The sequence below is a fragment of the Diplotaxodon limnothrissa genome, linkage group LG9 (assembly GCF_057381915.1).
Source record: "Diplotaxodon limnothrissa isolate DT_005_m linkage group LG9, D_limnothrissa_male_GT1.1, whole genome shotgun sequence".
NCBI lineage: Eukaryota > Metazoa > Chordata > Actinopteri > Cichliformes > Cichlidae > Diplotaxodon > Diplotaxodon limnothrissa.
In genome coordinates, this window is record NC_140604.1 from 499815 (window position 1) to 620688 (window position 120874).

Below are 120874 nucleotides of genomic sequence, written 5' to 3' on the forward strand. Positions count from 1 at the left end.
TGTACAACACAAATTAGAATGAAGGGTAAATTTAACTGGGAAGAATAAGATAAAATATATAAATTAAAGTTGAAAATAAAATAACTGTACAACAAAATACACAATACACAATATAGAACTATATAAGAATGTATGAAGAAATCTAAATCTAAATAAATATATACACAATAACAGCAGCTGTACAAGTATTAACTGGAAATGAAGAATATAGTGACCAGTGTTGTGCAAAAACAATGTCCAGAAAGTCCAGTGTGTGTGTAAGAACCATATGTGTGGGTCAGGACTGTGTGGTGGTGTGATTGAGAGACCGTATCGCCTGCGGGAAGAAGCTCCTCCTCAGTCTCTCTGTGTTGGTCTTCAGGGAGCGGAATCGCTTTCCTGACCTCAACAGAGAGAACAGTCTGTTGTTGGGATGGCTGAGGTCCTTCACCATCTTCCTGGCCTTGGTCCAGCACCGCCTGCTGTAGATTGAGTGCAGGTCAGGGAGCTCGGAGCGGATGGTGCGCTCAGCTGACCGCACAACCCTCTGTAGAGCTCGTCTGTCCTGCATGGTGCTGTTCCCGAACCAGGTTAAGATGTTTCCCGTCAGGATGCTCTCTATGGTGCACGAGTAAAAGTTCCTGAGCACCTTGGAGGGCAGTTGGAAGTCTCTCAAGCGTCTGAGGTGGTAGAGACGCTGTCGGGCCTTTTTCACCACGGTGTTGATGTGACAGGACCATGACAGGTCCTGCGTGATGTGAACTCCGAGGTATTTGAAGCTGTCCACTCTCTCCACTGGGCACTCGTTGATGACGGGGGTCTGGTAGTTCCTCTCCTGCTTAGTGCTGAAGTCCACTATCAGCTCCTTTGTCTTACTGACGTTTAGAAGGAGGTTGTTCCTCTGGCACCAGTTCTCCAGATTCCTAATCTCCTTCAGGTAGGCCGTCTCGTTGTTATCAGAGATCAGGCCCACCACGATGGTGTCGTCAGCAAACTTGATGATGGTGGTGGAGCTGGTAGTGGCCACACAGTCATATGTGTACAAAGAGTACAGCAGGGGGCTCAGAACACACCCCTGGGGGGCTCCAGTGCTGAGAGTGGTGGAGGCTGAGACATGTCCGCCCATCCTTACTGCCTGTGGTCTGCCAGTTAGGAAGTTGGAGATCCACTGACACATAGATGAGCTGAGTCCCAGATGCTCCAGCTTGGTGGTGAGTGTGGAGGGAATTATGGTGTTAAATGCAGAGCTGTAGTCTATGAAGAGCATTTTAACATAATTCCCCCTTCTAGTGTCCAAGTGAGTGAGTGATGTGTGGAGGAGATGAGAGATGGCATCGTCTGTGGAACGATTTGGACGGTAAGCGAACTGTAGTGGGTCCAGTGTGTCTGGTAGTGAAGAAATGATGAAGTCTCTGACCAGGCGTTCAAAGCACTTCATCACTACTGAGGTGAGGGCTACAGGGCGATAGTCATTGAGAGAAGCAGGGTGGGGTTTCTTCGGGACAGGAACAATGATGGACTCTTTGAAGCATGTGGGGATCACCGACTGAGATAAAGAGATGTTGAATATCTCAGTGAACACAGGAGCTAGCTGGTATGCGCAGTCTCTTAGGATACGACCTGGGATGCCGTCTGGTCCTGCTGCTTTCCTGGTGTTCACTCTCTTGAAGGCTCTCCTTACTTCATGCTCGGAGATGACGAGCACGTTTCCGGTGCTGGCAGTATCTTCCTGTCTGCAGCCGTTAGCGCCGCTAACACTGTCAATGTCAACTCTCCTGATGTTAAGAAGAAATTCGAATTGGGACACAAACAAACCGGCAGCTCTGACAGCAAGGTGTCTTTGGGTCCTTTCTCACTGATGGGCCGCTCCAAGCAGAGCAACAGCGACCTGAACAACCTGTGCATTAACGGCAGCCATGTGTACACAGAGGAGACAGAACCCAAGAGTGGATTCTGTCTCGGAGAGAGAACTGCCCGATACTGAACTGTTGAAGTGAGAGAGGACAACGGAGCAGGAGGTGAGAACACAGAGGAATACTGTTATTTAATGTGGGAAATCAAAATTTGGGTTAGCAAACCTGGGAAAGAGAAAACTGACTGTTAAGTGGGAAAATTGTGAAGGAGTCTGAAACACTGCAAAAATTCACACACAAACAGAAAATGCATTAACCTTAGAAATACAAGAGAGCTCATGACGAGTAGACAGCATGTTGAGCATGTGAGTCTGTTTATCATCTTGTCCAAATCGCTTAGTGTGTAGTAGCTTTTAGAAAAGAAAATTTAGAATTTAGTGATGATGGTGTGCAAGTTGTGCGGCTTTTGACAAGATTTTCTGTGTATTGACAGGTGAAATTATGTCAGTTGACCTCAGACTGTCAGGATGCTGAAGAACCTGAGGCCATTGAAATATGATGTGGGGAAAATGAACAGAGGGTGTGATTTAAGTCTGATTTCAGACTATGTAAGTATTAGTTAAGCCAAAAGTAGGGAAAAACTTTTGTGGCCCTGAAGTTCTAATCCCAACAACATATGGATAGATTAATAAGCAAAGTTTTCTGTTTTTAAGATTTTTGAGGTTGTTGTAGTGATGGGTTGATTCGGTCAGTTTGCTTTGGGTGTTCTTCTTATTTTAATAGAGGGAGTTTTATTGAACATGGACATGTCTAAGGGGGCCCATTATTTTTGTAACAGTGCACTTAGAGAAAACCAGGCAGGTGATTTTGTTTTGTACTTTGATGAGCTAATAATCAGCTCTGTTTTTTCTCATTTTTGTTCTAAGCAGGCCTGCAAGAGTGAATGAACAGCGCTGTAAAAATTTCCGGGAGAACAAACATAAGGTGAGCTTTTCCAGATTACAATGGGCGGAGGAAAGGGCTACCTGTGGGGACCTGATCAGATTGAAAGTCCCTGTCTAAAAGGATTGCCGCTAGCCAATCCTGTCCAAAAGCATAAAGAACTATTTTCCTTAAAAAAAACCCAAAATAAAACAAATGAATGAGCTCATGTTGCTGAGGGTGGAGAATCGGATTATTTGCACGGGAATCTCCACTATCAGCAATATCTCGTGTGAATGCATGTGACTGGACCAAGGTTGGGATGAATAAATGTGGACAAACAATTTACCATGCCAGCAAGAGAAAGGGGATGCTTTGCTTTGATTTGCTTTTGCCATGAGCAGGAGGAGTGGAAGACTTAATTCTGGGGATGCTGATTTTGGGTTGCTGATGTTTGCGTTGAGAAAATTTCTGTTTTATTGACTGGGGTTAGATTATGGTATTATAGTATATGGGTGGGAGAATGCCAAATGCTAAAGGGGAAACATTTTTTGATATAACTCATGTTACCTCACTGAGGTGTTTTGAGAAATAATATGACTAACCTTTTTCTTTTAATTTCCTAAGCTCTGGTGAAGCATTTTCAGTTTGTGACACATAAGAGGTGTCAAAAGGGGGGATTTTAGGTTTAATTTGAAATAATGGTCTTTATGATCATTTTATGACTTGTTGGGTGTTTGATAATGTAGGTACGGTAAAACTTGTGCATAAGTGATTGCTTATATGTTTAAGCTTAACTGATTGAACATCTTACTTGGGTTGGATGTATTTTAGTAGAATAAGCGTTTATAATCATTTTCCATACACACATTGCTTTGTGCTCATAAAGAGTTGTTAAGCACTCAGCCTTAAGAAGGTCATAAGCTTGGTTCAGTGTGACTGTCTGGACTGATATATTGCAGGGATGGCGTGAAGTGTAGGGAATGAATGCATAACAGGCTTACATACACAAACATCACATAGATCTATTTTCTAGGGTAAAGGTGGAAAACATCTTGTTTTGTCTTTGCTTAGCAACTAGTGATGCAGAAGGTGTTAAAGATAAGTATGCCATAAGTCAACAGGAAACGTGTGGGGGTGAGACGGCTGAAACAAAAATGTTGCAGATAACGGAAACTTGTCTAATTGTCATTAACTGTAACTTTTGCATGTTATGTAGCTGCTTGAAGCAAAAAGAGGCGTAAACCCTGATAGACGAAAATTTTGGAGTGTGCTTTCTAGCGGAGATTTATGCTGATATGGGGATGGTGTATATCTTACCCTGGGTGTGTTTAAAAAATTAAAACTGTTGCTCACACACATAAAGAACATTAAGATTAAGTAAAGTTAATATAAAGGACAGAGCCCAGAACATGATATTTTGAACCAACTTTGAATAATTAAGAGAACAATAGATGAACACAGTAGATTATTGAGGTGTAGCAGAGAGAGGCGTTTTGTTTTCTATCCTTTACAGGAGAAGATTCCAGGACCATAGCAACCACAGGGGTGGCGAGAATCCTGGAGGCCCCAGACCGAATGGAACCAACCGAGAAAGGAGAAAAAGAAGCACAGAGCACAGAGAACCATTGTTCCAGAAAATGTGACACAGGTTAAATGTGAGCATAAAAGATATGCGCTAAAGGGGGGCGAAGAAACCAGGCCTAAGTTTTAAAGATGAAACGGGTTAAAGTCAACCTTTCCAAAGGTTGACAAAATAATCTAATCTAATCCCTAAGCACTCTGTCAGTGTCACTGAGCACTGGCCAGAGTCACCAGGCACTTCACTGTGCTTTGGGGTAACAAAAGAAATAAAATGTGCATTTCTGCAGTCAGGCAGTTCGCCAAGGGCAGAATGTCTCCCCAGTTTCATAATAAAAACAAAAGAAAATCACTGGCAATTCTCTTTGTCCCCAGTGGGGGGAGCTCACACTCTTCCCGAGGGGGACAGCCCCAACTCCTTCCGGGAGACAGGCGTGATGTCATACTACCCCGTCTTCAGGGACCCTCTCGTAGCTCGGCTGGAGCGGTGGTGCACATGCGCAGTTCATCCCTCGGTCTTGTCAACCGTTTCCCATGTTAGACTACAGTTTGCGGTAAAACGATCGAGATTCAGCGGAGTGTTAACTTCAGTGGCCAGTGGCGATTCAGCAAACGTCCTGGAGGACAAAATATCCTCCCTGTTACACAAACAGGCAATCAGAGCGGTCCCAAGCGAAGACGCTCAGCAGGGCTTTTACTCCCGCTATTTCCTCATCCCGAAAAAGGACGGAACATCGCGCCGTCCTATTCTGGATCTGTGTGTGTTAAACAAGCATTTAAGAAAGTACACGTTCAGAATGCTCACACACAAAATGCTCTGCCGCTCAATTTACTCAGGCGATTGGTTTGTCACAACTGACCTCTCAGACGCATATTTTCATTTATCCTCCACACAGGAAATATCTCATTATCAGAGCGTAGCGAACGAGTTTCAAACTATCCCATTGGGGCTATCCTTAGCTCCGAGGGTGTTCAGCGAATGTGTGGAGTAATCAGAGTGAGAGATCAGGGCTGTCACTGATTTTAATAGCTCCATCCAAACACAGAATAGCAGAAATCAGCCAGCTTCTGGTGGACGAGCTATCCGCAGGGACCTTCTCAGGCATGTGGGGAGATACACTATCCCCACCCTGACCAGGTCGCTCTCTGGGCCTGGCCCCTGAAAGGTGGAATTTAAATGCGGCAGGCATGCCTTCGAAGGTTATTGAAGCCATTCAGAATGCTGGAGCCTCCTCCACGCGGTTTTTGAAGAGTGTTGCCATGAAAAGCAGGTAATTTTAGTGTTCAGTAGTGGAGCTGTTGTGTTTCCTTCAGGACTTACTGGACAAAAGGAGAGCTGTTTTCACTATAAAGATGCCAGCAGTTGACAACAAGACCAAGTGCAACGCGGTCAACTCAGTGATGAACTCCAATAACAACTCGTTCAACGCTGCAACAAACTTCACTACCAGCAATGTGTTCCACTCTGCAAGCACGCAATGAACTGCAAACACCTGTTCGACGCCTCGACAAAGAATACAAGACCACAACAACAACAGGAAATGTGAGACTACGACAGGTGGTCATGTCCAAGAACAGGGCCATATGTTGGTCTTCAATCATCTACAGAAGACAAGAGGGCCCCGTAGCAGCAGCAGCAATAGCAACAATAATGGCATCCCATTGTTGTTCACTGTCCCAGCCCATCCCAGTCCCAAACCTAATTTCAAACTCAAAGTCAGTCACTAAGGGGAAGCCCCACAAAATACGCAGCGGCGCAGATCACGGACATTGAGTCTACGTTCCGCCTGTTCCTCTCTCGGGATATCCTAGACGTAATTCTCAAGCACACAAACACAGAGGGCCTCCGCAGATACGGATGGGAACACTGAGAAAGTGGAGGACGACTAGGACGAGGACAAGAAATATTGATGAAAGTGACGACTGATACGACAACCGATGGGAGCATGAGAGGGATGGGTGAGACAGAGCTTCTCACCTACTTGGGCCTGCTGATCTTGGCTGGTGTTTACAGGTCTCGAGGAGAGGTTGCCACCAGCTTGTGTGACATGGAGAGCGCCACGTTGATGTTGAGGTCCACGATGTAGCTCAAAACGTTTTTTATTCAATTTGATTTTATTTATATAGCGTCAAATCACAACAACAGTCGCCTCCAGGTGACACCATGGCTTTCAGATCTGCAAATAGGCTACATTTCTTACAATATGGTTACTAAAGGAGGCTGAAGAATAGGTAAACACGTCTTAATCTAAACATTTTAAATTATGGCACATGGTCCCCTAGTGCAGTAAGCTCATCTTGTACCCATCCATCCTTCCATTCTCTTTCGCTTATCCTTATCAGGGTCACGGAGTGCATGGAGCCTTGTAAGCTGCAGGAATAGTGGTGTGTGCATTGATACTGATATATCGATTCCTCCAATATCAGATATTTATGTTCTAAAATTGATTCTCACATTGAAATATGAATATTTCAGTAATTTGGGGTAAATTTGTAGTTTAACAGGAGCACCGTGAATGTAATTATATTATTGGGAAATAATTGCTGGATGATTTGCAAAATACAGCTGTATAAATGTGACACAGCTCACATGTGCTCACTCAATGACAATGATTAACGGAGCCAAGACGCAGTTTGTGACACATGTGGCAAGACCACAAACCATGTCAAACACAAACAAAAGTAAATGATGACACAGAACATGATGAGGAGTTTATGATGAGGTGAACTGAAGAGGAGGACAGGAACTGGTGCTGCTAGGGTGAAACAGCCATTGGTTGTGGAGCCCTTTGGTGGTGCAGGAAAGCACTGTCCAGGTAAAGCCAGAGAAGTATGTAGCACGGTTGCTGAGTTTTAGAAAGGGGCTTATGTCTAGATTTAGGTTTTTGTGTCTTAAAACTGCAGAATTTAAATTAATAAAGATGTTTATGCAGTATGCATATGTTGTCATTTTTATGCTTACCATTTCTACATTGTTTCAAACTGTGTGATCAAAGACATTCCTTTGTTCCCCTCCCCAGCCTGTCCATGGTGGGGGAGGCTGTAGTGTTTTATCACAGACACATCCCATGTGAAGATTCTGTTTGATGTTTGGTCAGCTTCCTGCCCTTTTATGGCTTCACTGTGTTGTGTATGGCGAACCAATACAGGAAATGAACCATATATTAGGTGTGGGGGAGATTACCCCCTTATGACCAAGGATGTTGTGATCAGGAAGTCGCACACACACACACACACACACACACACACACATAGTGTCACAGTCTGGCTGGGGCAGACTGTATGTGTTGCAAAAGAGGACTCAAACGCAGACCAAAAACGTGGCGTGGATTAACAAAAACAAGCCGTTTATTGAGGCTAGCAACGAGGGTACAAACAATAGGGCATAGGCGAACACTAAACACTAACCTAAACTGGGTGAACTAAAACTAAACATGAAAAACCTTAAGCATAGTGAACGGACAGAGATACCTGGAGATGAGACATGGATGAGCAGACGACCTGACAAAGAATGACTGAAAGCACACGGACTAAATAGACACAGGAGGATAATGAGGAAAGTGGCAACACATGGAGAAACAGCTGACACATGAACATAACGACATCACAGCGGAAGAGTAAAACTGAACACGATGAACCCAGAAACACCAGACCTCTTCACAATAAAACAGGAAACATAATGAGACGCAGACATGACAACCAGAACTTGACAACGTAAGACACAGACATGAAACACATGAAGAGCAGGGGAGACTTTAACAAGGGTTGGAAACGCGAGGGGGAATTAATAAGAACTAGAACCACCTAGTCATGGTAACAAATGAACCTAGAAAACCTGAAGGGCTTAAACATAAACTAAAACTCAAAACGCTGGGTCAACAGACCCAGGATCATGACACATAGTGCCTTGTCTTAGAACCATTGGGGGGTTTTACGGTGGGAGGTGCTTGTGTTGTATTGTGTAAACTGTAACTCCACCGCCTGGTTCTGACCAAGCTCTCCCTCGTTAGCGAGTAAAAGATCGGTTGAAGATGTTCTGTCTTGTTTTCGTTCTTCATGAGGAATAAGTCTCTAAACTAGCGGGGCCTGTGGAAACACAGACTCAACATTTATTTGGTCCTTCGAGCCGGAGCCCAACACAATGTGTCCACCGAGGGGGAGCGAGATGACGCTGCCGCAGTCTGCTAGCAGCCAGCGTCTGGGACGCCTGATGAAAGCCCTGGTGCTTAAATTTGTCGCCAGGCCGGAGAGATTGCTTCTGAACTCCCCTCAGGTTGGATGGCGATTGACGGGATCCAGAGACTTCCCGTGAACGAAACAACATGAACACAGTGAGTACAGATGGCCTTAGGGAGCGCACTGACGTGACCGTGCGGTTAAACGCAGGTACGTCAGTGCACATGCTGTGCGTGTAGATGCAAGCTACCTGGTTTCTCCACCAGTTTTTCTTATTTTTTTTTTCAAGGAGGTGTTTTTTGTTTTTTTTTAAAAGAGGGTTAAGAAGTTTTCTCCAAAGGAGGTTAAAAAGGGTTTTTCTCCGCCGCTGAGGGCGTTGAGTATTGGTTTCTCCACTGAAAGGAGGTCAGAGCTCTTGTTGGTGTCTATTTTGTGTGTGCAGGCCAGACGTGGTCTCTTTGAGTGGGTCTCATTGTCGTTTTGTATGCAGTCACTTTTTTTTTTTGAACTTTTATTGCCAAAAAATAACAAGGCAATTCACATCAACAACATGACCTGAGACCAAATCTGCTACATATAATGGTGGGGGTTATTCGAAAACTTAATTTAAAAGAAAAAACATATATATACATATACATATACATACATACCAATACCTAAGCACAGATTTAACCCTTGTATGGTGTTCGGGTCTGTGAGACCCGTGTTCAGTTTTTTTCAAAAGAAAAATTAAACAATTAATTATTTTTTCACGTGTAAATGTGTTGTGTCTTTCCACTCACTCCACTTGATTATAACTGATTTATTTATAACATTTTATATAAAAGAAAAACGAGAAGCACATTAATTCATAAATGTGATCTAACAAAGGTAAAGGGAAAAAATTAACCATGTTTGCTGTTCATATGTCTTGTAATTGGGATGAAGTAAACATCTGTTGAGTAATTTAACATAAAATTGTTTGATAGTGTTAATTTGGAAAGCCAAAACTCTAGCGGGTCCACCAGACCCATGAACACTGGCTGAGTAACAAAAATACGAACACCACACAAGGGTTAACAATGTTAAGGCTTGAGTGTCCTTTCAAGATATTTTATAATTAGTCTCCATTTTCTCTCAAAGGTTGGCACTTTTAGTTGTAGTTGAGCTGTTATCCGTTCCATCGTATAGACATGTCTAGTTTTCAGAAGCCACTGGGCAACCGTGGGTGTTTCTGGTTTGAGCCAGCGAATTGTAACCTTTTTTTCTTGCAGTCATAAGGAGGAGATGCAGGAGAAAGTGCTGCTCATAGGAGAAACCATCAGGAAAGATATCCAACAAAAAGATCAGGGGATCCATTGGGAGGTTGACTGACAATATGTTTTGTATAATGTTCTTGACATCCATCCAGTACTGTTGTATGTAAACACAGTCCCAAAAAATATGCGTCTGGTCCCCCACAAACCCACACCCTCTCCAACACTTATCACTGACACTACTTTTGGATGGAAAGGTTTTCAGTGGAGTTCTAAAAAATCTTAATTTAACCTTCCAGTCAAATTCCTTCCACATTTGACTACCCACCCCTCTATGGCAGCCACAACAGACACTCTCCCATGTGACATCATCCAACATTATATTGAGCTCCATTTCCCATTGTTGTTTTATATGATAGGCATTAACAGACATGTCAATCAGCAGCTTCTGGTAGATTAAAGACACTTGGTTTTTCAATGTACCTGACTTTTCAAGCAGTTTTATAAAATGGTTTTCCAACCCGATTGGTTCTCCTCTAATATTGTCCCAGTCTTTATGCTTTGTAATGTAGTCCCTCAACTGTAAGTTTCTATAGTGGTCCCCTGGGGATAAAGCATATTTAGCCCTCAGCTGGGAAAAACTTTTAAGAGTATTCTTTTCAAACAGCTGATTGACTGTAATCAATCCTTTCTCCGCCCACCTTTCAAAACTCCGGTCTGACAACGATGGAAGGAACTCAACATTTCCATTTATGGGAACCGCTCGAGACATGGTCAAATTCCCTTTTAACATTTTTAACACTTGGTTCCAAATCTTTACGGTATGCTTGACCCATGGGTTAGTTATTTTAATCTTTTTCCGTGATTGGGGGTTGAGAAATGGGAGACTCCGAAGGGAGATACCTGGTAATGAATACTCTTCCATAGATACCCACTGCATTTCTGAATCACGAATAATCCAGGCAGCCATTGATTTTAATTGAGCTGCCCAGTAGTACATTCTGAAGTTAGGCAACTTGAGGCCCCCTTTTTCCTTTCCAGACATTAACATTTTGAGTCTGACCCTTGGTCGTTTATTCTGCCAGATAAATTTGGATGTAATGCGCGCTAATAATTTAAATGCAGACTGTGGGATCAAAATGGGTAGGTGCTGAAATAGGAATAATAGGCGTGGAAGAATATTCATCCTTATACATTCAGTCCTCCCCATAAAAGTGAGTGGGAGTAGGTTCCATCTGTCCAAGTCCCCCTTAATCTCCTTGAACAACCGATCATAATTGAGTGCAAGTAGCTGATTGGTTTTAGGAGTAATAATTACCCCCAAGTATCTGAAGCCCTGTTTGGAGTGTCTAAAAGATACAAGACGATCTAGCTGTGTGGGCCAGTTGCCAACAATCATTAACGCCTCAGATTTATTTGTCTTTATTTTATAACCTGACACTGTACCATAATAAGTAAGTAAGTAAGTAAAATTTATTTATATAGCACATTTCACAGATAAAAATCACAAAGTGCTTTACAGTAAGATCAGACATACAAGTTAAAATTAATTAAATTAGTTAAAAGCCCGTTTGTATAAAAATGTCTTCAGCTGCTTTTTAAAGGAGTCAGTAGAGTCTAGACAGCGTAAAGACAACGGCAGAGAGTTCCACAGCCTAGGTGCCAGTGCCTGAAAAGCCCGATCCCCACGTGTTTTAAATCTAGTACGTGGGACCACCAGTAGCCTCTGACCTGAAGACCTAAGTGCTCGGGATGAAGCATGAGGTTTCAACAGGTCAGAGATATACTGGGGAGCTTCACCATGCAGAGCTCTAAAAGTTACAACTAAAATTTTAAAATGAACCCTAAAATTTACAGGCAACCAATGAAGAGAAGCCAAAACTGGAGTAATGTGTGACCTCTTGTTTGTACCAGTTAAAAGTCTTGCCGCTGCATTCTGTACAGACTGAAGGCGATCCAGAGCTGATTTGTTAAGACACGTAAAAAGACCGTTACAATAATCCAAACGAGAAGAGATAAAAGCATGAATAATCATCTCAAGTTCTGCCTTTGACACCAGTAGCCTGAGTTTAGAAATGTTTCTTAGATGATAAAAACAGTTCCGGACAAGTTGTTTAGAGTGTTTCTCAAGAGACATCGAACTGTCAAATATAACACCTAAGTTTCTGAGACTCGACTGAAATGAAGGGTCTAAAAAACTGATATGCTGCCTAATTTCTGAGAGCATGTGATCAGGTGCAATAATCAAAGTTTCTGTTTTATCTGCATTTAACTGAAGGAAATTGTCATTTAACCATTGTTTGATTTCTGACAGACAATTATTTAAACAAGACAATTTATACAACTCAGAAGCTTTGAAAGAACAGTACAACTGAATGTCATCAGCATAGAGATGATAAGAAATATTATTGTAACGTCTGATAATGTGGCCTAGAGGGAGGATATACAGCAAAAAGAGAATAGGACCTAAAACAGATCCTTGAGGTACCCCAGAAGACAGAACTGATGTTTCCGACAGCACATGATTTATACAGACAGTAAAGGATCTCTCAGATAGATAAGACATAATCTTTAAGGTTGCTCAGAAGGGCCGGGATAGAGGTGACCGGATTCTCTAAAAATAGCAGAATATCATCTGCGAAAAGTGACAGCTTATGTTGTGTATTGGTTTCATCTCTAATTCCTTGTATGAGAGGGTTGGATCTGATCAGTTCAGCTAACAGTTCAATACTAAGAGCAAATAAGGACGGCGATAACACTTCACCCTGTCTAGTGCCACGGCCTAGAGAGAAAAAGTCAGAGCAGTGACCATTAACCCTTACCCGAGACCTGGGGTTTTTATATACTGTTTGGACCCATGAGATAAAAGTCTCATTAAAGCCCATATGCCTGAGAGTCTGTTGCAGGAAGTCCCAATCTACCCGGTCAAAGGCCTTTTCCGCATCCAGGCTCAAGAACATTGAAGAGGTATCCCTTTCCTGTGCCATAATCTGAAGATTGAGGGCCCTTCTAACATTATCTGAACCTTGCCTATGGGAAATAAAACCTGTTTGGTCAGGTTTCACTAGTTTTCTTATATGTTTTTGAATTCTATTTGCAATAATGGCTGTAAGAATTTTTAAATCAACACAAAGCAGGCTGATAGGGCGATAAGACATGCATAAAGTCGGGTCCTTACTTTCTTTATGAATGACACTAATAATAGCTTCAGACCATGACTGGGGGGGATCACTTTTAAATAATGCATAATTATAAACTTTGCATAACAATGGTGTTAGCTCTTTTTCAAAAAATTTGTAATACTCCCCAGGCAGGCCATCCACTCCGGGGGACTTGAGGTTTTTCAGTTTTCCAATACTGTTTTTTTATTTCTTCAAGGGTGATTGGATTTGTTATTAGTTCAGCTTCTTCCTGAGACAGTTGACTAAGATTAATCGGGTTAAGAAATTGTTCAATCTTTTCAAATTTATTTGGGACATTTTCTTCTTTATACAATTCCTGATAATACAAAGAAAATGCTTTCGCAACTTCCTTAGGTTGACACACAATTTTTCCAGGGTTTGGACATTTAATTTTATGAACAACCCTACTTGATTGCTCTTTACACAGCTGAAATGCCAGCAGTTGGCTTGCCCGATTGCCGTATTGGTAGTATTTTTGATTAACAAAGCGTAGTTGTCCCTCCGCCTTATACGTTAGTAAATCATCCAACTTTTGCCTCTGCTCTTTCAACTCCTCTTTTTCTCCCATCCTGATAAGTAGAGCTATATTGTTGTTCAACCCACTCCCTCCTCAACTTCCCATGTTCCTTTTCAGAGAGGTGAGTCTCCTGGAGCATTGCTATGGAGCACCCAAAGTTTTTCAGTTGGTTCAGTACCTTTTTCCTTTTAATTGGACTATTCAAACCCTTTACGTTATACGAAACACAAATTAGATCTTTCATATCTTAGACTGATATCCTATACAGACAAAACTAAATTATTATACTCAATGAAATAGTGGTCCACAATTGGTCTCAGGCTAAGATAAACAAAAACATTTAGAACTAAACAAACAAAGAACATTAAGAACAGTAGCTTCCACGTACCCGACTGGATTAAAAAGAACCTGAGTAATCCAGTCCCCGGTGTACCCTGGGCGGAGGGTGGTGACGAGTCCTCCGTGGGGGAAAAACACAATGTGTTATTTCGTCGCTGTTGCCCGCTCGCAGAGCGGCTCATTGCGGCTATATAAGTGGGGGGGGGGGGGGGGGGGGGGGGTATCCACTTGTGTGTGCACTTTTCATCCATTGTACAAGCGGGAAAAAAAATAATTTTTTATCTCTTCCTAACATTTATGTCCAAGAAAAACTAAAATGAACTCGGCGGTGTTGGGTCTGTGTTTCCACAAGCCCCGCTAATTCTAGAGACTTATTCATCATGAAGAAAACAAGACAGTCGATCGATCGATTATTTGCGCAAGGGAGGCCTCGTCTGTGTCCACCACGAAAATGACCCCCAGATCTGACCTCCTCCTGCTACCTTTTATTGAGAGACAGTTCACACAAAACACGTCAGAACAAAGCCACGCCCCCTTGGTTCTAAGACAAAGCATTTCATGTATATGTGTGAACTTCTGTAAGAATGTGTGTGTGTGTGTGTGTGTGTGTGTGTGTGTGTGTGTGTGTGTGTCAGACCTCCTGCTGACCAAAGGGTCATAAACCCAGGAAGCTTACATCAAAAGAAACAGATCTTTCAGATAGGATGTATCTACAATAAAACCTCCCCCAGTACAGAGTGGTTGGAGAGGTGGTCAGGATCAAAGGAATGGGTTTGATCCTACTGCTTGAACTAAGACTGTACAAATTTAAGAAACACAATGGCAACATTCAACAATTAGACTTAACAGGCGGGAGTGACATCTCAGTCCTCCATAAAGAAAGTTTTTATTTCGGCAAGGGAGAGGGCCATACCTGCCCTAGTTCCCTCAGCGGACCATCGGCACCGGGATAGCTCCGTTTCCATGCGCTCCCTCTGGTCGACTCGCACTTGTATCCCCAGCCCTTGAAGCGTCGGCAGGGCTTCCGTCAAACTTGAGAACGTCTTCTCACCACCATCCTCGAACAGTCTCAGTTTTGCTGGAAACACACACTTGGCTCTGATGTTTTTCAGCTTTAATTGCTTTACCGCATCTCTCACCAGTGCCCTCCTCTTTTGCAGTTCCGGGGAAAAATCATGGTCAAAATATATCTGCGTGCCCTTATATAAGACACGCTTCTGGTCCCAGGCTTGTCATAGAATGGTCTCTTTCACAGAGAAGTCCCAGAATCTGACCACCAGTGAGCGCGGTGCTGCGTCTGGGTTCTTGGGTTTAGCAGCAATGGCTCTGTGTGCTCGCTCTATTCCAATGTTAAGATCAGCGGGAAGTTGAAGAGTTGATTTACACAGCTCTAGTACAAACAGCTTAACATCTCTCCCCTCACTCCCTTCTGGGACACGATAGATCCTCAGGTTGTTTCGCCTTAGTCTATTTTGCATGTCCTCGCATCGTGCTGTGAGATCCATTTCTCTATGTAACAAGTACCGGAGGGCTCGTTCATGGCGCCTGGTGGAGTCTTCGTTGTCGCCGATCCGCTCCTCCATCTCCGTTGTTCTGTTTTCCAGCTTTGTCAAATCTTCTCTCAAAATCTTGAAAGACGTCTCCAGTCTCGTCAGAGCTTGCTGTGTTTCCATATGCCCGTCTTTGTTATCTTTTCTTATCTTCTCCAGTTCTACTAATATCCTCGTATCTGCATCACGAGTGCTAGCAGTAGCATTAGCATCTGCGTTCGAGGACAAAGTTAGTTGCTTCAAATGCTCGCCTTTATCTTTATTTTGATCCTGTTTGCTGGATCCCTTGCCTCTCAGGAACGATGCCATGCTGGTTGGAATGGAAATTGCAGAGTTTTAAAATTGTAGTTAGGAGTAATGTATTAATCTGGACGGAGCTCGTTCCTTATGCTGCTTTACTAGATCATGGCGTCACCGGAAGCCCCGTATGCAGTCACTTTTAAGCTGATGAGCAAGCTACACATGTTCAGAGCAGGAGCTGGTTAAACGTATCAGAGGGAGGGAAACAGAGCTATGATATCTCAAGCATGCAGCTATCCGTGAGTTCAGTTTCTTCCTCACACCTCAGATGGGCAACAGCTTTTCTGCATCCTGATTCATGTGTGTGAGACTTTTGTAACATCAGCACCATGCTTTTGTTTTGGTGAAAACAGGTGATTGTGTCTGACGTCATGGTGTGTGTGAGTTACAGAGAGGTGTGAAACTATGTGAGTGAAGGTATCCAGCTGGGGCAGACGTGATTCTGCAGATCACCTGCCCAGCGGACAAAAAGAAATTAAATAGTTGTGTTGATGAATGATAGCACGAAGAGTGTTTGGTGTTCCTCAGCCTGAAACAGCTGTAATGCCACTTTCTGTTTTGGAGAAAAGGACAGTTAAAAAAAAACAGAGAAATGTGTGTTGTTTAAGCAGTGATGAGAATAATGAAAGTATGATGAGAGAGGAACACAAAAACACACAGAAAATGCATTAACTATACTAACCCTTACATGCACATACAATGACACTCATGAAGACCAGACAGCATCTTAAGCATGAGATTCTGTTTGTCATCTTGTCCAAGTCACTAGTAAGATGAAAGTGATACATAGACTAGTGGACTGAATATTATAGGAGGACAGATGGTTGCATCATAGAGGAGGAAACAGAATGCTGATGAGGAGTTTTAAATGAGTGAGCTGAGTGAGCTGATTGTGAGTTTCTGGTGTGTGAAGAAGTTTTACCATGGCACACATTTAGTTACATGAGAAGAAACTTATTATGTGACGAGACAACAGGGTTATGCTGATGTTGTGTGTGGCTGATTTGGATAAATGTTTAAGATTAAACTGACTGTTCATTTGTCTTTTGTTGCAAAGTTGAGCCTGCCAATTAGGTTTGGTACGATTTACCCCCTGAGATGAAGAACACGTGTCGTGATTTAACAAGGCCTTTCCTTTTTATTTTGTTACTTTCATGGTGCACTGAAAGTTTTGTTTGATAATTTCTCTGTCATCTAAGCAGATCTGAACGTTGAGCAGGGAGAACTACAACATGTTGTTGCGAATGGTTGCAAAGTTTTTTCTCCAGAATTAAAATGGGCTCAGGAGAAAGCCACTTATTGGAACAATTATGAAGCAAGTCCCCAAAAGGATTCATCGAGGTAATCCAGTCTAAATTATTTTTCTTTTGAATTGTCGTCATTTTGCTGAGGGTGGAAACGAAATGCGACGATAGATTCCACTATCAGCAAAGAAAGAATCGCTGAGTGAATGAATGAAAATTTAAAAATGGGGAACTGACTGACTGATAAAAGCTGACAAGACTGACTGACTTAACACCTTTGTGTGAAGTCAACCCCCACCTGACAAAGGTGTGGCTGTATCTCTGTGTGTGTCTTTTGTTGCAGGAGCAGAAGGAGACCACAGGAGGAAACTTGGGTCACATGACTATGTGAACTCTGAAAATTTAACCTTTTTAGTTTAAATTTTTCTGTGTCTGTGAATTTACCATGGGTGTGTTATTCACCACCCTGTGTTGCTCACAGAGATTATTGTGAGACAGAGTGTATACACCTGCGCAGCGCTAACATTTACATTTCTTTTCTACAACAGATGGTGATTTCATCCTGTGATTTACAGCAGGACACAACTTAATGTTTTTCTACCACAGGATTACTGAGACTTTGTGTGAAGAAAACTGTGGTTACAGGCTATGTGTTGATGATGAAATTACACTGTGTTGTTGAGGAAATGTGAATGTTACAGGGGGAAAAGTTAATACAGTGAGATACTGTGTTTGAAACCAGTGTTGCTTATTTTTACAGCAGAGTGTTAACTTTATGACTTTTCACAGCACCTCTGGAATCTGGATGACCGATGCCTGACCAGCAGGATGAACCTTGTGTTTGGCTAATGTTTGTTTCCTTTAAGAGTGCTTGTAAAGGATTCAGCACAGACAGACAAGTGATAATTGAACAGATGTGCAGTGGTTACAGAATAGTTACATGGGGTTCATTATCTGACCACTGTTGGGCTCATGGTGAGTGACAAACTTAAGGGAAGTCACTGATTACAATGTGGAATGACGTTGAGATGTTAAATGATTTGGTGCAAATGAAAAAAGTAGGAGTTTAATGAGTTTAGAATAAACCTGCAAGGATACTTGTTTCTGTGATGCTGAATACTTTATTACACTTGTGAGTTGCAGTTGGTTGCAAATGTGAAGTTTGATTTAACAGATTTGTCTTCTAGGATACAGGCTCTGGGTGGAGCTGGGAGTTAAACAAGCTAAACATTTAATTGCTGACTAATGTTTTTACACAGGGTTACAGCTTGGAGTGAAGCTGCTCCAAGTGGGAAACCCTGGGTCAGATATAAACCAAGTTTAGGTGGAGTTTGTTTTCATTGTGCTGACGTTTTACAGTCAGTTACAATAACTCGTACTGCGTGCTAGCTAGCATGACGGAGTTTATATACAGCTGGGTGGGTGCTATGATGTTACTGATAGTGAACTTTATTTTATTCATAAGGTTAGTTAGTAGAGTTGTAAACCGTCCCATACAAACGGAGTTGCCACATTCAGAGAAAATATTACGCGTTTCATATTGAGCTGAGAAGGAGCACAGTTTGTCCCTGACTTCAGCTAGAATAGAAAAAGACAAAGCTGGATTTATTCTGTCGTTACGCTGCACAGCTGCCTCTTCTTCTCTCATTCAATCATGAAACTGATCAGTGATCAGTTGATCGTCTCTCTTGTTTATTTATCGCCCACTTTGCGCCAGAAAGAGGAAACCAGCGCATGTCGCTCTAAACAACAGCAGCACGTTTAAGCTTGATCAGCTGTTGTTAGAATTTATTTAATATTAGTTTCTAGTATCAGCTGATGTTTGCTGGAGCCACAGCTGTAAAGCTGCTGGTCATGATGTCGGTTTGGATATGTGGTGAGAGGGAAACATGAAGATGAAACCAGGAGATGTCCTTACTGAGTCATCAGAGCTGAACAGGTGATGGAGAAACAGGTTTACCTTTTAGGTGAAATGAATGAGTTGAAGTTATGAGCTGGGGCCCGTTCTTCGTACCTCGCTAAGTAAGTTAGCTGGATTAGATTGTTGACGATTCCGCGTGATCTTGGATCGTTCGGTTCCCCGAAGCTCATCCGGGATTTGCTGTCATAGCAACAGAGCCGTAAGCGTAAACCTGCTCGGGAGCAGGTTTACTTTATGTAAACAGGATTAGATCGCGGCCACGCAGGTATGTCCGCTTCATTTATATGAAAGCAACAGCGATATTTTACCACTGTTTCACCATAAATAAATAACATCAATGTAACTAAAGATAATGCAGCACCTGATCCTGTTATTGATGTCACACAGATACATACAGGTCATTTCCTAAAAAAGGGAAATGTACTATTAACATTCTATTACATGTATGTGATTATTACAGATGTAATTCATATTTCAGAGTAGTAATTGTAAATTACTTCGTGTAATCAAGATGAGAGACCACGGCTATAAAAGCGAAGGTGGATTTGGGAAGCCTGTCGCAGCCATGTCCTGTCCGTATACGCGAGCAGCCCATTGCGGAAGGTGCAAGATTGATAAGGAGAGTCCTCAGAATTCAGCGTATATTGCGGGACAGACAGGATCCTTTAGCTCAGCGCGACAGTGTGCTCATAGAGAGATATCGATTTTCCCGTGAGGGTATTATTTACGTAACCAACTTGTTGACGAGGGGGTGCAGGACCACCACCTGTCTTTTTTTTGCTCTGCCCTTTTCTTGGTTGCTGTTATGAACAAACAAACAGATTATTTCAGGGTCTCTTTCCAAGAGACTAAAAGCAATATAAGTGATAAATATTACCATTCTGTAGAATATTCTTATATTTCACTTTTACTTGTTCCCATGTTCTAGTGGGTCCTGTTGTGGCTCTAATGTGAAAGAGGATATAATGTAACATAATATAATATAATGTAATATAATATTGGATAATATAGTGTAATATAATACATCTACCCTACCGCCTACTGGTGTTGGCCAGAGGGGCCGATGGCGCAATATGGCAGCCTCGCTTCTGTCAGTCTGCCCCAGGGCAGCTGTGGCTACAACCGTAGCTGCCTCCACCAGTGTGTGAATGTGAGAGTGAATGAATAGTGGCATTGTAAAACGCTTTGGGTGCCTTGAAAAGCGCTATATCAATCCACTCCATTATTATTGTTATTATTAAATTACTTACGAGTTTAATTTGTCAGCAACTTTCTGCCAGCCCTCTCTCCTTGCTTTTGCAGCCTTTGCAGTGTTCCCTTGCGTTCTGATTAAACTCTGAAACTCCTGAAATCCCTCACTCAAGAGTTCTTGCTCTGCTGCCGAAAAATACCGAGCGCGCTCCTTCGACATTTTCGCCGACCAATCAGAGGGTTGCCGATCAATGTTTCTACTATCGATGCGTAGCCCCTTTTACGACACCCAGTGATCTCACATTACTTCATCCAGCTGTACTAATCGTCAACAGCAGGTGTGTTCGGAGAACCGGATTAGCGAGCTCACGGTTAGCGTGATGATTTGGTCTTGGATGTGTCATTTGATCTTGGATGTAGTAAGCGACGTACGAAGAACGGGCCCCTGTTTCTGAGAGACTAATAACACCAGGATCCTTTTCTAGCTGACAGCTGGTAACTGTGCAGGGGCGGGTCTAGCAAAGTGTTGCCAGGGGGCCAGGTAGGGCATTAACAGGGAGAGGGGGGCACAAGGAAATACTTTTCTTTCTTATTATCATTTAAAATGTCTCACTTTTATTAAATAATTATCTGAATCTTACAACCAAAGTTTTTATCAGATGTAAAATGTATAGAAATCATACATATACCAACAAGACTGTACATCACTGTCACAACAGCGTTTGTTTTCATTCAAAGGCTTTATGGCTTTAATACCTGGGGGGCCGGTCTCTAGTCAAAATGCCCAGGCTGATTTTTTTGTCCCAGTCCAGCCCTGGGCACGACACACAGTGAGTTAATCTGAGCAGGTGCATTAAAAAATAAATGGCCGGGCCAGCGGTGCACATCGCAAATTAGCTCGCATACACACATTAGTTGTGCTGCTTCTTAATGACGGTATCTTAGCTAACAACCCCAACTACCAGATTCAACTTGTAATTGGCTAAAACTAACTTCGCCAACTGGTGAGAGGGACGTTGCTAGCTGGCAGTTTTTTCAAGCGATGTTGAAATTTCCACATTCCAACACTTCAAATGCTTCAGGAGCTCTCCGCTCAGCGCTGCAACTATATAGATATATACTATAGAGCGTTATTAAATTTATTGCTAATGCAATCATATGGCACATTGACTTCTGAGGAAATTTTAGATGGGACTCGTCATCAAAAAGGTTGCCGACCCCTGCTTTAAAATGTCACTGTATGTGTATGTGTGTTTGTGTTTTATGTGTATAGACTTTAAAATGGTAAATGGCCTGTATTTATATAGCGCCTTACTAGTCCCTAAGGACCCCAAAGCGCTTTACATATCCAGTCATCCACCCATTCACACACACATTCACACACTGGTGATGGCAGCTACATTGTAGCCACAGCCACCCTGGGGCGCACTGACAGAGGCGAGGCTGCCGGACACTGGCGCCACCGGGCCCTCTGACCACCACCAGTAGGCAACGGGTGAAGTGTCTTGCCCAAGGACACAACGACCGAGACTGTCCAAGCCGGGGCTCGAACCGGCAACCTTCCGATTACAAGGCGAACTCCCAACTCTTGAGCCACGATCGCCCCATATAAAAAATATATTACTGATGAGATAACATTGTCCAGACATGCTCTGTAAGGACATGATGAGGAAGCAGTGACAGAAGAAGCTGTGTGAGGCAGTGGATCCCTCAGCAGCTGGATTACAAAGAGCACAAGTAACAATAACATCTGTACCAGGTGTTGCGTTGCAGAGGTATTCAAGTATAAAAACAATAATAAACACAATGTGTTGGTTCTATAACCTCTTTCAAGAGTTGCTAAGTGTGAATAATTAAATAATAGATTAATACAATAGCAGATTGTGCCTTGTTCTCCGATGGACAGCAGGTGGAGAGTGATAGATGGAGGAAGAGAGGCAAAGAGTGAGTCACAGGCAGAGCTTGGTTTATTTCTCACTGTTTTGTTGTCTTATGGTTCCAAGCGCTGTCACCAATCTTTGCATTTTATTATTATCTCATAACACTTAATCACACTTTAATCAGCTACCATCTCTCCTGTGGACTCTTTAATGTCTACAGGCTCAGATCAACACAGCCCTGCCCTCCTGCACTATCAGCAGCAGGACCAGCAACTCTTCAACAGCAACATTGTACCCATCGGGTAAAACATGGGCTACATTTGCTTTGCATTGTCCCCACCTGGTGACAGTGATATAGTATGATGTGATTCCATATTTGATTCTTGGGTTGTTGTTATTTAGCCTGGTTCTATGTGCCCCTTTAACTTTCAAACGTCTCTGCACAGCCCTGCTCTCGATCCTTTAGTAAAACCAAAACCTTTAGAAGTCTTTATTCAGGATTTTACTCCAGTAACTGGTACATGCTGCTCCAGTCTGAAGTCGCACAAAAAAAGACTCACAGAGATTATGAATGCACAAATCACACAAATGTGTTTTACTTTTCCAAGGTATATTGTTTTAATATAATTAAGGTGTAAAACTTGCCAAACATACTATATTTAATGAATTAAGTCACAATTATATTGCTATGCTTTATCTTAAAAAACAAACATCATTCTTGTAAAACTTGATATGCTATGCCTTTTCACTTTCTTTTGGTTGTCTTGTTAGCAGATCCATTATACTGACACAAACAGTAAAAGCGAAAATGACAGAAATACTAAGTAAACACTAAAACTGCACATCTCATACAATAAGGCTTTGAAAGAATGGAATATTGACAAAACATAGGTGTGCATCACACAATGTTCCTGACACCTGTAAAAAAAGGAAGGCATAAAAGTTATTAGAAACGAACAGCTGGATTTGAAGATAACCCAAGGAAACGTCAGCTCACACAGGTTGTCTCACAAACTTTCAAGACAACCTGTGGCTACATCCAGGGTGACGATGCTTTAGTGGGCCACTAGTTTGCAGAAAGCACATTAACTAGGCAAAACAAAAAAAAGTGTTTTCACAAGTTTGTAAGCTCTGCAACTGAATCTTACCTCTTATTCTGATGGGTCTGTGTTCACAGAATGATGCAAAGTCTCCTTCAGCTGAAACACAGGATACACAATCCACAGTAAAAAGCAAGATCACATTCACGTAAATATTGTAAATCATTCTGTCAGTTATCTAGGTTTCAAGAAAATGTCACTAGTTCTAATGTCAAACTCCCGTGTACCATCTTAAATTAAAAAATGCCTCATAAGCTGAGGAGTTCATGTAAAATGTGGATTTTCTGAAAAGTTACATTAATTTAATACTCATATTTTAATTTTTCATAGTATAATTAGTCACGTGGACAGTTTAGAAACGTCTTCTATTTCACAATCAGGTTCAATTTAAGAGCTCGTAGTGCAGGCAGCCGAAGATATAGAACCCATGACTTTTGTCACAGTTCGGCTGTGTGGCAGGCAGGATTTATCGACACATGAGAAGATAAAAATGGGATTTTTTTTCTTACTCTCTGCAAGAAGCCTACTATGTCTAGCTTGTCTGCTTTGGTGGGAGAGCCGCCCTGACCATCACAGATGCTCTCAGACCCAGGAAGTGACTGTCTGTTGGAATCCAGTCCAGGTTTCAGAGTCTTCCAGCCTTTCCAATCAGAAATGTGGCTACTCTGTATGTCAGCTGCCGTGAGCAAGGGTAGCAAAGAGCACTGAGTGGCTACTGTCCTGTTGGGCATTGGTTTAGATGATGGTGTGGGGACTGTTCCAGGTAGAAAGACTTTAAGTTGAGAGCAGAGGAGAGACTGTTCATCCAGCAATCTGTGCATCTTCTACTCCAAAACACAGAATCAGAAAACATAAAGTTAAAAAAAACAAAAATATATCGGCCTGCCGATCTGTCTCAGGAGATGAATTTTGTTACCATTTTCAAGCTTTCATCATACTCATAGGCCAGTTCTTTTAACTGCCTCTCCAGCTCACCAGCCTCTCGTTTTACTGCACGCCTCAGCTCTTCGATGTCCCGAATCTTCTCTCTAAACACGCACAACACACACACATTTATTGTTGGGTGCATGAAACTGTATGGTAATTATCACCATGCCAATGCTCGAAGCTGGTTATCATGTGGACCAAAAACAATTAAGTGTTTTCCAAGTGTACACTCATAGTTACACTGCAATGGATGCATCTGGGGCAATTCAGGGTTCAGTATATTGGCCAAGGATCCAGAAAATGCTCCAATAAATAAATATTGGTGATCATTTAAAACTGCTAAATTACTACCTATGCTAATGAATTCCCAGGGTCTATAACTTGAAAAAATAGTATGAAGATAAAATATATGACATATTCCATAAGCAAAAAGAACAATCTGATTCTGAGGTGGGCAGACGGTCAGAACGTTATTAGCACCTCACTCACTGATTCTATGATAAAGCTGCACGTCTACTGCATTCTCGTAAAACAGAGAAATTCCAAGAGAGTGACACAACAGCAGAACCATAACTACCATGTGTGGGAAAAGCTTTTAGGACCTCACTTTTTTGCAAGATCTGGGACCCAGACTAATGTTTTTGTCAGATTTGACTTGTGATTCTATACGTGCAGTTTTTATATTAAATTAAGGTTAAAAATGAATACTTTAAAGAACAAAATATATTTAATTCCTAGACGCGGTTCAAGTGGACTGCTAACTGATAAAACCTGTTTCTGAAAGGACTTTGGTTGTGCCTGTAGCCAGAACACACTAGAAATGTATAAACTATTGTTTGTACCTGTCCTGGTCAGAGAGACAACTGAACACAGCAGCCTGGTCTTCAGAGAGTTGCTCCTCCATGTTACTTAGCACAGACCAAAACTGCTGCAGACACAGCAACATCTCCTCCAGCTCATCCAGAGAGTACTATAGAGAACAAAGACACAGTTATCATTAAAAAAAGAAAACACCTATCTGTCGAAGACATTTCTCCGATAAGCTTCTTCAGTTCTAACAACAGACGGTGGAAAGTCCCAGGTGTTTAGGCCCTAGTGAGACTTGTCACTAAAGAGGGTTTTCGACCTACTATTGATCATAGTCTCATCACATGAGCCATGGAAACTGTATTCCCTGGATACTATGGAAAAAAATGGTTCACCAGTGGTTTGAAGAGCACAAAAACAGGTTTTAGGTGTTGACTTGGCCTCCAAATGATCCAGTCTCAGTCCAATCAAGCAAATGTGGGCCTCCATGGATAAGACTTCTTTGGCAGTAGTTGGGACCAAGAAGTCTGATCCAGCAAAGAGGCCCCACCTTGTAAGCTGCAGAATTTGAAGAATTTCTTGCTAACATCTCGCTGCCAGATACCACAACACTCCTTCACACAGCTTAAGGTTGGTTTGTTTTATAATACACATTATACTTTTGATGGATATGTTATCAAATATGTTACTAAATATTAATTATAGTCTGTTAGTAATAATCCAGTTGCACAAGTGACACAACAGAGAGCATTATTTCTTAACAAGATAGAAGTATATATTGATGTTTTCATGGCTCAAGTGTCTCTTTAATTCAATTCAATTCAATTTTATTTATATAGCGCCAAATCACAACATAAGTCGCCTCAAGGCGCTTCATAGATACAGAGAAAAAACCCAGCAATCATATGACCCCCTATGAGCAAGCACTTTGGCAACAGTGGGAAGGAAAAACTCCCTTTTAACAGGAAGAAACCTCCGGCAGAACCAGGCTCAGGGAGGGGCGGGGCCATCTGCTGTGACCGGTTGGGGTGAGAGAAGGAAGACAGGATAAAGACATGCTGTGGAAGAGAGACAGAGGTTAATAACAGATATGATTCAATGCAGAGAGGTCTGTTAACACATAGTGAGTCAGAAAGGTGACTGGAAAGGAAAAACTCAATGCATCATGGGAATCCCCCGGCAGCCTATGTCTATTGCAGCATAACTAAGGGAGGATTCAGGGTCACCTGGTCCAGCCCTAACTATATGCTTTAGCAAAAAGGAAAGTTTGAAGCCTAATCTTGAAAGTAGAGATAGTGTCTGTCTCCTGAATCCAAACTGGAAGCTGGTTCCACAGAAGAGGGGCCTGAAAACTGAAGGCTCTGCCTCCCATTCTACTTTTAAATACTCTAGGAACAACAAGTAGGCCTGCAGAGCGAGAGCGAAGTGCTCTAATAGGGTGATATGGTACTACAAGGTCATTAAGATAAGATGGGGCCTGATTATTTAAGACCTTGTATGTGAGGAGCAGGATTTTGAATTCTGGATTTAACAGGAAGCCAAAACAGGAGAAATCTGCTCTCTCTTTCTAGTCCCTGTCAGTACTCTTGCTGCAGCATTTTGGATTAGCTGAAGGCTTTTCAGTGAGTTTTTTGGACATCCTGATAATAATGAATTACAGTAGTCCAGCCTGGAAGTAATAAATGCATGAACTAGTTTTTCAGCGTCACTCGGAGACAGGATATTTCTAATTTTAGAGATGTTGCACAAATGGAAGAACGCAGTCTTACATATTTGTTTAATATGTGCATTGAAGGACATGTCCTGGTCAAAAATGACTCCAAGGTTCCTCACAGCGTTACTGGAGGCCAAGGTAATGCCATCCAGAGTAAGAATCTGGTTACATACCATATTTCTAAGCTTTTCAGGGCCGACTACAATAACCTCAGTTTTATCTGAATTACGAAGCAGAAAGTTAGCGGCCATCCAGGTCTTTATGTCTTTACTGGTATTGGCCAGAGGGGCCGATGGCGCGATATGGCAGCCTCGCTTCTGTCAGTCTGCCCCAGGGCAGCTGTGGCTACAACTGTAGCTGTCTCCACCAGTGTATGAATGTGAGAGTGAATGAATAGTGGTATTGTAAAGCGCTTTGGGTGCCTTGAAAAGCGCTATATAAATCCAATCCATTATTATTGTTATTATTTAAGACATTCCTGCAGTTTAACTAATTGGTGTGTGTTATCTGGCTTCATGGACAGATAGAGCTGGGTGTCATCAGCATAGCAGTGAAAATGTATGCTATGTCTTCTAATGATGCTGCCTAAGGGAAGCATGTATAATGTAAACAGAATTGGTCCTAGCACTGAACCCTGTGGAACTCCATAATTAACCTCAGTGTGTGAAGAGGACTCCCCATTTACATGCACAAACTGGAGTCTATTAGATAGATATGATACAAACCACTGCAGTGCAGTACCTGTAATACCTACAGCATGTTCTAATCGCTCTAATAGGATATTATGGTCGACAGTATCGAACGCTGCACTGAGGTCTAGCAGGACAAGCACAGAGATGAGTCCACTGTCAGAGGCCATAAGAAGATCATTTGTAACCTTCACTAAAGCTGTTTCTGTGCTGTGATGAGCTCTGAAACCTGACTGAAACTCTTCAAATAAACCTCTGCAGATGATCTGTTAGCTGTTTGACAACTACTCTTTCAAGGATGTTCGATATGAAAGGAAGGTTGGAGATTGGCCTATAATTAGCTAAGACTGCTGGGTCTAGAGATGCTTTTTGAGTAAAGGTTTAACTACAGCCAGCTTGAAGGCCTGTGGTACATAGCTGATCATTAGAGATAGGTTGATCATATTTAAGATCGAAGAATTAATTAATGGCAGGACTTCTTTGAGCAGTTTTGTAGGAATGGGGTCTAAAAGACACGTTGATGGTTTGGAGGAAGTAATTATTGAAGTTAGTTATACTTTAGTGTTGTATTTTTCATACTTTGGATTTCTCTGTCTTTGGCTACACTACGGTTGGTAGAAAAAGCTTTTCTTGTGTAATAGCTAGCTAATTACTCACTGATGTATACACAGTAGACCTTTCCAGGACTGGACTTCTAATCTGGCATACCGAGCAGTTGCCCAGTGGGCCGATGCAAACTTGTGGGCAGAGATTACAGATTAGATTCATGCAGATTAATAGCATGCTCTGTGGTCAAATGGTTCTGCATGTGGGGTCATTACTAAAAAACATATTACAAAGAACACTTTTGTTAAAAGTAAAGCAATATGTTACTCAATTACTCCAAGGAGAAAGTAATTTAATATACTACTCATTACATAACTTTTAATGTTACCCACTTAAATAGCTGAAACAAACTGTCTCAGGACCTCAAATTGGCTTAGTAAGCTCAGTGACCCCTGACCTACATACACAGGTGAATCCAATAATGACAAAGAGTATTTAAGGGGGTCAATTGTAATTTTCCCTCGTCTTTTAATTTTCTCTGAAGAGTAGCAACACAGGGGTCTCAAAACAACTCTGAAACGACCTGAAGACAAAGATTGTTCATCATCATGGTTTAGGGCCAGTGTTGGTCAAGTTACTTGAAAAAAGTAATCAGTAACTAATTACTGATTACTTCCCCAAAAAAGTAATCCCGTTACTTTACTGATTACTTATTTTCAAAAGTAATTAATTACTTAGTTACTTAGTTACTTTTTAAAAACACGATTTACAACCTGAAGAGGTGATAAAGTGATAGATCTTTCAGCCCAATTCTACTTTTTCTACATAATCCATCATACAAAATGTAGTTAAAAGGAAAAGTCTCTTTTTTTAACTTGTTTTATCAGTTTTAATCTTTTAACTTTATGCATCAAGCAAAAATTTAATTATATGCAACATTCTCTGACTTGAATAAATTAGTTTAACATTTAAACCTATTTTCTGCACATTCCAGCACATAAAATAAAATATTTTTTGTGTTTACACTCAGTCTTTCAAATAGATGCAAGTAAAACACAGCAGAAAATAAATAAAGTCAAAGACTCAGCGGTCCTGTTGCTCTATTTTCACCTGTAAAGCAGGAGTGGGGCAGGCGGAGGTTTACCCTGGTGCAGGTGTGCCGCGGTCAGTGGAAGAATCCGTGAGTTTCTCTGAGTTTCCCATTACGTCGTAGCTACTCGGTGCTTGTTTGGAAGTTTAGGGGTTTTTTTCGCTGTAAAAAGAAGTTTTCTTCCCACACACAACGGACACTAATGTTTTTGTCACTTTTTATGGAATCAAACTCAAAGTCAGGTCAGTACTTCCACGCTTTAAACGCTGCACGCTCATACTCTCTCCCACAATCGATATGTGATCCATTGTTGATCTGCACACAGCTGTTGTCACTAACGGCGCACTTGCTTACGTCACTGTCGTGAGACATTCTCACAAAGAATCACGGTTTTAGTAACACAGTAACGCAGCGTTACTACGGTAATCTAATTACAGTTTTTGCAATACTAATCCCTTACTTTACTCGTTACTTGAAAAAAGTAATCAGGTTACAGTAACGCGTTACAAGTAACGCGTTACTGCCCATCTCTGTTTAGGGCAGCGGTTCCCAGACTTTTTTTGCTGGGCCCCCCTTTGTTTTACAAGAAAAATGTTCGCGCCCCCCTGCGTGCACGCACGCACTAACACATCCTCCAACCACACACACCCATATTTTGCTCCATTGTGGTTTATTTCACACCTCAAACATTTAGTAAATAATTAAGCAAATACAATAAATTACAGGTAGTAAGAAAATAAACTACTAACTCTTTTACGCTACGTCCGCACCTACATGGGTATTTTTGAACACGCAGCTGTTTCGTCCACGTAAACGGCGTTTCGAATCACCGAAAACTGAGATTTTTTTAAACTCCTTTTTTTTCGTTTATGTGTGGACGAGGAATACAGAGTTCGTCACGCAACGTCAAAGGTATGTGTCTTTTTTCACGTCACGCTGTGGCCACGTTATTGTTTACATGAGATGAATTGCAGGATGGCAGATAGAGACAAAATACTGTTAATCTGACTGTCTGCAGGTTTTACACGCAGTTACTGTCCCTCCATTTACAAAGGCAGAGGCGTCACGGTGTGATTATTTTACTGTAGCTGTTTTTTTTTCCTGTGTAATAATATTCAACATTGCATCAATACATTATTCAAAAAATGCCTCTCTGTGCAAAATGGGTTCAAAAACATAAACAACTGTGGGATCCTGTTTGTCCGTGATTTGAAGAGCCCAGCGCTGCTCCCGACGAAGGGAAAACCAATCCTGCAGGGAGACCTACCTCGGCACTTGTGCAGGTGAAGCCAAAGGGCAGATTTGCTTCACCATATTTTCTAGTCTTTGGCTTAGAATGAAGTTAGTTTGGAAACATATTCAGCGATGCTTCATCTCCTGCTTTGCATTTCTGTGGGCGCCCCGTGCTAGCAGTGTACAAGCGTTTTGTTACCCCCCCCCCCCCCCCCCCCCCCCAGCCTTTTCATACCGCGCCCCCCCTAGGGGGCGGGCCCCACACTTTGGGAAGGTCTGGTTTAGGGGAAGGATACAGAAAGCTGTCTCAGAGGTTTAAGCCGTCTGTTTCCACAGTTAGGAACATATTGAGACAATGGAAGACCACAGGCTCAGTTCAAGTTAAGGCTCAAAGTGGCAGACCATGAAAAATCTCGGATAGACAGAAGCGACGAATGGTGAGAGCAGTCAGAATCAACCCACAGACCAGCACCAAAGACCTACAACATCATCTTGCAGCAGATGGAGTCACTGTGCAGCGTTCAACCATTCGGCGCACTTTACACAAGGAGATGCTGTATGTGAGAGTGATGCAGAGGAAGCCTTTTCTCCGCCCACAGCACAAACAGAGACACTTGAGGTTTGCTAAAGCACATTTGGACAAGCCAGCTTCATTCTGGAGTAAGGTGCTGTGGACTGATGAAACTAACATTGAGTTATTTGGGCATAACAAGGGGCGTTATGCATGGAGGAAAAAGAACACAGCAGTCCAAGAAAAACACCTGCTGCCTCCAGTAAAATATGGTGGTGGTTCCATCATGCTGTGGGGCTGTGTGGCCAGTGCAGGGACTGGGAATCCCTTCATAGTTGAGGGACACATGGATTCCACTCAGTATCAGCAGATTCTGGAGAATCAGTGACAAAGCTGAAGCTGCGCCGGGGCTGGATCTTTCAACAAGACTACGACCCGAGACACTGCTCAAAATCCACTAAGGCATTCATGTAGAGGAACAAGTACAACGTTCATCTCAGTCCCCAGACCTGAATATTATTGAAAATCTGTGGTGTGAGTTAAAGAGAGCTGTTGATGCTCGGAAGCCATCAAACCTGAATGAACTAGAGATGTTGTGTAAAGAGGAATGGTCCAAAATACCTTCAACCACAATCCAGACTCCCATTGGAACCTACAGGAAGTGTTTAGAGGCTGGAATTTCTGCAAAAGGCGGATCTACTAAATATTGATTTCATTTCTTTTTTTGTGGAGCCCAAATTTATGCACCTGCCTGATTTTGTTAAAACAATTATTGCGCACTTTCTGTAAATCCAATAAACTTCATTTCACCTCTCAAATATCACTGTGTGTGTCTCCTATATGATATATTTAACTGACATTTTTTATTGTAACAACCAACGATTTATATAAGAAAATAATGACTATTAACAAGGTTGCCCAAACTTTTGCATCCCACTGTATAATCTTTATCTCAATATTTGGATCTATAATTTTATAATTTTGCTCTCCAATGCGTCCATCAGAGTGTGAATGTGTGAATGTTTTTAGATTGCACTTGAGTATAGAAGTGTTTGTATGAGTAGGTGTGAATAGGTGAATGAGGCATGTTGTATACAGTGTTTTGAGTCCTCAGAGAGAGTAGAAAAGCGCTATATAAGAATCAGTCCATTTATATAAGAATCAGTCCATTTACATGAGTCCAACACCACAAAGCAAAAGTGAAAACCAGCAAAACGATATTTCAAACCAATTATCACAGTGATTTTTCTTTAGAAACATAAGCAGGTAGAAACAGAAGCTGCAGCAGGACCTCTCATGAGTTTGGTCAGCTTTCACACAGCTTTCAGCTTCCATCACTCTGGACTTTTGGCTAGCTTAGTGTTTGCATGCCGTCTTGCTATCTTAGCATTAGCATGCTGTCTGTGCAGATGCTTGCAAAAAGCCAAAGTGATGTTAGCAGCATAATGCAGCTGTTTCTGTCCTGGAGGCAGCTTCCGCTTTACCATCGCTCACATCCTTTTGTGCAATAAAAATAAAAGTTGTCCATATACACTAGCATTTTCCTCCTCTGACAAATGAAGTCAAATCACCTAGTTGTAGTGTAACCAATAAGCAAGATTGATAGGCAAACAGCCTAACAATTCCAAGGAACTGTGCTTCTGGAACCGGTTCTTGATTTCCATCCCTAATAAACAGCGCTGGACTGGTTATCCGGCATACCGGGGATTTTCCCAGTGGGCCGACGTACTTTTAGGCCAATGAGTTGAATGCATTGGGACAATGAAAGATGTGCAACATCGGGCGCTGACAGTAGCCCATTTGTTCATTTTCATTAATGACACTTTTTTGCCCAATCAAATCTCATAACGCAACCGGGCGCTCCCCTATCTTCGCTGTGTGTTCACGCACCTTGTAGAACAGATTATTGTGTGGAAGATTATTGTGTGGAAGATTATTGTTAGATTATTGTGTGGAAGAATGGCCGAAAAGGTGGAGCTCAAAAGCTAAAACAGAAAAAAAAGAAGAAGAAACTAACAATAAATGTAGCAAAGTGTTTCAAATTAATGACATTAGCTTTTGGTGATGTTGCACTGTCAACAGTAGTACCAACAACAACTAGTAACCAGCCCTCACGGTCACAGGAGGCTGCTGTTTTTAGCACCAGATGTGGAGAAGTGTAGGAGGAGTGAAGCAGGGTTTTTTTGTGTGTGATTTGATTTCTTGAGCAAACATGATGGGCTGCCTGAAACAAAATTACCAGTCCCATTCTAGCCTTGCAAATAAATAAATAGGTTTCAGTTAGATTGCAGGGTTGCCGCACACCAGCCCCACAAGCACTGACAGCAGCCCATTCTTGCCCAATCAAATCTCTTAATGCAACCATCCCTGCCCCTACCTACCCTGTGTGCCTTATTGAAAAGTTTCATGTGGAAGAACTGGTTGATACAGGCAAACTCACAGTCATAAGAACCTTCTGTTGGTAGTACCAGCTGTGGGGAAGTGCAGGATGAGGGACAGCAGTCCCAATAACTTTAGTCCTCGGGCCCTAAAAGTTCAGAATGGAACTCAAATTCTAAACTACTTTCATCAGACACTGCCTATCGGCCTTGTTCTGAACCTGAAAAACTGTAAGACTATAGACGTAAAATAAAACCAAACCTTACTCACTGTGGTGCTTGAATACATGTAGTCCAGCAACTGAAGTTATACGTAAAAGGGTGTGAATTTTATATGAGGGTATCAACATAAATCTATTTGGCTAAATACACAAAATTAAGTAAGGATACTGGACAGTGTGGTATTACTCACAGGACTGTTTCCGAAAGTGGGTTCCTTGTTGTTACTCTTGTGAATACAGCAGGTATGGTCACAGGAGCAGCAGCATGCCATGGTGTCTTGCTGATTGCCCTCCCAAAGTTGCTTCTGAGTTTCATTTCCATTTCTGTTCATGTCTTCTTCCTGCTCATCCGGCCACAATCCTGTATCTACAGATACTGACTCTGGCTTACAATTTATAGCCATCTCAGGGATAGTCTCCTGTGATTTCCAATTATTAGACAGGTGAAAGAAAGAAGGAGATGAAGAGAAGAGCTCTTGATGTGTTGGTCTTTGTGTCATTCCTGGGCAACTCATGGACAAATTTGTTTTGTTTGGAACAGCATGAAGAGCCCCATATGATAAATTCTTGGTCAGAGTATTGCGCTGAATTTGCAGGTCTGTCCATGACTGGACAGCACGAAAGGGGCTGGAGGTGTCCAAAGGTAGAATGATAGGGAGACGAGTGCTTTTTGACTCAGGAGTGTATGGAACATCCTTTCTGTGGACAATATGAGAAGACAGATATGACGGCATTTGAACTGAAACAGAACGATTTGATGGTCTGACATTCGGGATTGCAGACTGGGATGTGGATGTCAGTGAGGAAGGTACATCCAAGGAGCCATTTGCAGCTCTTGAGGTCTGGCCTCTGTCTGTGTTCGCTGAGTATGACATCGGTAAAGGGATGGCATTGCCTGTGGAAGAAAATGAATCTACAGGAAGATTTCCAGGAGTTCCATCTGAGATTTCAAAGCTTCCTGACGCTTCAGGGGTTGGATTGGACAACTGGATGGGTTCTGCCCAATAGACTCGCCCTTCAGTATCAAGCTGCTGAAAAAAGTCATCTAAATCTATATTCTCATTGTCAGAGTCATCTACTGAGGTTTCAAATACCAGATCTAAGTTCTCAATTGCAATGAGATTATTGGGTTTTACTTCATCTCCACTGTGTGCCTGTGCAACTTGATTGTGTAAGCGTATGTAACTCCCGGGTGATTCACTTTCTTTACCAGCAACGTGTTTTTGATAGAGTTTTCTAATATCGTTGTGTTTTGTCTTTGCTGACATGTCATCATGCACAGTAGAGGAGTTGACCAGTGTATCCATTTCTGACTGGCTTTCTACTTCAGAAGGTGAAGGTGCAGAACCTTCTGACAGATTAGCGGGAGTTTCTGTGTCTGAGATGTAAACGACAGCTTCTTGAGAAAGTTGGGGACCGTGTCCCTCACTTTTTTCCTGTTGTTTTTCATTCCTCTGAAATTTTTCCAACAGTATATCATTCATCTTGGCATTTGTACCATTTTGGATCTGACAGGATAGAGCAAGATCATTGTTATCATTGTGAGAATGCTGTCTGTTCTCTGGGGGTAAGACTGCACTATGCTGTCCAGAGACAACTTGCTCTGACTGGTCTGAAATTTCTCCTGAAGCTGGGTCTATGAGGTCATTTTGATGATGTGATTGTGATGACACATCAGGCTGACAAACTGGGATGTAAAGTTTATAAGAAAGGGAGGAAGGTGTGGGAAAACCTTCCTCTAATTTTGAGAAGTCCAAAACAGGTGGTGCTGATGGATTAGCTTTGTCCAAATGAAAAGAGAGCAAAGGGAGACTTTCATCCTCTTCCTTTTGTGTATCAGCAGTTGGCTTTGAAAAACTTATTCCATCAGAATCTAGAAAAAAAGATTTGTTTTTGTTGCTTTCGGGAGTTTGTGAGATTAACTTGAGTAATTTGGGAGAGACCAAAGTGGGTGGAGAACAGATCTCTCTGTTAGCAGAGTGAGGTAAAGGAGGAGAAGTGGGATGCTGAGACGATATAGGACCAGAAGAAAAACTTTTTATTGAAGCGGGTGGAGACTGATCCGGATTTGGTACTGTTTCAGTGTTTGCAATTTGCAGGTCACAACTTGAGAGAGGCAGTGAGGCAGAAGCTATGGAAGAGCTCGAGTCTATAGTAGAATCTGGTGAAGGGCAGGGTGAGGAAGGGAGATATTTATTAAAACCACAAGAGGTCATTGTTGAGGCAGGGATGGGAGATTTGTCAGTATGAGGAGAAAAAGCAGAAGACTCTGGTTTCTCACTGTCCTGATTGTCACCACTCATTTCTGAAAACCCTGAGCGAGCCTGAAATCAAACAGGAAATACAGTCAAACATCTGAACATTCAAATGCTCTAAATATCCTAAATAGCAACTTAGTATACTCTACGATCTAGTGTCAGTGTTATGAATTAGGGTAGTGCGCTGCAATTTCAATAAACTTGACAGACTGTGAGAAAAGTGAGACTGCATTGACAAGAGAAGAGACCTTGATGATTTCAGATCCTGGTGATGCCAAATGAGGGACCAGTGGTATAAAGGGTTCTTCTAGAAAGCCACTGCTGTCTGACTGGCAGCTGTTGGTCCGCATTACACCTCTCACTGCTCAAACAAATGAAGGAGGAATGAGAAGACAAAGAGAAAGAGGACATGGAATTATATCCACAACTTATCAAAGTCTCTGGTATTTGTCTCAACACTGGAATTTAAAAAGTTTTGAAAACATGTTGTGGGAAATCTGTTTTTTATTCCAAACTTTCTAGAGGTCTATTGTTCCCAGGCCAGCTAATAAAAACAATCTCTCCAGCATGTCCAGTGCCTGCCCCAGGATCAGACACCCTTCAGAGAAAGACATTTGCATACATAGTCTCATTCTTTCCATCAGCTCCCACAGCTCAGGGTCATAGGATGAACCGAGATCAGTCAACTCTTGCTAGTTGAATTGCTGCGATAATTGTATGGAGCTGAATATAATGGATTTAATTGTTTTTAACCCTTGTTCATTGTAGCTTTTTGTGTGCACTGTTTTTTATAAGATTGTGACCTCACAAACTTTGAGTTTTTTGCAGGTTTCCTCCAGATTGGTCGAATCCATGTATATCCATGATATTTGGTACTTTGAACATATGTGCATGTCAAAACCCCCGGTCCCCAACAGCTTTTCCCTTGCAGCAAATGACAGCAGCAACATTATTCTCTTGTGCCTTGTGGAGAGACCCTTAGCTTTGCTTGGCCTTGTGTCTGTGAGCTGGTTTCTTGCTAGTAGTTCTTGTGCTTAACTTACTCATTGTGTATATACACAGATCACTGAAACGTAAGAGCTGAACTGCTTTTTTGCTCTGAACACTTGTTCTCCTGTTGTTCATCTAGGGAGTTAGGTTTAGCATATGCCTTCTGTTTGTTTAGTTTTTTGCTTGTTTTTTTGTCACATAGGAATAAGGTAGCACAGCTCCTTGAAAGATAGCCGCTTTTGATTGTTGTTTTGGCATTGGTTCATCCTGGAGTCAGTTACTGGTATTGCTTGTGACCAAGTATGTATTAATAAACAATGTCTTTGACAGAAAATTACTGGTTAGACTCCACCTGTTTTGTGACCACAGTAGGGACTCTCTTTGAAGTTTATACATTCCCAGTGATGTGCAAGATGTCCTACTTATCCTTGGTCTTTGCTTCCTTCCAGGAAGGCATTTTAGTGCGAATCGGGAGATTCTCAAAGTATTCCCTTCACTGCCCTACCTTATATAAATGCCCTTAAGCTAAACATAATGTTTATTATAGACAAACTGAAAGAATCACAAAGGTTCAACAATAAAGACGAGACTCTGTACTCTCAGGATTTAGATTAGGCAAGCTGTTCCTCCCAATCACATCCCTCCAGTAGTCCAATCACACCGAAGTCGCCCAGTTTGACAATGGATGCCCCAGACCACTTTGATCTTGTAGTAGAAAATGAAAAACAGGAACTTTTCTGTCATTTAATTGTTTATTGCTTAATTACTTTGTGTAGTATGAATGGCCATAGGGTGAATTTTTATCAGTAGGAAATGCTGTGAAACCTAGCAGATCAAACATGTTAAGAAATATTATTATTATTATTATTATTATTATTATTATTATTAATGCTCAATACTGAACTGAGACTTATTTTTATGCATTTACTACTAAGCTTAAATCCAAGCTCTCCCATCTATCCTGCTCTCAAACCCTTGCTGTTTTAGTCAGATGTAGTCCAGTTTATTGTCCAGTGAGCAGACCACACAGTGGGAATTTAGGGACTGCTGCATCTTTGTTTTTACAGAGATGCAGCATGCAGCATTTTACAGAAGCATGGCTCAGTGACAGAGCTCCAGACACCACCATTCAGCTACACGGGCTCATTTCATTTCGTGCAGACAGAAATGCAGCTCTGGTGGTGGCTTGTGTGTCTACATAAACTTGGAATGGTGCAAGAACTCTGTGCTTGTTTCTTACTACTGCTCTTTGTTGGTAGAGTTTAGGACTGTTAGATGCAGACCTTTTTAACTTTCCTCGGGAATTCACTGCGGTGTTCATTACAGCAGTGTAAATGCCACCCAGCACTAACGCTAAGGGGGCGAGCTGCAGAACTCACACCCGATGGACTGTTTATTATCGCCAGAGATTTCAACCACTCAAATCTCAAGTCACTGCTTCTGAAATTGCATCAACACGTGGACTTTGCGGTGAGGGGAAAAAATGGGCTGGATCTTGTTTATACAAACATTTCAGCATGTAGAGAGCAAAGTCTCGCCCCCACCTCAGATACTCAGACCACTTGTTATGCTATTTACAGCATGCAGACCGCTCGTCAGACGCTGGAAACCAGTTCTGAACAGATGAAACTTGGCCTGCAGGAGCTCTCTCTGCTTTTCAGGACTGTTTTGAGCACAGTGACTGGGACATGTTCAGGGAAGCTCTATGAAATGGCGACTGCACCAACTTGAAGGAGAACACATCATCTGTGTGCTCAGCCCAATGCTGTTCACTCTACTGACTCACGACTGTGCAGCGATGCACAGTTCAAACCACATCATCAAGTTCACCAATGACATGACTGTGGTGGGTCTCATCAGCAAGAATGACGAGTCAGCATACAGAAAGGAGGTGCAACAGCTAACGGACTGGTGTAGAGTCAACAACCTGTCTCTGAATGTGGACAAAAGAGATAATTGTTGACTTTAGGAGAGCATGGAGAGATCACTGTCCACTGAACATCGATGGATCCTCTGTGGAGGTGGTCAAGAGCACCAAATTCCTTGGTGTCCACCTGGCGGAGAACCTCTCCTGGTCCCTCAATACCAGCTCCATGACTAAGAAGCCCCAACAGCATCTCTACTTCTTGCAGAAGCTGAGAAAAGCCCATCTCCCTCCATCCATTCTCACTATGTTCTACAGAGGGACTATCGAGAGCATCCATACCATACCAGCAGCATCACTGTCTGGTATGGTAACTGCACCGTATCCGATCGCAATACCCTACAACAGACAGTGAGAACAGCTGAGAAGATCGTTGGAGCCTCTCTTCCCTCCATCACAGACACTTATGGCACCCACTGCATCTGCAAAGCCACCAGCATTGTGGAGGACCCCACATACCCCTCACATACACTCTTCATCTTGCTGCCTTCAGGCAAGAGGTACCGGACCATTCGGGCCCTCACTGCCAGACTGTGAAACAGTTTCTTTCCCCAAGCCGCCAGACTCCTGAACACTCAGTGACTGGACCAACACACACACACCTTCATACACCAAGTTACTTTTTGCACATTTCTATTGCACTATTGTGTCAGCACTGTCTTGTCTCTGTATTGTTCTGTTCTGTCTACTGTTGCACTGTCTTTGTTTTGTTTTTGTGCAATCTTTGCACATTGCACTTTATGTTATCCTGTGTTGATATGTAGCACCATGGTCTTGGAGTAACGTCGTCTCTGTACTGTACCACTATGCATGGTTGGAATGACAATAAAGCCACTTGACTTAACTTAATGGGAGAACATACATGAGGTTTAAGCCTTGGACAAGTTTGAAACATTATGTCCTCCACAATAAAAGTGGCTGAAAATAAACACCGGTATCACTTCATCCAGTTCCTAATTTTATAAATTCTGCACTCCGCTTTGCAGTCTCCAATATCATTGAGCTGCAGCCAGATGCTGCTCATTTTACATTTTTCACTCAGTTCTCCACTTTTTTCTTGACATGCTTGCATTTAAATCCGGCTCCCCGTCTCTTTGTGCACCTGGCCTGTACCACTACACTTGCTGTCTTCGGAAGGTCTGCCTTGGCATATGAAATTATCTCGTGGGCCGGATATGATTGTATCACAGATAAAGCAGGTCAAGTCCAAGGAATTTTTTTTGGTTGTGCAAAGATCTTGTAGAAGTTCCTCTTAGTGCTGCTTAGTGCTTGTTTAATCTTTAGACCATTGAAAATGTAGTAAGTCTAATAGCTTTTCCAGGAAGAAAAAAGCATGAAAGTTAAGTTGGAAACTGAAACAACCCATGTAGCATTTTTGTTTTTTTTTGGTTTTTTTTGCCTGTCCCGTTTGGCTCTTTTGCCATCAGAATTATTGTCTAAAGGCAAAGAAAGATGCCTAACGGATTTACTTTACCAAATTGACCATCCCAGCCTTGCCATAATGGTCCATTTGATTCACCTTTTATTGTTTATTTTATTTTCACTTGCTGTATACGGGACAGACTTGACTGGAGAAAGAAGGAGAGAAAGAAAGAGGGAAAGAGAAACAGCTGAGAAGAGGGACGGGGGAGAAGGGCAAAAAACAAAAACCAACAGAATGAGCAGAAAAAATAAATAAATAAATAAAAAAACAAAAAAAGGAAAAAAAATGCATATATCGATCACCTGGATCACCTGTTGAGAAAGAAAAAAGAAAACAAGCAAAAAGGAACAAGAGTAATAGAATAAACAACATCACAATGATCTATGGGAATATGACAGTAAATATTAAATATTAAACATTATTGTGCAGCACATAAGATCAACAGAACACAGTGTGCTTTGAGGTAGGAGCCAAAAAGGGTGTAGTTTGTGGGTGTGATCACCCGTGTGTACACCTGTGAGCATGGACGCGCTTGGTTTTTGTTTTTTAAAAGGTTCCTTCATGTAATGATCTGCTAGAGGGTGTGGGGGGGCCACAGCCCCGTCCTCCAGGGCATGAAGCAGGTATGGAGGAGATCAAAACTCCAGACATCCAGAGGCCCCCAGAACACAAGAGACCAAGGAAGACCAACAGAGGGGCAGCCGCGCCACTGTCCCAGAAAGAGCTGAGGAGAGTCCCAGATGAGGGTTTACCCAGCAGCCGCGGAGCAGAAGCCAGGGGGAGTTGCAGTGACGCGCCCGTGTGCTCCGCCGGCAGCCAGCTGTGCCTGAGTGACCGAGCCCCAGGCCGAGAGGCCGGGGGCACCCCACCTCCGAAGTGGCCTGAGCGAGCCCCAGGCTCCAGGCCCCGATAAGCGGCCGCCAAGGAGTGAGCTGGCGTGTACCTGGACGCCCATCCCCAGACACAAAGAACCACCAACGCACCGATGTCTGAGGGGGTCCGCCACTGGCAGGGGAAGTGGTGGTGGGGGGAGATAGGCCTCCAAACCTTGGAGGGCCTGAGATGTCCCCAGAGAGGTGGCGTCTGATACCCAACCTGACATATAGACACAGACATACAGGCACACACAGATACAAACATCCATTCCCACCCTCATGCTCTCATATGCACTCACTCCACACTCAACCAACGTGGAGACAGACATAAAGAGACGCTGTACACACGATCACACTCCCCAAGCGTACTCTACGAACCGGGTCTAGGTACCCTTGCCCCTGGAGGGGGGAACTGCACCCAGACCCAGGTGGTGTTACCCTTTTCCCTGCGGTGGGGAGAGGCAGACCGCCCCGACTCCGCAGCAGCAGGGAGGCCCCACACTCCAGACCGCAGTCGGACGGCCAACTCCTCCTCCTAGCCCCCCCGCTCCAGCAGGTCGCAGAGAATGGGGGTGAGAGAAGACTCCAAACCTCCCTCCACCCGCTCATTGTAGTGTTGATGCATGTGTGTTCTAAGGTGCATTTAAAACCCAGGAGGGCATGGAGCTACCTGCCAGAGAGCAGCAGGTAAGCGCATGGTCCCTCCTGCTAGCCCTCAATGTCTACGTGTATTTAAAATTGAGAGGTGGGCAACGACGCCAGGGGTGGGGTGTACACCCTGATCGTAACTTGGATTCCGTGTAGCGTGCCCACCCCCAAGATCCTATATCCCCGCCAGGGAAAGGGGGCCCAGGCCCATCCAGACCGGGGACCAGTGCAGCAGCGCCTCCCGGCCCCACAGAGCCCGGGACAGTCCACCCAACCCCACCACAGAGAAAACTGCACCCACCCCACCATCCATTCATCTTCCAGACTACATAAGACAATAAACGCCCAGGCTGAGATCTTCCTCCACCCCTCCTGTATCTCCCCTTCCTGCAGAGAGAGTTCCTGAAGAGAGGAAAGCTCCTGCAAGATGTGACAATCTCCCCCACCAGTTGAAGAGCCCCCCAGGTGGCTCGATGCACCGGCGGCACCCCGCGCCAGGGCTGGGCCCCCATGCACCCGCCCGCCCACAACCCCGGCAACACACCAACCAGGACCCAAGCCCCCGAGGCCCGGCCAGGGCCCCAGCCCAGAGACGGAGCGCCCCCAGAACCTCACGCCCATCCCGGACCCACCCAGGGGCAGCCAGGCTACCAGGTCAGTAACCCACGTCCATCAGCACAGACCCTCCCCTAGCCCCGCTGCACGCAGCCACGAGGAAACAGTCACCTGAGAGCCAACAGAGCCCCTAACCGGACATGACCGCTACCCCGGGTTGAGCCCCCCAAGGAAGATGCCTCCGGGGAACCCCCCGACGCCCTAAGCCTGTCCCTACCCCCACACCAATCACAACAGTGAAGGCGGGACCAAACTATGACCCCCCACCCCCACTAGGTGATGGAGCTGATCAAAGGAGCCCAGAGCAATTGATCTGATGTGGTGGCAGAGGCTGTATCAAGACTAATGTAATCTAATAGATAATTTCTATATTGGTTAGAATTAAGATTATTTTTATTTTTCCAGTTCATGAGGACTGTTTTCTTGGCTATGCATAGGGCAGTGAAAACCATATGGGCTATATTCTTTTCTGAAGTGACATTATCTAAGCTGCCCAACAAACACACTAAGGGGGAAGTTGGAATGTTACATTTCAGACACTTTGATAAGTCTTCACATATCTCACGCCAAAACTTCTGAACTGGTGGACAGAACCAAAGAGCGTGGATATAATTGTCCGGTGAATTGGTTTGGCAGTGTGAGCAGTTGTTGGTAGACGTAAAGCCCATCTTGAACATCCGATGACCTGTATAGTGCACTCTAACCCATGTAGCATTTACCATATAGGTCTATAAATGGACAACATCTCAAGCTCTTCAGTGTAGGTTCAAGTATAAGTCAAGTGTATTTGAAGTATAGTATGGTCAAGTGTATGCTTTTTAAGCAAAAGCTTAATTAGATGTACCTAAAACACAACTGTGTAAATATTAAACATGCTCTGGTCTCTGCACTTGAGGGTGCAAGAGAGCAATGCAATAAAATTCCCTCGATCACATATTAATGCTGCAATTACAACATGATGTAATACTTGGTTTGACAGCAATGATCCAAATATGAAAATGACCAAAGCCTGTAACGACTTTGCATCTCTGGATCATGGTAGACTCTTCCATGATGGTAAAACTGCATGCAAATAATGTAATTGTGCTCTGTTTATGTCCATGAATTACATACCTACAAAGAATCCCAGATGTTTCATGTATGAGGAAGTTTTTATCCTTTTATAATTGGGACTGAATAAAAAATAGTGAGTGAATAAAAAACAGCAAAGAATGAGAAGGTATGCAGAGATTTAACAGATCATGTAGCACCTGAATGAAGCATCCACTTTGTCCTCTTTCCATGTTACTTCTATGAAGAGAAAACTTTGCTGATATTTCTTTAATTGCTACAGTCTTGTTACTTTGTAATTGTACAGTTTTACTAACCAAAGTTTTCTGCTCCTCCCACGTAGCTCACTGCAACACTGCTTTCATCAAAGCTCTGTATCTAGAATGAGATATGAAATATAATGTGTATGATTAGTAAAACTCACAGGAAGTCAACACAGAAGGAAAAATATTAGATATACAGGGTGGGCCATTTATACGGATACACCGTAATAACATGGGAATGGTTGGTGATGTTAAAGTCCTGTTTGTGGCACATTAGTAGATGCGAGGGGGCAAACTCCTCAAGGTGGGTGGTGACCATGGTGACCATTTAGAAGTCGGCCATCTTGGATACAATAGGAAGAGGGCCATGTGACACATCAAACGTATTGGTAATGTCACAAGAAAAACAATGGTGTGAAAAACCTAATTAAATTGCACAACACTTTTTTAAGCAATTATTTAAAAAAAATACCAGATGTAGCATAAATGATACAAATGAAATATATGGAAATTAATATGTAATTAATTTTGTAAACAAAATTGTTCACTAAACTCTCTATTTTAAAAAAACTGTCCATTGTTTTCATATTTCAGGTTTTAAGGGCTTCTCTGTTCTATAACAGACTTCAACTTGCCTCCTCCATTTCAAACGATTCCCTGATCTGTCCTTGGCTCTTCTTCCTCTGTAAGAAAGATTTAGCTGCCAAGGGGTGACCTTCTCTCAGGGGTGCAGATTTGAGCGCTCCCTCCTGGGATAGTAAATAAACCAAGGGATGTTGGGATTGAAGGTCTGGATCATTTCCTTGTTCCTCTGCCAAAGTACTCAGAGACGCAGTCTCTAGAGAGCCTGGTTTAACTCTTTTTAAGCAGACGTTTTTGTCTCTAGGGCTGGATGTGGGTTGCTGTGACTCAGATGCAGGAACACAGTTGGCAGCAGGTATAGTCAGGCCATGGGTTTTATTCCTGTGTATTTGGCCAAGTGACTTTTTTGATGCTCGTCTGAACAGCATGCTCATGCGCCTTCTCCTCTCCTGGGCCTCAGGAGGCAGGTCTTTTCCTTGTGTTGCTTTCAGTGGAGAGGAGGAAGATCCTATAAAGCTGGAGAATGCTGTAGTGACCTGCTGTAGAACCTCAAGTTGTCTAAACCGATCTGAGATAGGAAGAAAAAAAGTCTTGTTTTCAGAAATATGGACTTGATTATACAACGTACAGCATCACGAAAACAATGTCTCTCCATTGTTTGTGTATTTGTAGCACAGATTTAGTATTCCTTGTGTGTGCTGAAGTCTGATGCCTTCAAAATACTTTTGAAAACAGGCTTTTGTTTGTTTTTTCACTTCTATCAACAATCTGAGTTTGATGGGGGCTTGACTGTGAACCAGATCTCATCAGCCTCCATTAGTGTGGACCTCACTGATGACAGTATGAAAGCAAATATTTGTCACCAGATGTCAATATTTTATATAAGAAACAAGGAATCAGTTGGACTCACTGCTGACGTCTGGGTTCTCCAGGTCCAGACGGTTTTTCTGAGCCTCTAGAAACACTTGGAGATTTATTCCTCTTGCATGAGACTGATAATTAATGAATCGTGCCGGAATGCGTCCAGAGAGGTCAGGCTCATCACAGCCAAAGCCCAGGTCCAAGAGAATCTCTTCTGGGTCGTCGTTCCATAGGTTAAGTACATCCATCACACTGCAAGTATGAGAAGGTATAATTGCTCAGAACCGATTCAAATAGTTCCAGTTGTATAGTTCTGTTGTGTGTCGGTCAGTGTTTAACCTGAGTGGTCCAGAGTGACCTGAAGTTGCTGAGCTAAAGCTGTTCCACCTACTAAGGGCTGGACCTGAGCTGCTCCACCTGTATGATACAATCAAAGCACGAGGTTTTATTTGATTTAATGCATTTATATATAAATCGAGGATACTTAACAGTATTTTAAAATATTAGATTTGAACTTATAAACTAGTTTCATGATTTCAATTTGCCATGAAACGGCTGTGTGCAGGCAGGAGAGTCCCAAACGCAAACTGACTGAGGCAGAAACACAGCTTTATTTGCGGACACAAGGAAGTACGAAACTAAACTAGACTGGGTAGCTCTAAGAAATAATGCCTACGAGGAAACACTGGGACCACACAGCATGAGGGAGGGCACGACACAGGACTGAGGGAAGCGCTGACCTAAATACACAGAGGGATAACAAGGAGGTGAGAACACACGAGGAACACAGCTGACATGAAAAACATAACGAGACAGGGGAGGCTGGACTGAACAGAATGACATGAAAACACAGCACCTTCAAAATAAAACAGGAAACATGATGTGGGAGTGGAGGAGAGCACGAGAGAGAGCACGGACATGACGCGCTGCAGAAACATGGAAAACATGACAGAGTAAAACACAAAGGGAAACACGACACAAGAACTCACACCACAATAAAAACAGACACACACACGTCGCTGTGTCCTCAGTTCAAAAGCCACCGTTTGTGTCGAATCTTTACTTTGAACATGTGAGAATAGTATAACAAGAACAACACGAGAGGAAAAAGTGACAAACAATCAAAGCAGAACAAAAGGAAAACAAACAATAATAATAAATAACTTACATGCAGGAAGAAGCCTATGCTTATTTAATCCCACCCCCCTTTCCACTATAACTCATAGTCTGCACTTTACTTCCTGTTTATGCTCAGTCCATCACAAATTCTTCATTAATATTCTTTCTTTCTTTATTATTTTTATAACCCCATTAACACATTAAAAAATGTACAAATTTACACATACATATGTATATACTTATATAAACGCACCCACACACACATATACACATTGCTGTTGTGAAAATGGTGATCAAAGCCCCGCCTCCTCCTCGTGCTTTGCAAAAACCACATTCAGGTCCTGCTGGGACGTCTGTCTCCACACAGAGCTGCAATCACTTTTTAGATACAGATACAGGGATGTTCCCTTTTAGAAAACAGAGCATTGTCAACAAGCAGGTTGTTTATTGCTTTATACATAATGTGTGCAGTGAGAAAATGAACCCGATCTGTGAATTTTAGTATTTTTGATTTTAATAGGGGATTTGTATGATCTCTGTGACCAGTTTTATGGATTATCCTTATGGCCCTTTTTTGCAATATGAAGGTTGATGATAGCGAACATTTATAAGCTTTGCCCCAAACCTCTGCACAGTAATGCAGAGATGGTGAAAGCAATGAACAATAGAGACTCTGGAGTGACTTGTGGTCCAGAATGTCTCTTACTTTACTTAATATTGAAACGTTATGTAAATTATTTATATGAGACTTCCATCTTATTTTATCATCTATTATCACACCAAGAAACTTGTATTTCAGAACTCTTTCAGTCTCCACACCATGAATCAGCAGTTTTACATATTTAGTGACAGTTTGTTTATGTCAAACCTCTTTTTAATTTTGCACATTTCTGAGTCGATCATATCCAGCAGGTCCTTTGGATTCCCTCCCAGAACAAAAAATACTTACAAATAATGCTAATTTTAATATATCAGATACCTTACAAATATAATTTATAATAAATTATTATAGATAATGAACATTTTTTGACCCAGTACAGAGCCTTGTGGAACACCGCATGTGATGTCCAAGCATGATGAAGAATAGTCACCCAGCTTCACAAATTGTTTCCTGTCACCCAGTGCAGTACAATCCCCCTGATCCCGTACTATTTACCGTTTATTGATTAAGACATGACTGATTGTGTCAATCCAGCTGCATACTGTTTCTGATCTATAGCATTTGTAATCTCCTCGATTGACTCAGTTAATGCCAGTGATATTAATCTTTCAATCTGAATCCGTACCAACTGTCAGAGTAATTTATATTTACAGTAACTAAGAATCATCACTGATGATTAGTGGATTAGTGGATCTGCGAAAGCCTATTAACACACTATGATGAACATGGATTTTAGAACAGCATATATTAAATAGACAGACACACCACTTAACCTTTGAATTCAGGTGTTTTCTCCCCCATTGCCATGGGTCTATGAAACCAACCACCAAGCAGTGTGCCTTTAAAACATTTGTGACAGAATGACTTATTGGAGTTTGTTAAACGATACCAAGTGTATACAATTTGTAAGAAATGAGTATAAAAACTACTGTGAACAAAATGATAATCAAGAGGTGTCCCCAAGTGTTACATGGGATGCATCCAAAGCGGTAATGAGAGGAAAATTGATCATGTGGTCCTCGTACAAAAAGAAAGAGAAACAAAGGCAAATTAATGAGTTACTACTTACATTAAAGAATTTAGAGACTAAACACGCCACTGTTGAAGACTCTCAAACATTGGAAGAGATAAATTTAACAAAACGTAAATTAAATGATATATATGACAAACAAGAAGAATTAAAGGCCAGATTTGTTAAGCAAAAGTATTATGATTACGGCCCTAGAGCAAAGAAACTATTAGCCTGGAGAATTAAAAAACAACAAGAAGAAAGAGGAATTTACAGTATAAAAGATGATGAGACACAAAAAATGTGTTACACTGCTAAAGAAATACAAAACTCATTTGAAAACTATTATAAAAACTTATATTCAGAGACACAAAAGGCTGACCCTCTAAACATTCAGAAATTTTTGCACTCTCTGGATTTACCTAATATTGGACGGGAACAAAACAAAAGACTAATGCAACAAATTACTAAACAAGAACTGGATAAAGCCATTGCGAAAACAAAAACAAATAAGATGCCGGGTATGGACGGATTTACATCAGAATATTATAAAACCTTTAGAGAGTTATTATCATCACTATTATTAAAATGTTTTAACTATGTGTTGGAGGGAGGGGAGTCACCAGCATCCTGGAGACAGGCAATCATTTCAGTAACTCCAAAGGTGGGCAAGGACAAAAGGGAATGCAGCTCATATCGACCAATTTCAATTCTGAATATGGATTATAGATTATTCACCTCAATAATAGCAGAAAGGCTTAAAAATATTATACCAGAAATTATTGACGAAGATCAGACAGGATTTCTCAAAAACAGACAGATACAAGACAGTATAAGACGTGCCTTACATTTAATGGATTATATGAATAAATCCCAAACGGAATCAATTGCACTAAGCCTTGATGCAGAAAAGGCGTTTGACTCCGTCCAGTGGGATTATTTATTTTTGGTTATGGAACGGTTTGGTTTCGGAGACCCTTTTATTCAGCTGATTAAAAATTTATATTATTCACCTTCAGCAAGAATAAAAATAAATGGGAGCTTAACTGGAGTAGTGGCCTTGCAGAGGGGATGCAGGCAGGGATGTCCGCTTAGCCCACCCCTGTTTGCTCTATTTATTGAACCACTGGCGCAAGCTATTAGAGAGGATGAACAAATTAAAGGGATATGGATACGGAATATAAAATGGGATTATATGCAGATGATGTTTTGCTGACCCTCACAGACCCAGAAGGAAGCTTACCTAAGTTATGGTTAAAGATGGAAACGTTTGGAGAACTTTCTGGATATAAAATAAATATACAAAAAACACAGGTGATCACATACAATTACGTACCCACAACAAAGATCAAAAGTATGTCTAAATTTAATTGGAATAATAAAATAATTAAATATTTAGGTATTAAGATTCCCAAAACACTGACAGAAATCTATGAAATAAACTACTCACCAATTACAAGGGAATTAAAAGAAAATATTCAAAGGTGGAACCTACTGCCACTTGATCTGTATAATAGGATTGACCTGATTAAAATGAATATACTTCCACCATTGCTTTTCCTTTTTCAATCTATATCGGTACACATACCAGCTAAACAATTTGCGTTATGGAACAGAATGATTTCGGGATTTATATGGAAGGGCCGCAAACCAAGAGTTAGATATATAACCTTGCAACTACCTAAGGAAAGAGGTGGACTCTCCCTCCCAAACTTAGAAAGTTATTTTAAAGCAGCACAATTAAGATATTTAATTTATTGGTGTGATCCAACGTATGAAGCAAAATGGAAATATTTAGAGGTGACACAATTAAAATTACCACTACAGACAATATTAGGAGATAAAAAATTATATTTGGAACAGAAAAATAATTTAAATGAATGGACTAAAACTCCTTTAAAGATATGGTTTGATGAGTGTGAAAGTCTTAAACTAGGAACTGGTCTCAAACAACTCAGATGGGTCTCACATGATAAGGAATTTATCCCTGCACAAATAGATAGACGTTATACAATTTGGTTAACAAGGGTAAAAAAAAATCTATGGCTTCCAAAACTATGGCAATGAATTTGCTCAGCTCGTAACATAAGAAAACTCTAGAAATAAATGAAAAAATAATATCGAACGAGTGCGCTGATATGTCTCGATCAGCTAGCAACCGGAATCCTCTGATTTTTAGCATAAACGGGGGAGGAGATAGCTCAGTAGGTAGAGCGTTCACACCACGATCAATGGCTACCCTGAGATACCCCTGAGCAAGGCACCGTCCCCACACACTGCTCCCCGGGGGCTGGATTGGTGGCTGCCTCACTGAGTGAATGGGTTAAATGCACAGTGTCATTTCCCTACAGGGGATTAATCAAGTATACAAAAAATTAAAATAAAATAGAAGTACAGCAGAGCACTGTATGTGAGATAAGATACTGTAACTTATTGCTGTTTAAAAGAGAGTATAAAGTTTAATAAGTCATTTTATTATGAAACCTTTTTCTGTTGAAGAGCTTTTATTTGCATATGCTGTCAGTTATACTTTGTAGAAAGGAAATCAGAATCTGCAAAACTTGATTGGACAGGTTCAAATCTGAATTAGCGACGATGGTGCAGCTCTAGTTTAAAAAGCTTTCATAGATGAAGTCATTCAGTTACATATTCATTAGTAACCAGGTGGTTTGAAGTTGAGAGCCAGAGACAATGACACCTGTCATGTGTGGATTATTGCATTATATTTAATGGCCTAGCTTCTTTCTTACCGATGTTAAATGAAGTGACCTGTAGCTCATCAGAGTGACCAGCTTTTTATCTCGTATCTCCTTCTATATATGTGCGCATGCAACCCAAACCAGAAATCCCATTATATTCTTTAAAGGCTCAAACGCTATGATAGATACCTACATTTAGTGTTATTTTATTTATTATGCTTATTTGTAAACATTCAAGTTACATTAGAGTACAGTGTTTGGGTATTTCAACCATATTAGATCTGATATTTTAAGCTGCCAAAAGCACACAATCTTTCCAGACCTGCTAATCAAGACTAAAAAAGAGAAAGAAAAGAGAAAAGACACGTTTAATTGTGCACTCACATCTTCTGCTGGTCTTTGGTGATCACTGCCCGATTGAGCCTGTTGTCTTTGACCCCTTTGCTCTTGGCTGATTCATATTTATTGTACAGCTGTCAAGCATCCTAATAGCTTTTCCATGATCCTTTTACTTTCTATGCAAACTATGTGCTTTGCAGAGGGGGAGCGTGAGCTCATTTGCCTAGTAAATATTACTTGTAGTTGTGCAACTATATTTGTAGTTTTAGGCGCTGGTATCACTGTAACATGTTTTATTAATTCTAATGAAGCACAGTTTTGAAGTGGCACTCACTCACCACTTAGCTCTGCTTAATATAAGGATGTGTAATATCTTATAGTCTGCTTCAACTGAAAGTTATGTAATATGTGTTTGTAGCAGCCTCTCCCTGGCGCTGAGTTAAACCCTGAAAGTCTTTGCTTCTTTTTTTTTTTAAATTTAATAGTTTTATAGTTTTTAGCAGGTTATAGATCCATCCATCCATTCTCCTTGTCAGGGCTGAGGGGGGCTGGAGCCTGTCCCAGCTAGCATTGGGCGAGAGGCGGGGTACACCCTGCACAGGCTGGTCTAACACAGCGAGACAGACAACCATGCACACCTATGGGCAATTTAGATTCAACACTGCATGTCTTTGGACTGTGGAAGACCCACACATGGGGAGAACATGCAAACTCCACACAGAAACAGCCGGACTCAGAGCCTTCTTGCTGTGAGGCAGCAGAGCTAATTACCATGCCACCATGTCGGTTATAGTCAGATTTGGAAACTCCTCTGAACTATAATAAACATCTTACTGTTGCTATTGTGCACCCTAACATATTGTTCATTGAGAAATTCAATGTTGGCACATACCTCGATTAATTCCCACCTTAAATTTCACCATATTAAATTTGATCCAACCTCTAAAAGCATCATCAATAGTTAGTCCTTGATTTAAAACGATCAGCACTTTCATATTCAAACCACCTTCACTGATAACAACAAACTCATCCGTCTATGCTGGTTGATTATGAGCTATTCTTCTGTAAATACATTTAAGTGGAGCTCTGTGCTGTGTCACAACAGACTCCCTCTGTACTGCTGTCTGTGTGGTTCTGTATGACTGACAGAAACATGGTGAAGAAGAGCGATCTCCTTACCGCAGAAACTCCTGGACCGTCTTCACTCCTTGTTTGGCGTATAAAGACGCTGCAGGGAAGAAAGGTCGTGTTAGCCAAATAGCAAAGCAAATGGAGCATGTGGAGCTATAATGACAGAAACACAGACAGAAACATCAGGAAGGCAGAAACAACACATTTGCTGCTCGTTGAAAGTCGGTACAACCTGTAAAGGTCTGCTGTCAAAGTCCCTGAGCTATATTAGGAAAGTGTTTCTCTGTCCCTCACCCTCCCACCCTTTTTTCTTCTGGAGGATGTTTAAGCTTTGGCACTTGCCCCTGCCTCCCTCTCCCAGACTGGGAGTCCAGAAACAGTCATTTCCATGTGTGTGCTTTGTTGTAATGCTCAGGCCAAAGGTGGTCTGTAGCTCTGTGATCATTATGTCCTCAGCTTCGTTGCTTTGAAGCCTCAGTAAACCCGTTCATGGTGATTTTATGAGCTTAGTTGTTTGTTTAATGTTATACTGAATAAACCATGTTGATGATGATAATTATACGAGTAAGCCAACTTCCTGACCTTTGATTGACAGGTCATCAGCAAATGAGCCGCAGACCAAGACAGCAGTGCAAACACACATAGTAAAAAGAAAGTACAGGACATGGGTTTAAAAATCAGTGTGTAATAGAAAACCATGTGTGCAGTCTTACCTCAGATGGGCAACAACACGCTACATATTCCACCGTGTCATTGTTTATCTAACACACATGAAGCCAAAAAGCAGTGTGTGAAAAAAGTCAATACATGATGATGATGATGTCATTCCTATAGCTTCTCTCAGGTTTCCTCATTTTAAGACTTGGCAGCAAATAAATGACCCTTTTTATATCCTGGTACATCAAATGTCAGATTGGTTTGTGATGACTGTAGTTCATGTTTGTGACTAAACTTGAAAACGGTGAAATCTGTACTCGAAGAAGTCTGTCCTGATTTCTATGAGCTAAACACTGAGATAGTTGTGGTGAAGTGTCAACACAGCAACTCTGTCCTCAGTATAAATACACAAGATATTCTGGCAACTTTCTGCTGGTGTTGAAAGATATACACTGAAAGATTAAGCAGTGACTTATTTTCCTAAACTGCGAGCTCTGTTTGCTTGTAAGGAATCCCTGCTGATGATGTTGCCTTACAAGTCCAGGAAATGACACTATTTACCTTCTACACCCAGCGCCAAGTCATCGTCACTGCTGGGGTTCCTCTGCAGAGGCCCTAAAGGGAAGATACAGCATTGTGAGAACCAGAAAATACTACGGCAGTGTGCATCAACAGTGTCAGGGCCTGTGCAAGATTTACAGACAATCCCAGGAGAAAGTGCTATACAAGCATCCACTTTGGCTTCCTCCCACAGTCCAAAGACATGGAAGGTTAACTGGTGATTTTAATTGGCCATTAATGGGAGGTAGATTAGGTGTTTACAGTAAGAATGTCTTTGATGGTCATTTAGACATTTAGAAAAGTGCAAAAAGTGTAAATGCAGTTTCCATTTTCTGTTTCAGCCAAAGCAGATACACTTAGATGAAAGTATGCCGTTTCACTGACTGGAACATGAAATCACAAAGATGTCTACATCTCTACAGTAAGCATTTTACAGGGCCAGGTCAAAATGGAAAGAATCTTACAATTATATGTTTTCCATGTGGCACTATGAATCACATCACTATTTCTGTCAAGCTCAAAGGTTCATTTTTCCTCCTGAATATAGAGGGTTAATTGTCATTTAAATGTAACTTTTGTTTGAAATTGAACATGGTATATGTAAGTGTACCGTACAACTGAAACTATGTTGCAGTCATCAGGCATAACATCATGACCATGTGCCTAATATTGGGTCCCCCTTCAGCTACACAGACCTGACCCAGTGAGGCATGGACTGACCCCTGAAGGTGTGCAGAGGTATCTGATGCTAACATGTTAGCAACAGATCCTTTCAGTCCTGTGAATTGTGGGCTGTAGCCTCCATGGATTGAGGCTCATTTCTGCTTTGTGGCAGGGCACAGTGACCTGCTGAATACAGGAATACAGTTTCCATGGAATAGTGCAACAATGCTCAGGTAAGTGGTACGTGGCAAAGAAACCTCCACATGGATGGTTGAAGCCAAGGACTCCCAGCCACACATAAACATCACACTGACTCCACCAGCTAGTTGTCTTCCCATAGTGCATCCTGGTGCCATGTCTTTTACAAACGTTTCCACGAAAAGAAAAAGTGTTTCATCAGATGAGGTCACCTTCTGTCTTTCATCAGTTTGAGCTGCTATAGTAACTTGTCCGTTGTGTACGGACCAGCCTTTGCTCTTTAATTAGTCTTGGCTAATTAAATGACCCTTTCGCTTGTTCACCACTGTTCCTTCCTTGTAGCACTTTTGAACAGTACGACAGTGTGCGCAGTATCTTTGTGTTCCTAGGACAGAGATCTCAGATGTCATTACTGAGATCTGCTGGAGCCGCTCACCCAGTTTGGGAGTCCCTGCCCAGAGTGCTCTGATTACCACAGGGACCACTATTGCCACTGTTACTCTCAACCTCTTCTCAAGATCCTCTCTCAGACCTTGGTATTTCTTGAGTTCCTTGTCTTCCTTCTCCCTGATCTTGCTATCACCATGTATAGCTACATCTATGATTACGACCTTCCTTCTCTGCTTGTCGGCCACCACTATGTCTGGTTGGTTAGCCATTAGCACTTTGTCCGTCTGTATCTGAAAGTCCCATGGGAGCTTAGCTTGGTTATTCTCAACCACCCCTGGGGACGTATCTCCTTTGGACCGCAGGTCTTCCAGACCAAAACCACCACAAATGTTACTGGAAACTATGCCAGCCACTTGGTTATGCTGTTGCATGTATACCATGCCTTCTAGCATATTTTTCATTCACTTTTTGTTCACTTTCATTTAATAATAAATAATAATAATAATAATAATAATAATAATAATAATGAAGAAGATCTTTGTCTATTACTTTTCCCTTTCACACATTAGATGCTAAGCTAATGGGCCAAAAGCAGCACAGACATGAACAAACCATCTGTTTGTCACTGACAGAACAGCACATTGATTTGAGATCTGTAACGCCATGTTAAAATACATGGTTCCAGCGCAGGTACGTAGAAATGTTCAAGAAACATGTGTTTATTCATGATTGTTGAATAATAATGGCACAAATGACCAGTCACCAGTGTTTTTATTCTCTTAAAGTTATATTTTCTTCTCTAGATATTGTAGCCCAAACTCATCATTCTGTAAAATCCACAGTGACTTGTTATAGTCAAACAGAGAATAGTGTGGGGTTCTTTTGATTTAAACACGTGTAACAAAGAAGCAACAGTGCCTTGAATTACAGACACAATAGCGAGCTGGATGTTTTTCTTCAGGGAGCCGGAGCGGGAAAGAGGCATAAGGACTATTTGTTGTTCCCATGGTGTTCTCAACCACTATTTGCATGCTGTTTGAATAGGCTTGCCTCAGGATGGGGTGAGGCAAGAAGGCTTACATAATTCATACTGCTCCACAACAACATGCATAAATGTGTGCATGTTGTTGGAACAGCTTTTAATTTCCAAACCACCAGATTTTCAGTTTTAGTTCAAATGTAGTTATAGTCTTCAGTAAAAAGCATAATGATGACTGTGGCAGCCGTTTTGGATAAAAACAACTCATTAAAACATTAAACAGCACATGATGTTGAGACTGGATCATCTAAAATAGACTGTATAAAAAACGTACAGCAGGAACAACATCTATTGATCAGACAGCTTCGTCTATCAAGGATTTGCAGCGTCTACTCTACAGGATAGAATAACCAACATTTTCTGCTCGTATTTGCAGGCGGAGCTCTCTGCCTCATTTAAAAGGGCTCTAGATGACTACAGAAACAACCGAATCCAAACAGACAAAGTACTCACCACTCTGTAGCACAAACTAACACAAAGAATAAAACAATATACAGCTGAGGCGGAGTGAAGGCGTGAAAGAGCTTACAGGCAAAAGAGAAACAGAAGGATTCCCATTGTTCGTACCTGCGTCTTCCTGCAGTGGCTCTTGCTTTGCATCTTCCCTGCAAACACAGGTCACATTTTATGAGAAGGAGGAACAGAGTACTCACACACAGAGGTAAGTTTCCATCACTTCTGAGATCATTACGCTGAGTCGGGATGGGGATACGTTTACTATCACCACCTGCCATATTCTAAACATGCTCTTAAAATATCCCTGCAGCTCGTCTTCATGCTAAAAATAAACTATTTATATTTTTATTTCATTCATAAAATAAAGCCAAGTCACTACATCCTAAGTAGTCCACTTAAGCACACATAATGTGGGCAGGATACGGTACTATTGTCGTGGGCACCATCCTTTATAAACATTGGGTACTGTGTGTGAAGGGTGGCAACAGTATGCTCCATCTTCATCCTCAATCTCCTCCACAAATATGACAAAAATGAGGTCAATTATACAGGTATTTACTATTTCTTTAAATAGTAAATACCTGTAATAGTAGTAAAGTAGCAGAAGTAATAAACTATTTACTAAGTAGTAGTAAATAGTTTATTACTTATTTTACTTTAGTCAAGAGTTTGAGTACACCTGAGGATGTTTCTCATGATCAATCAAATAAAAACTATGACGCACAAAATGAAATTCTGACTACTATCCACAGGAAACATTTGTGTTTCTTAAAATGTGTTCTCAGCAAAACAAAACAACAATGATGTTAGGAAGTGACATCTCAAAATCATATTGATCAGTGTGGCTTAGTTCATCTTTTGTCTTTGTTTAATTTAATGCCCCAATGAAAAGTCATCATCTATTAAAAACAGTCCTCAGACCTGACCAGCTGTCTGTACTGGAAGAACACATAAAACTGTTGGTGTTGTTGCAACTTAAACTGACAGTATACCGACTACTGACCCTAGTGCCATTGTAACTTTCAGCTTGTGATCATAGAACCAGTGAGTTAATAAAGCCATCGAACCAGAGAAGGTTACAATGATCACCTTTCCTCTTGCATTAGTATGAAGCCAAGTCAGTAAAGTGGGTCTTCACATACATTCTCCCATACAAGGATGTAGTTCATGTTTCAACATTATATATAAAACTAGGTCCAGGATACTTTCTGTGAATCATTACAAAGCAGCTGGGGGTGTGACCAGGTGAACACAGGTTTTCTGGGTAATTGAGATTTGATTTAAAAAGAAAAAAGTCATTTCCATAAAAATCTAGACTCCAAAACGTTTGATTTGAACCCTTAATTTTGCTGCCTAGCTTAGTCACTCATTAGACGAGTAATTTAAAAAAAAAAATTGTGTTTTGGGCTTAACAGTTCCCAACTAGGCGTGTGAAAAATTCACCGCAAAGTACGCGGCATTATCACGGCGAAGCGTGTAACAGGCACGCCGTGCCTCTCCTCAACATGAAATGGACACACTTGCGGAAGTTGCAGTATGTTGCCAGCAGAGGGAGATATGTTCAAGCCATCATGAACATAATAATGGGAACGCATTATTACATTATTATCACATTTATATGTATGTACATATCAGCCCCTTAGCTTGATGGTTTCTGACAATGAGGACCCTTCACATGTTTTTGTTCACTACTGATATCATCTCTCCCTGCTGCTAATGCTACTTCTGCAGGCATGAAATGCTGTGTCTATTATGCGTTTTTCTATGATATTGGGTAAGGTCAAATGTGACAAAACTACAAATAAGTGAAGTGGTATTTTGTAATCTTAGAGGTTGATTGCTAACTGTTTACACTGACAAAGCAGTCTGTATTCATGCCTTGATACTCACTGAGTGACATTGGTGCTGAGCCACTTCCCAACACTGTCCTGACTTGGATTTCCTGCGGTGGACAAGCAAATTATAAAGAAACCACTAACAGTAAACACAAAGAGACGGCAGCAGGACGCTTCCACTAACAGATTGCACCATAACAGCAACAGTTGAACTGACATGGTCATTTTACACTTTAACAGTAAAGACATCCTTTCTAATACAATAAGAAGCATGTGGCTATTTTTGGAAACAAGTTGGAAGTATTGTGGGTCACATGTCAGAAAAGTAATGAAAACACTAACATGATCTGGGGAACTATTATTCTAATTCATCTTTAGTTATCTTTATATTAGCAACATGAGGTTTTAAGCAAACGAGAATAAAACTGGCAAACAACTAGTATTCTTTAGTTTTGGTATGTAAGTGCATGTAGTTTCCATACCGTGAGTGTCCTGGTCCATAATGGAAACACATGGGCCCGTGTTGCCCCAGTGGACCCTGGATGCAACGAGTTTGGCCCTTTTGGCCGCAGCTCCTTCAAACGCCATGAAAGGAAGGTAGGACGGAGACAACTACAGAGAGAAACTTCAGAACATCAGTATGAAGTATACAGAATTATAGGCTGATGTACACATGACTTACCAGTGTGAATTTCAGGCACCAAGACAGTTGAGCCTATAACTGGATCAACACAGAGAGCAGCTTTCATCGCGCTCTCTTCCCACACTGTAAACATGACAGAGCAAAGGACGGACATGCAAATGACCTGGTTAGACTTTTCAGCCCTACAAGGAAATACTGTTTCCTGGTTGAGTGATTAATGCCTTTGAATACTTCCTGCTCTTATTTTATCAGTGTGTGCCTGCGTACATCCACATGAAAATGTAAGAAAATGTCTTTGTACTCCTCCCCAGGATATGTCGTAAAGGTTTATTCTAAGAGTGTTATAAAAACATGTAATTGTGTGAAACGATCTCGCTCTCATCAGAGTTTTGTTCATTTTTTAATTACTTATTACTTCCTCTGCTGGTTACAGAGTTCATGTCCTAATACAAGCTTTTGTTCTCTGTAAATATCATTTTACAAAATGTTTCAGATTTTCCTGCTGATAGGAAGTTGAAGTATTGTTCTGTGTTTTTCTTTTTTGGGGGGGTAAAGGAAAGTTTTGGTCATTAAAGTAGCATGTCGGGTTGTCTCTGCACAGTGGCTTTCCTATCAGGGACACTTTGCATGAACATTAATGGCAGCAGGCCTCAGCAGGCAGGAAGAGCTGATAGGCTGACTTTAAAATGCAAAGTGATTTTCTTTTATGGGCAGTTTTATGAGTAATGTCTGCCCTAAAGTTAGAAAGAGGAAAAGGGAATTAAAAGGATGCATGCAGTCCAAAAATGTACCTTTCCTGATAACCGTGAAGAGAAGCACAGAAAATCCATGTGCACAGCCTTCAAACAGAGAATGATACTGATGTGGGTCTGCTGTGGTAACAGTCGAGTCCTGAAGATTATTGTGCTTGTTCACGCAAGTCATACAACAGATAAACTACCAGAGAAAAATATATCTGAATTATATGCTGTTAACATATTAATCAGGAATAAATAGTGAAAAGGTTTGTTATACTGACATGAGCTGTATTCCCGCAGACATTCCCTCTTCCTGGTGGAGAGGTTGTGTAACTCCTGCCTTTCATGAAGCCATATTAAATGTTCACAGTCTGCTTTTGAATATCATCAGATTTTGGTGTGAAACGGGAAAAAATGACAATTACAGACAGTATCAGTCTAAACTGTTTCCTTTTTTATATTTCTTTGACTTTCATAAAAACCAATGTTGAGTGTGTCCTACGGCGATGACAGTAAAGAACAAACTCTTATTATGACCGTTACAGATAGTTCCAGGTGCCTTTACTCCACTTAGAAACCTTTGATCACACCCTAAGTTAATGTCTTTTTTTTACCACTAGGTGTCACCAAAACATCTAAATCATACACAATTCTTGAGCTAACAAGCCACCTGCAGGACTGAATGAAGCTGCCTTCCATAAAACACAGCATGTAAACTGTCTCAGGGTAACTAAAGTAATCTGTAAATTAATCTCTGTGTGTTTCCTAATGAAGGATACTTTTTACAGGGTTCTACTACAGAGTAGTACACTGCAAAAATGGCTAGTCTATATTTAGGAAAAAAATACTACATTTGATACAAAAAGCACTGAAAACAAGTGAAATTATCTGTCCATGCAGCAAGTTTATTTTACTTAATAAGAAATCTTGAAATAAGATTTTTTTAATCCAGAAATAAAAGAACACATTTGAGAATTGAAGAGGGTTAAAATAAGCTTTAAAAAGCTCAATTTAAGATAAAATTACTTTATATCAAGTCCCAAAAGTAAGTTAAATATGCTAAATTACAGTCTTTTTTTATGTTTTGAATTCTTACTTGCAGCAAATGAATGCACTGCAACGAGAAAAATAGTTCTAATACTATGAAAAACTACTCAATATTAGTGAAGTATGATTAATTTGTTTCTTGATTCAGGTTGGCTTATCTTAAAATAGAGCCGAATCAATATTAAATCCAGGCAAAAAAACCTTAAAACAGACCTTTTTCCTAGAATACTCCTTGGCTTCTACTGAAATCACAACCAGGACAGGAGTGATATATGTCAACATTTATTTCTCTCATGAGAACAAAATTCTTTTTTTAAACAATATAGGGCTGCTGCACAATCCCTAAAAGTCTAAATCAACCCTTTAAAAGGCCTAAACAGAGAAAAGAAATTACATTTTTGGCCTTAAACTTTTGTGACAGTCACATAGTCTCACAATGTTGTAAATAATGGCATTACTGACTTAAAACTTTACATGCCTCAGGTAAAGTGTCACTAAGAAAAAAAAACAACAACTTTCATTTGTAAAGCATTATAAGTACAGCCGTTTCTCAGGACATTGCTAGGCAAATTAGGAACAAAGTTGTACAAACGTACTACAAAACTAAACAAACTGCAAATGACCTGATAAAATCCTGCTTGGTATTCACCTATTTTTCAAAGAACGACTTCCACTCAGCTATTGCTTTCTTATATGCACTAGTGGCATCTTGATCATGGATGGCATCAGTGATTACCTCAGTTTGTATGACAGAGAGGACCGTTGCAACACATTTTGGGTATGTTAAGTGCAAGGTGTAGTAATATGCCATCAACACCAACATTCCTTCCTAGAAATCCTCCAAGGAGAGAGTGGTCACTGGTATGTTTCCTACAGCAACAATGCTGGTTGTTCCATCAAAAAGCAGCACTGGGGAGGAGAGAGGCCGCTTCTCCAGGTATAGCATTGCATCTTCACCCGGCTAGAAAAGCACAAAAAAAGGACAAATTCTTCAAGATTTTCAATGAAAGGGTTGCTGTGCATCCAAACAGCTTAAGACACAAAAAGCAATATCAAGAGTTTAGAATGCTCCAACTGATTTACTGTTGGAATAGAAGAAATAAATGTAAAATATCTGACTTACATAAATATGAAATTTTGGAAATGTACACAGCAAAATCTCCAGTGTTAAATTAACACTGGAGAGTGTCTATATGGGTCCACTCCTCTGAGTGTTAAATACAACACTGTTGAGTGTTAAATTAACACTTTGACAGTGTTATATGTTTAAAAGTAACCTAGTCAGTTTTGAAGATTAACAATGGCTAACACTGAGCAGTGCTGATTTTCTAACACTGGAATATTTCTAACATTTTGATTTATTTTCCAGTGTTAGAAAATCAGCACTGCTCAGTGTTAGTCTTTGTTAATCTTCAAAACTGACTAGGTTACTTTTAAACATATAACACTGTCAAAAGTGTTAATTTAACACTGGAGATTTTGCTGTGTATTAATTCTGAGCATGAATTTTCTCTAGTTTGCAGCATTTTTATCATGTCTATTTGTGCTTTTTTTCTCATTTGTTTTTTAAAACTATTTCTTTTAACTTTGTTACATATTCTAGTTTTTGAAGGCCTTTTTAAATATATCATTTTACTGCTTCTACTTGTATCCTAACTGCAATGTGCTTTTGCTCTGTGCTGCCTCTCTGGAGTAGGTTTTGAATAACAATTAAGAAATCCTGAATAAGGAGTAATTTAATCCCTGCTGAATTGAACTTCAACCCACTCTTATTAAGCAGGAAAAGCAAAATAATAATATTAATAATAACAATACAAGTAAATGGAGTACAAGTTACAGTGGCTGGTATTGCAGCTGTTCGCACCTTGAGGATATGAAGGAGAGCCTCACTGGCACTTCCCAGCCGCTTTGGTGGTGTAGTTTTTGAAGGAAAAAGAGATGGAAGTGCATTGAAGAGAGTGACAGTAAAATCTACTGTGAACGGAGAAAAGTATCTCAACAAAGCAATCCGAACATATCTGATGTGTGGATTTAATGTATGAAAAGGCCACTTACCTCCACGTACATCCAAGGGGAGAGGAGGTTTCAGGACCTTCTTCCAAATGCCATAGAACTGCACCTTCGAACAAAACTCTGCCCATCGACCCTTCATTTGATCTATGTATTTGCAGTTGGAGCCACCAATGATGCGACGCAGTTCATCCATCGCCTATGACAAAGTTGTGCTCAGTTAGTCAAGAACTAACTAAACCTATCCAGAGAAAGCAAGGAATTTAACTGAAGGTAGTTGAACTTACATTTCGTATGTCTTTGAAGCACGGGTATGCTTCAAATATTTTTCTAGGCCTGTCTTCTTCCCTTGTAACATCTGCGTCAATAAAAGCTCGTCTGGCCTCAAACTCCAGGTCCAAAATTTGAGCGATGTCACTTTGGTTGGGTTTTGCATTGGGTTTCCTGTACATGTTGCTCAAGGTTTTGTAATGTCTTGCCTGCATCTTCAGGCTGTCATGGTCTGCTAGGGAAAGCAAAGAGCAATTGTAAGACATGGTGTAACTAGACTAAATTCAGATTTTTCTAATCAGTCATTTCTAGTAAGGTTGCATGGTTGTTTTTAAGTATAATATTTATGAGAATTAATGTTTAGGTTAAATATGTTTGAGTAATGAACTGACCCTATATGTCCTAATCATTTCCCTTTGTGTCCTTTTCTTATAATGATCATGGATTTATGTTAATTGTTAGTTTGAACAGAATCAAATATTAAAACGAAAGTTTAAGATGCCCCTGAATAAAACTGTGGTGAAAATAAGGTAAAGGTTGTTTACTGTGTATATCGTTCACATCAGTGTGAACAGTGATTATGAGCTGATGGATAAAAATCTTTTAGGTAATTTGATCTATGACAGAAACACTGTGATAAGGCATGATAGATGTGACCAGCATGAGGATTTACATGTGTAAATAATCAGCACTGAGTAACACCCATTACAACACAAAGTGGTAAAATACTTACTATGGCTAACTGGCAAACTGGAATGAGGGATCTATCATATGTTGATTTTACACACCAACTCGAGTTAATGCCAAACCACTATGATTTATGGAATAAACACTTAGAACGGGGTTCATTGCTGCAACCATATTTTGGAAAGAGCTGTAAGAGGAACAGTCAGACTGAGAGGTAGATAAGGGTGATTGTGGACTTACCAACAACATCATCTGGAGGTGCAGTTGAAGGACCTATATCAGACCTGGGTGCAGAGCATGAGGCTGACTTGGATAATAGTGGTAAAGCCAGCGTAGTATTGTTTGACGTAGTTGGTACAGTGGAGGGTAGCGGCAATTGGGATTCTTTCTCTGAGGAAAAAACAGAAGATGAACAGAATGTAATAACAGGGAATAGCTAGAAAGTTAAGGAAAATACTCAACACTGTATAAATCTTGTGATGCACTCTGAACAGAAAACTGAGGGCAGGTGGTCTCTTTGAAGTTTTAGATGTCCAAAAGTCATTAGTACAGCAGACCAAAGTACACACCTGCATTTGAGTTATCCTCGCTGAGGTCATCATTGCTCTCAAGAAGTGTGGTATAGTCACTTGAACCACTTGCTTCACCACTTAGGTCACCTTCAGTCCCATTGTCTGTGTCATCTGAGCTGAAAAGAGTCTTCCTGGGCCTGCCTCGTTGTGGCATGGAGCCCTGCCTCTTCCTTGGAGACTTCATATTTTGGAGTCGTTTGTACAGTTTGGTGTAGATGGTCAGCTGTGGTAAAATAATATATATTTGTACATCATTTTATTATCTCACTCAATTTTAGATATTGTAGTGGGTAAAGAATGACTTACGTATGGCATGTGTGTGTCAGCATCACGTAACATGGGGTAATAGTCGACAATCTTCTGTGACATTGCTCTCATTTCGAGTTTGGAGGGGTGTCTTACTTCTTTCCCCATGGGACTAGCACGGAGGATTGCAACCATGCTGGTGACTGTGTTCCTTACAAGTCTGCAACATAGCTCCTTCGACATCCTGCAGTCCTTTTCCTTTCCACTGTGGAGCAATGCAAAGTACTGACTGCGCACCATGTCCAACTCTGAATCTGTATACACCACATACTCTGGTGGGTCTGGCATTTTCATTTTTTTGTCAGCAGTGTAGGAAATGGGAGTGGAAGTTTGAGGCTGACATTGTGACACATCAAAGCCGAAGGGGTTACTCTCGCTTGGTGTTTCAGTCTTTGCCAACTGTAGTACTGCAACAACAACCAGCACCGTGGAAATATCAACTGGTGGATCTTTGGCTGAAGTGCAGGAGCCTCAGGTTGTTGACAGCCCGATCACGGTAAGTGTTAAACTAAATAAAATGTAGTGTGGCTTCTGATGACAAATTTAGCTATGTCTAACTCCTCGTATTTGGTCCTATATTACTTTTAATCCTTTTCTCCATTTTTAATCAAGAGAAATTTAACGAGATCTCGCGATATTATACCGCTAGATATTGTTCTTCAAACTGTTACAAGCGATTTCCACTATGGTTGGATTTTAAATCACAATTTCATCCTGCAGGATGAAATAAAAAATAAATAAACAGAATAGCAGTTCAGTGTAGATAGTACAGGCTATGCTGCAGCCGGAGAAGGCACACACTCTGCGGCTGGCATGTCTCCTGGTGAAGTTTGCATCAAAGACACTCTCAGCGCGCTTAAATCTTTCAATGTGGCAGCAATTTGGGTATCTCGTAGGAATTATAAGTGGTGAATACGGTTTCAGGTAAGACACAGAGTATTTGGAAGCACTGTAAAAAAAATCTGTTGGCCAGAAATACTGCCAAAATATGGATAAGAATGATTTTCTTGAAAATTAAATAAATTAATAAATGCATACAATAAAATATATCCATATACTAATACTAACATAAATTCTGAGTGCAAATCTAAATTACGTGATTTAAAAATACATAAATAATTTAATAAATACAACAAACATGTAAAGAAACTAATATCTAAGTGCAAACAAAAATTCATTATTTAAAAAGATAAAATCTCATTCTCATGAATCCAATCCCTAGCCTCATCAAAACAATGGACAACCCCTTTTTTATTGTTTCTTTGTCTTTGATTTCTTTTTTCTTTATTCCAAAGAATGAATATTATATTATCTTATATTATATTGAATACTCACAACTGTAACACTAGTCACTGTCATGCACTTTGTTTTTTAATGGACCAATCATTAGGTGTAACTGATTATACCTGTTATGTAGGAATTTCTATAATTGGCCAGGAGTTTGGAGTAACTTTGTTTTTCTGCTCTAAAGGAAGAAGCTGTTGCTACAACATCCTTTACCAGACATGATATTACCAGATCTGCTGCAGCTTTTGCTATCTGTGTTCAAGAACAGTGCCACTTATCACAGGTATGTTATAGTCTTAATGGATCAATACATTACATAAGGCAATCAATGTCTTACTTGTTCATAATGGAATTCAGAATTATTATTATTTTATATAAATGCAGAATAAGTTACTTTTGTTTCAAATGTTTTCACAGAGAACGGTCAAACATATCATCTCAGGAGTGCAACAGTATCAGGCTGTTCTTTTGGATACGCTCAAGGAAAGAATGAAGACAGTGTTTGAAGATAATGCCGAGGGAACCACTCAGCTTCAAGATGAGGCTTTGGCTACATTTGATAAATTCATGGATCCTTTCTCCACCATTGCATATGGACAGAGTAGAGCCATAGGGGAAATGTTCTGTCCAGTCAACGCAGAGGAAGTAGTAGTATCCCAGAAGATATGTTGGGTAAAGCAAGGTCTTTCAAGGGTCATGTCTTTAAGGAACAAAAGTTTTTACTATGTACCATTAATTGAAAGTCTAAAGCAGTTAATGACTAATGAGAGAATCTTTACCATGTTGAACACTGCACCACAAAGAAGCAGAGAGGGATTCTTCTATGATTTTAGAGACGGGTCCCTCTTTACATCTCACCCCTTGTTTTCTCAGAGGCCAAATGCATTGCAATTAATACTGTACACAGATGAAATTGAAATATGTAACCCCTTAGGGTCCCATGCTTCTGCAAACAAATTGGTCATGTTTTATTATACTTTAGGAAATATTGATCCAAAATTTAGGTCAAAGTTAGCTGCAATACGACTTCTTGCTATTGCTAAAGCAAATGACATTTCTCAGTGGGGTATTGATGTTGTACTGAAAAGAATACTTCAAGATCTATCACTGCTTTACAATGGTGTAAGGATTAAAATGTCAAATGGTGAAATTGAATTGTTTGGTGCTGTTATAGCCATTTGCGGAGACACGCTAGCCCAGCATGAGATTGCTGGCTTTAAAGAAGGGATTGGTTTTGCTTATAGCAAATGTAGACACTGTGAATGCAACTTTGATGATATGCAAAGTGTTTTTGAGGAGAAGAAGTTTGTTCACAGAACTCTGGAGAAACATATCAGGCAGTGTTTTGAAATAGATAAAGCAAGCACAGATTTATTGAAAGCGTCCCTCAAAACTACTTATGGAATCAATAGAAGAAGCAGACTAGTTGATGCTCCTGCATTTGACCTGATCAAACAAACTCCACAGGACATAATGCATGTTTTTTTTGAATGGAAGTTAAATTTGTATTAAAACACCTAATTCTCTCAGGACAATTGGAATTAGACAAGTTTAATTCAGACATTCAAAATTTTCCTCACTCACCTCTTGAAATACGGGATAAACCATGTCCTATTAGCTTTGGCACTTTAGCGGCTAACGACAACAAATTGAAACAGTCTTGTGGACAGATGCTAATTCTTTTAAAAATATTACTTTTTCTTTTGTATGGTGTGGAGAGTGAGTATGTTGTATTTATTAGAAAGTTAATTATGATAATTCAAATAGTTCTTGCTCCCATTATTTCTTTACAAACTGTATTGCAACTGAGAAGTATGATTGAAGAACACCTGTATCAGTTCAAGCAACTTTTTCCCGAAGCCAATATAATACCTAAGCAACATTATATGTTGCATCTTCCCAGTCAAATCTTATCGCTTGGACCTTTAATAAGGAGTATGTGCATGCGCTTTGAGGCAAAGCACTCCTATTTTAAACAGTGGGCTTCTAAGTTAAATTTTAAAAATATTTGTAAATCCCTAGCAAACCACAATCAATTTCTTGAGTGTTGTCAAAATGAAATAGGCACTGAACATCCTATTTTTGCGAAAGAAAAGGAATCCGGGCCAGTATCAGCTGTTAAAAATAATGAATATGTTAGGAAAAAAATTAAAGAATTTTTTGGAATAGATGTCATGCAGTCTGTTGTCTCAGTGAAATGGTATGTTCTAAATGGCAATAAATACATTGCTGGGAAGTCCATGATTATTGCAGACGTGGATGGCACTTTCCCTGTGTTTGGACTGATAAAGGATATCTTTTTGATTGACTCATCTTTTATTGCTTTTGAGTACCAACGCTATGAAACTTTGAATTTAAATGAAGACTTATTGGCATATGAAGTAACTGTGCCCATTGTTGCTCAAGCTACAGAATTAGCCCATGAGCTCATTGATTATACTTCATACTTTTCTATTAGTTTTAGGGACAGTGTGTTTGTGCCAATCAAATACAGTCTTTCTGATATTATTTCCCATAGAAATCACCCTTAAGATTAGGGTTGCACCAAGTATTGGCTTAGTGTAGTTTGTGATGATATCAGTTGACAGTCATTAAATGTTCCCTAAACCAATGTCAGTGTTGTACCACATAATGCTGGCATGCTGTGACAAACAGCTGTCTTTGAAATGTGATTTGTATCATAAATTGTGGTTAATTTTTTTCCCTTATATGTACAACTTTGAAGTCAGACATGATTTTGAATAAATCATATTTTCAACAGGTGCCTTGTGTGAATTTCCTAAATCAAGCAAATTGAGTTTGTCACTCTATCTTGAAACAAGTGATATTTTGAGAGACATCTGGTGAGAGACCTAATGTAGGCTATTTTAAGAGTTATTCTTCCCATTTCTGGATTTCTGTACTAATATAGACACAATTATATGGTTATTCTCAATTTAAGTTTATTATCTAAAATCCAGACTTAGAAACAAGTAAATCTTTTTTAAAACAAGGCAAATAATCTGGCCTGTCTAAAAATAGGATTTTAAATCATGGCAAGCACCAGATAATTTGCAGTGTAGTTACAGGATACCCATACGGCTTCGTTTACTCTCATTTCAGCAGTTGGAGTAAGTGGTCACGAGACCTGTTACCTAACGAGTCAGCTCAGGGTTTCCTGGTCTGTCTGTGCACATTCACACACACTGGTAGCATCAGACCGGTCATCAGCAGCAGAGCAACTGATTTTACAAACTACAATATGTTAAGAGAGAGACACACACCACGAAGACGTTAGGCACAGACTGAAAGCAACACAGGGAAATGAGTGGTGTGTTTGAGAGCAAACGTATGCTCTATAAGACAGTTTACGTTCTTATTCTTTCAGCTGCAGCCTCACGGCTGTTTAACCAGAGACAGCAGGTTAAGTTCAATGAAAATGTAAAAAAACAAACAAAGCTGATGTGCAAGGGTCCACAATTACGTGAGGCTTTACAAAAATTACAAAATATACAATCAAAACATTACAAAAAAATAAGAAATGAAAACAAAAATGATGCACTGATCGCACCTGGGGGGTCATATCAAAGCACTCAACCGCTGCTGGGTCAAGTTAACCGTGTGAGCTCTGACTTATCGCAGCTGGCTAACCTGAAGAGAAGCAACCAAGGCTTTTTATGGGAAAACTATTTCATTTTTGTTATTTATGTTTTTATGTGTGTCGGTGGTTATTGGGGGAAAGCTTCTCAGAAAGGCCTGCCATGTGCCCAGCTTGTAAGTGGGTGGCATGTACAAGACACCCAAGGGAGTTGTTATAGGCAGTGGGAAGGATACAGTGGACTGTATCCATTACTAATCAGCACCCTGAGAAGGCTGCCAGATGGGCCTTTTGGATCATCTGTGGCCCGAAGAGACAGCTAGCAGCCAACCAATCAGATCAAAGATTGACAGAAGGAAAAGTGTGCACACCATTTTGTTGTTACACAATTTTCTGGCTGAGAAACAACATGACATTTTATTTAATAAATAACAAAATCATTATGATATCATCAAGATGATATCAGGGGTTTTGTATGTGCAACTACTTTAAAAGGCCTCCTGACAGATGGAAGTGCACAAGTCCACTGTCATGGTAAATATTACTGTTGCTGCTATTAGTAAGAACATTATTATATTGTTATTATTCTTAAATATTATAGTTACGTTTGTTACTAACATTACTAATTACTAGCATTTATTACTGAAAGCTAGTTATAGTCAAACAAAATGAAATTTGCACAACACCGTTGTTGTTTGGGGTGGTGTGTGCATGCAGAGGGGCTACAGGTGGCTCTGAATTTACTTATGCTGAGTGAAATCGTTCAAAGCTGAAAAACACTCACACATTGAATAAACAGAAGGAAATGATGTTATTAGGAGCCCGATTATTGTTGTGTGCTGTTTTTGTCTTTGTCTGGTTTTGTGTCTCCTTTTTTGGCACAGGTAGGCGGGGCTACACTGAGCCTCTGGCACACCTGTTCTTCACCAGACGCATTCATCAGAAGCGTTCTTAAGGAGCAGCGCGACGCATGTCTAGTGTCGGAGCATTGTCCTTTCAGGAGTGCCTGTGTGCCTGCTCACCCGTGGAGATCATCTTTATTGGGGCTGAAGTTTTGGTTTACATCCCAGCATCCCGCCTCTCGGTCTCTCTCCGTGCCGCCCAGTCTGGCTTCTGATAACGTCCTGGCTCTGCGTTTCTATACACGTCCTGCCTTGTAAATACACTGTGCCTGTAAATAGCTCTTCACTGTTAATACATTTCCTCATTGCAAACCCTCGTGTCTCCTGTGTTCTGCTCTCACTCTCAGATATGTTCTGAAAGAGCCCAAAATAAGGAGCCTCCTGCCCAGTGGGGGTTTCTATTGTTATTGTTAGGTATGACCTCGCTGTGGATCATTTTCTTCAGCTACCTCGTTTTAAATCAATGAACTGAAATTGGGATTTCTTGTACTATGTCCTTTTTTACAGACCGACAGCTCTCACAGGCTCATATGCTCAATGAGTCCCACGTTCATTATTGCTGCTGTGTTGGCTCAGTGGGATCTCTGCTGTCATTCATTCCAGCCACACGCTGTGACAGCCACTAGGTCACTTACACAGGGGTCTTCTCTTGTGTACTTTGTGTAAGAGCAGCAAATGTGATAGTTATCTGTGAAAGACTTGTAGAGGCTCAAAGCTGCCACAGCCTTGAGTTCATTACCTCTCGCTTTCTGTGGTATGTCAGAGGTTGGTCACAGTGTGAGAACGGAGGCTATTTGGGGTATGCATGTACAGCGGTGTGTGTGTGTGTGTGTGGGGGGGGGGGGGGGGGGGGGGGTATGTAACACTTAAATATTTCAGATCATCAAACAAATTTAAATGTTAGACAAAGATAAAACAAATAAACACAAACAGCACTTGCTGCAGAATGTTCTGGTAGCACCACACTTCTGGCTGCCTTCCCCATCAGTCATCAGACAGGTCTCCAGTGTAGCTCCTCCACCGGCGCTGTAGCGGCTTTTCAGTAAACTGCAGAATGAACTCTCCACCAAGGTGGTGTTATCCCCATGTGAACAACTCACCGAGCACTTTAAGAGCCTGTTTGTACATGGGGCCATCATCAGCATATTTCATTTATGTGTGTCCTTGGCGGTGGAAGCCTTTGGCCTGATGTGAACTTAACCGTTAACTACCTGCTTGCTCCTCTGAAGATCAACTCAAAGACTGTGATAAACAGAATTGTCACGGGCCGTGCGATTTCCGTGAGTCATCTCGCCTCGACTTCTGCAACAGCCTCTACTCTGGTGTTAGCTCGTCATCTATTGGCCGACTACAGCTGGTTCAAAATGCTGCAGCAAGGCTTCTGACTGGCACGTGGGAGCAAGAGCACATATCCCCTATACTCACCTCGCTACACGATCTTGACACTTGTCTTTAAAACATTGCATGGACTAGCTCCTATATATCTTTCTGATCTTTTAAATCGGTATACTCCAGCAAGATGTTTGAGGTCTGCGGACCAAATGCTTCTAGTTGTCCCCAGGTCCAGATTAAAACACAGAGGAGATCAGGCTTTTGCTGTGACTGCTCTGTGGAATAAACTACATATCAGGACCTCTCCAGCACTGGATACTTTTAAAACTCGTTTAAAGACCCATTTTTACTCTTTGGCTTTTAATTCTGTCTGAGTCTGTCATTATTTTATTCTTATTATTTTCTTTCATTTTATTTAACTTTTAAATTTTATCTGATTATTTTATTGTTCAGTACTTTGGTCAACAGTTGTTGTTTTTAGTGCTATATAAATAAAATTGATCGATTGATCAAATACTGCGTTACAGTTGCTGCTAATCTATTGATTAGTTTGAAATATCAGGACATGGTGTTCTTGACATGACCTGGTGCTGTATCTGATCCCAGACCAGTGGGATGATTGATATTACTTCCACCCCTCTAATGAAGCCAGGCTCTTACTCCCCTGTAGTTAAAGTACTGCTGGGTTTCCCAGTCCATGATAAACAAAGACAAAGCAAACTTTTTTCCCCTTTTTTGGATAAATATTTAAGTTGTTATAACAACAAAAAAATAGCTGAGCTTTTCTAAGGCAAAGACACAAGATTAAAATTATATCACAAAATAGAAGCAATAAAAGAAAACAGTGCAGAGCTTCCATGTGTGGCATTTGCTTAAAATTGAAAAGTTAAAACAGAAGAGAAGAATGATGAGATGAATGCATGGATGGGTGGATGTGTGATGGAAACTGGAGCTTTGAAACAGGAAGTAGTTTAAATGTATAACAGTAAGTATCCCAGTGTTTCTCTAAACCTTTACAGGATTACACACGACAATCCTGCCAAAACAAAAGGTGGGACAGTGCCAACCACAGAAACAGGATGGCGTCTTCTGGGTCCAGAGGTCATGGAAGATATATCGAGTCATCCCAAAGTGATTCGGATATAAAATGCAAATCACCTGTTGACTGGCTGTTAAGCCACATCCCACGAGGGCCTCTGAGTACTTTCTTATTAAAATGCTCCTGGCAATATTCAGCTTCCTGCTGCTTTGGTCACCCTGTGACTCCGGAGCTTGTTGGAAACCTCTATCAGCGACTAGCTTCATGCATCACAAGTTCAATTCATTGCTTTAATAACAGAGAAAACTCTGCATCTTCTAACTGTAATTCACATCAGAGCTTTAACATTTTCCATCAGTCCATGAAGATCTGCTGTGAAAAAGATGGACCAATGTCCTTTGGGGCTGAATTTGTAATGTAAAAATTGTAGGAAGAGGAAATTGTTCATTAAATGTACTGAGCATGTGAACAGCTGGGAAGACGTTTATCGTCAGTGTTTAGTGCATGACCACTGTAACATCTGACATTAGTCACATACTGCTTTAAATGCAATTCATTATGATGTGTGAGGTTTATTAACATAGCACCAGTTAACAATTACATTTCACTCAAAGTGCTGCCTGTGCATGTAAATCTTCTCTTTGACCACTGGAGCCGAATCTGCCAAATATCTGCAGAGTTCAAGAATCAATACTTCAAATATAATTGTTAATGCTAAGCTGAAGTAAACAGTAACTATTGTTGTTACATTTATTTGGGCCAAATTAATTACATTTAACACAGTGCCAAATCACAACATCAATCACAAGGAACATAATAAGACTTTAAATGATAGTAAATAGTACACATAGTTCAACATAGCGTACACGTCCATGTACACAGTATATACCTGCCTGAAGTCAGCTCTGGAAAGCTGCTGAAACACTGACACTTTCATCATTGTGTAACACAATGAATCCAAACATTATTAATGAAACAGAGACTTGTTGTTATCAGCAGAATATTATTTTCATCATGTATTTGTCAGTGAAAACAAAGCTGTGACAAATGTGGTAAAGATGTAATGCAGAACAACAGCTCACCATCGAACATTCACCCAGCAGCTGCTAAAACAAACAAAGTGGAGTTACAGAAACACACAAAATGCATTTGACATCCTTATAATAATTTACTACGTAAAGCAAAACAGAGAGGATCACAATATCACACCACATTTGTTCTGTTCATCCAGCATGACAGCTGCAGCAAAAACACCATGGAAACGGCCGTGCATTCAATTTAAATGTAGTTTCAGGGAGCAAAGTTCTGGATAAATGCCCTGATATTTTAAAAGTATTCATGTGTTTTGGGTAAAACCCTCAGCGATTTGGCCCACAAGAAGAAAAAGTCATTATGTAGCTAACAGATTATTGTTATTATTATTATTATTATTATTATGGGACTCTGCATGTTTTCCTTGTGTGTGTGTCCGTCTGTGTCTGTCACATTACAGGTTGTCGTCCGCAGACAGTTCAGTGAAGATGACTTACTACTTTCTCATCATGCACTCACAAACCCTAGCTTTTTCCCTGTTATTGTTGGCACTACTGAACTTCTTAAGAACTCATCCATTTATATGCTGTTTATTAATTATGGAAAGGCTTGTTTAATTCCCCCTGCACCTGGTAAAACTGTCCCCGGAGTTGGATGTCATAGGGACCAAGGTCTGAGCTGGAGGCCTGATTGATGGGACAATAGCGGAGACCATTGTGACAACTTCGGTAGTCGACCGGTTCCTCGTGTTTGAGGGTGAAAAGCCCACTGAAGTTGAAGGGTGGGCTCAGAGTCCCCATATCCAGAGAACCAGAACTGTCTGGAGAGGAACTGTCGTTTACAGACTCAAAGGGGCTGCAGAAAGAGCCAAAGGGCCGCAGAGACCTACCGCTACCCGCTGTGGTGGAGCCCCCAGCCTCGGGACCAGGATGGTGATCATAGGCTGCGTACAGAGACAATGACTCCTCGTCGGGTTGTGAGATGAGGCTGCAGGTGTTGAGCTGGAGACAGCCAGCGACAAGGTTAGTGGTTGGCTGAGAGAGACCTTTGCACAGAGTCTGAACGAATGTGAGCAAGTCCAGCCTTTTGCCAGTGCTCAGGATCTCACTGAGAAGCCAGATGTAGTTCTTGGCCAAGCGGAGGGTTTCTATTTTGGACAGCTTTTGTGTCTTGGAATAACAGGGAACCACCTTTCTCAGGCTGTCCAATGCATTGTTAAGTCCATGCATACGGTGTCTTTCCCGCGCATTTGCTTCAATCCGTCGTAGTCGAACCCGGTCCAGGCGAGAGTGGCTCAGTTTCTTCTTTTGAGAAGCCCTTCTTCTGAGCCAAGCTGGATCTCCTGCTTCACTTTCCTCCTCCTTCACTTCAACATCCCTCAGTTCATCCTCCCTCCTGGTATCAAGGCTTTCCTCTGGGGCTCTGTCAATCTCTGGCTTAATCAATTTGACTAATTTGTTAGAGGTCCAACTCATCCTTACTGAACTGATGGTTTGATTGGAGGACTGTTCATCAAATGGCAAAGTCAGCATGCTGTCCTGCACGTTAATGGTGGGGAAAGAAAAATTAGATACAAGGCTTCAAACCTTAGAGGATACAAATCCCCAAATTAGGAAAAAACTGGGTTTTTAGCAGAAAATTTGACTGTACACATATGAAACATCATAATCTCATTGTGCAAAATATCACAACAATTACGAACAACTGGGATATAACAAAAGTCCTTATCATGTGAAAAATACCAGTTGTGATAGATACAGCTGAAATTAATTACCCGGCTTACCTCTTTTAATTAGTAGGCTGTTATTATTTTTCAATGACGCACTAAATAACTTGGCTCACCCGGCTCTCTTGTTCAATTTTAAAAGGTATCGTCCTGAAGCCTCCAAGTATCTCGACAAACACGTTCTCCTCCCTCTTTCTCCTGCTAGCGTCTTCTTCTTGTTGCAGCCTCACAGACACTGATGCCATCTGCTGATGTCCTCTCTCTCCCTCACACACACATGCAAACTAGCTTCGTATCCCTCTTTTCTCTCTGCATCACTCTGCCTGTGCCTCTTTCCCTCTGCTCCTAACATGGTGGATGCTGATCTGAGTTTTTAGACTTCACATTGAGCTGCTATAGTCACACAGTGAGCTGAAGCTAGTTGGGCACTTGTTCCTGTCAGCTGTCTAGCTTACACCTTGCAATGTGCTGTCACATGCATATAACCAGTGGTGGACTGGCCATCAGAGGACCAGTAGCCTAAGGGTCGTTTTGGCCTGCTGTGAATTTTCAACTTGATCTGCACATAGTTTATGGACCACAGAGAGTCCATGCATCAGGTGCAACTCTCGGCACAGACGAGAGCCATAGTGATGCCTGATTTGCCAATATCTTTACTTGTATTGGTAAAAAGACTGTGGTGAGCAGAATTTAGTAACAGGGTATTTATTTATGTACTCATTATCAGTGTTGGGTAAGTTACTTTAAAATAGTAACGTAGTTACATTACTAGTTACTTCTCTCAAAAGTAACTCAGTTACTTCAAGTTACTCGTTACTTTTAAAGTAACTAGTTACTAGGGAAAGTAACTTTGGTTTTACTCAGAATTCTCTTGTTAATGTGTTTCTTCCATAACTTTGCCAGTCTTCTAGCTTACTTACTTGCCGCAGTGCACTGTGCCACCTACCAAAGGAAAAGATAATGTGCACATTTCCACGAGAGAAATCCCACGCCTGGACCGTCGTTGACTGCTGCCATGATTCTAGCCTACGTCACAGCGTCATGTGCACCTTTTACATCCAACACAAAAACTGCAGTCGTGGTGCTTTCGATTGCACTCAGAAATTCTGCCTTCTGAATAGGAAGATGTAGGCAACAGCAGACTGCAGATGAGCTGCATACAGGGCTGGACTGGGACAGAAAATTGGCCCGGGCATTTTGACTAGAGACCGGCCACCATTATAGGAAAAATCATAAAGCCTTTGAATGAAAATAAACACTGTTGTGACAGTGATGTTCACTGTTCTGATGGTATACATGTATCAATCTATCAATCGTTTGTTGTAAGACTCAGATAATTATTTTTTAAAAGCTAGACATTTTAAATGAGAATAAGAAAGAAAAGTATTTCTTTGTGCCCCCCTCTCCCTGTTAATGCCCTACCTGCCCCCCTGGCAACACTTTGCTAGACCCGCCCCTGCACAGTTACCAGCTGTCAGCTGCTTAGAAAAGGATCCTGGTGTTATTTGTCTCTCAGAAACAGTTCATAACTTCAACTCATCCATGTCACCTAAAAGGTAAACCTGTTTCTCCATCACCTGTTCAGCTCTGATGATCCAGTAAGGACATCTCCTGGTTTCATCTTCATGTTTCCCTCTCACCAGATAACCAAACCATATCATGACCAGCAGCTTTACAGCTGTGGCTCCAGCAAACATCAGCTGATACTAGAAATTAATATTAAATAAATTCTAACAACAGCTGATCAAGCTTAAACGTGCTGCTGTTGTTTATCCGCTGGTTTCCTCTTTCGGCGCAAAGTGGGCGATAAACAAACAAGAGAGCCGATCAGCTGATCATTGATCAGTTTCATGATTGAAGTAGAAACAGGAGAGGGAGGGGGGAGAATGAGAGAAGAAGAGGCAGCTGTGCAGCAAAGACATAGAATAACTCCAGCTTTGTGTCTTTTTCATTGAAGGTGAATTACGGGACAAACTGTTCCTTTTCACCTCAATAAGAAACGCGTAATATTTTCTCTGAATACCAGGCAGGACGGTTGGCAACTCTAATAACTTATGAACAAAATAAAGTTCAACATCATTAACTTCATAGCACCACCCAGCTGTATAGAAACTCCGTCATGCTAGCTAGCACGCAGTACGGAAAAAGTCAGCATAACGAAAATAAACTCCACCTAAACTTGGTTCATATCTGACCCAGAGAGACTGCAGGTCATAACTTCTTACCTGAAGTTCAGTTCACACTTGGACCTGCGGCCGCCTCGGGTCTCTTTTCCTTCATCCACCTGCTGCCTCCACCACTTGCTAATGTTACTGACTCTGTGGAAGCTCCGCGATGCCACCACACGAAGTAACGAGTAACGAGCCTATCTAAATCCCAGTAACGAGTAACGCGTTCCTGATTTTGCCATAATAACTAGTTACCGTGCTCGTTACCACAATAATAACGTAGTTACTGTAACGCGTTACTTAATAACGCGTTAGTCCCAACACTGCTCATTATAAATAAAAGTGCAAATTCTTTATCTTAGTGCATCCTCAAATTGGACAGAGAGTATTTTACCAACTGAATTGTCATCCATGACCTATTCCTATTCCATACTACAGTCAGTGTAACAGATTCAAATACTCATTATGCCTTTTTGGTTAGAGGCAGCATTTAGACTGGCCCTGCACCATGACAGGCCTCCAACGTGTGTTTGATGAATGCAATGCTCATCTATCTGGAAGCCCATTAGGGAAGAAAGAACTGGATGTTAAATATGTATGAACTGATACTCTCTGCACAAAGTAGATGACATTTGTCTCTTCTTAACTTTGGATAATCTGGAACTATTTGGAGTGGCCTGTCATCCAGGCCATTTATAATGACAGTAACTAGCTCTTAATGAGAAGTCCCTCCTAACCACATTAGTTTCTTCTCCCACATTCAACGTGAAACATGGTAAAGTAGACCCCACAACGATGCAGCACAGTGCAGAGCAGCTACCTAAACTCTCCATGCACAGAGGTTGTTTCAACAGTACCCAGAGTCAATATGCGACACAGGGTACTGTTATCATTTTCCTGAATACTATACAAATAAGTCTTCTAAAAACAGCACGCCCAGGCACTCCAGGCCTGTTGCAAGCAAAAGCAAAAACGTATTCGGTGGAGAACACCTGACTGTTCTGTAAAAAGTTTGAAAAGGTTTTAAAAAATAAAAATAAAAAAACGCCTTGGCTGCATTTTTAGGTACTAGCTGCATGTAACTGTGTTGTTTTAAAACTTGTGCATAGTTTTTTAAAATGTACAGTTTCTATTTCAAGTTGTGATTCATTAAACATGTTTGTGATTCTTACAGTAAAAACTTGTTTCTACTCTGATTTTATGTTTTTTGTCTGATTTTAGATCAATTGTGGTAATACAACATGTCAAACTAAAAAAACATATCTGCTTTTATCACAGGAAGACGCGGTGCTGTGGCTGTTGTCCTCAGCTCCCTCTGTACAGCCAGAGTTTATACTGTGTGTTGATGCAGAGAAAGCCTTTGACCAAGTAAATGAGATGAAAAACAATATTGTTGTTACTTGGAAACAGTTGTACTGGCTCAGGTCTTTGTGGTCCCAACAGTGCTCACTGGGACCTGGTTCTTCTGTAACCAGAGCAATCAGGCTGTTTTGCTGCAAGAAGCTTGTGAAGCGCTTGAGAGAGCTCTTTAGTTTTATCCATCATGGGTGTTTCTTTTGTGACAGCTTAGTAATGAGAGTAATGTCGTGCAGTTTGAACACTGGATTTGATGACGATGAAATTCCATGAAGAGATTAAATCCAGCAGCGACTGAAGAATTGTGGTGTTGTACATTTCCCTGAGGAATCCAAACTAATTAAAATCGAGTTTTTAATTTAACCTGCTTGTTTTTGAGGACTGCCTTTGCATTTCTCTCATTTCTTACTCCATGACAGAACACAAAATAATCAATACACTGACTACTCATTTTTAATCATTAAAAGGGTAATAATTCAGGGAACAGCGTGCCAGTGATGTGCATGGTGCTGGTCTGTGCGTAGTCCCACTAAAGGATGCTTGGACATCATGCTACGCTCATAAAATCTTTATTTGACAGTTTGGTGGGCGTCATTTTATGGGACTAGCCACATTTGTTCAGTTCCCCTTCCTCTTCCTGCAGGGACAACAACCCTTCACATTCTTGTGTAATCACCAGTTAATCTAATCCCGCTAACTGCATGTCTTTGGACTGTGGGAAGAAATGGAGTACCCACAGAGAACCCACACAGGGAGCTTTGAGTGAGTGTAGGCACTGAGGCCTGCATTCAGAGCTGTGACGGTCCGTCTCCTGTGGAGCCCACCACATGTGAGAGTGGCTCAGGAGTGTCACCACGTTTTTGAAAACTCACTTTCAAGAATTCACAGTGAATTTCAGTATTCGTTAACAGTTTGCTTCAGTCAGCCTTATGAGCTTTGGCTCAGAGAAGACAACAGTGTTTGTGGAGCACAGTCGCCTGGCTTTTCCTTTACTCTGTTTGCAGACAGCGAACTCAGGAGCCCGTAACAGCCATGACAGACTCGTGCCTGTGTTTGTCAGCTGAGGCCCAAAAGACCATCTCTGGTGCTGTGGTGGTCCTTTTTGTATTGCTACATGTGGTTACATTAAGAAAAGCGACATCAGAGAATATTGCATAAAATACAATACATTGAAGTTTAAATGAACAAAGATTTGTGGTTAAAAAGCCTTTAGATGAATTTCATAACACCAGTGAATCTGGAAACATTAAATATGGACTTTTTTTGTTGTTAAATTTTGTTTAAACGTGTATTCTGTATTTATCATGGAGGGAAATGTTTCAGCCATTTGAACTGTGATGACTCAAACCTGAGTGTTCTTGGGACAGAGACACTACTTTCTTTAAATAACCAAGTGAGAGGTGAGGAGATCAGGATCCGTTTGGAATTTAAAATCTGTTTTAAAATAGTTCTCCTTTTTATTTCATAGTGCTCTAAATGTTTTCAAATCAGTTCAGCCTTCAGATTTTGTTACTGTGAGCTGGGCTGCTAATCTGGCCTTCTGACAGCGTTCCTTCATGTTCATTCCTGACACTAACCACAGCATGTAGCTGCTGCTCACTTCCTGCTGGTTGAGCTCAGAGTCACTTCTACTGCTGTTCATGAAGTATGACTACAATACAAGACAAAGGGTAGGAGGAAACTAACACCAAACACGGGAACATGAAGTCTGGACACAGAACACATGAATACCTGAATATGACACATGAGAGCAAAGAAAAACTCACACACTAAATACACAGAGGTGTGATGAAGGAAGCAGAAATACATGGGAACCCAGCTGGGGCGCACAGGGAAGCCAAACACTGAACACGAGACGAGAGACTGACAAAACGGGAATCTCTTGATCGTGGCTCAAGAGTTGGGTGTTCGTCTTGTAACCGGAAGGTTGCAGGTTCGAGCCCCGGCTCAGACAGTCTCGGTCGTTGTGTCCTAGGGCAAGACACTTCACCTACCGCCTACTGGTGATGGCCAGAGGGGCCGATGGCGCGATATGGCAGCCTCGCCTCTGTCAGTCTGCCCCAGGGCAGCTGTGGCTACACCTGTAGCTGCCTCCACCAGTGTGTGAATGCGAGAGTGAATGAATAGTGGCATTGTAAAGCGCTTTGAGGGTCTCGAAAAGCTCTATATAAATGCAATCCATTATTATTATTATTATTAAAATAAAACAGGAAACACTAAGGTCGCTAGAGAGGAACGCACATGAGAACATGATTGACTGGGGAGACAGAGGAAGGAGACACAAAGAGGGAAACATGGAAATAGTCAAGGGAGACGAGACATGGAGGGAGGGATGTAAACACAGACGACATGACAGACACATACTGGCGACACAGAGGAGAGACCCAACGGGAATCTCACAGACAAGAAGCTACACAAGGAATATAAGAACCTCAAAATGCTGGCTCAAATGGCCCAGAACCATGACCATGTTCCTCCAGACTGACTTCTACTGGGATTTAGGTGCACAGACAAACAGGATCCTACAATTGTTTATGTTTTTGAACCCATTTTGCACAGAGAGGCATTTTTTGAAAAATGTATTGATAGCAATGTTGAATATTATTACACAGAAAAAAAACAACTACAGTAAAATAATCACACCGTGACGCCTCTGCCTTTGTAAATGGAGGGACAGTAACTGCGTGTAAAACCTGCAGACAGTCAGATTAACAGTATTTTGTCTCTATCTGCCATCCTGCAATTCATCTCATGTAAACAATAATGTGGCCACAGCGTGACGTGAAAAAAGGCGCATACCTTTGACGTTGCGTGAAGAACTCTGTATTCCTCGTCCACACGTAAACGCGGTGATTCGAAACGCCGTTTACGTGGACGAAACAGCTGCGTGTTCAAAAATACCCGTGTATATAATCAAACAGTATATGAGCGACTTTGGTCTTTGCGATGCATGGCGCTCCCTTCACCCCACCAGTAAGGAATATACTTTTTTCTCACATGTTCATCACTCTTACTCTCGTCTGGATTATTTTTTGGTCAGCAGCTCACTGCTGAGCGACATTTCAGACACTGAGATTCACCCTATAGCTGTCAGCGATCATGGTCCTGTATCTTTAACACTAATGCACAAGAATAATACTACGCCAAGAAAAAAACTGGAGATTTAATATATCACTACTTAAAGATGAAGACTTTATTAAATATTTTAAAAAAGAGTGGACTTCATATTTGGACTATAATGACACTCCCGAAACATCAGCTTCTGTTCTATGGGAAGCAGGGAAAGCTGTGATGAGAGGTAAAATAATTTCTTTCTCATCACATAAAAAGAAAGAAGAAAACAAAAATATTCAGGAATTAGAAAAAACCATCAAATCACTAGAAGAAGCCTACGCGTCCCACCAAGATCAGGAAACATTGAACAAAATACGCAAAACAAAACTAGAATTAAATGAGATAATTGATAAAAAAACAAAATTCTTAGTACAAAGACTACGCTTACAAAATTATGAACATGGTAATAAATCCGGTCAATTTCTAGCAAACCAGCTAAAAATAAATAAAGAAAAAACAACTATATGTGCTGTTCAAGATTCATCTGGGAACACAATATATGAACCGATACAAATAAACAACATTTTCAGGGATTTCTATAAAACGTTGTATTCACCACAAATAAACCCATCTAAAAAAGAAATTGATCAGTTTTTGGACAACATAACTCTTCCAAAATTATTGGACACTCAAGCAATGGCACTGGATTCACCACTGACACCAGGTGAACTCCAGGAAGCCCTGATAAGTATGCCCAATAATAAGGCTCCAGGTCCAGATGGCTTTCCTGCAGAATTCTACAAAGAATTCTGGTCAATTCTAGCACCAGTTTTCTACAGAACGTTGTTGGAAATTAAAGAAAAGGGCAGACTTCCATCAAATATGAATTCTGCAAACATTAATCTGCTGCTAAAACCAGGCAAAGACCCTGTATATCCCTCAAGCTATCGTCCAATATCCCTTATAAATGTAGACCTTAAAATAATCTGCAAAGCTCTCTCAAAGAGACTGGAGAAAATAACCCCCCTCTTAATTCATCCTGACCAAACTGGTTTCATAAAAGGCAGGCACTCATCAACAAATACACGCAGATTACTTAATTTGATAGACTACTCATACAGTAAAAACCTAGAAACTACAATATTCTCTTTAGACGCAGAAAAAGCATTTGACAGAGTTAACTGGAAATTTCTATTTGCAACTTTACACAAATTTGGTTTTGGATCTTCTTTCATAAACTGGTTAAAAATATTATATAATTCCCCAACAGCTTGTGTTAGAACAAATGACCAGACATCCTCCAGCTTCTGTCTCTTGAGGGGCACCAGGCAGGGAGGCCCACTCTCCCCTTCACTATTTGCAATTTTTATTGAACCACTAGCAGCAGCAATTAGACAGAATTCAGTAATTAAGGGCATAAAATGCAAGAACGTGGAACATAAAATCAGCCTTTATGCGGATGATGTGTTACTCTTTCTCCAAAATTCACAAACCAATATCTCTGGGGTGATTGAATTGATAAACTCTTTTGCAAGAATATCAGATTACTCAATTAACTGGTCAAAATCTACAGTCCTACCGATTAATTGCTCCCTCCATAATTCCTCTTCTACACCACTGCAATCGGGAAATATAAAATATTTAGGTATTAATGTTTCTCCCAAGCTTGCAGATCTAACTAAATTAAACCATATCCCACTTTTAAAGAAGGTAGAAGATGATCTGGCTAGATGGAAATGTCTACCCATATCACTCATGGGAAGGGTTGCCGCTATAAAAATGATGGTCTTACCAAAAATAAATTATTTATTCTCAATGATCCCAACTAAACTGCCACAAGATTGGTTCAGATCTCTAGATTCATGTATGTCCAAATTCCTTTGGAAAAATAAACCCCCACGTATAAGCTTAAAAACACTACAAAAGACCAAGGATAAAGGAGGACTAGAACTGCCTAACTTTCAGCACTACTTCTTAGCCAACAGGCTTCAGTTTATCTCAGGATGGCTAAAACACACCCTCTTAGATGAACCTTGGCTAGATGTAGAACAAGCACTTTGCAATAATCTAGAGATCTCAGACCTACCATTTATCAGCTCAAACATCCAACGACATGAATGCTTTAAAAGCATCAACATCAGCTCTTCTCTGACAGCATGGTGGGAGTTTCTAAAATTGACGGCGTCTTCATTAATCCCATGCAAACGTACACCTATCTGGAACAACCCTGACATATTACAAAACAATAATATGATAAACTTTTCAGATTGGAGTGGTAAAGGAATCAAATATTTAGAACATATACTAGAAGGAACAGAATTTATTCCATTTGACGGACTAGTTACACAATATGGGATCAACAAGAAAAGATTTTTAGAATATCAACAAATTAAATCCATAGTAAAAAAGAAATTTAAACCGGGTCAAGTTGAACTACAAACACCACCAAGTGTGGTTCAATTTCTTACTCTTAAAACCCCCAAATTACTATCCAAAATATACAGAATGCTTTCTAAAACAGATGAATCAATATCACTTCCTATTGCAAAATGGGAAGCGGATTTATCAGTTAACTTAGACCTAAACTTCTGGTCTCAGATTTGCTTAAAAACCTTTCATCTAATTAGAAATCCCAGTCTTCAATTAATTCAATACAAAATATTGCATAGAGTGCACTATACAGGTCATCGGATGTTCAAGATGGGCTTTACGTCTACCAACAACTGCACACACTGCCAAACCAATTCACCGGACAATTATATCCACGCTCTTTGGTTCTGTCCACCAGTTCAGAAGTTTTGGCGTGAGATATGTGAAGACTTATCGAAGTGTCTGAAATGTAACATTCCAACTTCCCCCTTAGTGTGTTTGTTGGGCAGCTTAGATAATGTCACTACAGAAAAGAATATCGCCCATATGGTTTTCACTGCCCTATGCATCGCCAAGAAAACAGTCCTCATGAACTGGAAAAATAAAAATAATCTTAATTCTAACCAATATAGAAATTATCTATTAGATTACATTAGTCTTGATACAGCCTCTGCCACCACATCAGATCAATTGCTCTGGGCTCCTTTGATCAGCTCCATCACCTAGTGGGGGTGGGGGGTCATAGTTTGGTCCCGCCTTCACTGTTGTGATTGGTGTGGGGGTAGGGACAGGCTTAGGGCGTCGGGGGGTTCCCCGGAGGCATCTTCCTTGGGGGGCTCAACCCGGGGTAGCGGTCATGTCCGGTTAGGGGCTCTGTTGGCTCTCAGGTGACTGTTTCCTCGTGGCTGCGTGCAGCGGGGCTAGGGGAGGGTCTGTGCTGACGGACGTGGGTTACTGACCTGGTAGCCTGTCTGCCCCTGGGTGGGTCCGGGATGGGCGTGAGGTTCTGGGGGCGCTCCGTCTCTGGGCTGGGGCCCGGGCCGGGCCTCGGGGGCTTGGGTCCTGGTTAGTGTGTTGCCGGGGTTGTGGGCGGGTGGGTGCATGGGGGCCCAGCCCTGGAGCAGGGTGCCGCCGGTGCATCGAGCCACCTGGGGGGCTCTTCAACTGGTGGGGTAGATTGTCACATCTCGCAGGAGCTTTCCTCTCCTCAGGGGCTCTCTCTGCAGGAGGGGGAGATACAGGAGAGGTGGAGGAAGATCTCAGCCTGGGTGTTTATTGTCTTATGTAGTCTGGAAGATGAGTGGATGGTGGGGTGTGTGCAGTTTTCTCTGTGGTGGGGTTGGGTGGACTGTCCCGGGCTCTGTGGGGCCGGGAGGCGCTGCTGCGCTGGGCCCCGGTCTGGATGGGCCTGGGCCCCCTTTCCCTGGCGGGTCGCGGAGTATGGGGGTGCCTACTGGGGTCAGCGGGGGAGCTGGCCCCAGGGAGGGGTCACTTGCCCCTCCCTTCCTTCCCTCCCCATCTCCACCTGCCTCCCTCTTCCCGCTCCACCACAACACATGCAGGACCTTGGAGTAGGGGTATGTCACCAGGGTGCAGAGGAGGCTACCCCCCCCCCGTCCCCTTCTGGCTGCCTCTGCCTCAATTTTATCCCACAACTTAGACATTCACATTACTCACACTCTCATTACACATACATATAGGATCTTGGGGGTGGGCATGATACACGGAGTCCAAAGTACCATCAGGGTGTACACCTCACCCCTGGCGTCGTTGCCCACCTCTCAATTTTAAATACACGTAGACATTGAGGGCTAGCAGGAGGGACCATGCGCTTACCTGCTGCTCTCTGGCAGGTAGCTCCAAGCCCTCCTGGGTTTTAAATGCACGTTAGAACACACATGCATCAACAATACAATGAGCGGGTGGAGGGAGGTTTGGAGTCTTCTCTCACGCCCGTTCTCTGCGACCTGCTGGAGCGGGGGGGCTAGGAGGAGGAGTTGGCCGTCCGACTGCGGTCTGGAGTGTGGGGCCTCCCTGCTGCTGCGGAGTCGGGGCGGTCTGCCTCTCCCCACCGCAGGGAAAAGGGTAACACCACCTGGGTCTGGGTGCAGTTCCCCCCTCCAGGGGCAAGGGTACCTAGACCCGGTTTGTAGAGTACGCTTGGGGAGTGTGATCGTGTGTACAGCGTCTCTTTATGTCTGTCTCCACGTTGGTTGAGTGTGGAGTAAGTGCATATGAGAGCATGAGGGTGGGAATGGATGTTTGTATCTGTGTGTGCCTGTATGTCTGTGTCTATATGTCAGGTTGGGTGTCAGGCGCCACCTCTCTGGGGACATCTCAGGCCCTCCAAGGTTTGGAGGCCTATCTCCCCCTACCACCACTTCCCCTGCCGGTGGCGGACTCCCTCAGGTGTCGGTGCGTTGGTGGTTCTTTGTGTCCGGGGATGGGCGTCCAGGTACACACCGGCTCACTCCTTGGCGGCCGCTTATCGGGGCCTGGAGCCTGGGGCTCGCTCGGGCCACTTCGGAGGTGGGGTGCCCCCGGCCTCTCGGCCTGGGGCTCGGTCACTCAGGCACGGCTGGCTGCCGGCGGAGCTCACGGGCGCGTCACTGCAACTCCCCCTGGCTTCTGCTCCGCGGCTGCTGAGTGAGCCCTCATCTGGGACTCTCCTCAGCTCTTTCTGGGACAGTGGCGTGGCTGCCCCTCTGTTGGTCTTCCTTGGTCTCTTGTGTTCTGGGGGCCTCTGGATGTCTGGAGTCTTGATCTCCTCCATACCTGCTTCATGCCCTGGAGGACGGGGCTGTGGCCCCCCCACACCCTCTAGCAGATCATTACATGAAGGAACCTTTTAAAAAACAAAAAACAAGCGCGTCCATGCTCACAGGTGTACACACGGGTGATCACACCCACAAACTACACCCTTTTTGGCTCCTACCTCAAAGCACACTGTGTTCTGTTGATCTTATGTGCTGCACAATAATGTTTAATATTTAATATTTACTGTCATATTCCCATATATCATTGTGATGTTGTTTATTCTATTACTCTTGCTCTCTTCTGCTTGTTTTCTTTTTTGTTTCTCAGAAGGTGATCCAGGTGATTGATATATGCATTTTTTCTGCTCATTCTGTTGGTTTTTGTCTTTTGCCCTTCTCCCCCGTCCCTCTTCTCAGCTGTTTCTCTTTCCCTCTTTCTTTCTCCCCTTCTTTCCCCCAGTCAAGTCTGTCCCGTATTCAGTAAGTGAAAATAAAATAAACAATAAAAGGTGAATCAAATGGACCATTATGGCAAGGCTGGGATGGTCAGTTTGGTAAAGTAAATCCGTTGGGCATCTTTCTTTGCCTTTAGACAATAATTCTGATGCAAAAGAGCCAAACGGGACAGGCAAAAAAAAAAAAAAAAAAAAAAATACCCGTGTAGGTGTGGACACAGCGTAAAAGAGTTAGTAGTTTATTTTCTTACTACCTGTAATTTATTGCAGATTACTTGTATTTGCTTAATTATTTACTAAATGTTTGAGGTGTGAAATAAACCGCAATGGAGCAAAATATGGGCGTGTGTGGTTGGAGGATGTGTTAGTGCGTGTGCACGCGCGGGGGGGCGCGAACATTTTTCTTGTAAAACAAAGGGGGGGCCAGCAAAAAAAGTCTGGGAACCACTGGTATAAGACCTTTCAGAGTCTTATATTCTATCTCCTTTTTGTTGTCTTTATAGAAGGCCAGCGAAAAGGCTGAATGAATGAATGAGGTGGATTGTTCAGTGTATATTAATTATTTTCATTTTACTTAAAATATATGTTTTTGGTAAGTTAAAATATGTTTTTCTAATTAAGTCTACGTAATTGTGTCTATTATTGTGTGTACAGAATACTAATGTGTTACTTGATGGCATAACATTTAAGTTAATTAGGATCGATATACTTCGTATATCCACAATGTGGCAGTAATGCAAAAACAGTTGCAATAAAACTGCAAAGAACAACAAGGTTTCAGGGCTTGGGCCTGCTCATGCGCAAGACTTCAAATTTAACTTAAAAACGTTGTTTTTGGCACCAAGCTGCTGTTTCTTTTTTTTCCAAATAAGTTGGATGTACTTAATTCATTTGTGTGGAACCTGCTGACAAAATAGATTTATGTGAAACTAATTAGTAAAGCACAAGGTGGCTGAAAATATAATATTTGAATTAATCTAACTTAAATTTCACATTTTACTACCACAAATAAGAAATGTGCTTAAAAATTAATCTAAACTATCTCACCTGTAAATACATCATTTATGTTCATACAACACAACTTGATTTAGGTAGTCTTAAATATCTCCTGTTAATCCTAAGGAGTTTTTTTTAAATTAGATGACCTAAAGGTTTTTGCTTTAAACTAACATAATGTAATTTCGTGGAACCTGTTGACAAAATAATTGTAATTAAAGTCAACGTTTCATTTTGTTTGAGTGTAGGATGTGAGCAGTTGGTGATGTTTGCTGATGATATTCCTGGAGGAGCTTTAGAAATCATTTGAAGTGTTTAATGAACATAATATATGACAAAGAGTACAAGGAAAAAAAATTCTCAAGGAGGGAGGGGTCAACATGGGGCTAGAAGGGGGTGAATAACAGCCTGTTTAAAATATGGAGGGACACATTTAAGGATTATTCATTACCTTAAGAGTAAATGGTGTGTGAGACCTTTTTGAACAGTGAAGTTGCTAAAGTGTCAAATGGGCAAAACAATGGCTTCATTTTATCAACCAAACTGATGAGACTGTTCAGAGAGGTGGCAGGTGTCTCTGTGTGCAGGCAGGAATAGGACCCAAAGTGCAGACTCACAGCAGGCAAAACTGTATTTCAAAACTCAGCTTTTATTGCTGGAGGGCAAAACGTAACAAAAATCCAAATAAACTTACATGGGCGGGCAGAACACACAGCATAAATGAGAGTAGATCACGACACAGACACAGAAACACAGGGCTTAAATACACAGAGGGAGCAATCAGGGAATGAATAACAGGAGGGAAACACAGCTGGGGCAAATCAGGCCTAACGAGACAGGGGAAGCAAAACCAGATGCACTTACATGAGACAGACTTTCAAAGTAAAACAGGAAACATAACACAGACGTGAACTTGACAAGGGGATACAGCTGACAGGGGAGACAGAGCAACTAGAGAACACAGAGACATAAACCATAAGACAGAACTCAAAGAAACCAAAGGAGGCTGGACCAGACGAGGAGGGTGGCGCTGCAGGCGACGGCGTGGGAGCCGCAGGTGGTGGCGCTGCAGCGGAGACAGGTTGCTGGACGGACCCCTCGGACCCTCCAGCGGAGGCGAACAAAGGCTGGTGCGGTTCTCCAGAACCCCCAGTGGGAACAGAAGGCTGGACGGGCCCCTCGGACCCTCCAGCAGGACCAGGTTGCAGAACAGATGACTGGGGAGAGGAGTGGCGGTGGCGATGTTTCCTTCTGGAAGAGGGAACCGGTGGAGAAATGGAGACGACCTCCTCATCCTCCGACCACATAGCCGCCAGGGAAAAGGCAGGCGAAAGGACAGGCGAACAAGGTCCCGGCTGGCGTGAGGAAGGAGAGGAAGTCCGTGGCAGCGTTGAGGCAGGTGGAGAGTGTGTGTTGTCCTGGGTCAGCGGTAAAGAAGTGGAGGTGGAAATAGAGAGAGCAAGCTCGCCAGCCCGGACTTGCTCCCTCCAGGCAGCTATGGAGTTGCCCAGCACAGTGTCTGTAGAAAGCTGAGTTAGCCGAGGGTTGCTCCGAATGACAGCGTCTACTGCGCTTAGCCCAACCGCCATGGTCCTTAAATCCTTGGACTGGGCAATGCCGTCAAGAAGCTTAATCATCCGCTCCATCTCAGCGTTAAACTCAAAGGCTGAAGAGTCGCAGGGTCCATGTTCTGGTCGCGATCTTCTGTCAGGTGTCGCTGTGTGCAGGCAGGAATAGGACCCAAAGTGCAGACTCACGGCAGGCAAAACTGTATTTCAAAACTCACGTTTTGCCCTCCAGCAATAAAAGCTAACAAAAAGCCAAAAAGTAGTGATGTGATGTTCTGTATCGAGGCTTCGGAGCGTGTGTCGAGTAATGGAGGGGGCGTTTCCGCGATGCGCATATCGAGGCTTGCTTCATTTATGGGAGGAGCTGAAAATGATGACGTCCGAAGCCTCGCTGCCCGGCTGTACCACGTGACTGGTTCATGAAGCGGTTCGAACTTTGCCGCGAGCTATGACAGCGATACAAACCCCTCAGACTTCATTCAAAATGTGGGTGTTTGATGGAGAGTTGTTAGTGAGAGTTTGGAGACCGTATGGAGGTTTATGAGAGTGAGGAGAGAAAGTCAGGAGAGAATGGAGCCAGCTAAGAAGAGGAGGATGTCCTCCCCTGTGTGGGAACATTTTGATCTTATTCCTCCCAACAAGGTATGTAAATTTCTACAGAAGATGTATTTTCATAATACTGATGGTGCAATACAATTTATGTTGAGCTGTCTTTACTTTTGTACCAGGTGAAGTGTTTGCTATGTGCCAGGGAGCTGGGATATAACAACAACACCTCATCCATGCTTAGGCACTACAGAGCTTTGCATGAGAATAAGGGGGACACCGATTGTGGAGCAAGACCAGGTGAGCCATCAAATGCAATGATAATATAGCATGCAGTAATGTTACTAAATGATATAACAATATTATACAGCTGTAATAAGTTACGTGTGTGATATTTATATTTGTGCTTTATCTTTATTGTCTTTCCTCAGGAGAACAATCTCAAATAGATGAAGACCTGGTCAGCATGGTGATTGAGGACTCCCAGCCATTTAGCATTGTGGAGGACAAAGGATTCAAAAGATTTGTTAAATCATTAAATCCTAGCTATGTTCTCCCCACTAAAAAGGTCATAAAATCAGTGAAAATTTAGTTTTTACAGAATAAAATGTGAACAGGCAGGACTGAGGCCTCAGTGTGTAGCTGTCCATACCTCAACGTTACAAAAGCACAACCACTGTCCACACCCCAACCACACCTCACCTCACAGTAAATGATCATTTCCATTTTAAGCATTTCCAAATGATCATTTTCCATACTGCCACTATAAATATACACAGTATACTGCCATCACTACAATATAGATGTTTTACACACTCCTTTTGTTGTTGACATTTACAGGCTGTGTGCGAAAGGCCACACTCTTCAAATTCATGCCAACTAATATTTTTACGTCCAGTAGGTGTCCTGCTAGAGCAAATGAAGCTTCAAGAAGCTTTGTGCTGGGGTGAACCAATTGGATGAAAAGCTTCAGTGCTTCATGAAGCTTCATCTGCCCATCACTGCCAAAACACCAAATAAACTTACATGAGCAGGCAGACAGAACACACAGCATAAATGAGGGTAAATCACGACACGGACACAGAGAAACACAGGGCTTAAATACACAGAGGGCGCCATCAGGGAATGGGTAACAGGAGGGAAACACAGTTGGGGCAAATCAGGCCTAACGAGACAGGGGAAGCAAAACCAGACGCATTTACATGAGACAGACTTTCAAAGTAAAACAGGAAACATAACACAGAGACGTGAACTTGACAAGGGGATACAGCTGACAGGGGAGACAGAGCAACTAGAGAACACAGAGACATAAACCATAAGACAGAACTCAAAGAAACCAAAGACTAGAAATGATAAATATAATAAACTCAAAAACCCTGGGCCAACGACCCAGGCATCCTAACAAGAGGTTGGTGCAAAGAGTGATGAGCAGCTAATATGTTCTTGATATTATGGGTCTCATTAACACAGAAAGGTTTCACACTCTTTATTTGACTGAACAGTTGGAGCAGGACGTGCAGACGTGACAATGTTTCTGATTGTGTCAAATAAAACTTCTGAATTCTCTTGCTGTTTGGATAAAATATGTGGCCTTCACATTTGTGATATTATTAGAAGAATGTAAGAGCTCTTTATATCACAAAGATGCAAGTTTATTCTTTGATTGTTTTTTCTGTTGGGAACAAAACATTTTTACAACAATTTGTTGTTCTATAAGGATCGTGGTCCTTGATGGACCTACACTGACCTCATGTCAGATTTGTAGATAGATTTAGCCTATGTTTCTATTTTCAAACCCTTTAAGCTGAGAGAACATTTCATTTACAGCTTGTTTTAAGTGTGATAGAGACTCAGTCCTGGGGGGAATACCCTTTATATGTGCAGGTGTACAGAACTAAAACTGCTGAGCGGAACTGCATGCATTGCACAGAAACGTGCACAGTTCCTGTTACTGTAGAGAATCCCATATTTGCTTTATTAGACTGTAGGACAGAAACCCCAGGGGAAACCGTGGGTTAGCTGACCAAGTTAATAACAAGCTTTGTGTGGCTGTTTGTCCTGATCACCAGTGTTGGGTAAGTGAACTTAGATAACGAACAGAAACCCTGAGTATGCCAAACTCACTTCACTGCATAGGGCCCAGTTACACTGCTGTGTAAATGAAACACTTTAATGATTGGTTATGTGTCAGTACTATTAGAACAGCTGACACATACCTTCTCTAAAGACCAGGTTTTTATGGCTTTTAACCCCAAAACATGCTACGCCAAAAAGCAGTCCACCCACAGTCCCCCGGCACAGATTAGTAATACACTATTAGAGTAGTAATACACCAGTAAGTGCCAGGATGATTGTCCTGTTTTATACATCAAGGAAACCAAACAACCTCTGGCCAAGCACATGGCTTAAGGCAGAAGAGCTACCTCATTATCACCATCATTGATTATTATGTCTAAAGCTGGGTTACATCTTAAACTAATTGAGCTAATTTAAGTTAGAATTTAACTTCTATATAAAAAGAACTTTACAGGTGTTATGATATTTTGATACCACGGTTAGCATTTACAGAAGATTGTTTTATACAGGAAAACTGTTACTCAATAAGGTCCATCTACTAGTTGTTTTTCTCTTTCTCTCTGACCCAAGAATTAATGTGTAAGACTCACAGGCTGGTACCCCAAGGTCGAAAACACCACAGAGACGAGACCACTTCCTTACTCCCATCCTCCCTTCCTTATCTCTTAGAAAAAGGCTCGTTAAAGGCCAGGTGGTTTGTTTCAGAATTCACTAATAAAAGAACTCTGTATTCTGTGTATTTTGCTGGGATGATCATAAATTGTAGCTGAACTGATAAACTACACACAGGATACTTCTTTGCTCACAAGGCAGGAAGACGTTTCCTTATTTGGTCTGTACTGGTTTGAACTGAGAACTTGCTGACACACGAACCTTTTTTTCCTCTATATAAACTGCTGTGTATCAAATAAACCTTTGAGTCGATTGGGAAGGCAACCTAAAGCAGTCTCTGTTTTCTTGTTCTCCCAAGCTGCTCCCGAGCTCGTACTAACACGCTGAATGGCATACCTGAGTGTTACTTTAAATAATTAGGAATCTTAGAAGGAAAGGACAGAACTCTGCTTATCGCTCACGCCACGGAGGAAACCCGGGACGGCAATTTCCTTCAACAGGTACTTTAAAATGACTAAACCACAAAAACAACACATGCTATTGTAAAGTAAGTGCAGCTTTGATTTAATATTACACTGCGTTCACATGCTTATTTTTTGCATAGACATTTAGACATGATGATTTGTTTTTTGTATGTACATTTATTCACTGACTGTTTTCATTCATTGTTACTGATCTCTTTGGCAGTTCATCCATTCCTATATGCATTTGTACTTGACGCGTCAAAGTAAAAATAGATAAATAATAATAATGATAATTTACTATTATTATTATTATTATTATTATTATTATTATTATTATTATTATTATTATTATTATTGCAGCCACAGGTAGGTGGCAGTAATGCATCTCTATAGTCGTTGTCAGCCGCCGATACAGAAGAAGAAGACTTCGTCCGAAAGACCGTGGAGCGCAGGCCGGTCGTTGTGTCCCAGTCATGGCGGGTTTCAGTAAATATCTGACAGCTAGGAACTCCTCCATAGCGGGCAGCATTTTGTTTGTGTTCGTGCTGCTGAAGCACAGGAAGCGGACCAAGTCAAACAGGTAAGCGGCTGCTGTGTGTCGCTCAGCAGCTGGTTGTCAGCGACAGTCATGCTACTGAGGAGCGGCTAGCAGCTGACAGGCGACCTGCCGCTGCTCGGTGCTCCCGAGGCTCCTTTCTAAGCAGGCACGTTTTCTGTGTGCTCTTCGGGGTCCTCTTGTTTCGGCATACATCCCAACACGAACAGAAATAACGTGTTCCCGACACACTGTCGCACAGCCAGAATTCTGTGGCTTGGTGTCTTCTACTGTTTCTTTCTCAGTAATGTCGTACTGTCAGCCAAAGTTGTGTGTGTAATCTAATAAGCTAGTGTGTAGTTATCTGTCAGCCACGACAGCAGTAACCCCGCTGGCAGGTGACGTGGTGAATGTTGTGGGAAAGAGGTCGCTCTGAGGCGGTGAAGGCTGAGGCTGTAGTCCCGTGTGTGAGTCCTGTAAACGGGCCTCATGCTACAGGATGGCAGCGGAGGCCACAGTTACCAGCGTGTTTATCGTTTAATGCCCTGTTTTTCAGAGGAAGCTCAGACCTGGTGCTGAACACGCAGGTATGTTGAAACACCCTGAGCGGAGTGTCCAAAGTCTACATAATACTTAGTTTGGTGCATTTAATTCTTGTCTGAACCTCTTCATGCAGAAGGATGGCAAAAAAGATCGCGCAGCTGTGGACAAAGTTTTCTTCCTCCGGATCCTCCGGATCCTCCGGGTCTTGGTGCCTCGCGTTTTCTGCATGGAGGTAAGAGTGGACTCGAACCAGCGACCGCCTGCACTCACTGCTCTCTTCATATAGGTGCTTTGGTTCGACTCCAGGCCAGTGGACAGTTCATCGTGCCGGTGTAGACATGCTGCACATTTCTTCTGATCGCGGCCCTTACATGGATGTTGCGTTTGAAGGCTTCATGCATGGTGTACACACTGCATCCTTTATTCTAGAAACTAGCAGAAGAGCCAGTACAGACCCTCACATATCTGTAGGACCTCCCAGAATACAAAGCGTACGTGGCTCCGGAAAGTTCCGGATCAGCAGGTTGCTTTGGTTCGTGTCACAGTGAGGTTACTGTGTTCACATCATTGTCAGTGAAATGAACACAGCAGGTGTATGAATATGGTACTCTGACAGTAATGACCTGATGATAAGGTCGTAGTGATACCAGCTCTTCATCTTTGCTTCCTTCTGGTCAGCATTATGTTGAAGGCACCTGTTGCCAGTCCTCCCATTGAAACGTACTGGTGCCCGTGGTGTTCGATTGGCCGCTCTCTGACATTTTCATGGTTATTGGTATTAAATTGTGATTCTAGTTTTGTGACAGCCCTAATCACTGAGGCCTTTCACCTATTTGACCAGTGATGACTGGGCCAACCATAAACATTGAGTCTGGTAATGGTTGAAAGATACTGGGAAACAGTTTCCACAGCGTTGCTGTGATTGCAGCAGAGCCCTTTGACACAGAGACAATAACTCCACAAGTCAAGGTCGCCGCCACATGGCTGCTCCTGGTCTCGTCTTATCTCATCAGTTCATTAGATACGAGCAGAGTCAAAGGTAGGACCGTAAACATCTGCAGTCTTTTACACACTAACCAGTCTGTGGGCGCTGTCTCCCCTCTCCTCCACAGGCTGGCTACCTGATGTTTATTGCTGCCATGCTGGTGGCCAGAACCTACTGTGACGTGTGGATGATCCAGAACGGGACCATGATCGAAAGGTCAGGCTTCAGTGTTTACGATGTTTCTTTGTGTTACAGGAGTAAATCAGACGACACAACAAAGATGAGACGGTGATAAATCACTAGAGTGGGGGGCGGGGCAGTGTGTGGTCGTAGCGTCGGCGATGTTGATGCCCTACCAGGCCGAAGCAGGGGGCGTTCCCGGCTTTCTCTGCTGCTGCTCACACAATGAAAGTTTGAAAACGTAACGTGGATTCTGCTTTGCTGTCTTTACAGGAACTGATGACTGTGTTTTGGTTCTTCACAGTGGTATTATAAGCAGAGACAGCTGTGTGTTCAACACGCACTTTTGTTCCTACATGTCAGTCATACCAGGGGTAACTGTCAACAAGTGCTGTGTTAGAAGAAGCCATTAACATGGTAGCTCTAACATCTGCTTTGTGTGCGGTCTGTGAGGTACAACGCTGACCTGTGGTCGTCATGGGGACGTGTAACATCCTGGCACAGGTTCACTGGAATGCTGTTCAGTGTGTGCTCATTACTCCGGCCGCCGGCTCTGGATCAGCTGGCTCGACCTGCAGCTGGTCAGACGTGGCGTGTAGTATGAACTTGTTCTGCTTCAGATACTGTGTGCGCCGTTTCAAGTGTCACATGACCCTGGCACACAAAGCGCTGCGTACGAGTGCTGCATCTTTGTAGGAGCAGTGAAAGGCGCTGCATTGTTGAGAAGCGCCTGAAGCTGAGTTTTTCAAACGCAGACTTGTTCTGTGTGCACTCTGCAAATGTCAGAAACCCAGGAGAGAGAGAGCTGGGCGGGACCCAGATGTGCTTTGATCCATGTCTTCACGGTGGAGACCGTCACGCTCTGATCCCGGAGTCGAAGCTGCTGGAGAGCAGACTGAACTACTGTTGATTATAGATTTGATATTGCTGCAGATGTTGAATTACGAGCACACACTGCACTTGGGTTTGGGCTGCCATATTTTGTTATTTTTCTGTGCGATTAGGTGGATCTGACAAATATTTGTAATGTATGTAACAAATGCAGTTTACACATGGCCCAGTGACGCCTCAGAGTCGGGCCTCTGTGCACAGCAGCTAATAACATGGAAATGCATAGATTGAGTAGTGTTCCAGTGTTGCTCCGTGTCAGGATCCACCGTCCTCTTTGTGTCACATCATAAATTGCACACAGCAAGCTTCAGTGTTTGTCTCTGACCTTGGCTTTGTTTGCTCATCTTTGTTCTTGTTGTGGTTTGCAGTGCAATTATTGGTCGTTCCACTAAAGATTTCAAGATCTGCTTGTTGAAGTTTATTGAATTCATGCCAATTGTAAGTGTGAACTCTGGAGTCCTGAGGTTTGTGACACCCACGTTGATTTCATGCTCCCACATCCCATCATCACACTAGCATGATCTGCTTGGCTAACTGTGTGACTGGCTGCTTTTCATGGCACAGAAACTGGTGTAATTATCACACTGACATAAACTGAGCATGGCTGATTGTCTGTAGTTTGCATGGCTTTCATCACCTCGAGCTGTGTTCCTGCACGCTGTTCTCCTGGGAGCTTTCTTTGAATGTCTGACTGGCTGTTTCCAGATATCCTTGGTGAACAACTTCCTGAAGTTTGGTCTGAATGAGCTGAAGCTGAGGTTTCGTGAGAGGCTAACCCAGCATCTCTACAACCAGTACCTGCAGTAAGTACACCAGTGATGCTGTGCTCGTCGTGTGCAGAGGGTTTCACCTTCAGTGCATGTGAGACACTGACAGCAGCAGGGTTAGGCTGCTGTATTTAAACTTCAGTGAAACGAGTGGCTTTGTTTGCTAAATCTGGGGAGCAGATGTGAGACGGTGTCAGTCGGCTGTGGTGTTGAAGCCTCTGTGTGCCTGTGGTCACTGAACACCTGGAGCATGTTGTTCAAATGCATGTAAGCCAGGCCTGTGTGGCTGCAGCGTTCTCTTGTTTGCTACTATCAGCTCGGCACTACTGAACTTTGACCCTGCAGATGTAACTGAGGAGAGCCAAAGCAAACAGCGTCAGCCTCTCTTCCATCACAGGGACTCTGACCCGACTCATAGTGATTAGAGCTGTTGTGTGATTGCTGCACTCTGTTTCCTGCTTCTTCAGAGGTTACACTTACTACAAAATGGGAAACTTGGACAACCGTGTAGCCAACGCAGACCAGCTGCTGACACAGGATGTGGAGAAGTTCTGCAACAGTGTGGTGGATCTGTACTCCAACGTCAGCAAGGTACTCCCATACATGTTAATGATCAATCAGCTGCACTCCCCCATCATGCAGGTGTAATTCGGCCACAGTGGGGTGTAAATCCACTGTACACATCAGAGTATCATCACCCCGTGGGGCGGGTGGATGGAGAGCAAGGTGACACCGCAGAGTCAAACTGATATCATGGATATATGTAGTAAAAACCTCTGACTGCAATAATTTAACAAGATCGTCGCCTGGGCTTTGAAATGGATAGCAGAGGTGTGGTTACCAGGAGGCTGAGGGTGCAGTGGTGGGAGGACTGGGCCACATCACACCGTTCACTGTGATACCAGTATAATGTGCAGAGCTGGCTGAGTTTCTGTCCGTCACATAGGCACCGAAGCACTTTTTTTTTTGTAGAACATGCAAGCGGCCGTCGTTATTACCGTCTTTTTCACAAAAGAAGCCACACTTAAAATCAATCCTTTGATTTTCTCAAAAATCGACAGCGCGCCTTATGTATGAATTCTGGTTGTGCTTACTGACCTCAAACCGATTTTATGTCCACGGCGCTCATGTCAAAATGTTTCAGTACAACTTTGCTAAGCTACGAAGCCGCAGACTGGAGCCTGGTGGAGTGATGCGCACTGTGATGCGCACTGTGATACGCACTGTGATACGCACTGTGATACGCACTGTGATACGCACTGTGATACGCACTGTGATACGCACTGTGCTTCAACATAATATTACAGTATTGTGTGCATAAGGAGCCCAAATGGCTCCTGTTAAGACATGTGCATGAAGTGGATTTTAAAGTCCATCAGTGGCGCAGTCGATCATGAGAACAGAGCAGCTGTGAGAGAATTCAACATTAATGAATCGATGGTACGAAGTGCAGGAAGCAAGAAGAACGAGTCGAGTTTGGTTTTCTTATAATCCCAAAAAAGACATGTTTGACTTATTTATTGGGCACACTGCAAAGCAGCTCTTTAGCTAGTGTGGATATACATGCTGAGGATATGTCGGCCAGTTTCCACTGGAAATGCCTTTTGGTTAAGCTGTTGCATTGTTGTACAGCTGCACATAAAACAGCTGCTTGTTCAAGTGAAAAAGTATTTTGTCTCGCGCCAGTTATATCGTTATCGCACATTTTCAAATATATGGTGATAAATATTTTTGGCCATATTGCCCTGCCCCAGTGGTGGGGCCGCCCTCTACCACGTGGGCGGGGCTTTCTGTGCGGGACGTGTTTGCGTCTGTAGCTACAGCTGTTCACTTTCTGTTTGGTGTCTCTGCAGCAGCTCTGGACTCGTGAGGCCTGCTGTGGCGTTTCCCTGTGTCTAACTCTTTCCTGTTTGTGTCCTGCAGCCTCTGTTAGATATTGGCCTGTACATCTTCAAACTGACAAGTGCCATCGGTGCCCAGGTAAGCAAGTTTCCAAGAAATGTCTTTATTTTGGGATGGAACGAGTACAATGATTCCTGTTGGTTCTCAGGTCTGTGTGATCAGCACTGTCAGCTGTAGGCTTGTCTGGGCTGGTTGTAGCAGGACTCCTGAGTCAGCAGAAATCACCTTCCTCCTCATCATGAAACGCTTCCTGTCTTTCCCTCTGCTACAAATCACCCTGACATCTGCATCTCCTCCATCTAGCTGTCCAACAAGAGGAGAGCTGCTGCTTGAAGCCCTCTGTGTACATGTGTGCTCACACAGCTTTCTTCCACAGTATGACTGTTGTGCGTTACCACAGCTCCCATTGTGTGCTTCCACAAAGACATGCTTCTGGCCTTCCCTTCTTTAGGCGTCTGTCAGTGTGCATGTTTCTTTAATTTGTGCGTTGGAGGACAGAGCTTGGTCCAAAGCCTGCGATGGCTGAAGGTCGGTGGGTCGATCGCTGTCTGGTCCAACATAAACACCTAAAGTTCTCCTTCTGAACTCAAACAATCCCGAGGTTGTGCTACTGTGTTGTACCAGAATAAACGTGTCTAACCAGAGTTCAGGTGGCCTCCAATAGTACTGAAGTATTTCTACTCAATCAAAGGACTGTCGAAGTCGTTTTTGACCAGGATATTTCCTCCAGTGAGGGTCCACCTCCTTACATCTGTTACGTCTTCTCATTGTTTGCCGCGGGCACATCTTAAGCTCAGGTGTGCTGCTGTCTCTGTATTCATCATCACCTAGGGTCCAGCCAGCATGATGGTCTACCTGCTGATCTCAGGGCTGTTCCTGACCAGATTAAGGAGGCCAGTAGGCAAGATGACCGTGACTGAGCAGCGTTACGAGGGCGAGTACCGCTACGTGAACTCTCGCCTCATCACCAACAGGTAAGCCTGTCAGCCACTCGTCTGTTACTGTGCAGGCCTGGCGTGTTTGTTAACGATGCATCTTCTCATCAGTGAGGAGATTGCCTTCTACAATGGGAACAAGAGGGAAAAACAGACCATTCATAGCGTTTTCCAGAAACTGGTGAGTAGCCCTGGGTTACCCAGGCTGAGGGACTGTGCTTGACCTCAGTAAGTACTCATGTAGAGAAACTTAGAAGATGCAAACATTTTGCTTTTGAAGGATGAAACCAGTAAAGCAGGAGAAATGTCCAGTTCCTGGTAACTAGAGTGAATATGGGAGTGTAATCCAGACTGTCCTTCCAGGTGGACCACCTGCATGACTTCATCTTCTTCCGGTTCTCTATGGGTGTCGTGGACAGTATAATTGCTAAGTGTAAGTAGCTGTTTTGCTGACGTGCTCCTCGTCCAGTCCTCCACCGAGCATCAGTAACAGCCTGTAACAGAATGAAGCCATTTTCATCACGTTCACCCCAACAACATAAAGCGTCGTCCTGTGTGTGCACGTGCTGTTCCTTTGCAGATCTGGCCACCGTGGTGGGATATCTGGTGGTTAGCCGGCCGTTCCTGAACCTTTCCCATCCACGGCACACACACAGCACACACTCGGAGCTGCTGGAGGTGAGCGGAGCTGTACTGTAACTTAACACGCGTCTGAAAGAGTACTTTATAAATCCTGACATTTGTTAAAGCCGCGATGATCTAGATTACAAATGTAATAATGAACTGTAGCTTCTGTCAGCATCGCTAGAACAACCTTGACTTTGTCCTCTGATAGTACTGTGGCAGCAGGAGGTACAGTCTGAGGTGTAACCTGGCAGCATCAGACGGGACGAACAGGTGTTACGTTGAGTTTGGGTCAGGTGATCGTGGGATCGTGGCATTAACGGGGAGAGGGGGGCTCAAAAGAGACTTTTCTTTCTTATTCTCATTTAAAATGTCTCGCTTTTATTAAATAATTATCTGAATCTTACAAAGTGGTGATCGGATTAAATGTATAGAAGTCCATTACTGTATATAGGAGCTATTACGTCTAATATACTCTAGTAAGCTACAGTACTTTGGGAACCATCTGTGCAGTTCTGTTGAAGAACGATGTTGAATCCACAGATATTGTAGAAAATTTGATTTCTGTGCTTTGGTTTTACATGTGCATTAAATTAAAGTTGATTATGTCGATTAAGCATTGTGAGGTGGACGGTGGTTACCTAATATTGTTGCTATAAGTTGGCGACCCTGTTAGTTAGTTTAATATTTCTGCTAAGTACTCTTTAAAATACCAGAATAGGGAGGATGGTGCAGGTTTAACTTTATTAGATTGATCAGTGTTGCTGAACTATAAGATGTTTTGGCTGCAGTGTATTCTGTGTATAACAGAATAGCTTCAGTCTCTTGTTTTTAAAAACTTGAGTATGAACTTATACAAAATGCAGCAAGATATTTATAAAAAAGACACTATATCAGATTAATTTAGGTATCGGCAGATATCCAAATTTGTGGTATCGGACATAAAAAGTGTTCTGGTGCCATGTGTAGTGTGGCACTGCAGACCTGTGGCTTTCTATTCAATGGTAAGGATGCGTTTCAGGTCATTATGTAACAAACAGGAAAGTAAAGTAAACACTTCTGTGCAATATGTGTGATGCATTACACTTTAGAGCACCAACTCTAACACTGATCACAGCAAAGAGGGGACATGCAGCATGCAATTATATTGCACACTATGCTGCGATGCTGTTGACTCTCAGAGCGGAGTTATATATGGATCATGGAATGGGAATTCCCACTGGTGTGTCCAGCCTCCTGTGGCAACAGTGGAGTATCTGGAGGATGAAGTGTTGCCTTTAAATGGCTCCGTGCTTCAGTCTATCTGCTGCCAGGCTCCGCCTCCAACTATCCGGGAGCTCCGTGCCGACTGATTCCAGATCTGTGAAAGGGTCCATGATTGATTTGATTTTTCAGGGTGTCTGTGAACTCGGATTCTGTCCTGATCATTTTCATGTCTGTCCAACGATGTGGCGTCCCTTCAGTCCTCATGTTAGACGTCCAGCATAATTAGTTTTCACACGTAGATTTAATGCTTTATTAACTGTATGTTTATGCTGCAGTCGGGACGTGCAGCAGGAGCGCAGCTTTAACAAACTGCTGTAGTAATGTTTGGGCTTTGAGGTTTGACTGATTGCTGTTCGTAGGACTACTACCAGAGCGGCAGGATGCTGCTGAGAATGTCCCAGGCCCTGGGCAGGATTGTTCTGGCTGGCCGGGAGATGAGCCGGCTCTCAGGGTGAGTGTGCAGAAGGGGGAGCTGTGCTTTGAGCCAATATTTCCTTAGAGCTTAGATTTGACTGCTCATCTTTAAATGGATAATAATGTCCTACAGCACTGGCATGATGAGCGCTGGCTGTCTGGGTTGTGTAGTGTGTTTCCAAACACAGCTGGTGTGCTGTTCACTGAGGATGTGTTGAATTGTGCCCCCGACAGGTTCACGGCTCGTATCGTTGAACTGATGAAGGTGCTCAAGGACCTTAATGCTGGCAAATACGAGCGCACCATGGTGTCCCAGCAGGAGAAGGGTACGCATGAGTCCTGATGTACTGTGAAGTGGATTTGCGACAGCTGCCATCATCATTTGTTTTTCCGCTGTGTTTAGAAGCAGATGCTGCAGAGAAACTGGTCCCGGGCAGTGGTCAAATTATTAACAAAGACAACCTCATCAAGTATGTGCTGCTTGTGTGGTTTCACTTTGTGCTTTAGTGCGATATCGAGTGTGATTTATGTTTTCCTCTCTGCAGATTTGAGAATACTCCCCTAGCAACACCCAATGGAGACATCCTGATCAGAAATCTTACGTTTGAAGTAAAGTGTGCATGCATTACCTCATCTCCATCGAGTACTACGACATGTTTTAGGATCAAATACTTATTTCACTCAGTGGTGTGCTGACACAGTTCAAACTTTTCGTGGCTGCATGTATGTGTGATGCTGTCTACCTGAGATCAGCCGGGGCTCAGATAGCTTTGTCCCTGTGTCTGATGTTCAATGGGACGTTGTGTAGACGCTGTTCTCTCTTTTCTGAAGGTGAAGTCTGGCACTAATGTTCTTGTGTGTGGACCCAACGGCTGTGGGAAGAGCTCCCTGTTCAGGGTGCTGGGAGAGGTAGGGCTGCACCATCAGTAATCAGTTTCATCTCAAGCTGGTTTTACTTTTATGATGTGGATTTATTTGGTTGTGTTTTAGCTGTGGCCTCTGTTTGGTGGGCATCTGACAAAACCTGAGAGGGGGAAGCTTTTCTACGTCCCACAGGTGAGTCTTCAGGAGGCGATGTGTGAGCTTTACTTTAACTCTGATGCAGTTTGAGGAAGATGGTCTCTAAAAATGAGACGGGATAAAACACAACACTGTCAGAGTTTATTTATAGACTACTCCAGAGTCTCACTGGCTTCCTGCACTTTTCACCACCTCCCTGTTCACCAGGAGCATGCTAGTGTGTTAAAGCCTCCTGTGTGTAAACACAGGTCTGAGCGATTCTTCAGTAGATGCTCATTTCATGCCCAAATATTGTTTGGAGTGTAGGTCTCTGCGGAGATGTTACCCACAACACGTTTAAGGGTCAGCTTGGAAAGCACAGCATTAATGCATCCCTTCACAAGTCCTCCTCTGTTTCTGTCCAGAGACCCTACATGACTCTGGGTTCTCTGAGGGACCAAGTCATTTACCCCGACACCCATGAAGAACAAAAAAGGAAAGGCATCTCTGATCAGGTACGACACTGCAGATTTCCTCCACACTGCCACTGTGTATGTGTGTATGACTCTATATTTGTGTACAGGTGCTGAAGGAATACCTGGATAATGTTCAGCTGGGTCACATCCTGGACCGGGAGGGCAGCTGGGATACTGTCCAGGACTGGATGGACGTTCTCAGTGGAGGGGAAAAACAGAGGATGGCTGTAAGGACTCAGTTGTACCTCTCCACATGCTGAAAAGCACACACCAGCCATTGGTTTGCATATTTATGCTGAACAGCCATAAACGTGTTAAACTCTTCAGGCCTCCACTGTCACCTCCACTGTCACCTCCACTACTGTCACCTCTACTGACACCTCCACTGACACCTCCACTACTGTCACCTCTACTGACACCTCCACTGACACCTCCACTACTGTCAACTCTACTGTCACCTCCACTGTCACCTCCACTGTCACCTCCACTACTGTCACCTCTACTGACACCTCCACTGACACCTCCACTACTGTCAACTCTACTGTCACCTCCACTGTCACCTCCACTGTCACCTCCACTGTCACCTCCACTGTCACCTCCACTGTCACCTCTACTGTCACCTCTACTGTCACCTCCACTGTCACCTCCACTACTGTCAACTCTACTGTCACCTCCACTGACACCTCCACTACTGTCAACTCTACTGTCACCTCCACTGACACCTCTACTGTCACCTCTACTGTCACCTCCACTGTCACCTCTACTGTCACCTCCACTGACACCTCTACTGTCACCTCTACTGTCACCTCCACTGTCACCTCCACTGACACCTCCACTACTGTCAACTCTACTGTCACCTCCACTGTCACCTCTACTGTCACCTCTACTGTCACCTCCACTGTCACCTCCACTGACACCTCTACTGTCACCTCTACTGACACCTCCACTGTCACCTCCACTGTCACCTCCACTGACACCTCTACTGTCACCTCTACTGTCACCTCTACTGTCACCTCCACTGACACCTCCACTGTCACCTCTACTGACACCTCAATGTCACCTCCACTGACACCTCCACTGACACCTCCACTGTCACCTCCACTGTCACCTCTACTGTCACCTCCACTTTCACCTCTACTGACACCTCCACTTTCACCTCTACTGACACCTCTACTGACACCTTTACTGTCACCTTTACTGTCACCTCCACTTTCACCTCCACTGACACCTCCACTGACACCTCCACTGACACCTCCACTTTCACCTCCACTTTCACCTCCACTGTCACCTCCACTGTCACCTCCACTGTCACCTCCACTGACACCTCCACTGTCACCTCCACTGTCACCTCCACTGACACCTCCACTGACACCTCCACTGACACCTCCACTTTCACCTCCACTGTCACCTCCACTGACACCTCCACTGTCACCTCCACTGTCACCTCCACTGTCACCTCCACTGACACCTCCACTGTCACCTCCACTGACACCTCCACTGTCACCTCCACTGACACCTCCACTGACACCTCCACTGTCACCTCCACTGACACCTCCACTTTCACCTCCACTGTCACCTCCACTGACACCTCCACTGTCACCTCCACTGTCACCTCCACTGTCACCTCTACTGTCACCTCCACTGTCACCTCCACTGTGACCTCTACTGACACCTCTACTGACACCTCTACTGTCACCTCCACTGTCACCTCCACTGTCACCTCTACTGTCACCTCCACTGTCACCTCCACTGTGACCTCTACTGACACCTCTACTGACACCTCCACTGTCACCTCCACTGTCACCTCCACTGACACCTCTACTGTCACCTCTACTGTCACCTCCACTGTCACCTCCACTGTCACCTCCACTGACACCTCCACTGTCACCTCTACTGTCACCTCTACTGTCACCTCCACTGACACCTCTACTGACACCTCCACTGTCACCTCCACTGTCACCTCCACTGTCACCTCCACTGTCACCTCTACTGACACCTCCACTGTCACCTCCACTGTCACCTCCACTGACACCTCCACTGACACCTCCACTGTCACCTCCACTGACACCTCCACTGACACCTCCACTGTCACCTCCACTGACACCTCCACTGACACCTCCACTGACACCTCCACTGACACCTCCACTGACACCTCCACTGTCACCTCCACTGACACCTCCACTGTCACCTCCACTGTCACCTCCACTGACACCTCCACTGTCACCTCCACTGTCACCTCCACTGTCACCTCTACTGTCACCTCCACTGTCACCTCCACTGTGACCTCTACTGACACCTCTACTGACACCTCTACTGTCACCTCCACTGTCACCTCTACTGTCACCTCCACTGTCACCTCTACTGACACCTCTACTGACACCTCTACTGTCACCTCCACTGTCACCTCCACTGTCACCTCCACTGTCACCTCCACTGACACCTCTACTGTCACCTCTACTGTCACCTCCACTGTCACCTCCACTGTCACCTCCACTGACACCTCCACTGTCACCTCTACTGTCACCTCTACTGTCACCTCCACTGACACCTCTACTGACACCTCCACTGTCACCTCCACTGTCACCTCCACTGTCACCTCCACTGTCACCTCTACTGACACCTCCACTGACACCTCCACTGACACCTCCACTGACACCTCCACTGACACCTCCACTGTCACCTCTACTGACACCTCAATGTCACCTCCACTGTCACCTCCACTGTCACCTCCACTTTCACTTCTACTGACACCTCCACTGACACCTCTACTGACACCTCCACTGACACCTCTACTGACACCTCCACTGACACCTCCACTGTCACCTCCACTGACACCTCCACTGTCACCTCTACTGACACCTCAATGTCACCTCCACTGTCACCTCCACTGTCACCTCCACTTTCACTTCTACTGACACCTCCACTGACACCTCTACTGACACCTCCACTGACACCTCTACTGACACCTCCACTGACACCTCCACTGACACCTTTACTGACACCTCCACTGACACCTCCACTGACACCTCCACTGTCACCTCCACTGACACCTCCACTGTCACCTCTACTGACACCTCAATGTCACCTCCACTGTCACCTCTACTGACACCTCCACTTTCACTTCTACTGACACCTCCACTGACACCTTTACTGACACCTCTACTGTCACCTCCACTTTCACCTCCACTGACACCTCCACTGACACCTTTACTGTCGCTCCTTTGTTTTTCTGGCCCAACCAGTCATGGTTTGGCAGATGCATGAAGTTTGGGCTTTCACCCTCTGCGGGGTCGGGCCTGCGGGGGATGAAAGCCCTTCTCTGCTTGCTAACAGACACATTTGAAGGAGCGCTTTATTCTCACACCTAAACCGGCAGTGTGATGCAGGAGTTGCCCTGTGGCTGTGGATTTGAGTATCATTTTCAGTCAACTGGTCAACTTTTGGAACAGCAGTGACTGACTTACCTAACACATCTATTTCATGTAGATGGCCAGACTGTTCTACCACAAGCCCCAGTTTGCGATCCTGGATGAGTGCACCAGTGCAGTGAGTGTGGATGTTGAGGATTACATCTACACCCATTGCAGGACGGTATGTCTTTGCATATACATAAATATAGCACATGAGCACATTCGTTTACGTCTGGGCCCACATTTGTTGGGGGGGCTCTGCTGAACTGGGGCCAGTTAGAGAGTGACTAAATTATGTGAACCTGCTCACTGGCACGACTCCTCCCGTCCAGTTTAATCATTTCTTCATTCAGTCATATCAAAGTGCATCTTGGAATTCATTGGTTTCTAGAAGTTTCCCTGTTTACAGAAACTGAACAGTTAAATGTTAGTTTGACTTCTCAGTGATGTCAGGGACTGACCTTGATCTGAATTCATTGCTTTCAGAATAGCATCTGTCCAGCGCCCTCCTTTAACTGTTGTCAGTCTAAACTGAAGCTGTCAAGTCACTGAATCCAGATCAACCTCAGAGGGCTCAGCCAGTCCTGAGCATGCAGCTTCTACTACTAACTAAACTCAGACACGCAGAAGCTGCTATCAGCTTTGAAGAAAGAGCAACAAAACTGAGGTGTTGGTCAAAAAGCTGAAAAGTCAGAAGCGTTAGTTAGTTAATCAGCCACCACACAGCTCACTGGCTGCTACCCAACAAGGCTCTCTGGCACTAGAGCTCACCTTTCTCTGGCCTGAAGTACCTTTAAACTCTGATGGGGGTCAGCTGTATGAACAGGTCCATTTGGAAGGAGGCCCTGCTGGGGCCGTAGCACACTATGAGCTTTTGCAGCAGGGTTGGAGATGATGTGGCAAAATCTCACCATGGTGTTCTTTAAAACGGGGGTTTGTTTTTTTATCTCAACAGGTGGGCATCACCTTGTTCACTGTGTCTCACAGGAAATCCCTGTGGAAACATCATGAGGTAGGACTGGATGTTCTTATGATTCAAAGTGCAGATCCTGTCATTGTGTCAGCGCTCGGCTTCATTGTTGAGGCTGAGCAGACCACTCATAGTGCAGATTTGGGAGCAGTGAGTCTGTGCATAGTTCAGACTAACACGTCTGTAACGTTCAGTGATTAAGGCTTCAAACAAACTGTATTCAGGGTGGTTTGTTGTTTCAGGGGCACCAAAGCTTCCCCCCTCATCTACTCACTATGATTAGAAGCAGAGTCATTACGATGTCCAGTGTTGATAAACTGTACAGTATGTGATGTGCCACACACTGTGTAATGTTGGCCGCTGAGTCTCTTGATCTTATTGGTCGCGATCATGAAGAGAGGAATCCTATTGGTTGAAGCTGTGCTCGGATCCATGCTGTCACCGCTATGCTAACGTCAGTGAAACGGTCAATGCTACGACGTGCTGGTGCTTTTATGACTGAGCTTATCCTGAGCCTCCTTGATGTCTCATTGGATTACTGCTCATTAGTTTGTGCAGTATAGTCAACCAATGACAACAAAGTCTTTGTGTCACTGTAGAGTAACCTGTGAATAGTGACGGACCTCCCAGGTCTTCTTCATGTGTGTACAGAAACATGTTGATCTTGGTGCTTACTGTTACCTAACCATCTGACACGTGGTCTCTTTGCTGTTGTAAACGACATCTTTGTATTGGTAAATGTGTTTTAACCCACTGGTCTCTTTATTTCTCTCCTTCCCACACTCACTCTGTGTTTCTGGATCTGTCCTGTAGTATTATCTGCACATGGATGGACGAGGAAACTACGAGTTCAAGCCCATCACAGAGGAAACAGTCGAGTTTGGTTCATAACTACCAGCTGCTGACACTGGCGCAGACTTCCTGTTGATTTAGAAACCCGTCCTGTGTTCTTTCTGTTTAGTGTTTTTGTTTGGTGGGTGGGTTGCACTCGTGGCAGCAGTTCAAACTACGCACTGTTAAATCCTTATCACTGTTGTCCTGTCGAAACAATAATTTGTTCACTGCCAAACGTCTGTTTCCGGCCTTTAGGCTATTTCACACTAAGAAGTAGACTCATGCTACTGTGTCACCACTGCAGTCATGGATCATAACAGTACCAGGTTTGCTTGTAATGAGGAGCAGGAGCTGTTCTTCATGTGAGTGTGATGCTGCCTACATGTGTCTGTCTGGGAGCTTCTGACTGAAGATGAGAGTTGACCGTTGGACGGTCCTTCACTCGTAATTAATGTTTTAATGAGCTCATTTATGGAAGCAGTTGTGAGGAGGCGAATCCTGTGGCATCACAAACACATCACACAGGACATCTCGCCTTGTTGCAACCACTCACATTTCTCACTCTGGGTCCGCCTCGCTCTCGGCTAACCTTTAGCTAAACTTGGTTCAGATTCACAATGACGGCTTATTTGTTTTTGTTTGTTGTTTTCAATTGTGGTACCAGGGGGACATCTGGCACTCCACCTACAGGTGACGACGCCAGCAAGCATTTCAACTTTCACATGTAGCTGTGGGTCATAACGAATACCTGTGGGGGAGTTTGTGGGGAGGGACCCCTTATCTGATGGCATAAATGTGCTTGCTGCTTCTGTCATTACTGGCTGTTTCCCCTCCTCTCAAAGCCGAAGGATAAAGGCCGTCTAAATGTGTCATGGAGTTAAAACAAGTTTGCTCGATGACTTTTTCTCTGGCTGTGGGACAAAGTTATCGAGGCCTGTGGTTGTTTCTTGTTAAACACATAAGTACTGTCACAGACGGCAGCCTGTAGTTTTCCAGAACTTTGCTCTTGTTTATAAAGCTGGTCTGAATATCTTGACTGTGTGATCGGACAAACAAACAGTGGAGAGATGGAGAAGCAGAATGCAGCTCGTTAAGCTCAGTGCAGCGTTTTTATGAAAAACTGTTGGTAACGGCACGAGCTGTGTTTCTGGAGCTCAGTCATTTGAACCTGGTGGTTGTCAAGCTGCACCTTCTCCTGTTTTTGATCAGTGATGATAAAACTGGTCCACACTTAAACACCAAATCATGACTTTGAGCATTTCCCTTCCCGATGTGTCATTACTAATTTCCATGAATGAAATGTAGATTCTGTGGGTGGTGGGACTGTGTTTGTCTTGGGGGTTTGTACCTTATACTAATGTTTTAAAAATGTAAAGGGGAGCCTTAACTGTGTTGGTATTTTCTATAATTAATGTTATCTCACCTCAGATTAATGAAATAAAGAGTTGTAGAAACGATTTTTGTGTCTGTGCATCCACAGAGAGATGGATTTGTAACGTTTTAGAACAGCCCAACGTTTCCAGTTATTCGTTTAACGAATGAAATGGTGCAAAGTGTTGAACTGCCACAGGTTAAAAATAATAATTTCAGAATTATACAAAAAGACTTTTTTGGGGAACTCAACATGGGTAGCAAGAGCTGCTCTGCAGTGATGGAGGTCGATCTTGAAAGCGATCCAGCACATACCTCCACCCCTCCTGGCTCTCCACTCTCACTGCAGCTCAACCTGTCCATCAGCGTTGAGACCAAGAGGAGGCTCAGAGCTGATCTCTGATGTGAACCATCTGCCTCATCTATGACACGCCTCCCCGCCGTCTCGCTGTGCTTACATGTGTGCTGGTCCAGCTCCTGCTCATGAATCCATACTGCTGCTTGCTGATCACGACATCTGTCTTCACCCTAGTTTCAGACGCTGTTTCCATATCATCACACTGTAGTTGCTACAGCCTTGCACATCAACCCTGTTCCCGTTCTCTACCTGAGCTCAGTTAAACATGGAAAAACATGATTCTATAAACGGGGTGGATGAGGACTCTTGTATAAAGTGCTGAGAGTAGAAAGGCGGTGCATGAGAGCCAGTCCATGTACCAAAATATAAATGTGTACGACTGCTTTTCTTCATACGTTTATTACTTCTATCTGTAATCGCTGTCAACAGGAAGTCCTAAAAACTCCCTGAAAAGCTTTGAGTTGATCCAAAACGCCACAGTGAGACTTCTCCTGTACTGGCTTCCTTTGAAGTTCTCCCAGTTTGGATTCACCATCTCTATTTTTAAGAAACTTAAAAACATTGCTTTTCATAAAATTACCACAAAAGAACTAAACGTTGTGTTGGTTGATTTTATTTCTGTTGTAACAATGTTTCTCTTATTTGCCCATAAATAGTAACACAATTACAAGGACAATGCACCTGTGAGTTGTGCAGCATCCATGAAACACCAAGTTTTTTTCTACCAATGTCACATTTTCTGTTATTGATACGTGGGTGTTGTTTATCAGAGGGGATGACTGAAGTGTGAAGAAACTGTCTGGCACTACATCAGTGAAAGTGAATTCACTTCCTACTGGAACGAGCATGGTTATCTTGGAGGGTGGACGGTCCCCGGCTGGGTGGGATTGTTGCAGAACATCATCACTATCTCTTGCTTTTCCACGGAGGGTGACAACATCACACTGCTGTGACCCTGTCAGTGCACCAGTCAGCATAGCGCTCTCTGCACAGCCTGTATTTAGTTAAATTACTCTAATTTAGGAATTGCTGTCGTCGTTAGCCTTGAATGATAGTATAATAAAAGTTGCACACTGTAACCACAGGAAACACCCACACAGGTGTTTAATCTCGTTATGTTTTTGCTTTTTTCAGAGGTTTGTCTTTAGAGCTTCCTTTAAAATCATTTCATGCAGAGCAGAAAATACTGCAAGATCCGTGTGAAGGTCTGCACTTCTTTTACTCGCTGCAGTGTGTCACAACGTGTCTGCTTAGAGCAACTGCAGTCAGTTTGTACTTTGACCTGCTGATCAGCTGATATCCTGTTTTTCTCGCCCGGCCTGATGCAGGAAGTTTCAGGTTTGTTTCGGTTTTAAACGGGAGCACAGTGAAGCCATGGACAGGCTCATGTGTATAGTGTTGATTCTAAGCTTTCATAACTTGTGGAAAGGCCTCGACGCTGTGGAACAAGGTAGGCTGCTGCTTATGTTAGTCAGTGTTAGGTTTGATTTACAGTGTGATGACCTGTCACACAGGAAGTACATGAAGAGTCGTGATTAAGGACTCTCAGGTTCGAGCCTTATATTTGAGCTTAAACATATTACTTTGTTTCCTTGTTGTGACAGGCTGCTAATAAAGTGCCCAAAGTTACAAAACAGGGTATTTGCCAAGTTGTGTGTTTAGTGTAGCTGCATCATTGGTTCATCCCTTGAGCTGGGTACCTTTATAAGGCTTGAATGACTGATAGGTCAGCGTTATAATAACGATAATATTTATTTGTTGGCCCCTACAACACAAAATAACAAGAACAGTTTTAGAAGATAGGAATACTAAAAAGTTAAGGATGATTAGAGTTGACATGCAAATGAAAATGTTAAGTTTTGAGCTGAGATTTGACTCTGTCAGAGTCGAGCTGTTGAAGGTGTAGTAATGAATTTCAAAGTCAAGGTGCAGCGCAGCGAAAGACTCCATCACGTGAAGTGTCCAGTTTGACGTGAGGAGCAGCTGACTGAGCAGAGGACATGAGAAGGAGTCTAAGGCTGAAGGAGGTCAGAGTCAAAGAACCAAAATATTGTACTGAATACAATGTGGATACGGAGCTAGTGAAGCTGAGAATGGGTGCAACAGTCATTGGTGCAGATTTGTGTAGATGTACCATCTGTACCATGTGGAGCCAACTGAGAAGTTTGTTTTTGAGGGGAGCAAAGAGAATGGTATTACAGTCTCCCAAACGTGAGGTGGGCAGGGCATGAGCCAGCACACGAGTGCTGTGTTGAAAAAGAAAAATGCAAAGTCTGGCAACAATCTGACTCCCTGGAAGCAAAATATAAAGGAATAAGATGTCTTGAGACTTTTGCACACCATTTAAATAAAATTAAAAAAAACATCAAAAGATGTGTTTTTATTAGTGCTGTCAGCGTTAATCTCCTTAAAATGACCTTAACGCCATAACTGCATTAACCCAGCAAATCTCCGTTAGCAAGTTAGCGCAGATTGCCCAATGCGTGGGGCTGCGCCGTGTCAGCGCGTTAGCGCGGTTAGCTGTAGTGTTATTTAGGTCAGTCATTCTCAAACTGTGGTATGCGTACCCCTGGTGGTACTTGGGCTCTCTCTAGTGGTATGCAGGAAATCTCCAATTGTTTTTAGGATTAAAGAATATACCATTGTGGAGGTTTGCAAAGACGACATGAGACTTCACGAGACTCTTCTGGGAGCCCGAGTCAACCAAAAAACGTCTCCCTGAGCATGAGTTCTCTATGAAGAGCAGCCTTTCCTTATCGCCAGCGGTCGCAGCCGCTACAGAGCGCTGGCAGGCTCGTTTCCCTGGGCCTTGAAACTGCAAAGGCGGCAGACAGCGCCGTGCTGTGGTGCCAAAATGCTGTTGGTAAAAACACAGCTGTTTTCCAAGGCGCCGCCGTGCCACGATCCCAGCCACCATCGATGAGTCAGAGGCCCCCGGGAGAATCGGTGGATGGGCAGGAGATGCCGTCGGAACTATCACCTGGATGCCAAAGCTCCTAGTAGCCAGGAGAATACGATCTGGTTCTTCTGCGAGTGAGCGGTAATCCTCCAAGGCCAGCAGCGGGGAGTTGGCGAGGCCAGCTGGCACTGGTGCCGGCAACTGTCGGAGGAAGACGTGAGTGAAGAGAAATCCGCCATCATCCATTCTTAGCAAGGACAGCGTGCGCTCCATGAGCTCAAGAGCGGTACCATCACCCAGGCCTGAGAGAGAGAGGAGTATCTTGGCCCGCTCTGCATCGGAGAGGGAGTAGCGGCGCAGCAGCAGCGCCTTGAGAGCGGTGAATTTCCCTTGGGTGGGGGGAGCCCAGAGAAGGGTCATCACACAGCGGGTCATCGCAGCAGATCCAGCGAGGCCACCACATGGTGTTATTTTGTTTCTGAAATGCCACAAAGAGCAAACTGAGGTTCGATGTCCACGGACCACGAAGAGTTGTGAAGCCAAAAATCCGGCAGCTTAATCGCCACAACACAAATTAAACTGTACAGCTCTGCTATCACTTCCAGCATAAATGAAGACAGGAAACTAAACAGCAGTGACGTTTGTAGGGTTACTGAAGTTGGGCTAGCTGGTATATAATGATGTGCTACGTGACCGCTAACTACACAGCTATGTTAGCATAACACAAACAGTGAAGATGGAGGATGAACGCTAACTTTTTTCCACTCTGTAAAAGTTAACGTGAGGGTTCCCGATGGTTAGGGACAAATCCAGTCGCCATCGGCGTAACTTTGTGCTGAACATTGGGGGGGTCAAGATCTCTGTCTAAATAAATAAATAAATCTGAGTAAATTCCCAGATGATTAAACATTCAACTATTTTGCTGGTAATAACTGAAATGAGTAAAGAAAATCAACAGCCTATTTATGCAAGATAATTCATAATTTTATTGGGGGGGGGGGGTTATATTGGTTGGGTCTGATTAATGGGGGGGGGGGGGGGGGGGGTCATAACCCACCTAATCCCTCTGGAAATTACGCCCCTGGCAGTCGCATGACAGGATGCTGTAAACGGACCAAACTTCAGTCAGGAGAACAACTGCAATACGAGGTTAGTCATTAATATACTGCTGCATGGGCTGGAGTTACATCGTAAGGGTTTAAAAACTGAGCTTTAAAATGAACAGTGGTAATAAAAACCGAGAGAGGCCAACAGGGCTTGATCAGATTAAACAGAACAAGATCGAAAGCATTAAAACATGTTGAAAACACAACAGCCTTAATAATCTCAGAGTAGTTTGGACTGACGCAGGTTTCATCGGGTCATCACTTAAAGATTGGCTATCCCACCTGCTGTGAATGTTTTAATGCAGTACAGTTGTTATTATTATCACTTGTCACGTCCTGTTTATGAAAGTTAAAATAAAATTCATTCATATAAGAAATAAAATTGTCTTGTGTAAACTATATGTGGTGTTAAATAGGCCCATACTACTGTACTTTAATGTCAGTCATAAGGGTGGTACTTTAAGAGCCATATATTTATTGAGGTGGTACTCATTGTGAAACGGTTGAGAACCACTGATTTAGGTCATATGGCACCACTAGAGGGCAGCATGGGGCACAATATTTAGTGCTGTTGTTGCCCAGCCAAAGTAATAAACAAGAAGGTTGTGGGTGTGAATCCACCATCTGGCCAGGGCCTGTCTGTTTGAATGTTCACCATTTGTTTTCATTCAGGCATTTCACACATAGTTTTTAAACCACAAAACCATTCACATGTATGTATCTGTCTGTGGATGGTGCACATGTGTTGAGAAAAGTGTCTTCATTGTCTGTAGGTGTGCTGAACTTTGTGGTGCTTGCAGACTGGGGTGGGCTGCCTTTTCCTCCTTACTACACTGCTCAAGAGAAAGCTATTGCTGCAGAGATGGATAGACTGGCCCAATCCGAGGGGGTGGACTTTGTTCTCAGCCTTGGAGATCACTTCTATTTTAGCGGCGTCAAGGATGTGGAAGACCCACGCTTCAAGGTATATCATATCAGGACCCATGCATTAACAGCTGTTGATATATTCTGTTGAGCTCTTCTTGTAGCCCCAGACTTTGCGATGAATAGCATCTCTTCAGAGTTTAGTCTACCCTAAAGGATTCTGCAGGGTGATGTCATTTCCTTGGCTAAAAACTAAAATGTTACAAATCAAACGCATAGTTTTAGATTTGTAGTTAGCACTTCTCACTGGTGTTGCTACACTCTTGCCGGTTCAGATAGAGGGGGAGGAGGTGGAGGTGGTCAACAAGTACAAGTACCTCGGGCTGTGGGTGGACAATAAACTGGACTGGTCATGCAACACAGAGCACCTGTATAAAAAAGCCCAAAGCCGACTGTACTTCCTCAGGAGGCTGAGGTCTTTTAACATCTGCAGGAAGCTCCTGAGGATGTTTTACCAGTCGGTGGTTGCTGGAGTACTTTTCTATGCTGTGGTGTGCTGGGGGAGCAGCACAGCAAAGAAGGACTCATCCAGGCTGGAGAAACTGATCAGGAGGGCTAGCTCTGTGGTCGGCATGAAGCTGGACACTCTGGTGACAGTGGCAGAGAAAAGGACATTAAAGAAACTGATGGACATTATGGACAATGCCAGACATCCTCTGCACACGGCCATAAACAACCAGAAGAGTCTGTTCAGTGACAGGTTGCTTCTCCCAAAGACAAGAACTAACAGACTTAAAAACTCCTTTGTCCCACACGCCATCAGACTGTTTAACTCCTCTCTGGAGGGGAGAGGGAGGGGAAACAGGAGGACAAAGGAGGGGGGAACAACTAAGCTGTAGTGCCTCTTCACCTCACTGTGCAATACCTTTTGTGCAATACTTTTGTAAATAGTCAACGGTGCAATAGACTCAATACTTGAAATGTGCAATTCACTTGTATTTTTATTTTTTATTCCTATTTATTCTATTTATCCCCTTCGTATATTTTATTTATATTGTCTCTGTATTTATATATATATATGTGTGTGTGTGTGTGTGTGTGTATTATATATATATATACTGTATATATAATATTCTGTAACTCTGTAACTTCTGTCGGTGCTGTGCTTTTTTGGAAATCGAATTTCCCAGAGGAACCCACCCGAGGGATTAATAAAGTTCTATCTAATCTAATCTAATCTAATCTAATCTTTTACAGTGAAGATGAGCAGGGATAATTTATTCACTGCCAGTTTCTTTGTGAACTTCACAATAGGTAAGAGAACCAAAAGAAACCCATAGCAACAGGAAGCTTGTCCATGTTTAGCTCTGCTGGACTCCAGAAAGCTGCAAAATGTGGCTTGAGGTTTCCAAAGAAACACCCGATCACCATATTCCCTGCAAAGTGAAGACTGGAGGGACAGTACTGGTACCCAGTGTTGGGAAGGTTACTTTTAAAGCATATTCCACTACAGATTACAGAATACATGCCCCAAAATGTAGTTTGTAACATATTCTGTTCAGTTACTCAATGTGAGTAAGGGATTCTGAATACTTTGGATTACTATTGTCATGCTTTTACAACTACGTGAATGTACTGCTGCTGTGTGATTTATTAGTGTTACTGAGGCTACTCACCACCGAGCTGGCATTAGTTGAGGTGAGGTCATAGTCTGCTTTCAGAACTGCACATGATTATTTGCAGCTAGCAGCTTGTTAACGCTATCATCAGTCTAACAGACTGCAGGCTAAGAGTTGTTGACCCACTACTGATCACGAGCCTCGTCACGTGAGTCACGGTGTGATACAAGAACGGAGGCGTGATAAGTATGTTTCAGGTGGAACCATTGTGAGACCTTGCCTTACCCTGTCATGTGACCTGTTGAGGTTACCTGATGTAAATGTCAGGCACCTGGAAGAGAAACTGCATCGTAGCCAGCAGACAGTTGGTGATGTAAGGCAGCCTTTATTTAAAGATGATTATTCACAGTGGACATAGATAACTTCTTTCACTCCTCTTTCAAACCATCTGTCTTCTCTGCCCACAATGTGAACACGGACATCCTCGAAAGACCTTTGTCCTTGAGATGCAGATGTCCTGGTAAACTGGTAAACGTCAGTGTTGAGGTTTCCGTTCACCTCCGTGCGCACGGCACAGTCCAGAAACAGTGAACAGTTATCCTTTGCCCTGGTGTGTTTCTATCCACAGAGCTCATGTGAGCAGTGAAGGCTTCTACTTCCTGGGTTCTGATTTTGACCCAGGTGTCATCCTCGTATCTGTGCCAGTGGCTAAGTGCTTTATTTTCCGCTTCCTCCATGTAAAGCTTGGCTATAATGGGTGACACTGGGGAGCCCATGGCACACTCATGTTTGTGGAATAAATCCATAGTGGGTCAGTGACTCTCTTGGGTTTAAATACCTCAGGTTTTAGACTTGCAGAAGCTTCTTTGATGACAGGTGAAACAGAAGAAGTCCAGTACTTTCAAAGCTTCTTAGACTACCATGAGCTGGACGACTGAGAGCCTACACAGACATAAACTGTGAGGTATTTCTCCTCCACAGAACACGTTTGAAGGTGTCTTCTCGCAGCCATCTCTACTGGATATACAGTGGTACCTAACTGCTGGAAACCACGACCATATCGGCAACATCTCAGCACAAATGGCTTACTCTAACATATCCCACCGATGGTAAATATCAAGCAATACAGACAAGGTTTGAGTGAGAAGGTCAGTCTTCTTACACCTGTAGCTTTGACCTGAACTAGTTATCATGTGACTTGCATTAAAATCGTGTTTCAGACGTTGCTAAAACGTGCTCTGATGTTTTGTACACTCGTTTCTGTGATAACTGAGATGATTCAAGGTTCCAGACCTCAGTGTTGCTTGGACGTTATGATGTGTTGTCTCTGTAGGAATTACCCAGCTCTTTATTACGATCTTCAGTTTACTGTTCCACACACAAACGTGTCAGTGAGCATCCTGATGATTGATACGGTGGTGCTCTGTGGAAACACCAATGACCAGGTCCAGCCTGTGGGACCAGAGGACTCCACGGCAGCAGCAAACCAGTGGAACTGGATCAGTGCTAAACTGGCCAGCAGCAGGTGATTCAAACACAGATTCGTTTGACCAGTTATCTGCACAGATGTCACTCAATACAAAGATACATTTGTGATTTATTAAAGGTTTGATATACAACTGTGTGACAAATATTACGCAGAATGAGGATTTAAATAAATATACAGTGTACAGAAAACCAAATAAAGAAGAGCATCAAAGAGAGGGAAACATACACCCAACAGTTTAAACCAGTTAGCTCTGCTGGTGTTGCTGGTCCCTCTGTGTGGGAGTTTAAAGGCTGTCTGGCTTGTGCAGGTCTGACTATGTGGTGGTGGCTGGTCATTATCCTGTGTGGTCTATTGGCAATCACGGACCTACAGCCTGTCTAGTCGACAAACTACGGCCTCTGCTGAAGAAGTACGGAGTCACCGTTTACCTGTGTGGCCATGATCATGATCTGCAGGTGTGTTCACATACAGAACATCACTTTCACCAGTTAAAACAAGGGAGTGAAGTGTCTCCATTATATTCAGTCCATCGCACTGACCTGCTGGGACAACCAGTCCTGTGCTATGACGTGTTGACCAAGTGTTTCTGACTGCTGATCAGTTTCTGTGCCCCAAACCAGAGGATATCATATTAATGTTAAACAAAGAGATGCTAGTTCCTGATCTTTGTGTAGAAAGTGTGACAATCCAACCCATCAAAAGAAGACGCAGTTTCTCTGTTCTCTCCTCCAACAGTTCATCAGAGAGGATGATGGGAGCTCGTATGTTGTCAGCGGGAGTGGGATGGTCAGTGATCATTCCACTCGTCACATCAGCAGTGTCCCTCCGTCCTGGCAGCTCTTTTCCAGTCCTGTCAATCACACAGCAGGAGGCCTGGCTTTCTTCCAAGTGACTGAGCGTCAGATGGCAGTCAGTTACATGCAGACAGATGGGAAATGTGTTTACCAGGCTGAGCTGCCAAAACGCAAAGTCTGAGGCCGCAGAGATCGGTAACCATCAGGAGCAGCCATGTTTGTTCATGTGCTGCCCAGCTTTGTGTCATGTACTCTGGCACTCTGTAAATATAAAACCTTCATTTTAATTACAACTTTTAATTATTGTGAAATTAAACAGCTGTTTAATCAATAACAGTTTCAAATGCAATGCTTTTCACTTCTAATCTTTATGAATAGATCAGCGTGTATGTGTACATACCTGCATATGAATATGTAGGGAAATATATATGATGCCACATCACAACAGCAGCCGCTTCAAGGCACTTTATATTGTAAGTTAAAGGTGCTGCAATAACACTGCAGTTACTTTGTTGAGTACTGTTGCTTCGGTTACAGAAAAGCAGCCTGTGTGAAGAATAACATCCTCGTTACTATTTTGTAACCATCAGCATTGTTTTCTTTGCTTTTGTTAAACAAATTTAATGTAAATTCAGTTTCACATTCATAGTCACAGACGGTTTAAAAATAATTAAGCACTGATCGGCTCCTGATCAGTTATCGATCAGATGCTGTGATTGATGATGATGATGGTGATAATCATCTATAATGAAGCTACCTGATTGCGGCTGACGTCAAAGCTTTGTTCTTTAGAACATGTGCAACGTTCCCTCTGGAATCAATATGTTAGCACAAAGTAATAGAAGTACTTGTTTTCTTGAAATACACTTTCAACTTTTTTCTCAGAACGATTGACAACATTTTTCTCTTAATGTGTCCCTAATACGTCTTTGTAATATATGGAGTCCAGTCCCACTGATGAATCCGATATAGTGTTTTTAATCAATAAAACTGTTTTTTAATATCTTGCTGCTTTTTGTATGAGTTCATACTCTAGTGTAAATAAACAACAACACTAAGGCTATTCTGTTAGACCTGTATGCAAAAAATACACTGCACCCAAAATATTTCATAATTCAGCAACACTGATCAATCTAATGAACTTAAACCTGCACCATCCTCCCTACTCTGGTATTTTAAAGAGTACTTAGCAGAAATATTAAGCAACCTAATAACCTAATAAAAAAATAGGGAGCCACCCCCCACCTCATGATGCTTAATCGACGTAATCAACCTTAATTTGATGCAGTGTGAAAAAAAATGCACAGAATCAATTATTTTTCAAGAATAATTAAATAGATTCAACATCTTTCTTCAACAAAATTGCAGACTGCACAGATGGTTCCCAAAGGAAAAAGTACTATAGCTTACTAGGGTATATTAGACTTAACAGTTACTATATACAGTAATGGACTTCTATTCATTTTACATCAGATTAAAACTTTGGGTGTCAGATAATTATTTATTAAAAGCTAGACATTTTAAATGAGAATAAGAAAGAAAAGTATGTCTTTGTGCCCCCTTTTCCCTGTTCATGCCCTATCGGCCCCCCTGGCTAAACTTTGCTAGATCCGCCCCTGCACAGTTACGTCAGCTGTAGAAAAAGATCCTGGAGTAGAAAGTAATATTAAATCAATTCTAACAACAGCTGATCAAGCTTAAACGTGCTGCTGTTGTTCAGCTGC

At 42.6% G+C, this 120874-nt stretch overlaps 4 protein-coding genes, 1 long non-coding RNA gene and 1 pseudogene across 6 annotated transcripts; 3 read left to right on the forward strand and 3 right to left on the reverse strand.

Moving 5' to 3' along the window:
* Positions 1 to 23020: 23020 nt before the first annotated feature.
* On the reverse strand, positions 23021 to 58045 carry itprid1 (ITPR interacting domain containing 1). Its single transcript, XM_085361854.1, has 16 exons — positions 58014 to 58045; positions 57814 to 57943; positions 57387 to 57438; positions 55608 to 55645; positions 52751 to 52804; positions 51581 to 51629; positions 44914 to 44991; positions 44624 to 44826; positions 43767 to 44281; positions 43186 to 43246; positions 35592 to 35704; positions 33277 to 35409; positions 24739 to 24866; positions 23886 to 23997; positions 23479 to 23793; positions 23021 to 23068 (listed from the first exon to the last, which is right to left on the reverse strand). The coding sequence occupies exons 2-16, from the start codon at positions 57917 to 57919 to the stop codon at positions 23021 to 23023; spliced, it is 4005 nt and encodes a 1334-aa protein (XP_085217980.1). The 5' UTR covers positions 57920 to 57943; positions 58014 to 58045.
* Positions 58046 to 60407: 2362 nt separating this feature from the next.
* On the reverse strand, positions 60408 to 63705 carry LOC146624936 (uncharacterized; annotated as a pseudogene).
* Positions 63706 to 64021: 316 nt separating this feature from the next.
* Positions 64022 to 65478, forward strand: LOC146624937 (uncharacterized). The gene is made up of 3 exons (XR_014906490.1): positions 64022 to 64099; positions 65075 to 65173; positions 65308 to 65478. It is a non-coding gene; the product is annotated as an uncharacterized LOC146624937 (long non-coding RNA).
* A 7887-nt stretch (positions 65479 to 73365) lies between these two features.
* On the reverse strand, positions 73366 to 74743 carry LOC146624938 (neurogenic differentiation factor 6-B-like). The gene is made up of 2 exons (XM_085361856.1): positions 74615 to 74743; positions 73366 to 74310 (listed from the first exon to the last, which is right to left on the reverse strand). Exons 1-2 carry the CDS (start codon positions 74741 to 74743, stop codon positions 73366 to 73368), a joined length of 1074 nt encoding a protein of 357 aa, XP_085217982.1.
* Positions 74744 to 93338: 18595 nt separating this feature from the next.
* abcd3a (ATP-binding cassette, sub-family D (ALD), member 3a) lies at positions 93339 to 111016 on the forward strand. 2 transcript variants are annotated; one of them, XM_085362564.1, is made up of 23 exons: positions 93339 to 93499; positions 94011 to 94041; positions 94131 to 94229; positions 95110 to 95198; positions 96422 to 96491; positions 96759 to 96856; positions 97288 to 97411; positions 98744 to 98800; positions 99554 to 99696; positions 99769 to 99838; positions 100021 to 100090; positions 100238 to 100335; positions 101907 to 101998; positions 102196 to 102287; positions 102365 to 102431; positions 102507 to 102570; positions 102793 to 102870; positions 102952 to 103017; positions 103386 to 103475; positions 103544 to 103663; positions 106923 to 107027; positions 107802 to 107858; positions 108630 to 111015. In XM_085362564.1, exons 1-23 carry the CDS (start codon positions 93393 to 93395, stop codon positions 108705 to 108707), a joined length of 1965 nt encoding a protein of 654 aa, XP_085218690.1. In that variant the 5' UTR covers positions 93339 to 93392; the 3' UTR covers positions 108708 to 111015. The 2 variants fall into 2 exon arrangements, with proteins under 2 accessions (XP_085218690.1, XP_085218689.1); XM_085362563.1 differs by lacking the exon at positions 93339 to 93499 and having other exon boundaries at positions 93511 to 94041; positions 108630 to 111016.
* A 717-nt stretch (positions 111017 to 111733) lies between these two features.
* On the forward strand, positions 111734 to 119432 carry LOC146624940 (tartrate-resistant acid phosphatase type 5-like). Its single transcript, XM_085361857.1, has 6 exons — positions 111734 to 111829; positions 115158 to 115348; positions 117849 to 117976; positions 118201 to 118392; positions 118664 to 118811; positions 119092 to 119432. Exons 1-6 carry the CDS (start codon positions 111754 to 111756, stop codon positions 119329 to 119331), a joined length of 975 nt encoding a protein of 324 aa, XP_085217983.1. The 5' UTR covers positions 111734 to 111753; the 3' UTR covers positions 119332 to 119432.
* Positions 119433 to 120874: the final 1442 nt, after the last annotated feature.

Excerpts from the sequence above, each read along its gene's own strand:
- itprid1 (XM_085361854.1), bottom strand. The coding sequence starts at position 57,919 with ATGGCGTTTGAAGGAGCTGCGGCCAAAAGGGCCAAACTCGTTGCATCC. Across the intron at positions 44,992-51,580 it reads ACGGTCCAGGAGTTTCTGCG|GTGGAGCAGCTCAGGTCCAG; the intron begins GTAAGGAGATCG and ends TGTATCATACAG. Across the intron at positions 23,998-24,738 it reads TGTCTCTCTGACCAGGACAG|AGAGAAGATTCGGGACATCG; the intron begins GTACAAACAATA and ends GTGCGTGTTTAG.
- LOC146624938 (XM_085361856.1), bottom strand. The coding sequence starts at position 74,743 with ATGGCATCAGTGTCTGTGAGGCTGCAACAAGAAGAAGACGCTAGCAGG. Across the intron at positions 74,311-74,614 it reads AAATTGAACAAGAGAGCCGG|GACAGCATGCTGACTTTGCC; the intron begins GTGAGCCAAGTT and ends ATTAACGTGCAG.
- abcd3a (XM_085362563.1), top strand. The coding sequence starts at position 93,865 with ATGTTGTGGGAAAGAGGTCGCTCTGAGGCGGTGAAGGCTGAGGCTGTA. Across the intron at positions 96,857-97,287 it reads CTCTACAACCAGTACCTGCA|AGGTTACACTTACTACAAAA; the intron begins GTAAGTACACCA and ends CTGCTTCTTCAG. Across the intron at positions 107,028-107,801 it reads TCTACACCCATTGCAGGACG|GTGGGCATCACCTTGTTCAC; the intron begins GTATGTCTTTGC and ends TTATCTCAACAG.
- LOC146624940 (XM_085361857.1), top strand. The coding sequence starts at position 111,754 with ATGGACAGGCTCATGTGTATAGTGTTGATTCTAAGCTTTCATAACTTG. Across the intron at positions 117,977-118,200 it reads TCTAACATATCCCACCGATG|GAATTACCCAGCTCTTTATT; the intron begins GTAAATATCAAG and ends TTGTCTCTGTAG. Across the intron at positions 118,812-119,091 it reads GCCATGATCATGATCTGCAG|TTCATCAGAGAGGATGATGG; the intron begins GTGTGTTCACAT and ends CTCCTCCAACAG.